Below are 144,179 nucleotides of genomic sequence, written 5' to 3'. Positions count from 1 at the left end.
CTATCATAATTTGTTCCATTAAACTTTAGACTATCTTTCCTAAACATGCTCGCCATGGATCTTTGAAAGTTGTTAAACTTTATCTTCAAGGACTTGATGGTCTGATACCAATTGTTAGAAATAATAGTCCACCAATATAACTGAGAGTGGGGGGGGGGGGTGAGAGGTGAATTTTTTACCCAAAAATTAAAACATTTATCTTCTTTAAACAAACTTAACCATTCAACCAAAGTAAACAACAACCATACTAAGATGCACATAGATAATTACACCAGATATGTTAACTAGGGAAAAATCAAGTGGGAATGATGCCCAAAAGATGATGTACTAATATAAATATTACTTATTAGAGGATGGACCCTATTAGGAGTCTATTACAAAATTTAGTACCTAGAGTCCCTGTTAAGAGACTTTGAATCCCTATTAGGATATTCCAACCCTATTAGGAGTTGTGCTAACTCTATTAGGAGTTGTAGTACAATGTATGCAAGAAGAGCCCACTGCCCAAACATGCAATTTCAACTATAAGAAGAGCTCACTGCTCAAACATGCAATTTATTGTTATGTTCCTCTTTCCTTTATTCTATCAACTAAACCAAAAATTGCCAGACCTTGTAGATTAGGTCATGAACCTCAGATCCAAGTATTGAACCTCAAATCACACAATAAAACCTTGGCAATGAAGTTTCCTTCACTTCTACTCTGTTCTGCTCAACTTCGCATTTTTCTCTCTCTACTACTTATAATCACTTCTTTATATCATCCATACATATATCATGATAAAGGAAAATTTTGTTCCTTTATACCAAGTCCATAAAACAATTCTCTTGGTCAGTTGTTAGACCTTCTCAATTAATCATTATAGGGCCACATTAAGAACACGTTACACTTAATGATAACATCAATCTTTTTCCTTAAAGCTTGGATAACATTCCATACACACAATATTATGATGAGTAAACTTAGCCACATCATTACCAACATGTATTCTTCATGTCCTCAACCTTGATTCTTAGAATAACAATTTTGATAAGAGATATAACAAGTTTACTAGAACATGCCTCTGTAAACTCTATCTCAGAACATACATCACCAAAACTAACATAACTTCTTCCAGACTTATTATTTATTCATCTAACACTAACTACATATGCTAGATACTCAAAATTATCTCTCATAACCTCAGATAGTGAGAATACTCAACTAGCTATCCGTACCAACTTGATCTTTTCGTTCTTTTGTTAGATACCATAGAAGACTGCTATGTTGACATCAATGAAAAACTCAGTCATGAAATGTCACATATCATCATATTAAGATATCTACAATACTCCCCCATAGGAATATCATCAACATTCATGCTTCCAATAGACATAACACAAAAAGTCAATGTATAATAGAGAGTTCACATGCACAAGAGGAGAAAGGAAGAGAGAAATAGACAATATTTTGTATTGTCTTAAAATGGAAGCACTCAACATTTAAGACCTTTTAGCTCCCACCCTTTAGTAACCTTATCGACCATGGATAGATTTGTGCAATCAACTTGTCTTACTATTCTATCTTTCTTCCTCCATTTTGATCTATGTAAGTCAACCTATTCCATGAGGGATTTAGTTCTGACAAATTTTTTAGTCTCAAGGTTGAAAATATGGAAATAAGGTGACCCAGTCAACTTGCTTTGTTATTATGCCCAAAAAATAGAAAAAAATAAAACCCAGGCACGACAATTTCATATCAATCATTCATTGTAATGATCAACATCTAGGCATCTCAATTCATTTACAATCACTCAAGAAAGCCAATTTTCATCAAGAATACAAGGCTTTCAATATTCAAGGATACTTTTTGAGCATTTCCTCTTGAAGATCTAGCATTTATTTCCCATCAAGAGGGGGAGATCTAGTTTTTTGAATTAACCATATTCTTCATTGATGCATATTGTCATTCATGGCTCTATGGTGTGGTTTTTGGAAGTCTACATTGGAAAAAAAGATACCAAGAGGGGGGGGGGGGGGGGGGTTGAACTAGGATCTATAACACTTTTAACCTTTTCACAATACTACAGTACATTCATCACGTTTACCATTTGATATCCAATTGCATGCATAAGTTATATAATCAAATTATAATGACATATAGATCTAATATATTAATCACATGAAATAAAGATTTGATTACCCAAAAATCATCCAAGATGAAGGTAAAATCAAGGTGGGGATGACACCCACAAATCTTCACTACTACATTAATAAAGTTAACCTATTAGGGTTACAATATTTGACCATATTCAATGATATATCCTATGAGGGGTCTTCTCTATTAAAATTTTTTGAGACTGTTAAATCTCAACCTATTAGAGGATTTTACACTTACAAAAAAGTAAGGAATCTGATAGGAGATTTACAAGGATCTGTTAAGACCACTCTGTTAAGAGATTTACCCTGACTCAATCTGTTAAAATTGATTTAGTACTTGATCCTTGGTATTCTCTAACAAGATGATGTTGGATCTCCTCTTTCTAAACTAATCTAATCTCTTATCCGATTTAGCTTTCTAATCCTTCATTGCTTTGACTAGGTTGTTTCTCTTTCTCCGACCTCTTCACCTCTTCTACAATGCTTTCACTAGCACACTTAATTTGCTATGTAATCATATGAATATCTTGTTTTCTCCTTCTCATCACCATACTCTTCAACTCTCCATATTGTACATATCAAACTAGGTTATGATCATCTCTATTTAAAGATTTCATAAAGAGTTTTCTAGATACTTCCTTGATTCATCTCTTCATCTAATTGGTTAATCATAGAATGAATATGTGATCCATGTCATAAAATGCGTAATTAAAATTGTAACAACCTCTACGACTATTGGATATCTTGTCCATGCCAGTCTGAAATGATTTACCTCAAACTTTGTATCATTCCTGACTTGATTAATAACTCTGCATTTCTCAACACTTACTATTCATGATACTCAAAACTCACTATATATGTTGCTGACACTCAGTTTCTACTATACTTGACACCTTCTATATAACTCATCTTCAATGTGCTCGAACTTCTCAGTAATCATTAGAATCAACTTACATTGAAAATACTCGTTGACCAAAGAATTGCTTACCTCCTATAGAGCTCAACATATACATGTTTTATACATAAGTCTTTACATGACTTATCCTATATAGAGTAGCTCGGTCACAGTTATGACCTACTAAATCTATGTAGTATATGACACTAATAGACAACACCTATTAGAGGTACAAATAATATCCCCCTTTGACATTAGTGGCAAAAAAACTTTTTCATGATTATATCATTACAAGGGATAGTATGAGTGCCCCCCTTAGCTTATGAATGAGTTCAAATAGAACTAAAAAAATTTGACTTATGTCAAATAAAAAATGAACAATAAACAATATATCAATACATATATGCACATGACTCTAAGTAGCTTGATTGTTTCAATGTCATACCCTATTTTCCTTTTGAACTCTGATCTTTGAGTGTTGATTCATTTAGACTTATCCAATCATGTAATCATCATTACATTCTACTTTCTTTACTTCTACAATTTCCTCCATTCATAATATGTAATCATCATTACATTTCCCCTTGGTTTTGTCACTTATGGCTTCTGCTAGGGTTTAATGGGTGGAATCAAACCATATTTTTCAATAAAAGGTTTGTGAACTTGGTTAATCATAGAAAGTGCATGATCCCAAGTGGTTCTTGTTGATTCAAAAATGTGATTTTGCAATTGTAACCTAGCTACAAAATGAATCAAAATTTCAACATTTGAAAGATTATGATCATCATTGATAAGATCTTGTGTTGATTTCATTTCTCTTTGTATAACCTCCAAATGAGGTATCAACATTGATTGGATAGAAATAAATTTTTACCTCATGCTATTGTCATCTGCCTAAAGCTCAACCAAATCTTCTTGAGAATTTAATAACTTATTGTAATGATGTAAGCTAGACTCAACTAACTATGAAATAATGCTTCTTGTTCTTTTTATTTTAGCTAAAGTCTATTGGACATGTGCCTGAATATCGCTAGTAAATCTTGTAACATCACAAAAAATATTATACAAATGTTGTACTCTCTATATAAGTTCCATTACATTGTGTACACACTCTTGCAATTGAAATTTATGCTTGACAATAGTTGTTTAAAATTTTTCCACAACCTTATTTTTAAATTTCTTAGTTGACCAATCCATTAGCCTCTCATTGGTTTCTATATCTCCAACATTTATTTGTTCAACAATTGTTACAAGTATAGAAATTATTGGGGCTTTCCCATCAAAATTTTGTATATTAAATGGATGTACAAAAATTTCTTTAACATCATGTAATACCTGCCTTTGTTGATGTTCTCTTCTCAGCTCCTCTTGTTTCTTCTTCTTCACCAAAATAACTTGCATTAAAATTATTTGTTCAAGAGTGAGATTTGCCAAATCGAATTGTGGACTCTCAGTAACTTCATTCAGAATAACTTGAATATCTAGTGAGCTTTCCCTTATTTCTTTCCTTTTTTTTAGGGATGAAGTGCTTCTTCTTGATATTGCTTTATGAGATGCTGAGGGGGTATTACCACTCGAGCTTTTTTGTACATCAGTGCTAGAAACAATATGTGAACTTGGCACTATTCAATTTTCCTCCTTATTTACCACAATGTGAGATTTTGACACATGTGGTCCTTCTTGACCTTTGGTAGAAATGTCTACACTAGTGTCTTTATTAGTTTCTTTTGCCTCTTGGTCCTCCTTATGTGCATATGAGGTCTTCTCTTACTCAAAAACTAGAGTGTCAGAGGTGTTAGCATGAACTAGTGACATGTTGCCTTGCTGACTCAATAAATATGAACTCATTTCATCACTCTCATCATCTTAAAAAATTATTGTCTCAATATCCTTTTCTTGTGTTACCTCTTTAGTTATAAGACCAAAAATACTTTTCCAAAGTAACTCATTTTGTTGAATTACAACTTCAGTCTTATTTTGAAATATTATAAAAATTATGAAGTTAGGAACAAATCCGTTCATATATTTCTCCAAAAATGTTTATGTTTTTTCTTGTGAAAAATTAGACATAACTTTGGCTAATGCACCACATCTAATATTTTTCTCTTCTTCAACTATTTGTTGTGACCTTTTGTAAAGTCTATTGTATAAATCTAGTGAAATTTTGTTCTCTAATTTAGAAGAAACCATTCTATGACTTGTCATCATGTCCACCATGACTTCTTCAATTTTTAATTTTTCCTCATCATTTAATGTATCATATTTTACATATCTAAAACCAGATAAACCAAAAAATCCTTGTACATCAATACATAGCTCATCAAAATTTTTTGTTCTTCTTTTGGTTGCTCCCTTAATCAATCTTCTTCTCTTTGGTTTTGATCCACTATGTAAGGAAACTTGGCAATAAATAATATAACCGTTTCCACATAACCCATAATAAATCTGAAATAAACATGAAATTAAAATCCACATGCAAGAGAATAGACAACATACCCACAAAATTGTGACACAAGATATACCTTGGGAAACCCTCATTGAGGGAAAAAACCCAGCCTCCAAAAGCATCCATCATCATGTATTATTCAACAAAAAATACCATTGCCATACAACCATGGAAGCCTTCATGGCCATAGCCACAACCGAGCAAACTATGTGAACAAGCATGAATCCACACATCCCATGCCATGCTTTCAACCTTCACAAATGCTCCCTTGGCTAACCTGTCAAGCCTTGTTCCGCTTGACTCTTGCCTTTTATCTTCTCCTTGTCACTCTTCTATCTACAACAACTACCCTTTTGGCTACTTATATAGTAGCAAGTCCCACAAAACCACCAAGTGGTATTACATAAACCATGTGCTACCTAACCCATTGACCCCACATTTAATATTGGGCATTTAATTATTTTTCCCAATATTAAATAATTACATGAAATATTTTCACAATGTTACAATACAACTCATCAAGAATATTCCATGGGAATCTTTACATGTTGCATGTCCATCTAGGTACAACATTACATAATAAAAATAAAATAATAAAAATATTATGCAATGTGTGCAACACCCATTATCTCAACAATCTCCCAGTTGTTGTATACATTGCATAGGGTCAATCTGTAGCCACATAAATGAACAAGGGAACAATCCCTCCCAGCACATCCACCATCATGGATCAAAAATAAACCAAGTGCTCCATCCTAGTACCCGTGACAAAATCAAAGTATCCAGCATCTCAAACATGAATGATCTCACCTCCTATTATGCCACTGCCACTGAACATACATAGAAGCCATCCAAAGAGAAAGCCACCCAACCTGTCACATTAGAAGATCATAAAATCCTGTACCAACTAAAATTCCAAGCACAAAAAACCTGATCCAAAGGTAATCACATGTATCCGTAGTTGTCAAAATATCCATAGCTGAAATAGCACCCACAACAAGTGCCAAACCCATCCAACTATCCATACCTCAAAGGTATAACAAGTGAATCTCATATCACTGACATATCCAATCTGCAACCTGCAATCACAAGCCTCAAGAGCAATACCTGCCACATATATACCAAGAAGCTCCCACTGCAAAAGATAATGTCAAATCTATAACCAATCCACTCACAACATCTCAAAGAAGTGAATCCATGTAGTATCAAGAACATCCACAATACATAAATTGATATCCTGCAAGAACAACTCTCATAACAAGTCTCCAATGGTCTCCCAAATTCACCACAACCAACAAAGGAAAGAGATAAAGGAATAACCATGTCATCTCTCACATGACATACATGAGCACAAACTAGTGATCACAATCTCTAACCAATCTCAAATCCAATGTAGGCAAAACTGAACACCCAAGAAGATATCCAAGACCAGAGAAACCATGCAAATCATAACCTGTATCATGTCCTTCTACACACACCTCTAGATGTAAATTGTGCAAGTATGATCTCCTCCATAAAACCCCAACAAGAAGCCTCAACAACACCCAAACCATACCATATAACTCATCATGGATGTAAGCCTCTCACAAGAAGATCAAACTCAATAAAACCATTCATAAACCAAGGAATAACCATTCCTAATCCAAGGAAAATGCCCAATATAAAACCATCTCCCAAAGTCAACCAGCATAACAACATATGCACATGGAGATAACCAATGCTAAAACCATCTCTCAAATGAACCTCTAGAACTAACTCATGTACCATAGCTCAAGTTCCATTTCCATGAAAGACAAGCATAAATATAATGCAACTGAGAGAAACAATGGGCTATACCTCTCAAGTAGCAAACCGCCGAGTAGACCAAGAGTGGGGAATGAGAATGCTCATCAAGATACCCAAGTCTCCAACCAAGACTCATCTAAGAACAATCTCCTCTCAAGTCCATATCAGGTGACTGCCCCTCGGACTTCCTATTGAAACCATCAATCGTCCCAACAAATACTTCTCTAATCAAAGAGAAATCAGCGTCACCACCGTCTCTAAGTATCCATGAGCACCTGTAACCAATCAATCCATGAAAACTCCAAATGTAACATAGCAATATCATGAAGTATCCAGCTTATGATTAGTGTACTCAATACCAAGAAACTAAACCAAGATCAATGTCAAAGTTCCAACCATGGCCTCAGGAACATAAACATGACAACATGATCTTACCATCTCAACTAAAGAGATAACATGCTCCACATGAACATACTATAACATGTCACAACTCTAAACATGTATCAAGAGTATACCATGACATAATAATGAAACCATCCTCATACCAAGGATAACATGCCAAATAAAAGCATAAACCACACCTTTGCCAAGAACCTTGTAAGTCCTCAAGATGCAACCATCTCCACACACCATGAAGAAAACCATCTCCACATACCAGGAAGAACCATCTCCACATACCATGAAGATAACCAAGAACTCCATGAGTTATCAAGATCTAACCATCTTCAAACACCATGAAGATAACAAGTGCACCATGCAAATGTCAAAGACGCTTCTGCAGCAACAGAATCTAAGACAAACCTCCAACATCTGCAAATGCTCAATAAATATATCAATGCCAACAACTCCCACTCAACTGTGGTACCAAGTCACCTATGGCATCATAAAATCCATCCTCTCCAAACCAAGAAGATATAAACCAAACCAGGAACTAATCCTACACTGTTACCCCATCACTGTCACAAGCTCCCACTAAACTATGTATCCAAGCTATCCATGACATAATGATGAAAAAATCCATCCTCTAACCATGATAATCAACCAAGGCATCAAACCATCAAAGAAATCAAAGTGCACATCATGAGCTCCTCAAAAGAAAACCAAATAACCATGATCCTCAACCAAGAAGATATACCACCATAACCAAATCAAAAAATTCAAGCTAATGAACATCAAGGATGTACCTGTATAACCAATCATGTCATGCCAAAATTCATGACACCATGATCACATCCATGAACCGAGCATCTGGCTCTCAAAGTGTCCAACCTATCAGCATAAAATAGTCAACCGCAATCCTCCACCACGACTGTACCTGGTAACAACATCTCATCCCTTCAACATGAAGATAAAATAGTAAATAATGAAAGATCAATGGGCAAACACAACCCATAACCAAGCTATAAATGCAACCTATAAGTATAGACCACTTACAACATTGTAGAACTTGTAGACCCAACAAGTCATCATGCATATCCAAACCAAACACTGATAACCATATCATCATGAGACTAATCTGAATAATGAACTGAGTATATAATGACATCAAAACTTAAATCTCCAATGCCATAAACTCACAATGTTACCATAGTCAAAATATATCTATAAACTATTCAGATAAATATATCACCAAATAGATTATGCCAAACTTGCACCAAATCTAAACCAATGTGTAGAGCTCTCCAAGAGCTTTTTGTTGACTACTCGAAGTCCAAAATCCGACTCCGTATGCCCAAGTTATGCCCTAATCCGTGCTCAAAATAAAGAACATCTAAATTTAGGGCTCTTAAAACCTGAAAAAATTTCAAAATCACAGAACCAAACCTACACCATGTTGTAGTGCTCTGAATTAGCTTTCGAACGCCTATAAGAACTCTGAAATTTGATAATCTGAGAGAAAGTTATGGCCGTTTTACTAAGACAGTCTTTTTACCATTTTCAGTACGATTTTTCATTTTTTATTTTTTTTCAGTGACGAAAATTTCGACGGGATTAAATTTGACGGCCATCATGGGCTGAAACCAAAAAACTCTTTCATTTCCTCTGAACATGGCCAAACTAGGGCATATTATATATCAAAATTTATGGAAATGTTGACCCAGATCCAATGGTGAGGTGTGTTTTTACCCAAGAGGTCATTTCTGCAAGCTACCCCCCAAAACCCTCATTTAAATGAAACATCCGAAAAAATATTTTTGTTCAACAATTTCACATGCCCAAATCTTTTAACATCCCATCATAACAGCAAACCCAAAACCCTCAGATCTGCAATAAATCATTCATATATCTTGCCCTTTCTTTTATCCTCTCATGCATTCCCATGGATTCAATCTAGGGTTATAATAATAAAACCATAGCTCTGATACCACTTGTAAGGAAACTTGGCAATAAAGAATATAACCATTTCCACATAACCCATAATAAATCTAAAATAAACACGGAATTAAAATCCACATGCAAGAGAATAGACAACATACCCACAAAATTGTGACACAAGATATATCCTGGGAAACCCTCATTGAGGGAAAAAACCCAGCCTCCAAAAGCATCCATCATCATGTATTATTCAACAAAAAATACCATTGCCATACAACCATGGAAGCCTTCATGGCCATAGCCACAACCAAGCAAACTATGTGAACAAGCATGAATCCACACATCCCATGCCATGCTTTCAACCTTCACAAATGCTCCTTTGGCTAACCTGTCAAGCCTTGTCCCGCTTGACTCTTTCCTTTTATCTTCTCCTTGTCACTCTTCTATCTACAACAACTACCCTTGTGGCTGCTTATACAGTAGCAAGTTCCACAAAACCACCAAGTGGTATTACATAAACCATGTGCTACCTAACCCACTGACCCCACATTTAATATTGGGCATTTAATTCTTTTTCCCAATATTAAATAATTACATGAAATATTTTCACAATGTTACAATACAACTCATCAAGAATATTCCATGGGAATCTTTACATGTTGCATGTCCATCTAGGTACAACATTACATAATAAAAATAAAATAATAAAAATATTATGCAATGTGTGCAACACCCATTATCTCAACACACTAGACTCAGTATTATCCACTAATATTTGCTTTATAGATTTCTTAGCACCAACTGATGCTCTAGTCCTTGGTTTCATAGGTGGTGGATGAGAGAGAGTGTCACCACTAGATTCTTTTCAGTTCCTTTAGCCTTCTTCCTAGGTGGTGTGACAACAACTAGGGCTTTACCCTTGACTTTTGATTCTTCTTCTAGCTCTTCCTCATCACCACTAACTTCATCTTCTCCAATACCTTGTGTAATTTGTAGAGGTTCCTTTCTCTTGCCTTGGGTACTTAGTTTTTCCTCTAGGTCTTCAATCATTTTCTTCCTTTTCTTTTCCTTAGAAGCTATCTTGATGTCTGTAGTGATTCTTTCCTTAGCTTCCTCAAATTTACTGAAAAGTTCAACCGTAGTCTCAATATCTTCTTTAATAATGAAACAATGTTTGCATTAATTGTATCACTATCAACTTCATAGTTAAATGTTGTTAATCGTGCCTTCCTTGAATTTACTACCTACAAAAATGTGTTATTTGTATCTACTAAGAAATATATGTCATTATAATGTTTCATTACCAATTCTTCTAGTATTCTTATCCTCATCTTCATTCTTTGCTTGAATTCTTCAAAATAGGTATACATGACATTCTCAAAATTCTCTCCTAATTGAGTAATGTATTCATTGATTTTACTTATCATTGGTTTTCCTTGTTCCCAAATGATATTTCCAATACTAGGAAAATACTTCTCAATATAAAATAAAATACACATAACAAGTGATCCAAACTTACACTTTGAGTTCTTTGCCTTCGTGATGAATGTCAAGTTTTATGCTAATTAAAGCTTTTGCAACTCGGCAAGATCATATTCATGATCTTTCATGATAATATTCCATGCCTAATCTATTTCCATACACAACATACTATTCAATCTGCTTGATTGATAAAATCTGTAAGCAATCACCCTCATTGTAAATTCAGTCAATGGGTTAGAGATATTTGTGATGAACAATCCTCATCCATTCCACTCAGGTCCTATATTGTCTTTGACTTCCTCATGACTTAGACATTTCATTGTCTTGTTCTTATCTAGTGTAGGATAACTAGTAGCCTTGTGAATAATCTTCTTGGTTATCACAATTGGTCCATTTTATAGCTAAAAATTCATGTCGTGGATCCTGCTTAGTACAACCTTGATCCATTCAATCTTAAAATTTCTTGGAAATTCTAGGGCATAAGTTAACGCTTTCCTTTCAATAATTCTAAATTTGTCCTTCAAAACTCCTTTATTATACAATTTCTCATATGCTTCTTGAATCTCATAATCACTTACTTCTCCAATATTGCATATGTAGCAACTTTGCACATTGTGTATCATGATTACCTTGGGTGGTATTGAGGATAACACACCCATTGAGTCACCTTTCATTGCAATTTTTGGAATAGCATAAAAATTAGGTGGAGGACACTCATCATTCTTCACCAATATAATATTACTAACCTCTACTCCTTGACTCTTTTCTATGGATGATGGAGCTGCCATATTTCTTTGATAGGGTTTGAAAAATTCATCTTTTTAGATAAATTGGCACCACTTAAATCTTCACTCGATCAATCTTCTACCTTAAATTTTCTCTTTAAATCACCTTAGGATCTCTTTTTCACTCAAATTTCTTCATGCTCTCAAATTATATATGTAAGGTATGAAATAATGTCTTCAAATCTTGATAAATACTTTCTTCTACTCAATTCAGGGTCTCCATTAATGCTATGTACTCAGGTAGATGGAAGCCAACTGTCTCAATTGATATTGTTCCTCTGAACTAGGTCTTCAATCTATAGTTTGGCCTCTTCCATATAACTTGACCTATGCACTAGTTTAGCTTTTTAAGTACTTGGTCCATATTGTGATGCTCATTCAATATAGATAAGTTTATTGATGTTCAAAACCATCTGTATAGATACTTTTTTTTTTGTACTAGACCTTTCATAGATATGTTCTTATACATCTTTACTTATGCAAATATTAACTTTACCACATTTTATGTTAGGAATGGATGTATGATATTTCATTTAAACATATAGTTCTTTACATACCTTTCTTTCATAGTTTGAGGTGATAAGATCACCTTCCCCATTGGATTCGGGGATCTCAACTTCATTTGTTCCACTATTTCCATTTTCTTCCATTTTCTTCCATGTTTGATTCATCTCCTTCCTTTCTTGATCAATGTCCACTTTGCCTTTACCCTAGGCATTTTTGTGATTTTATGTTGGTACTTGAGTCCTGCAGTTTTTTCTTGAATGTCCAAACTTGTGATATTTGGAAGATACATTATTAGGTGCATGGTTCTTCTTTTTGTTAGAACAATAGGGTTTTGTCTATGATCTGCATTCATATTCTTTATGTCAATAATTTTGATAGTTATCACAACAACCTTCAAATCTAGGTGTAGTAGATGCATTGTTTAGTCTTGATCTACATTCATGTATTTGACATCTTTGTTTCTTACAATAAAAACAATAACCAGTAAACTTAGGTTTAGGATTTCACATACCATTTTTTCTTCTGCAGATTGTTGGTATAATATTATTTTGAAGTGAAGAACTTGTAATGAAACAATCATTATTTTGTCAATGATGTCAAACTTACTACCTGCTAGTGAGACAATTGCTTTTTGGTCTAAAAGCTATCATTTAGTTGATTGATGGAGAGGATTTGTAAAGAGGAGATAACAATAACACCTAGAGAAAGGTTGAGTTATTTGGTATGTAAAAGAAGCACTAAGACCAAATAAGACATTGGTACTATAGTGTATTATTTTTCTACTTAAAGTTTGAAATGAAAGATTACTCTAGTTAAGATTGGAAGAAGATCAAGTAAGAAAGGTGTCTGCCAAGCCTTGCCGAGTAGTTAGTGCAAGTCGAGTAGAAATTAGTAGAAGCTGAGTGAAAAATAAGAGGTACCAAGCAAAGATGAAAAATAATGCAAGTTGAGTGATTTTAGTATATGCCAAGTAAAGTTTAGTTGGTGTCAGACATCATTAAACTTTAGTATTTTTTGAGTGAACTAGTGTTGGCTAAGTGATAGAACAATATAGATGCCGAGTGACAATAAACAATGTTAAATAAAGATTTAATGAATCTAAGATGACTATTTTGTTTTCTTGAATTATGTGAAGCGTGTGGAAGATAAACATGATGAGCTAGTGGCACAAAATTCAAGGTAAACCATTTTGTGGTGAATACAAGAAAGATTGTAGAGGAAGTTTCTAGAGAAACCAAATGGAAAAATTGGTAGATTCATTGAATCCTACCTAATCCTAAAATGGATGATTGTGGTTAAGTGGAAAAAGATCTAAATTTTCTATTTATAGAGATAGCTAGTCAAAAGAAAAGGTTGTCATGTTTGAGAATCTAAGGAAGAGGAGTCTAGGGTATTGCTTCATTTAGTGGCTGAGCAAAGGTGATTGTAGTTGACATGCAAACCAAGATAGCTTAAGAGTATGAATTCTTGAAGGGTGAACAAGCTACCAGAGATGAAGAGTATGAACACCAAGTAGAATGGAGGATTGAAACAAATATCCATAATTTGCAAGTGAGTTGTAATTTGTTATCAGATCAAGCCTTATTATTACTTTCTAATCATTATATTAGTCTAGTGTAAATCCTTTGGATTAAGGTTGACCTAATAGTCATTTATAAATCCTTTAACTGGGTGACATTCTAATGGAATGGTCTAAAGTAATCTAATAAGGCTCACTCCTAGTATTGTGATTGGAATCCTTTAATCAGGTTACATTTAATAGTGTGTATTGTGTTGAGATAATGGTTGTTGTACGCATTGCATAATATTGTTATATTGTATTATTTTATTTTATTATTTAATGTTCCATCTAGATGGAAGTGCAAGATGTAAAGATTCCCATGGGATATACTTGATGAGTTGTATTGTAACATTGTGATAATATTTCATGTAATTATTTAATATTGGAGAAAAGAATTAAATGCCCAATATTAAATGTGGGGTTAGTGGGTTAGGTAGCACATGGTTTATGTAATACCACTTGTTGGTTTTGTGGGACTTGCTACTACATAAGAAACCACAAGGGTAGTTGTTGAGTGACAAGGAGAAGAAAATGACAAAAGTCGAGTGGGACAAGGCTTGACAGGTTAGCCAAGGGAGCATTTGTGAAGGTTGGAAGCATGGCATGGGATGTGTGGGTTCATGCTTGTTCACATAGTTTTCTTAATGGTGGCTATGGCTTTGAAAGCTTCCATGGTTATATTACAATGGTATTTTTGTTGAATAATACATGGTGATGGATGTTTTTGGAGCTGGATTTTTCCCTCAATGAGGGTTTCCTAGGGTATATCTTGTGTCACAATTTTGTGGGTATGTTGTCTATTCTCTTGCATGTGGATTTTAATTCCGTATTTATTTCAGATCTATTATAGGTTATGTGGAAATGGTTATATTCTTTCTCAAGTTTCCTATTAAATAATTAAATGAAATATTGCCCATTTTGGAGGCCTTGTCATGCACGTGGAAGGGGGTCATGACTACTTGGTCAACGTTCCGACACCTTCCTTGAAATGCATTTGGTAGTTGGAGGAAGATATTTGGACGGTGGGGAAAGTTTGAAATTTAGGGGTTAGTTAGGATGTTAGATAGTTAGTGTTTTTTGATTTTAGTTATTTGATTTAGTCAAGTTTTATGTTTTAGTAATTTTATTTTATTTAAATATTAGTTAGTTAGTATTTAGTAATGTTAATAGTTTTTTTTTAAAAATGTATTAGTTAAAAGTTAATTAGTATAATTTAGTTTTAATTTAAGCATGTTTAAGTTAGTTTAAATTATAAGTATTGAATGTGTTTTGTTAGTTTAGTTTATTTTAAACATTTTAAATTAGTATAGTTGAAGTTTTAAATTTATTGTTAAAATTAGTGTAATTAGTTTATTAAATTATTTAAAAGCTTAAGTTAGTGTTAATATAGGTTAATTAATATTTTTTTGGTAGATTGTAATTTTATGGTTTTCTAGTAGGTTTAGTGATTTGATGTCTTATCGTTGGATTTTTGAAAGTAAATAAAAATAATATATAGTTCTAAATTAAATTCAATTTAAGTAAAATACGTATTATCATCTTGTAATACTTAATTAAGTATTGGTAATATTTAAGTTTAATCTTAGCAATATTAATTAATGAAATTTAAGTTTAACCTTAAAGGATGAGTGAGTTTGTTAATTAGTATACGATTCAATTTAAAGACATATTAATTTTTAGACCTTTAAATTAATTGCTTTTAAATTTAAATAATCGATTTGTTAATGAAAGTTTGATTTAACAATTTACTCCTGGATGATGATTATAAACCTAATTTGAATGTCAAGATATTGATAGAAGAACCTGTTATGTCTTACATTGTACCTATACTTTAACTTGTGAAAACAAACATATCAAACTTAGTCGATTTAAATTATTTAAAAAAAATAAATTTACGTGTGTTTTTGCCCTTGTATTTTGGGCATGACAATTGATTTTTTTTGACTTACTGACATATCTGATTTGGAAAATGATAAAAAACACATAACCAATGGCTCTTTAATGACCAGATTGATCTTTTGATCATCTACAACTACTATTTTGTGTTCCCCATGCCTAGTGAATGTATTTTCTATCTTATTACTACTTTGGGTTATCCATCTACCAATCTCTCCATTATGACCACCATTTTTGTCCCTTCCAAAGTTGAATATGCACATTGGGATAAGATTTTTGCATATGGGTGCACACATGATCAAATCCTTCCATGTCTACATTGATCTCTTTCTTACAACTTGGTGGTAGTGGTTGATTTTTCTTGGCTTCTAGTAGAAGTTTCTCAGTTATGCTTGAATTATAAAAGTAAGTTTTGTAACCCTTCTTAGGCTCAATCTTTCCTCCGATTGTATAGAATTGTATTCCATGCTCTACTACTATAATTTCTTTTGCCTCTAAGTTAATATATTTCTGTATTGTATCGCTTTCTTCCATTAAACATACTGTGTAATACCTTCTTGCCTTCTGTTAATGTATTGTCTTATTCTATAGCTGTATGATTGTATCTACTTGGCCTTTGAGTGATATAGAGTGAAGTCTCTTCCTTATAGCATTCATTTGGTTTCTGATATGCATATAGTTGTTGGGTTAAACAAGGATTGAATTTGTATACTTTGAGATTATATTGATGAACTATACATTCTTAGACATGGATAAGGTTGAACATACTATTTTGGTGTGTCAACCCCTTTAGATTAGATTAAGTAGTTTTCTTTCATGCATTCCATCTACCTTTTCCTGTCAAAGAGTAGTTAGGTGCACCTTGATAGTAAGGAAGCCGGGCTTCTTTGGAGACTCAATCTCATAGTTCAAGTCCCACAACTTGAAGATTGTTTCCATGTTTCACAAGGTTTCCTTGAGATAAAACTTTAGGTAAGTGTGAAAGCTTTTGTGATAATAGGTCCCTTGGCTTCTAGGTATTTGTAGCAACTATTCTCACTACTGGAAGAATAACTTTAGTGAAGAGTTGAGTTAAAGGAGTTGAAGGAGCATGTTTTGTTTTTGTGCAAACACCATAATCACAAGGCTAATTCCCTTGCAAAATCCTTTGCCACAATGAAGCCTTTTCCACAATGACATTACCTCTAAACTCTACAAAGGATGTTGAAGTGGTTCCAAACCTTGAAACACTCTTATAAACAATGATAAAGAAAATGTAGATGCAAGACATATATTACTATTATTTATGTATATGTATGTATGTATATGCATATGTATGTACGTATGTATATATATACATACACACATATGTATGTGCCTATGTATGTATGTATGTATGTATATATACAAAGATATCTTGGCACAATAGAAAAATTAATCTAGCTACATACATATTCCAGAATCCAAATAATAGAACAATAAAACTCACTCAACTTGTGCTAAGTGACTTGCCTAAAGATCTTGCACAAAAATAATGCAGACTAGAAAAAATGGGCAGAGTTCACAAGAAATTTTATAAAAACATATCATAGTAGATATTTTTAGAAAGAAACAAGCCATAACCTAGTTAAATTGGTCTAGTTGCTAATTAGTTGGGTTGATTACAAATTCCTATAGAACTGTCATCAGATTAGGTATAATAAAATGAATAATCAACTATTTCTAGCCAACAAGATCAAATACAATTTTCCAAGGTGATAAAATTGCATATGCAGATGTATGTATGTATGTATATATGTATGTGTATATGTATGTATATATGTATGTATGTATGTATATATATATGTATGTATATATATGTACGTGTATATGTATGTATGTATATGTATATATGTATATACATATACATACATATGCACACATATGTGTGTGTCTATGTATGTATGTATATAGATAGATCTTGTGGATTATTTAAAAAAATAAAAATGACATTAATCATTCCCCATATGTTTTGATCGATTGTAGAGAGCTGCATGTGAAAGAGGGTGGAGAGCTTTGAAAAAGGGTGGGGAGCTCTGAATGTTGGTGGATATCAGTGGAGATCTAGGATTTTGTTGTTGTGCCCTTGTGATCAGTACATTTCATTGTTGTGCCTTTGTGATCTTCAAATTTTTTTGTCATGCCCTTGTGGTCTTTGTATATGTATGTATGTATATATGTATATGTATATGTATATATATACATACATATGCACATATATGTGTGTGCTTGTGTACGTATGGATGTATATAAATAGAGAGATATCAACACAACAAAAAAATAACAAAACTCACTCAAAACATAACATGGCCATAGATGCGATGACAATGTCTATTAGTAAGTAGATTCCTCTATTTCTCTCTCATTTGTCATGTGTTTATTTCACTTGAAATATTATTTCTTAGGGGGGATTTTGTAATATTGGATTCATTTTATGTAGGAGACGACATTTTATGTAGGAGACGATGAGGACATTCTTGGATGTACTTGTGTTAGATGTACACAAACACTAAAGAATTGCAATGATTTTCTCATGAACAATGAACATGGACTTCCCCTAAGAGTAGCCCAACTCCTAGGTACTTTGAATATTGATCCTTACTTAAAGATTTTAGATGTTAATGGGGAATTTAGATTTTTTTTTTCTTTTGGGGGGGGGGGGGGGGGTTGGGGCTGAATGAGCTTCCACCTTCACATGGTTGGCCTTGATTAGTAGAGAATATTAAACTATTCTCTAAACCAAGTGAAGCTCAACATTAACCTATGATTGCATGATAACTAATAGTGTGAATCTCTTGATTTCAAGTAATGAAAAAGGAGGCCATAGTTCAATATGTAATCTCAATTCACATGCATACAACATTAAGTGGAGCTAAAAAATGCAACAGGTTTTCATCTTTGTTAGAGGTATTTAATTAGGTATTTTAAGTTATAGACTATCATGAGTATTGTAACTTTGACTCTTATAGGAAGGGGTAATGTCCTTAGCATGCAAGAAAATCAAGACTTTCTATGTGTTGGCTCATTGAGGACATTCTTTTAGCCATAGCAGCTAGAGTTCTAAAGTTCATGATGGTTTATAATTTTAAAAACTTAATAGACCTATTAAATAAATGTAATCAAGGTACATTTTTTCAGCTCCACCTATTGTCCATGCATATAGAACACAGTTGCACATGCATTATCAATTCAGAGTGATATAATCTTATTTTGGATGCAACATAAAAATGACATGCACCAGAAGATGGAAAAATGATGTCACTTTTACATGTTTGGAACCTTTTTTTGTTATATTTTGTCACACAAATCCACATGAATATGAATTCTTTGTCACACATATGATTTAAGAACATCATTTCCTTCATATTACAAGTTGAAATAGGTGATCATATCCTCAAGTCATATATCTTAAAATAGGTAAACATTGTTTTCTTTTTTTATTTTAATAATAATTAAATAATTTTAATCATTTGAGTAATGAAGATGGAATTCCCTTGAAAGTAGCCCAACTTCCAAGTACTTTAAAGATTGATCCTTTCTTAAAGATTTTAGATGTTGATAGGGAATTTAGATGTTGGGGGGGATGAGCTTCCACCTTCATGGTTGACCCTAATTAGTAGATAATATTAAACTATTATTGAAACCAAGTGAAGGTCAACATTAATTTATGATTGCATGACAACTAACTATGTGAATCTCTTGGTTTCAGGTAATGCAAAAGGAGGCCATAGTTCAATATGAAATCTCAATTCATATGCCACACTTTTTGTTCAATATGATATTTCTACAATTTTAAATACTGCAAACATAATAGTTAAGAATGAGCTTTGGACATTGAAAAGAACATTAATGTATGTCTTCTACACTTGATTCGGAGGATACGTCTATACCTAGGCAAAGTAGACTAAGTAACCTTTCAATAATTTCATCATCCCAAGATCACCAATTAGACTCCTATGTGAGTATATTTGTTTGTCTCTAAATATTTTACAGTGTTATGGGTTCCTATTTTGAAATGGATACATGTGATCAAGCATTGTTTTAACTCTTTGTTGGTTGATGTCACACTTGTAGCCGGACTTAACAGCTGGAGAGGAATTTGAAATAGAATATGAAGTAGATGGTTGATTCTATGTGAGTAAACGTATTTAATAATGGCTTTATGTAGATCCATTTTTTATTAATTCTTTTCTATTTTATCCTTAAGTTATCTATCTTCATGCTATTTTTGTGCTGGACTATAAGTATTAAGAGAGATGATTCTATTAGCCAAAATAATAAAATTGAATATTGTAATTGTTCCATTCTTCAAAAATTAAATTACAATATTCCCCTTCCTAATACATTATGGGATTTGTTTCATGATTGGCCAACCTCGATTAACCATTATTTTTACTCCTGTATCTAGATGTGTATCCCAACAATAGTTATTTGGGCTATTTGGTGGGAAAGGAAAAAAAAGATTTTTTGAAGTCAACCCTCCACATTTGAATCTTTGCTATCAACATTAGAAGTTGTAGTTGGGGAAGTTGTTCTAGCCTTTGTCAGAAGAACTTTTGAGCATCTTATTGTCACAAGGTGGGATATTTCTTTGGCTAATAGATGGGCTTCCTTACCCTCTCCATCTTATCAACTAATTACTTCAAGAGGTCCTTCTAAGAAGTTTAATAGAAAGATGGTTAAATGGATTCCCCCTGCTAGGGGAATTTGTAAGTTAAATTTTGATGGCTTTTCGTGAGGCAATCCTAGTGAATCAAAAGTTGGGATGTGTATAAGAGATCATAATGGACAAGTGTTGGGTATGCTAGCTCAAAAATTACTGATTGGTACAAATAATAAAGCTGAAGCCATGTCACTCTTACTTGGTTTAGAATTGGCATCTCGACTAAGCATACCTAATATTCACATTGAGGGGGATTCTTCAGTGGTTGATAATTCACATCTCAAGAAAGATTCAAAGACTTGGAAATTTAGTTATATTTTGGAAATTTTTTGGGAAATGATTGATAAGTTTGAAGTGGTGTCCTTCTCTCATACCCTAAGTGAGGGAAACTGAGTTGTAGATAATCTATCTAATATTGGCTATGACTTGAAGGATACAGAGGTAATTATAGATTTTATTCCTTCCAATTTCCCTTCTTTATTTACCTTAATCTAGCATGAGCAAAAGATCTCCATGTAGTGTTGTTAGAACATACCTTTCTGCATTCATGGAGCTTTATAAAGATTTGCAAAAACTAATGGCAACTGACTTATACAAGTTGAATACAATGTATGTGCTAAGCTAGATTTCTTTTAGGTACCGAGTGACTTCAGGTGCTAAGCATGTTACATGTGCCAAGTGATCTATATGTGCCAAGTCATAGTTAATGCCGAGCAAGCTAGTGACTTCATGTGCTAAGCGTGTTACATGTGTAGAGTGATCCATATGTGTCAAGTCATAGTTGATGCCAAGCAAGCTAGTGACTTCAAATGCTGAGCGTGTTACATGTGTCAAGTGATCTATATGTGTTAAGTTATAGTTGATGCCGAGCAAGCATAGTTGATGCCGAGAAAGCTAGTGACTTCAAGTGCCAAGCGTGTTACATGTGTCGAGTGATCTATATGTGCTGAGTCATAGTTGATGCTGAGCAAGCCAATATGCCATATGTGCCAAGTAAGCCAGAATGTTGTATGTGTTGAGCAAGTCAAAATGATACATGTGCTGAGCAAGCCAAACTACTACATGAGCATTATGTTCACCAAGCTAGTGTGGGTTTAGTTTTGATTGAGTTTCTTGAAGCTCATCGAGTTTCTCAATTAATGATTGCTGAGTTAAGAAGGAAGAGACTCATGCCGAGCTACTCAATCAAAATTATTAATGAGAACTCATAAGTATATTGACCAATTTTTTCAAGTGATTTCCAAGTTAAGAAGGAAGAGACTCATGTCGAGCTACTTGACCATAGTTATAACCGAGCACTCATGGGTATTCTAACATCACTCGATGGTCAATGAGCATTATCCAAATTGCGTATTGAACATTAATTGGTGCCTTTATTAATGAGGCTCCTATGTGTGAGATTATGGTAAAATCATGCTAAATCTTCTTCACTAAGAAGAATCTTGTTGGTTGACATCACTTGAATACAATCTTGCTTCTTTTTGGACACGTGGTACTTTGTACATGAAAAGATTAATTTTGATACATACAGAAATAGAACAATTTGCTCATTCATTAATTTTGGGAGCATCAATTTTGTACTTTTCCCTTCACAAATTGCAATTGGGCTCTGATTTAATGAATGGACCTCTTTTTAAGTCTTCATCTTCCCAGCTATTTGTGCTTGTCATCTAAATTGCCTCCAAAATGTCACTCTCACATGGATTGTAATGCCTCACCAAGGGATCCAAAGAATCTCACTAAGTTTACCAAACAATTTTTTTTTTAAAACATGAAAGTAAAACCATACACAACACTTGCGGAAGCAATAGTAACATCCAACTGAAAATAACATAACATAACAGATTACATCCTTTAAAGATCCCTTAACGTTGAATTACTTCTAATCATAACTTATTCATCTAACATTACATCCTTAACAATGAAATAACAAGGATACATCCAATGTACTTAAACAATATACAAGTGTCCTTTTAGTAATTACTTTAAATTGCTCAATCATCCACTATACATGTTACAAGGTATGAAAAACTTAAAAGAATAAACATCCATGTAAATAAAGTACATCATCATCCAATATTAATCTATGAGGCAATTAAAAGTAAATGAAACCACATATTATACATGATACATCATCACAAAAGATATAGACATCCATCATAAAAGATAACCATATATCACAAACATAAATAACTAAGTGCATAGTTCCTCCCAACCGTAAATAGCATCATTAGACCATCATGGATCCTAGCCATCCCTCCGTGCATAACATTCCAAAGCACTAAAGAGATCATCGGCTATAAACATAGTAGGAATGTCACTCCTAAAACATCCTACTAACATGCAAAGTAAAGCATCATCTAACATATGCAAATCATCAATGTAAGAAACATACCAGTAAATACATCCATCATAAGGTATATCATCTACCATAATGCTCCAAGAACATAATGAAGATAAATACCAACCAAGAATGCTCCAGCCACGGTGTCTCCGACGGATCTCAAATGATAAGAGTGGAAAAACACTACCACCCAACTGCGTGGAACCTAAGTGGTCCACTCCCACTGTGCTGAGGAGATAATCTCAAGTCCCAAATAGGCTATCAATCCACAAAGCATAAATCTCTATAAATCCAAGAATCCTAAAAGTATACTAACTCAAAGGTTCCAACACACACAAAAAAAACATCTAATTCCCAGAGGCACACAATGACATGTAGGAAACCTACTATGCAAGCGAGAAAGTGTCATCGCATTTATCTCGTACAAGTTACCCTGGCAGTTAGCTAAACTCCACGGGTCCATACAGATCTCATGCGGCCACTAGTATCCTCTCATACTGACAAGGCATACTATGGAATGCAAGGTCACAACCATGCGTCTCACTACTCCCATCCTAGCCTGTACAAGCGCTCAAGGCATGGGCGAGAACATCAAAACAATTATCTTTTTAGGTTCATTTAATCCCCATTTAGTGTGTAAATGTTATCACTTATTAACCAAACTTACAATGAGTTACCTTGGCAGCCACTTAGGGCCCCGACCCCCATTGCAAGCCACTTCCCGACACTACAAGTAGATAACCTACCCTAAGCTCATGGAATCATAAATCACCACAGTTCTGTACAAGCGACTGTAAAGAAAATCCAAAAGATAATCCATAAAAAGAATCATCAAATATCCACAATATAAGCATCAAATATCCATAATAAGAATCATCAAATCTCCAAAATAAGAATCATCAAAATCTCCATGAGCATCTGGAAAAGCATCCATAGAAAATCATGACCACAACAGTTCTCTATTGGCAACTGAAGGCATCACTGATAATCATAAGTATCCATTGGTTCTCAATAACCAAAATATATCATCACATCCATTGGTTCTCAACAAGCAACCAAGAATATCTCAAAATCATACTGATCGAAGACTCCAAAATGGTTGAGTCAAACATGTCACAACATGGCATCATCAAGAATAAATCCACATTTCAGTCCCATCATGGTGACTAGAAAATAAACCAAGGATAACTGATCGATGACTTAAAAATGATTAGCTCAAGTGTCTCATACACATACATCTCAGCTTCACACATGAAGACTGATGAACAAATACAAACATTTCATAGAGCATACGATCACATTACCATGGTTGGGCTTATAAAGATCAAGACCAAAAAAGATCAACATGCCATCACATCTCATAACCCCCGAGCCTCTGGTAACAACCTAGGACTGGTCAACACTAGTCAACCCAAAACCCAAAACAAGAAGCATATAGAATACACGATGCAAACACATGTTTTGGTTTACTAAATTCACATAGTTGAATAATGCGTAGGGGTTTCCAATTTTCCATTTGCAAGTATACCTCAAGTGTCTAAGTTTCATCATTTGGCCTACAAGTCAACCCATTTGATTCCACGATAACATTATCCTTCCATTATTAAGAATTACATTCTAAGAATAACTTAAGGATAAATATTCACTAAACTGATCATTATTGACCTTTAATTAAATTGTCCTTTATATTTAACCATGATCCATATTTTAATTAATTAACTCCTCTTTAATGTTACTTCAACTTTTAACATAAATCAAAGATCATTATTCATTTATAAAAGAACCAATTATCAATCTTCAATTAAGAAGATTATAACTTAATTAAAATGATCAATCTAATCCACTAATTAGCTTAGGTGCACAATTCCATGATCCATTAACATTTTAATGGTTAAAACTCAATTAAGTATCTCTAACACTTAAGCCTCTTAATTATAATCATTATTAAGTTGTCACTAATAATCGTTAAAATATCTAAGTCATTATTCAAGTTATTAGAATAAGACTTATCAACTTTGATATTAATATTTTTTTTTTACAATCTTGTTAAAAGAATTATATCAATTAAACCTCTATTACATAACTTAATTATTAATTAAATCCAATTAGCTCTAGTTAATTGATTTAATTAATAATTTCACAACCAAACCATCAATCCAATGAGCATTAGTTGACTAACAATAGTTTGTACGTCAAAGTCAACCTCAATCCAATACACAAATATTAATATTTTAATAATAATAACATTAACAAGTTATTTTAGAAATCTTATCCATAATTAACACAATCATCATACTAATATCTTCTTAACATTCTCGTATCAATGATAATCATCTATACTCTATATCGTTAACAATTGAGTTGATAATAATTTAATAGCTAATACCAATCTATGATGGTAGATTCTTCATTACTTTACTAACAACAATGTCACTAGTAGTCTTGAATATAACTTCCTTAAGATACAATCCCCATATACGAGTTATTAAGATAAATAAATAATCTATAATTTCTTTCATGCACCTCATAGGCAATTCATTTATCTAAAATAATCTTTAATAATTCTAAATATAATAATTGCCAACTTAATTTCATTCATGAATTCCTCTCCATTATATTTTCTTAGTAACCTTAATTAGAATAAATTCTAATTAAATATTTTGATTAATTTAAAACTATATTATTTATTTAAATCACATATTTAAAATTTCATTCACATTATATATATATATATATATATATATATATATATACATACACTAATAATTCATATACTACAATTATTAATATATATATATATATATATATGTATATATATACACGTATATATTAAACTATCATAAAAATTGAATTAAAATTTGATTTCAAATGTTGCAACCAATACATATATATTACAACATTTTTATAGACAAATTCATAACAATCGATTACCAAAGCAAAGTGATTTCACATTGCCGCTGTACCCCGCATATCATTTGATTGGCGCGGGTACCAAACTTTATTCTATCTGCGACTATTGTCGCTGCCACCTCACTTAAACCGTGCAAGGGCTTTTAAAGCCGCTACCCTAACAAAAAGGTCGTGCAGCAGTTAAGAGGTCTGTCGTAGGTACCTACAGGTACCCTGCGACTACGATACCGAGGACGTATGAAGACAGAGAGGGGGGTACGGGGGTTTAAATCGTGTTGACCCCACTCATTTCTAGCAATGGTCACAGGCGGGTACCCCGCGATGTGCAGGCACCTGCAGGTACCTTGCACTCTGATCCACGCGGCAGCGTCAAGTGCATTGCCATGGCAAATAAAGGAATGGGGTGCGGTGGGTATAAACATCCGCCCACCCTAAAAGTGTAATATATATATATATATTTTTCATTTTATAAAATGTTTATGCTCTAAGACATGCAATTCAGATTTAATAAATAAAGTTTCTCATTTTACTTACACAAATACATACATACATACATACATATATATATATATATATATATATATATATATATATATATATATATATATATATATATATATATATATATATATATATATATATATATATATAAAATTATTTATATACATATATATGCAGATTTATAAAGGAATATATACTCAAATTTAGAGGCTTTTCTAAACAAGAATTCTTCCCTTTTAAATAATTGTTTTCAAAACGTATCCATTAATTCATCCAATGGGTTTAACTGTAAATTTGAAATCACTTTTCTCAATTTAATTCTAATTCGAACCCAAACCCGTTTAGATCTAATGTCTCTTTAATTGGATCTAGGGTTTTCTAATGTTTTCTCTTCAAACAAATAAATACATATTTAGATTCCGATTCAAATTGCAATTTCATTCATGGTATATAATCAGACACATATAACAAACATGATGAAGACAGGAAGAGAAATGGTGCAAAGAGAATATGCGAATATCACGAGTGCACCTGGATATTGATGCTAATCTGCCATGCCTCAGAAGTCCATAGAAAATCCCTTCCTTCTCCATCATTCACAATTCCTCCAAGATCCAAGCCAATCGAATCCTCCAAGTGACTAGAAAAGCTAGAAGGAGCATAGAAGCATGTAGAAAATATATGAGCATATGAACTTCTCTAATGCATGTATGCTTTGAAGCTTCTATTTTAGCTTGTGGCTTGTAGCTTCCATAAGGCTTTCTTTTTTGCTTGTCCAAACACACTAGGGGAGCCTCTATTTAAAAGCCTCTAAGATGCATCTAGAGTGTCTCTAGAAACAACTAGAAGATAAGCATGAAAACCAAGCATGAGACTTCTCCAACCTTCTAGATAAGTCTTAAGGTTGTAGACACCATGTGCTCAAATAAAATGCTAACTCCTAAGTGTAGACAACTTGTGCATTCTTAGAGTGCAAACTCCAGTGTTGTCTACATGACAACTCCCGAGAATTTGCCAACTCCTATGTGAGCAAATATTAAAATAATGCACAATAATTAATTTAATATTTATTTTTACTCTTTCCAATTTAATTAATTTATTTATTAAATCTCATGCACTAACTTTAATAATTCCACTTTTCAATCTTAATATATTTATATTTTAGTCACATGAGATTTAGAATCTTTTATTAATTTAAAATATATTTTCCACTTTTAAATTTCACTTTCCAAAACTTAATTGCTAAAATATTTATTAGATTTAATAATAATATTATTTAGTCATTTATTAAAAATGAACTCCAAATATATTATTATTAAAATAAATATTGTCAAATTCCAAATTTAAACTTTTAACTTTTTATTTTCAAATTTAATTATTTTATTCAATTAATTTTCCAATTAATTAAATTTTAAAATATCATATTAATTTTCCATTAAATTAAACCATTAATTAAATTTTTTAATTAGGCTTAATTAATTGAAAATACTCCAAAGACTCACAAGGTAAAAATACGAAAATCCATCATAGCCAAAATACATACAAAATCAAACCAAGGGTTTAAATCACGAATAACATCATCCAACGTATTCAGAGGGTACTCAACTCAGATACTTGTCCTAATTTTCCAATTAGAACAAATGGCTTAAAGGGTTGGGATTTGGACTTGAGAATTTATCTCCCCTCTCTTATCATTGAGATAATGTGATAGGGTATGCTCATCCTGACAAATTCAGGGAAGTCGATATCCGGTACCTGCAACCTGCATAAAAAACCATGCATGTACAAGCACAATATATACTAAACTAAACAGGAAATGGCAGGAAGTGGTGCATTGTGTAGATCCCGACTAGCAGGTGACTACGACTCCCTTCCTTAACCACATCAGACATGCCATACAAAAGCAAACACGCAAAGCAAACACGCACACCATACACATGCAAGTATGGGGTAAGTATCCATAAGAAAACACATATGATAATAAATCATCTTACTAATCATCATTATTAACTGAAAGCAGTGTAATAATCATCATACATACATGAAATATAAAGTCTAAGTGATCTCATCACATAATAAACTGAATCCATAGCACAATATCTGATAATCCCAAAACAATGCTGCTAACCATCAACATAAAACTAGCCCTAAAAGAGTTCAGCAACGATAACAAAATGCGAACCAGGGGCAGGCACTATATGGATCATGTGTGAAATGTGATTCCTATCACCAACTTCATTGTAACATTCCCCCCAAAAACTTCATAATCAAGCTTCAACCAACATTGGATGAAGATGCACTTTCTCATCCTCTAGATGATGTAGTCTTGGACAATATGTTTGTTGTGCACTCCTACAACATTCACTGTGCAATTCAAACCATAATTGGGGAGGATCTCTTTTTTGTATCTATAAGAAATGTGTTGTTTCCTTCTACTTTGGTTTCCATATTCTTGTCTAATGCCATGGATCTCTTACAATCAACATCAAGATTGGAAATTATTGCTATCAAGGTGGTCCAACTGAAATGCTGGGTTGAAAACAAGTTGAAGTGGGTGATGCAGAACTGTGATTTGTGGTTTGGAAATGCCTTTGTAGGTGGAATATTTTCAAGAACCATACTCATGAAGAATCATGGGGCTATGATGACATTTGACGTGCTACACAAGTCCTTTGAAAAGCACAATCCTCAGTTCCTAACTAAGACCTTACAATTCACGACACAAGCTTTGGGTTATCAACTAATAGAGGAGGTGAAGAAAGTTAGATTTGCTTTGATTGATATTTTGGGTATTCTAATTTAGACACCTTTGGCCATCCCAACTTAGTTCATTAGTGAACCAGGTGTCTGGTTGATTCTGGCTTTCAATGCTCCTGGTTCTGTCCACTATGTCCCACAAGAAACTACTTGGCCCCCTCATTTGGATGTCACCAAAGAAAATGTTTGGGGTGCGCCATCTTCCACTGGCATTTCTACTGGCATTTCAGATGTTGCTACTGAGGGCTCTAGTTCGGGATGGGAGGTTGCTCCTTTAACATGTTTAAATTTTGGATGGGGCTTCTCTATAAATTCTAGTTTGGCATCCACTCCTGCTATGGGCACCTCAAGCAAGGATATGGAAGAAAGATAGCACAAAGGTTTCCTTTTACTTCTTTGGGTTATTTTTCCATACTTCAGGCATGTTATTTAAATTGTTGAAAATCTTGACTGAATTCAAGTCCTCCATGCCTTTTGTGTGATGAAAATATAAAATTTGACAAATTTTGAATTTTGATGGTACCAGTTTTGTTCATCAATATATTAAGATCGTAAATATCGATGTTAGTCACTTGTACATATTGCGACGATGCTGGGTTTTTTTTCTGGTTCTTTCCCAGTTAAGCTCTTGAACCAATTTTATTTATTATATATATATCTCATGGCTTGTCCACTTTTGCCAAATAAAATAAAATTACAATTGTTCCTGTATTAGATTGTACTAGAGATTTGATTTTCAACAATTTATTGAATAACAATGAAAGTGTCACTAATTTTTGTTTTTCCTTCCAATTTTATATTATATTATTTGATAATATAGAATCCTCCATTAAAAAGATTGAGATTTAACCATATGAAATAGGTATATCTTTATGTACTATTTTGGATGCTTCCACCTCATTTGCATGTACCTAGTAAATGATAATGGGGTACCAACTCCATGAGAGTCCTCTTCAACTTCTCCTTATATTGAAAGTAAGTTTTTGCTTCATTTACTCTTTATTTCTTTCTTTCTTTTTCCTTGTTGAGTAGCCAAATATGTTCTTCTAACATATAAATGTTTTACTATGTTATGAAAACATGGGATGAACTAAAATTTTCTAATATAATAAATATAGTTTTCATCTTGCAAGTAATTTTTTTTTTGGAAAAAATAGCGATCTACAAATAAAAAATTTAAAAAAATGATTCACTGCAATGGAATTATATTTCTTGATATGCTGATCCACCATATAGTTCTATTTGAACAAATAAAGCATGTGGATTGTTTCTTTATTTTTGATTTTTCTACTTGTTGTTCTTTGTTCACCTATTTTGCAAACAAATTGAATTGTAACAAAAGGAATTAAAATTGTTTCTATGTTTACCTATTTTCCAAGCAACACACTAAATAGTAACAAAAAATACGTTCTAAAATTCTATTCTACATCACCTATTTACCAAGCCATTGGCTGAATTGTTCAAAAAATATATTGCGTGTTAATCTATTTTCCAAATAAAATTCATTATATCAGATTCAATACATTTCATACAACTGTAATACCATTTGTCGAGATATATGATGAAAGAAATTCAAACTAAAGCTCTCCAAAAGTTTTAAGATTTCTACAATCTACTATAATGTCTTTTTTTTCTTTAGCTCTCTTGCATTCTAATGAAAAAATAGTCCTTTACACAATTATATTCTAAAACACTGTAACACATTTTCAAACCAATTGAAATAACAACAAATGTAGATGACCAAATAAAGGGGTTTAAAAAAAATCTAATAAAATGGGCATTGAAGCACCATAGAGAGGAAAAACTTGGGGTTAGAAAACCCTAATAACTTCATTTGGTAATTATGAGTTGTTCTTATAAATCTAGTAATCAAATTGAGGGGTATAACATGAATTTACTATGTTTTAAAATAATTCAGCTAGCCATCATCATTGTGATGACACGCTCTAACAACTACCCATCACTTACATGACATAACTGTCACAAAACCATTGCAATTATGATAGCTAGTTCTGACAGATCAACACTGTTTCCACAACATAATTGTTGCATGGATGTCGCAACTGTGATGGTGTCAATATGAATTCTTTCCCCTTCCTTCTTCCAAGTTGTGATAGTTTTATCCATCACAATTGTGATAGATGCCCTTGTCGTTACAATTTGCAACAACAAAAGTTTGATGTTTATATGACATGAGCCAATTTGTGGCTCTTTCACTTGGGCAATGGGTCAGGTCCAAGTATAGTATTTTGTTCAAAATTGATAGATTTTTGGGTTTTTGATTGCTCAAATGCCCTAATGAATTGAAAGACTTCTATTTTCATTTGATCCTTGTAGTTCATGTTATTATAGTGCATTTTTGTTTAGATTACAAGTTTTTAGGAGTTCATTTTCTTACATTTTAAAAATCACATGTAAATAGACAGTCTACTAGTCTTATTTTGGCATTTTTTGTGAAAATGGATCCCCCATGAATCCTCACCCTAGAATCATCATGACATTGAGGAATATGGAAGTGGATGTTTGTACAATGTAAATATAAAAGAAGGAGTATGTACAAAACAATTTTCTATTTTTCAAGCGATGCCTTACAAAAGCTTTCAATGCATGGCTAGGTGATCACAATGCTTGCAAGTAAGTTTTGATGGATTGAATGTGCTAGATAGTTCAATCTGAGAGCTACAGAAGGAGGAGGGATGTGTGAGGAAGCTATGAGTGGAAGGAGAACATCTCAAGATAAGTTTTGTTAGGGATTTCACCAAACCCTAGGAGATGACAATGCAAAATGCTAAAAACCCTTGCTTTTAGGCTTAAAAGTAGCAAAGTAGCATACAAATAGGATGAGGACCTATTACCAACAAAGTACTAAAGTAATTCCAAAAGGGTATCCATAATTGAGATTATATATACACTTTGTTAAGGAAAATTCAGATTTGTAGCCCAAAAACTAACTTTGGAGGCCTAATTCAACTAGGCCTAATTAGGACTATTTTGCCAAATTTGAAGGAATCGATAAGGAGATCTATGAATTTTGAAGCCATAAGTTTGGTAGAAGTCCAAAATCCCTCAAGTTGAATCCCTCACTCCTAGTTGAAGGTAGAATGACCATTCTTGGTAATGTTGTGAGTTTGGGGAACAAGTTAGAATGCCTCTATGATGGATACAAGTTGTAAAAAATTGTTGTAGCTAGATAAGGAAGATTGGAGGATAAAGATAGAAATCCTCTTGAGGTTAGGGTGACAAAAGGAAAACCCTAATTGACTAGAAGAGAAGCCTAGGTGAGCCTTTAGTGAAGAAAGGGATAGAAGCAATCTAGTTTACATCACTAACATGATTGATTACAAGGTCTTTTGAGGTATGACCAATATAAAGAAGAATACAAATCAATCCTCATATGCAAAGACCCACCTCATAGCTATCATCCCTCAAGATGCTTCTAGCTACTCCATGCCACACTAAATGATGACTCTAGATATAATAAGACCATCTACTTATACTAAACCAAGACATAGGTCAACCTAGCAAGTTACATTAAATAAACACTCAAGCCACAAGTTGGCTTGATAGATTAAATAACACTTAGGATAGGCCCCAAGTTTACAATGATAACTAACTCATAAGATAAAATAAACCTATGATATCTTAGACATAGGCTCACATTCTATCCAAAGATCCACATCTAAGACTGCACAAACCAAATTCCATTGATTAAATCTTGTGCAAATAATCTCCAAAGTCTACCCAAGAAATAAGGAATATGTTACCAACAACCAAAAAAGGCCTCTAATTCCAACACAATCACTCCAATAATTATGTGCACATATAAAAAAGACCCACCAATATGTCTCAAACATAACCCTAATAAATACAAAATATAGGGTCCACAAAATCTGAGCTTGATGCTCTTGTATCACCAACATAAAATATTTCCACTATCCCAGGATGCTCTTTCATTACCATAAAATTTCAAATACCCCTTATAAGAATCAACAAGATAATTGATTAGAATAGGTCTCATAGAACATAATTGATCCTCTAGTAAATTTACTATCTCCTTAGGTGTGTGAATCTCATGTCGAATGTATGTATTATAGGACACATGTGATGGAGCAACAACATGATTGATGTTAGATCATAATATAAATGCCTAATCTAATAGATGACAACTCATCAACCTAAGTCACACTGGAGACAATGCAAGATTACATATCAATATACCCCTCCTAAGACACAACCTCTCTAACTCTAGTATATGTCTCAAAACCTTTTGGAATAAAAAAAAGTGTTTGACCCATCATTGCCATCTTACTAGGGTGTGTGGTAGACTAGGGTTTCTAAATGTATATACTAACCTGCTCTTCCCATGACCAACATGAAATGGAAAGTCTTTATAATTATTTCATGTCCTAAATAAAATTTTCCAAATAATAATTTGGAGAAATATAATAGAACATCATCCTTCTACTGTTACCTATGATGGGCCGCTAATCATCTAGGATATATGAAAAGTTCCACAAGTTTATCTATACAGCTAGTAACTCTATATACTCTAACAACAACTGTGTGAAGGAAAAAAGGAAACATTCCATTTATATCATGTACTAAAAAATCACTATCAATTTTCCTCCAACTAATATTCTCTATGATTGTGCTAGATAAACACCCAAAAAATGTGTCGATAGACATTTCATCATATGAGTTTTATGATTCAACCTTTTGAATCATATCAATGAGCTCTATCCATATATATGATAGTTTTTAGGATTAGAGAGAAAACATTACATGAAAATATAAATGACATACACAAAGGAATAAAGCACACATAAGAGAATAGAAGACACAAAGATTTAATGTGGTTCACCTAATCCCTAGGCTATGTCCACCAAGCAACAAGTCCAATATTATTATCCATCAATTTTAGCCTTATTACAATCTATAATCCCCTTACAACTCAATAGTACTACAAGAAGCTACTAAATAATCATACATAATAAAGTTACAAACCCTAATCTATTTTATACAAGACTTGTGTCACTTAAAAAATTAGGGCTAGAATATGTCATTCAATAGAAAAAAGACTTCATAACACCTTTTACAATAGTAAATTTATTTTTGCCTTAGGGCATTAGCCCTTGACCTTACATTATATCATGACAAGGACCCTAATTGGGTTGTGACTTTAGGACCTTGCCTTGGGGGTTGTCCTTGGACCCAACAAGGGGAGCTACCCCTTGAACCCTATCATGGGAGCACTACCCCCAAACCCCAATAGAATAAATCTCCCACTTGGAGACTGATCATATAACTGATAAACCTATAGCTCCCACTGGAATGTAAAACCACCCTAGAATCTTCAATTTTATTTATTAATTTTAGTCTATAAGCCCAATGAAGTTGAAGAGGAGTTCAAATTCTCCCTTGGCACTAAATTTATAAATATGTCTTCTAGATTTTCATATTTATGTATCCAACTTTAACTGTCCATTATCCAAAATTGTTGGTATGCAATAGTACCACAACTATATATGATTTGTTTTGGAATGTAAAGAAAAATTCTTAGCAAGATGAATGACACTTTGACTATCTTTATATAGATTTTTTTAATTTTTGCATGTCCCAAATATTCCATAAAAATTTGAATCAATATCATCTTTGTGGTTTTCTCTATAGCGGCAACATGCTTTGCCTTTGTAGTGAATAAATAATTCACCTTCTGTAGCCAAGAAATCCAACTCACTACTTCCTAACCAATAGTGTGTGTGTGTGTGTGTGTGTGTATAATATATCCTATAGTACTCCACTTGGTATCTAGATCCACTACAAAATTTGAGTCAACATACCCTTGTAAATTAGTAATGGAGCCCTCTCAAGTATCTAAGAATACATTTGACTGAATTCCAATGCTCAACCCTAGGATGACTCGTATAAATGCTAATGAATCCTAAAAATTGTGTAATAAATTGTCTAATGTATACCATGATATACATAAAACTCCCTATAGTTGAAGCAAAAGGTACCCTGAATATTTTATCCTCCTCTTCTAATGTCTTTGGACATATCTCCTTTGTCAATTTCAAATAATTGGGCAAAGGTGTGCTGAAAAAATTGACATTCTCCATATGGAAATTTTACAATACCTTCTAAACATAATCATCTTGAGATAGTACCAATTTTTAAATTTTCCTATCTTTGTAAATAAACCAATTTTTAAATTTTCCTATCTTTGCAAATAATCATACCAATATATTTTTTACTGTCCCAAATCCTTCATAGAAAAAGAATGTGCTAACTATTATTTCAATCCCTTGATGTAATCCATGTTAGAACCATATAAAAGCATATCATTAACATATAAATATATTATAATTTATATGTCATTATCAAACCTCTTAAAATCAACACAATAGTTTGAGTGACACCAAGTGTATCCATTCTCACTCACAAAACTATCAAATTTAAGATACCATTCACTAGTAGAATTGGCCTCATTTTTTGATGAAAATTGGTCAAATTTTTGACTCATGTTGGTCAAATGATCTAAAAATTGTTTTATTACTATTTTCCTCACCAAAAATTTGACTTTCTTGTGAGTGTTAGAATTTTGATGCACAATTTGGTAAAAAATGGCCTCCCTTGTTTATGAGAACCAAACCTAGGATGCCAAACCCACAATGACATCTTGGTTGATGCATTGGTTGAAATTTTGACCAAGTTTGGTCAAAATTTTGACCAATGCTAATCCTCAATCAACTAGGATGCCAAACCCATGACAACATCCTAGTTGATGCATTGGTCAAAATTATACCAAACTTGGTGAAAAGTTCAACCAATGCTTACTAGCATTGGTTGAACTTTTGACCAACATGTTTTGTTTAAAAAAAAAACTACCCGAAGATAAATATCCAAAGTAATCATCGATAATAGCTTGGTTGGTGATTAGTTTTGATATTTATCTTTAGGTCTTTGGTGGGTTTACCACCACCTTGAGATGGGATTTCATAGACCTATATTGATGACACTTATAGAGAGATGAGATTCTAGTATGACCTCATTCCATCTCCTAATTGGGAGATGTTGGGAGTTGGACATTAAATTAGTAAACATCTATTAGATCCTATATATTCTCATATGTGGGGAACACGTTATGATAGATAAACCCTTGATAGCTGACATCTATGAGTCATGCATCTATAAGGTTATGGTAGGTTAGTGGATGATAGAGGACATCTCTACTTGTGGTTGCTTGAGTAAGGATGACACCATATTCTATTGATCTGGTAAATTTTGATGACCATAGTGGCACTACAAGTAGCTAACGATTGATAGGGTTCCCATCTATCAATGTGTCTCCTTCCCTACATCTAGACCATGGAGAGGGAGCAAATATATGTTGGGGTCATAGCAAGCTAGCCCACATATACCATGAGTAAGAATGTGAGTTAACCTTATCCTATTGATGCTTAGCTTCTTCATACCCACATATTTTCATAAAAATCAAGATAAAAGGAACAAGGAACTAGTTTTCCTTTAGGTCCTTGTTCTAGGAACTTGGTAGTTTGTGCCATGTGTATATTAGCATTTTACATCACCCTGTAACTCATCATCAAGAAGGTAACATAGTTTGAATTGAAACATTAATGCAAAAAAATATATACAATTTTATCTACACTTTCTATGAACCATTGATACATATTTAGAATTAAGATTTTACATTAAATGAGTAGAATATGTCAAAGGTAAACTAGAAAAAACATGATTGAATCCACACACAAAATAGAGGGTATCCACCACACTTGATATCATATTCATAAAATGATTGAAGCTCCTACGAAAAAAGGCCTCCATTGAATGATTAAAGCACCAAGATCAAGCTAGGCCAATGCATTTATATATCTACATATAGCTTCTAGGAAAAGTTATTTTAGTGTTAGAAAAAGTGCTCATTGATTCATTTTTTACATTGTATGTTTTAGACAATGAGTCACCATTTTGTTCTAGACAATTTTCCAATGAGCTCACACTGAATAAAACCCAATAAGGTTTTAATAGTGCAAAGATCGCAAATAGAATTTCATTAAAATCTATTCCTCACTACTCTAAGAAACTAACATGTTCGATGAAAAAAATGATTGAATCCACACACAAAATAGAGGGTACCCACCACACTTAATATCATATTCATAAAATGATCGAAGCTCCTAGCAACACAAGGCCTCCACTAAGTGATTAATGATTAGGGCATCAAGATTAAATTGGCCCATGCATTTGTGTAGTTATAGATGGCTATTGGAAATATAAGGTAGGCAAGGTTACTGAGAGAGGAGGGGTGAATTAGGAACCAATAAAACTTTATCTTACTTCACCAATTAATCCTTCATATAATATTTTGATCTAATTGCATGCATGAAAGAATGAAAGAAAATAAACATTCATAACACTTTGACACAAGAAATGGTGATCCAAAAGCCTTCCAATTAGAAAGAAAAATTGAGGTGGGGATGATACCCAAAAGCTTTAGTATTGTAGTATAAAGTTAACTTGTTAAGGCTTACAATTGACCACTTTTGGTGATCTACCCTATTAGGAGCAATACAGACTATGAGGTCCACTTGGTCAGAGGATTTACAAATATACAATTAAGTATACACTCAGTTTAGAGATTTGACAAAGACTGTTAAGTCTACCCTATTAAAGGATTTAACTGATGCACCTATTAGGATGATCCAATGGTTGATCTATGATCTACAACTCTAATTTGTTGGTTGAGATTCCTTGAATTACAATGATCACCTAACTATGATAAATAAATATTTGTTGTCCCTTATACTCCTTGTAGCCTTCTTCAATTCACACTTCTGCTCATCATACACTCTTCACTTATATATCTTAGATATGATATAATGCATTATGTATATACCAATCCAAATTACAACTTACTGGAGTTAGCTACAATACCAATTTCATCATAATTCAAAAAGTTAGTCCAACTATTGTAACTCAGGTTTTGAAGAAAAACTTGGTGGTGTTCTGATATATGACAAGCATTGTCAACACTCAAAAATCTTTGGCACTTAGTTGAGCTTGAAGCTTAGTCCATACTAATCACTTCCAAGTAGCTTGAAATCGATCAACACCGTGTGACTTGATGAACTTTGAGAAACTCAGTAGCAAATAGACCACTTAGTTGACACTACATGACTCGATCAACACTAGATCCACTTTATTAACCCTGTGAGCTCTGTAGACATTGTTGGACTTGGTTAACACTATAAAGCTCATTTAACACTATGATCTTCTTCACTTCAACTAACTAGCTTAGTAGCCTCTGCTATGCTCAGTTTGTACTAAACTTTGTCTCTCAAGCTCGATAAACACTATGTAGCTTAGAAAACACTACAAAATGACTCAGGTGCTCGGTAGATACTATATTCTGAATACTTAGCTTGAGAACAACCAAGTCACTTGGTTAACACTAAAAACTATATAATAAGCTTGGTAGCAACTATAGAGCTTGGTAGCAATGTAACCAATTGACTAAGTGTTGACTCATTGATAGAAAAATTGACCTTTATGTCAACAATGGCTTCCAAGAATTTTTTTTGAGTCTAGTATAATTGCTAATCTTTTCATTTTCAACATTATAAGTTTTAGATCATGCATCACCATTGTATTCTAGACAACTTACCACCAAGCTCACACTAAATAAAACCCAATATGGCTTTCATAGTACAAAGACCCCAAATAGAATTTCATTAAAAATATTCCTCACTACTATAATAATTCAATCTATTTTTTATGTTCACATGCAAACAAAATGCAATCCATAAGTTGAAAATCTGAAGTTAATGATTCTCCTAAGTTCACAATTTCAATTTTTTAGAAAAAAGTTCAGCGAAAATAATTTGAAATGTTCATAATTAGAAAAATTTAAACCAGTTTAGGAAGACAACATAGACACCACAAGTTAGACTTTGGACATCTACTATTAGATTCATACAAGCTATTGCACTTTTCTCAATCTCAAATATGGCATACTACAAATTTGGAATAATGAAGACACCAATATTGCCAAGACTACAAATTTCAAAAGCAACTACCCATTTTATCACCATTTTGAAAGGTGGCAATCAATTTGTTTACAGGAACATGAATTGGAGAAATAGGAAAATAAAAAAATTAAATACAAAACAAAGATGACATGGTACAAACTTTGATCCAATAATGAAGTTAAATGTGAAGAACATGTAAATATTGAAAAATCTTCAATATCTTAAATGTCCCAATAATATTTTAATTTGTAATGGCACCTACAAAAGTAGAGGAAGCATACCATACAAGAGTACATCCTACCTATGGACAAACTATATGATTCCTAAAGATATTGAAACATTTCAAGAATTTTAGTAGTCTTGTTGCATTGACATCAGCTTGGGTAATGTGCAAATTAGTCTAAATAAGCACCCAAGCCATTTCAACTACTTTCAACATCTAGAACCTTGTCAATGTTCTAAATTCCCTACAAATAGAAGCATAAATAGTCAATGTAATTGCTTCTCCATCTAATATCAATAGCTACTATAGTAGAACCATAACCACTAGTAGAATGTCTAGAACTTGGACCATATCCTCTAGTTTAGGCTAAGTGACCAACACTTGGACCATAACCTCTAGTTGGGCCAGAATGGGTAGCACTTGGACCATAACCTCTAGCAGTATTTGCTGTTGTACCATAATCTCAGGTGGAATGGCCACCATGCCTAGTATTTTTCCATGGGGAAGTGTACATAGATTATGTTTCAATGTCTACCATCTCATCATCAACATCTTCTGCCTCCTCCCCTGCATCATCATTCTCATGGTCCTACTAATACACAACTTAACTAAGAACATTTGAAACTTCATATCAAGTGCTACTATTATTGCAAGCTTACATGGAAAAAATAAAAATAAATCTTTACCTCATGTTGATGTCTAGAAAATAAGTAGGCATTCAGTATTTACTAGTTTATCTAAAACAAAACTTATAAAAGTTGAACTAGACTTACACTAAGTGGCACATCATTGTCAGACAAGTTCTTGACGTTAGCAATAAGAGTGTTCTACAAGAAAAACAATTTGAACTTAGATAACATTCTAGTGAATAGAATATAGTTTACATGAAAGCAAAAATAAAATACATAACAAGCCGTACACGGAGTAGTAACATAGTTCAGATATCTCATACCAAAATGTATTGTACCCTTCAATTGTAATAATCCATTGTATCTACCAAAATATCTCATCACAAAATGTATATCTTATCGAGTATTAAATGGATGCATTGAGGACCCAATCAACTGCCACTATAACCAAACAATCTTTGAATTTTGAATCCAACTCAACATACAACTTCAGATTCAATTTTTTTATATTGTTTCCTATAGAGTTCAACTAAAGTTTTATTAAATATGGATACAATTGATACCACTCCTTTATCAAATATGGTGATGCTAATAATGGATGAATTGAAGGAAATCACTAACATCAAGGTTTATTTCTCTATAGTGTGGTAAATAAGGTCCCTAACTCTTGGTTGTTTGTATTGTTTCAAATTTCTCATTCTCATTGTTATTGTGGTAACAAAAGCCTCTACCTCTCCTACAACCATATTGTCCTTTTGATGTTTTGTAATGGGTGAGGAGACCATATTGAATTATTGACTTAATATCCAATATTTTTGACAATGTTACACCAATACTTGTGACTTTAAAGTTTTTAGTACAATGATGATTACCCAAAATTGACATTTGATATGTTTCAACTTAATTTTTATTAAAAGAATATAAATATGCTAAATATGATGTATCCACACTATTTATCACCACTCTAACTCATAACCTTATCTTTCACATGAAATTAAGTCTATCTTTGATACCTTCCCTAATTTACATAGGAATACAAAAGTTCATTCCAAATATTAGCTACACCTAGGTTACACCAATGACTAAAATCTCTATTGCCACTACCGCCACCATATTTACACAGATGTGCATCCTTGCATAGCTAGGACATTCCTATTATATCTAACAAAATAAGAGGAAAACTTTTTCTATTCACAACTTATTTTAGTATTGACACCTGAAATGGTAATAGAGGATTTTATGAAAATGTGCTTTGCAAAGGCTATGTATCTTTCTCACACATGTATTAAAATGATGCCAATTATGTTAATTGGAGTTTAAATGGACATGTTCAAATTGGAATTAATTATGAAAAACATTTTAGGGCTTGATTGTGTGAATTATTGCTACCAACGCTATGAATAATACTTTATGATCTTCTCTTTGTCTAGTATTATAATTTATTTATTCTAATGATAGATCATGGTATATGATAGACAACACTCATGGGAATAAGTTTCATGCAATCAAATTATGATAGAAATTTTTTCATGAATAAACAATAACTCTAAATAATGCAGTGTGATTTACTGCAGTGCATGATAATGAAGATTTAAATCTTGTTGAGTAAAATTAGAAATAAATATCATATAAGATGACCAACCTTGAATGGCCATGTGCCATGGTGCTAAAAACTACCATTGATTTCTTGAAATCTACTTGTGAATTTGCCCAAATTTTCCAAGTATTTAGGGCTTTTCTGTAAGCAATCATTTGGTCTATACTTTTGTATGTTGTACTACCTTCCATGGTTATGTCCCATCTATTTATACACAATTAAACTTTATATCATATCTCTATTTGTCATGAAACATCCATTCAAACTTTTCCATATAGCTTGAAAAGATTTCTATTAGATTAATCATTTTCTTCTCTCTTTTGTTTATTTTGATGGTGGATTGTAGAATGCAAATATGAAAATATTGATAGAAAGATTCATATAATTTAATCATAGGTAAAAGTTCAAAGATATGTCACCTTTCAGGCTGACTGATCAAAATGACTAAATTTGAGTATTTCTATCTAAAAATCAATTTTGTTCAAACATATGATCTAGATAAATTCATTCCTTCTAAGTTATATATGGTCTCACACTTTTCCAATTGGAAATGTCTACTAAATCCATGTTTTATACTAGTTTGTATTCAGTTACTAAAGAATATAATTATTTTAGAAAATTGATGTTTGAATAACTCTTACTATTTTTTATGATATTTTTTTAAGAACTTATAAACACCATTTTATAGAGCTCAAAGTCAAGAATATTATCATACAGATTTTATAGTTCTTTAATAAGATATAGTATATTATAATTAAAAAAATCTACATGCACATTTTTAACACTCGAAAAGATATCAGTTTTGATAAAGAAAGTTCATTATTTTCAAAGATTCATTTGATCAAAAGTTCATTAAATTAGTTATCTATCTTAAATTACCTTGTCAATTTCATAAGGACAATGGATTCAATTACGTTAAATGGGTTCAATAGTCAGCACATTAGAAATAATAATCAAAGTGTCACTAAGTAATAGGAAACAAACAGGGATACGACAGAGTAGATTGTTGAAGAGGAGTTAAAAAAATCAGATCCTAGTCAGACAATTATTTATATAATAAATATATCTAGTAATATTCTCTATTGGTAGCACCAACAATTATTACTGAGTAGAAATCTATTCAATCTAGAATCTGACATAATGGGTATGATCTATTTCAAAGGGTACAAAAAGCCACACAATCTTTATATGTAATCACCATCCATTCTTTTGTAGAGAATTATTTCACAGTGGGAGAGGAGCATTTGACTCACAAGAAGACATACATAGAGACAACCATAATAGAGCTTCAATGAAAAGAATATATTCCTTTGAAATAACTTGCATCTATATGATAATACTTGAGAATATTAAGAGATAAAGGTATAGAAAAGAATATCAATTTGGAGAAGAGGAAACTAGTGAATAGGAGTATTAATTAGTATACACTTTATAAATAAAATCTAACTTGGCATTGAGCACAAACACATTGCATAGAAAGAGACATTGAATTTCATATCAAGGTCTCTACAATCTAAGAAGAGACTTTAGGACTCCCGCATGGCAAAGATCACATACATATAGTAGCAATCAACAACTAACTTCCAATCACCTACCAGGTATGTTATAGTCAACAAGTTACATTATCCAGTCAGGCTATATGCAATACAAGCATATTGGGAATAGATATTATAGTTAATATTCTATACATAGCCAACATTGAAATTAGAAAACATATAAAAAATAATGGACAAATTAGGCAGCATACTCGAATAGTATTTAGTAGCAAATATATGATATGTTAGCAAATTATGTCACGTGAGAATCATTATTTATGAATATTTTACTTATTTTTCATTGTTTATATATAGACAAAAGAAAAATTAGAAAGAATTCCTAGTTAGTAGAAATAAATTGACCATTTTCATAGATAGAAGTATCTTACATATGTTGAGATAATGGGTGTTGCACACATTGCATAATATTGTTATTTTATTATTTTATTTTATTATGTAATGTTGTGCCTAGATGTACGTGCAACATGTAAAGATTCCCATGGAATATTTTTTGATGAGTTGTATTGTAACATTGTGATAATATTTTATGTAATTATTTAATATTGGGGAAAAGAATTAAATGCCCAATATTAAATGTGGGGTCAGTGGGTTAGGTAGCACATGGTTTTAGCACATGGTTTTGTGGGACTTGCTACTATATAAGCAGCCACAAGGGTAGTTGTTGTAGTGAGAGAAAGAGTGTGACAAGGAGAAGAAAAAAGGCAAGAGTCGAGTGGGACAAGGCTTGACAGGTTAGCCAAAGGAGCATTTGTGAAGGTTGAAAGCATGGCATGGGATGTGTGGATTCATGCTTGTTCACATAGTTTGCTCGGTTATGGCTATGGCCATGAAGGCTTCCATGGTTGTATGGCAATGGTATTTTTTGCTGAATAATACATGATGATGGATGCTTTTGGAGGCTGGGTTTTTCCTTCAATGAGGGTTTCCTAGGGTATATCTTGTGTCACATTTTGTGGGTATGTTGTCTTTTCTCTTGCATGTGGATTTTAATTCCGTGTTTATTTCAGATCTATTATGGGTTATGTGGAAACAGTGGTTATATTCTTTCTTGCCAAGTTTCCTTACAATTGGTATCAGAGCTTGTTTTTGGCCTGGTCATGGGTTCAAATCTCCCTGGTGCCTTCCCGACCCGCGTAAGCACCTGGTATGTGCGTCGAGGGGGAGATTGTTGGGTGATGCGACGCGCTCCCCTGCCCATAGGTGGTTAATTATGTGGTGTTCCATGTTCACTAACAGTCATGGCTTTTGGTGCAACGAAAAATGGGCCCTACAACATATCACATAAGCATATCAACATATTATATATATAAATTGTCAAGTGGAATCAACTATATCTCTATATAAAAGTTGACAATAGATTCAAAGTTTCATTGATCAAAAGTTCATCTTTATGAAATCGGCCTAAACTATTGAAAATAAAATGAATTCATGAGAACTACATTCAAAATAGATATATAACAAGAAACTAAGAAGAAGTTACCCATCAAGAGGAGTCCAAATTGAAAAAAGAATACAAACCAATAATGCAAATTTTACCAAGGAATGACACAACCATTTGGCTACCATCTCCATTTCTCATAATCTGAATCTGGTCTTCCATTTAGTTTGCAATTTATTTGGGTACTAATGTATGGACAATATATAGCATTATAAAGCAGATATGAAGCATCATGAATCCACTTCCTTGAAAACAAATTGTATTTAGTTTATGTGAGACTTGTTACAATAAATTTTTTTCTGTAAATACCACCATTGTTCCCCTGATACAATTCAAAGTGTGCATCACTCCTTTATGTAGTAACATTGCCTTGAATTCTAGCATCTCTAGTTATGCAAAGAACTATTAAGATATATAACAATAACAAAAACATCCCCATTAAAATAAGAGATTTTCCTTTGAAACCCATCTACAAAGATTTGCAAGTTAAATAGGAGAATTCACCAAGCTGAAAGAACCACCACAAGCACTCATCAAATACTTGCATGGTCTTCTATCTATGCTCCATGAAATCTAAAGGATCAAGCTTTGGTTTGAGATTTCAAATGAATGTGACCTTCAATGAAAGGTTTTTGTACAATAACATCTAAAAGGTCAAAAGCAATATTAAAGTTTAGTTCATAAAATAGATTACATTAAATTTCTTTTGCATACAAAGGTTAATTAGAAAGAATATTTCGGGTAGATCCATAGTTTCTAATTGATGATGACTCCATATCCAACATTAGGAATTCCTGTTTGGCTTAAAGACTACCTTCTAAAGGAGTGATATATTGGAATAAGATATCTTTACATAAATTGAAGATCCGTTGGATGTTTCATGCTTTCTCTACTATCTACCTTGACCTAGAGTAGTGATACTTGAGTTAGATTGTCATTACATCAGTAGTCACACACTTCCCCAGTGAGAGCAAGGTTGCTAGTACGAACCCTACAGGGGCCCACTCATCCCTAGGTTGAGAGAAAATATAAGGAATATACAAAATAAATTATTGAGAAAATGAACAATGAAAATGTTAGGACAATATCACTTAAGCTACAAATACAATATTATACTAATGGTAACATAAACCAAACCGCCACCTTGGTGCTTCAAGTGGGTTTGACTCTAAGGTAACTTGTATCTTGCAAAGGTTTATGATAAATGGATATGATATTGCAAAGTTTTAACCTATAAAAGGTAAACATATACAAATATGAGACAAGAAGAATATTGTGCAAACCTTATGTTCCATAATTAAAGAGGCTACAAAATCTAGTAATGCAATACTTGAATGCAACTTCAATGCAAAGCTTGAGGAATTCAAATTAGCTTAGATGTTGGAGCACAATAAATTTTCTTAGATTAAAATTGTAGCTAGAACCCTCAGTTACCTAGCTTGTGATGATAGGAAGAATAAGCCCTAACTCAGATGTTTATAGTTTTTGGGTTGTGGCCTTAGAAATTCCTACAAGAAAGAGAGTAGTAGATGTGAGCTTATAAGAGCATCGTAAGAGGATTTTGGAGTGGGTATGGGATCTCTATGGCCAAGGAAAGTTTTGGATGCTACAGATATAAAGTTAAATGGGGAGTTTGAGAAGGTTGAAATGGAACAATTGGTATGAATACGGTTATGGTGCTCCCATCTAGATCCAACTACAAGACCCAAAATCAGGCAAGTGGTAAAGTTTTTGAAGCTAAAAGATCAAGTGCCTAATCTTCCTCTAGAGATTCATACCTATATCATAGAGTATCATCCCATCATTTTAGACCTACAATGAATGAAATTGATTAATAAATGAAGGTGTGTTAGTTTGAGCTTCACTTGGTTTTGAGAATACTTTAATATTCTCTACTTAACAAGGGCAACCACATGAAGGTGGAAGCTCATCTAGCATCACCCCCTTCCCCCTAACATCAATATAAATTCCCCATTAATATCTAATTACATACTTCAATCACTCATTCATCTATTTATGAACTATAACATTCAATCAATACAATCACATAACATTCATTAATATGTTATAAAATTCATTAATACGCAATAAAAATGAAGACTTCATTAACACATAATAATATTCATAAACATAACATAAAAATCAATATTAATACACAACATTCATAGATAATTACTTAAAACAATGTTCTTTCATTATCCAACAAAGTTCATCAAACAAACGCTTCTTAAAGAGCATTTTTTAAAAATCATTTTTTTCTTAGATTTCTTAAGGAAAAGGCTAATAGGAGCATCAATATATTCCTCATTCTACTCCTCTTGTGGCACATGCAATATCAAATTATGATGCCTCCTCCTATTTTGAGGAGCACGAGGCTGTTGCACTAAAGGGGGCTCTATTTCAATAACAAGTAAATGGGTTAAATTAGCATACTCTTTTTCTTTTTTTTAACTGTTACAAGTATTTCATTAACCAATAGAACATAACATGCATTCTTCTTATCTAAAAATGCCACATCATTTATAGTAACATCTTGATTCACTACCACCTCAACATTCTAAACATTCTGAACATGCTCCACTCATTCACTATGCTCTAAAATATTAAAAAAAGGTTACACATAATATTGTAATTGTAGATGTTAAATTTTGTTCATAATTGCATAATTAATTTCCAATAGAAAATTAATACCTCCACCACTATGATGCACATCATGACCTTCATCACATACAGGTTCTATGATAGGATTTGAAGGGTGCAGTGAAATGTTATGCACATTGTTATATTTTTTTGATATATAAAACATTAATAGTCAATTTATGTTGGAAACTAACACCAAAAATGAAATTTATCAACTTTTCAATTTGATTTACTTTTCATTTGACCAATTCACTTATGTCTCATTTGGTGCACCATATTCTTGGATTTGGCTTTCAAATTCTTGGCATAGGTGTGCAACCATGACTTTATAGCCTTCCTTCAAGGCAATTTTTTAATCTTCATCAGTGGGCTCTAAATTGAATTCCATGCCCTATATTTTTTTCTTAATATCATCAGTTTTTCATGTATGATTTGATTAAACAAAATTATTTGCAACATTGTATAAAAATAAATTATATGGAATTCCATTACTTCTACTTACAAGTTGAGAGTGAAGATTCATATAGCCACCAAAGCCAAGTTTGTGTTGGCCAACCTTTTGTAGTCTCACTTCTATAGCTTTTGATGTTTCTTGTAGTTTATGAAAAGTTTGAAACATGTTAGATTATATAAATAAAATGATCACTAATTAGTGCATGATTAAATTATACTTAATAGTATCACGATATACCTTCTTCTTTCGTCTACTAGTTGAATTCCTCTACCTTGTATCCTTTTTTCTTTTGTATCTTCCATTATTTCATTCCACTCCATCGATGTAATCATAAGAGGATGCTCATACTTTGGGTTAACCTTTAGAGCCCTTCTATATTGGTTCCTCATAGTCTTTATATGTTTGGATTATTGATCTCAGTTTAGTTTTGACAAGGGAGTGACAAAATACTTAGGTCATTTACTTAACAAAAAATTGTATGTACTGATTAAGTAGTTTATGTTGAGCAATATACATAGTCAGTGTCGAGCACCAGTATGTGCTAAGCAGATGGTATGTGCCAAGCCACTCAAGTGCCAAGAAAGACATATATGATGAGTAAAATATTGGATGTCGAGTCATTTAGGAGATGAGTTACAATATTGAAGATGTAATGGATGCTGTGTAGTAGAGATTTCAAGTGCCGAGTAAATAGTTTTGGACATAGTTGTTTGTAATGACACAAACTCCTATGTAAGCCATTTTTGGGCTGACTTAAGGATTATTTTATGATTCTAGAAGACATATACAAAGGTATATTGAGAATCCATATGCAGTAGAACCCTTCTATATTGGTCCCTTAAAATATTTATATGTTTGAATTGTTGATCTCATTTTGGTTTTGACAAAGGGAGTGAAAAAACACTTAGGTCATTTACTTAACAAAAATTTGTATGTACCGAGTAAGTAGTTTATGTCAAGAAATATACATAGTAAGTGCTGAGCACCAGTATGTGCTGAGTCATTCAAGTGCTAAGAAAGACATATATGATGAGTAAAATAGTGGATGCTGATTCATTTAGGAGATGAGTTACAACATTGAAGATGTAATGGATGATGAGCACTAGAGCTTTCAATTGCTGAGTAAATAGTTTTGGAAGTAGTTGTTTGTAATGGCACAAACTCCTATTAAGGCATTTTTGGGTTGACCTAAGGATTGTTTTACAATTCTAGAAGACATATATGAAGGTATATTGAGAATCCATATGCAGTATATGCAACCAATCAAATTAAGGGATGTTCTAAGTAAACAAATGAGTGAATCATAATCATTGATTCCTACTTAACCCTAGCTCACCTATGTCTTCTTAAGGTGGGAAAACACTAAAGAGTTTGTGTGTGTATAGATGAGAAGAGAAGGGTGAATGCTAAATGTAAAGAGAGCATTCATGGTGGCTATGGAGGTTATGGTCATGCTATAACTACAAAATTAGTTAGAGAGAACATAATAGGCTAAAGGAAAGAAGAGATACATTTAAGTAGGAGGATCAAGTACATATTAGGAAAGAGAAGATCTGATATCTAGCAGAGAGGTGCTAATCAAAGGATCAATGCTAAAACATTCTAACAGGCAAATCAGTTAAAATCTCTTAACAGAGTAGCCTTGACAGGTTTCAAGTCCTAATAGACTTTTGTGTAAATCTCTTAACCAAGTGCTTGTTTTATTGCAAGTATAAGTCCTCTAACAAGGCATACTTATAGTAGGGTGTTTTAAATCCTTTAATAGGGTTAGACCTAATAGTCTTTGTAAGCATTTAATAGGGTAGAACTTTTACATGGTAGATCATAGTTTATGGTCAACCTTTTTGTAACCTTCATTGGCTACACTTTACAGTTACAACAGTAAAGATTTGTGGGTGCCATCCCCACTCTAGGTTTACCTTCTCATTGGAGGGTTTATGGGTAACAAACTTATGGTGTCATGTGTTATTTATTCCATGCTATGGATGAACATGTGTAGCTAGCTATTTAAATTTACATGATAAATTGTGAGATGGATGTATGGTGAATGTTTTTATGGTTAAAGTTTTAAAGTGCTGATTTACCCCCCTCTTAGAGTTTAATTTCTCATTGTTAATTCCAATACTTGGTATCAAAGCATAGTTCTCTAGAAAGGAAAGCTTTGTAGCTATGAGGAAAGATCTTGAAGATGGAAGTCTACAAGCTAGGAAAGACTATTTGAGAAATAAAAGATTGAAATCCAGCTTTTCCTTCACCAACTTGATAAAGCAAGAGATGAGTTGAAGAACTCATTAAAGAGAAGGAAAAAGATAGTTATTGAGGAAAATTACACACATTACTAAGAGGAAGACAATATTGAATTGTTTGCAGATGAAAACTCAAGTGAGTTTGATGCAATAGTTGCAAATTTGATGGAAAAGAATGGTGCCCTAACTCAAGAGGTCAAAAATCTTAAGATAGAACAAGAAGTCCAATAAGTATTGCTATGTGAGGTGACCAAGTAGAAAATGAAAGTTGAGGAAGACAAAGTCATGACTAAAGATGACAAAATAACATTAACCAACAGATTAGAAGATAAGACATCAGAGGTACAAAGGATTTCTAACATGCAACTAGATATAATGAATCAACTAATGATTGTTAATAATGAATTGAATGGAAAGGACATTGCGATCACAACCCTAAAGTTATAGAATGAAAATACGAGGAATGAAATAAGAAAAGAAAAGGATTTTTTTGAAAGTTTCAACAAACCCAATGAAGCCATCAAATATTTTGAAAAAATTACAAGGTCTCCTAGATCTAACAAATATACTACTGGATTGGGCTACACCAATATTGAGGAAGGAGAATCATCTAACAATGGTGAACAAAGAAATAATAAAGGTAAGAACTAAAATCCTACTTGTCATAATTGTGGAAAGATAGGCCATACAACTAATGATTGCAGGAGTAACAATGCGAATCAAAACCCTGAGCAAAAATTCATGGGTTACTATCATAAGTGCAATAAGAAAGGACATCAAGCACATGAATGAAAGACCAAGACTTCAAGCACAAAAATATTTGAAGAATATTGCTACCATTGTTAGAATTATGGACACAAAGCATATGAATGAAAATCTAATGCCATGTGGACATCAAACAAGCAAACAAAGGGAAAACAAAATGGAAAATCCTACAACTGGGATTACAATATAAGGTATAGTTGTCACTATTGTCAAGAGTATGGATATATTCTTGAGAATTTCATTAGAACACATTTTGGAAGTGATTGCAGTAGATGATTGAGTCAAACTACATGCTTGAGCTATTTGAAGACTGGTCACATCAATAGAAACTATCCAACAAGTCAAAAGCACCAAGCAGTGAATTCAATAAAGGAAAAGAGAAGGTTGATGATGAGAAATTAAAAGTGAAGATGAAAAACACATGGAAGAAAAAGGAATATTGTAACACATCAAGTTTGTATGAGGTCACTTCATCTAATGGATCAGGTGATCACATCACCCCCAACTATTAGTTTGTAGTGATTGATCAGGAAATTACTGTACATACTTCAAAAATTCTTTGGGCCATGGCCGATGTTGTGGCCAACATATGACTAACATATGGTGGACATGTTGTAACCTTAAAGTGCCATAAAACTACTTGTATCAAAGGGCTTAGGGTTAGGTATTTTTTCATTAAGTTGTGATGTGAAATTGGTTCTTGCGGCGATATTGAGCTGTAAGGGATTATGAAATGTAATCAGGTTGTAATCACTGGATTGTAATAATATCAGACTTGCTGTGTGGTGGACGTAGCCCAGGGATTGGGTGAACCACGTTAAATCTTGGTGCCTTGTGTTCTTTTTTGTGTGATTTATTATTTTCTATTATTGGTTATATTTGCATGTAATTATTATTTTCTGTCCATGGTTTCATCCTAACACCAACTAGGTAATCTAAAGGTATGTGGGACTAATATCTCAATGATATATTTTACATCAGTTCCAAGAATCAAAGTACTCAAAATATTATATATGCACAAATCAAGATGTAATGGAATAGTTATAACCTAGAAAAAATCTTTAGTTTTGTTAGTTTTCATGTTGTTGTCGAGTATGAAAAGTTTTGTAGTTGATGCTGAGATATGAAGGTATGATAATATTGGTTGAGCTTACTGTGGTTTTTGAGCATAGTAGAAATTATGTGTAAGCCAAGTGAGTTGAAATTGCTATGATAACTAAGCTTATAGTTGTGTAAGCATTGAGCATTCATTGCCAAGTTTTAAGGGTTATATAGTCAAATTTCAACTCATTTTCATTCATTCAAGATCAAAGAGAGTACAAAGAGAATAAGGTGAATTGAGGAGAAAAATTCAAGCATTTGTGAACTAGATTTAGCTGCTACTCATCACCAATCATAATATCCATAAGGTATTTATTGTGTGCCAAGCAATGATGTCTGAATTATTGTAAACCCTAGTTATTTAAAAATGGCATCTAGCTCTTCTACTATTGTTAGTGAGGAATGAAAATAAGTTTTGAATGTTCAATTAACAAGTAATGAGATCAGACAAACACCCTTCCAAGCTATACCTACATACAAAGGAGACTTGTCTGATACACTATCCATGATACCATTGAAAGTCTTAATGATTTAGGATGTCATGTATTGCTACACATGCAAATTTGGAAGTATAGGTGACATGGAAATAAGAGAATTGTACAGTCAAATTTGTGATAATAGAGTTTTAAGGGAAGAGAATAAAATCATAGAAAGGAAAAGGTTGACCCGTGCCCTATATTTCCCTAATGTATTCAAGACTTAATTGATCAAGATAGTGCTCAGTAGAATACACCAAAACTTTTTTTAGCTAGAAGATGGACCCATTGTGATCACTAAAAGGATCGTTAGTCAATTGTTAGGGTATCCTACCCTAGACCAACCCAAGAGCATGTGAAGTGATTGAAAAGAGATGGTTGAGAAGTACATAGGTGCAGTCTGGAATAATAAGAGAATATCTATTTGTAGTATGGAATAACAAGAGAATATCTATTGATTATATCTCAAAACCCCCTAATTTATTTTTCTATGAGAGTGATAGCTCACAAGTTCTTTCAATCTAGCAGATTGAATAGTGTGTCCTGCATGATAGTATATTTGGTATATGAAATAGTAAAGAGAGACCACATCTATAACCTTGCCAAGTTGCAACTGTATGAAACTTGTATACCATAAGGAAAACCAAGAGTGCATCTTGCAAATTTGGCTCTTTGTTAGTTTTTATATTCTTTTATGTATAGAACACATTTTCTTCTTTTGGTAAAGTTGCTTGGAAGACCAATAGGACTATTGTAGTTCAAATTGGAGAATTCATAGAGAAACTTTGAGATAAATTTGAGTTAGTAATGAAATGTTATTTTTAAGACTTTAAGAATTCAATAAAGTAGAGATTGAGGATTCTAGTGTCTCTAGTGGAGAAACATTATGATGATGTTTGCTTTCTAGTTGATACTGATCATACATATGTGCATGCAGTCCTACCCAGGGTCAGATGGCTTAAGCCCTTGCCATATGAGACATCAACAACTATTACAACTCTATTGGTGGAGGAAATTGATAAAAGTTTCACCTCAGTTGGGAATTATGAGGAAGCTAGGTCCAAAATTACAATCGACTATAAGATAGCTTTTGTAGTGAGAAACAAGAATAAACTTGTGAAGAATCTAAAAGAGAGATTTGGTGAAGGGGGAGATGAAGAAGAGGAAGAAAAAGCCCAAGACCCTTTGAAAATTACTCAAGGAAAAGGAGAAGATGAGGGAGCTCATGAAGAAGGTGCTAAGGGAGATGAAGTTGAGGAAGCACCCAAGCCTATTGAAAAGAAAAGGGAGATTTGGTGAAGGGGGAGATGAAGAAGAGGAAGAAAAAGCCCAAGCCCCTTTGAAAATCACTCAAGGACAAGGAGAAGATGAGGGAGCTCATGAAGAAGGTGCTAAGGGAGATGAAGCTGAGGAAGCACCCAAGCCTATTGAAAATAAAAGAAAGGCTAAGAAGCCTATAGTGGAGAAACCAAAGAAGAAGATTGTGAAACTGAATCTAAAAGAGAGATTTGGTGAAGGGGGAGATGAAGAAGAGGAAGAAAAAGCCCAAGCCCCTTTGAAAATTACTCAAGGACAAGGAGAAGATGAGGGAGCTCATGAAGAAGGTGCTAAGGGAGATGAAGCTAAGGAAGCACCCAAGCCTATTGAAAAGAAAAGAAAGGCTAAGAAGCCTATAGTGGAGAAACCAAAGAAGAATATTGTGAAACTATCATAATAGAAGCCAAAAACTCCTATTACCAGGGCTAGTATAAGGGAAGCCACTAAGAAATTCAAGGTTGCTAAGAAACCTAAAGGAAAAAAGAACTATTGCTTCAACAAAATTGAGCCAACCAGTCAAAAAGACATATGAGAGGAGAAAATATGTAGCTCTAGTTGAGTCAAATGAGGAGAAGATAGATTCAGATGACATGAGTCAATTCAAGGTGGTAATCTATAGTCCCTCCTCTAATTCAGATAATTTGTGTTCCAATATTAAATCAAATGCAAATTTATCTAGTTTTGCAACATAGATTTTGATAAGATAGGAAAAGTTGAACAAAATGCTATAAAGGAAGCCATATATGTGATGATGGCTACATTCAAATCAACTCCTATAGATATTTCCAACTCATTATCTAAGATTCTTTATGACCAAGTTAAGAAAAAATAGCAATATAGTCTATAGAAAGAAAGAAAGATCAAGGAAACCACTTTAGCCCAAGTTATGCTTGAATTACCAAAGATAATGATAGATGCCGCTATGGAGTTGCAAAAAGGTAAATTTACTCCAAAATATAGAGCATTCAATATTTTGAAGAAGAATATATAGGATGTGGTAAATAAAAGTAAATAAATATGAAGATCTATTTACAAGTTACCCATTCCTACTATAACTAAGAAAGGTGAGAAAACATTGCAAGACCCTAAGCAAGGTGAGGAAGAGACAACTAAACAAGAAAAAGAGTCTACAAAAGATGAGTCAGTCAAGGATGGTCACATGGAAGGCACTAAGAAAATAGTAGGAGAAGAGGCCATATCTAAGGAGGAGAATCAAAATGATCAAAGTGTACCTGAGATACAAGTGCCGAGTGCCAGTCCTCCACATGTAGACCAAGTGAGTCAGTAGGACTCAATACAAATCAAGGATGTTCCTAACAATTATACTCAGAACATCAATCCTTTGAGTGAGGATGATTTAAAGGAGATATTGAAGAGTTCCACCATGGAAGATAATTTATGCAAAAATCTTGTATTGGTGAGAACTAATGAAATTGAAAAGGAAGATATGGCATTAGAAGGGGAGAAGAAAATTGACACATCTAGTATGCCCCTAGAGGTAAAAGTTACAGAAGAATAGAGTGCAAGAACTAAACAACAAGGTATTGTTACAACACTAGTTACATTACCTCTTGTGCCATTCATTTCTCACAAGCCAACCTTAATTATAGTTGAGGAAGATGGAACAAAAACTAGATTAGGTTAGGAAGCAAGTCTTTCATGTACACTACAAACACAAGGTGAACAACAGAAAGAGGATAGTTAGATTGATAAGCCTAAGGAATTGAGGGTGACTAATGCTACAAAGGAAAAAATTTCTATCCAAACTCTAGTTACCTTACCATTTTTTGTGACTCCTACTAGTAGTCAAGTTCTTCAGAGACTGAGAAATTAAGCTACACCATTGCAAATATCTAGGCCAAGTGCAGAGACATCTAACAAATCAAAAGACATATTTTATGGAGATGTGTGTCTTGATGAGGTGATTGAACTACCCAATTTTTATCTTAAAATAATTACTATTTAGAAGATGAGCATTTTTCAAGAAGCTCTACGTTGGAAGAAATACCAAGAGTTGATGAGAAGGAAGCATAAGTAGAAGCAAGTGCTTCATTACATCAAATATATATTTCTTGATGCCTTCAGTCTCCCAATGAAAAATAAAGACAAACTTATTCTTGAGCAATTGGTAAATATTGTTGACAAGATCAATGATGATGACCTAGACTTAAACTCCAAACTATTAGAGTGGTCAAAAATAAAGTATCAGACAAATGTACTTGAACAAAAATCTAGTGCCAATGTGCTAAGATAGGTTGAATTAGTAATCAAGATGGAAGATGTGAAAAAGGTGTTGGAGAATATATTTTCTCTATACAAAAAGTTTTTTTATGTGAATTTATTTACACAAGAAGCACAAAGGGCTATTGATCAAATGTAGGGAGATCTAAAGACTACATGTAATATCTTACAACTATCCCCAAGTTAAAGAAAAACTCATTTTCAAAGATTACTTTGTACTCAAAGTCAGCTAGTAGCACTACATGCACAAGATTCTAACATTCATGTTACCTTGATCAACATCCAATCCATGTTGACCCCACACATGGAAGTTTTACACAAGAAACTAGCCTTTGCTGACACATTGATGAAGAAAGATTCTTATCTTTCCACTCATGAAGGCCTAGTTAACCTTACTGCCAAGTTAGACATTCAGTATCAATCTCTAGAGGTAGCATGTAACAATTGGGATGCAACAATAAAGATCATCATGGAGGTCCACAATTTTTTTTGGACAAACACACTATTAGTGTACCACCCAAATGACATAAGTTTCAAAAAATGGGGAATGAGAAAGAAAAGGGGAGAATGAAGATGATAAGGGGAACATAGTTTTGAGATAGAAACATGTGACAAGAGAAGTAAAACATATTTACTCAAAAGGATTTATATAGGATTTAGATACAAAAATAAACACTCAACTCAGGGGGAGTTATAACTTTTTGAAGAGGTATGACAATTAAGTCATCAGTTGTGCAAAATTTTGAAATTTTGAAAATTTGAAATTTTGTATGAGGTACAAATTATCTGAGGGATGCAAATAAGTTAGTTATATGCATGAAAAAGTGTTTTTTCCACTCATGTAAAAGGGGGAGATTGTTGATCTCATTTTGGTTTTGACAAGGCAGTGACAAAATACTTAGGTCATTTACTTAACAAAAATCTATATGCACATAGTAAGTAGTTTATGCCAAGAAATATACATAGTAAGTGCCAAGCACCAGTATGTGCTAAGCAGATGGTATGTGTTGAGTCACTCAAGTGCTGAGAAAGACATATATGCCAAGTAAAATAGTGGATGCTGAGTCATTCAAGAGATGATATACAACATTGAAGATGTAATGGATGCCGAGCATCAGAGATTTCAAGTGTTGAGTAAATAATTTTGGACATAGTTATTTGTAATGGCACAAAATCCTCTATAAACCATTTTTGGGCTAACTTAAGGATTTTTTTCTGATTCTAGAAGATATATATGAAGGTATATTGAGAATATCTATGTAGTATATGCAACCAATTAGATGAAGGGATGTTATAAGTGGAAAAATGGGTGAATCATAATAATTGATTCTTACCTAACCCTAGCTCACCTAAGTCTTCTTAAGGAGAGAAAACCCTTAAGATCTTGTGTGTGTACAAACAAGAAGAGAAGGGTGAATGCTAAGTGCAAAGAGAGAATTCATGGTGGCTATGAAGGTTGTGATCATGCTATAATTGTAGAATCAGTTAGAGAGAATAGAACAGAGCAGTTAAAGGATATAAGATATACATCTAATTAGGAGGATAAAGTACACATCATGAAAGAGAAGATCTAATATATAGCAAAGAGGTGCTAACTAAAGGAACAATGCTGAAACATTCTAATAGGTGAGTCAGAGAAAATCTCTTAACATAGTAGCCTTGATAGGTTTTACATCCTAACAAACTTTTGTGTGAATCTCTTAACCAAGTGCTTGTTTTATTTTAAGTTTAAGTCCTAAAAAGGCACACTTATAGTAGGGCGTTTTAAATCCTTTAACATGGTGAGACCTAATAGACTTTGTAAGCCTTTAATAGAGAAAACCTTTCACAGGGTAGATCATAGTTTATGGTCAAAATTTTTGTAACCTTCATTGGCTACACTTTACAGTTGCAACAATAAAAATTTGTGGATGTCACCCCCACTCCATTTTTACCTTCTCATTGGAGGGTTTCTAGGTAAAAAACTTATTATGTCATGTGTTATTTATTTCATGCTATGGATGAACATGTGTAGCTAACTATTTCAATTTACATGATAAATTGTGAGATGGATGTGTGGTGAATGTTTTTATGGTTAAAGTTTTGAAGTGCTGATTCAACCCCCCCTCTGAGAGTTTACTTTCCCATTGTTAATTCCAACATGGATGCTCTTTTAAGAAGTAGGGCACTATCAAAACTATTTTTCCAAAGAGGTCCTCAAAAGATGTAATGAGATGATTTTTTAATTTAGGACCATGTTCATTCCACCTTTTTTGAAAAAAATAAATTATTAGATCAATAACTTTAATATAGTAAAATAAATGAAAGAAAAGAAAAATATTCTAGCAATGATACGAAACTATGTACCTTTTACATATGGTGGGTCCAAATAGATTCAATGTCATTTCAAAAAAAGCATCATAGAAAACATCATTTCTTACAAAAACATGATGGGATTATTGGTCCAAAATGAATTATGTATAAGTAAACTACAATTACACTATAAATAAAATTTTTTTTAGAGCACCTGGAAGATTTCGTAATTTTAACAAAAACATAGTTTTCTTGTTCAACAACAATGTCCCTAGAAATGAACCAGTACTAGTCACACGGGCTGCTCTAGGAAATGGTTGAGCTTCACTAGTAGTATTCTCTATTTTTATATCAATTGTATGCATATCTATTAGTGTACAAAATAGGTCAATGAGTATAAAATCCACCCAAAAAAAAAAAGCATGACTAACACATATAAAAATATAGCAAAACAAGGTTTTAGCAATTTTACTTAGTATAGTTGAAGATGTATGCAAGCTCCTTGTTGCCGACAATGTAGTCAGCAATATTGGAGTAGTGATTGAAGGAGGTATCTATACTTCATCATGAGCTAAAGAATACATTGTTAGCAAAGACATTTGTAATGGATATAGATCAAATAGGACACTAGTTAGATGCATCTAAAAGTTTAAATGAATAGTTAAAGGTTTAAGGATTATTTACATGAAGGTTGTGCATTACAACCCTCACTATAGTGACCATGCAGTCTCAAAGGTGTCACAAAATTCTATAAGAATAACACATAATATTTTAGATAATTATGCATAAGAAGGTGTGTAAGGGACATCCCTGCCTATGTGTTGTGGTGTATCCATGTTGCCTTGTGAAAAAGATTAGTATTATTTAGCAATCAACAATGAAATGAAAGTAATAGGCTTACCAAATTTTTTTTAATAAAACAATAGATTGTATATTGGATGCAATATTAATTGGAGGCAATTGGGTTAAATGTTATACTTACCATTCCCATGATAGGGATTTTTTTGTATCTACACGATTCAAATTGTAATCTATTAGAAGCTCTTACCCTGCCTGCACATATTGATTTTATCACACATACAAAAACATGATTTCTCTCGTGTGCCTCGAATATAAAATTCAACCACTTATTAGTTGACATAGGTTGAGAACTATTTATAAATCTTGCAATATTCCCTATTGCTTTTGGCCTTCAATTAATATACATAGCAAGCATTAATTTTATCATTTTATTTGCATTATATATAATTTGGTGACAATGCATACCTACACATACTTTTTTAATATTGAACAATCCACATCCAATTATTGTAATTGTAACAAGGTCCTACATACTCCATCAATTCAACAACTTTATTTTAACTGACCTTTATGCCATCCATGGAAAATAGCCCCAAACCATGCAATGAAGATGGAGCTATGCAATATATCTTTTTGTTAACAAAAAAATTAGTGTTAACTGGAGGTAGTTCCTTGGGTACCCATTCTTTTTGAAGATGTGTTTACCTTAAGGGAACCTTCCTATCACCTTCACTCTCATTATCATAAATATATGACCCCCCTCAGCAAGAAAAAATTGCATTCATTGATTGAATTTTCTTCTAATGTTTTGACCTCTAGTTGATCTCCCTATTTTAGAGCTACTAGATGTCTCACTTTTTTCTTCTATTTTTTCGTTTTCCTCAATCGAGGAAGATAGATCATACAAATATCTATTTGGCGATACCTATAATTCATAAAATGAGAGACGTACTAGGACTAAAGTTGATGTTGATGGTGAAGAGAAGATATGAAAATAAAAAAAATATCTACAAGGTCTATTGACTTATACCCGTCAATCCATGTCATTGTGCGTGATCCTTGTCAAAGCCATTAAATATCCTACATATGTAAATAATTTATCTTAAGTTAGCCAAAAATTACATGATATATATGCTAAAAATTATGTAGAAGACAAAAATTACATGATGCATTCATCAAAATTATTGTATATTTTTTAATTCCTTACCTCTACTTTATGTGTGGTAGTTATGCAATATCATTGTATATACTCAATGACAATAGAGTTCAACATGTAATTGTATTGCATAAAAATGTAACCAAGGAATAAAAGCTAAGCAATGAACATCTATTCCTACATGATTATGCAAACCTCAAAATATGCAAGGTAAACATGTAAAAAGCATAACATGAAATCAAAATAGCTGAAAACCCATTAATGGATTGATTGATGATGATTGATTAAGGATGGCAAGGTTAACGATAAGTGTAATGCACATCCAAGGATTGGGAAGGATTCATCCCATGATAATGATGTTTGAATATGGTTAATGGATTATCAGCTGACTGGGTCAAATTGATGAAGTGATTAATGATTGATGTACAAGATTACAAGATTAGATTGATTGGATTTGTATTGATTGCATAGTGATATTTATTTGATTTTTTGATTTTATGGTGGATAGAAGAAAGTGAAATGCAAGTAGGAGAATGAACATGGATGAGATTGGAAGAATGATGTTGATAAGATGAAAAATGATGAAAGTAGAATTGATTTGATGTGAAAGAATTAGAAGAAGGGAAAATTGATTGAATGAGAGGATGAATGAAGTTGATTGAAGTGAATTGGAAGAATTAGACTGAATGAATGTGGGAGAGAATGGATTGGAATCAATGACAAGGGAAAACCAAGGCATGGTAAATGGAGGGAAAGAAACATGAGTTGGTGGATGAAAGGAATGGTGAAAGGATATGAGTGGCCCAAATAATATGGTATCTAAAAAAAAATTGTGGAGCCAAGGATCATGTTTCGAAAAAGTCCAAATGCCCCATACCAAGGATATGAAAATGGAAGGAAAAATGGTGGGAAGGATGCATGAAAATGGAAAGGTGGTATGAAGGCTAGCATGTGGAGGACGGGAAGGCATGTGCTCTTCCAAAGCATGTATGAACATTGTGTTGTTGTGCCTCTAGTATGGATCATGAGCATGGGCATGAAAGTAGAATGAATAAGGGATATGGGAGGGAGGGTATGTAAAATGGATAATTATATGAAGGATATGCATGAAATGTGGGATATGAAGGGGATGGGATGGATGGGATAACCAAGATCAAAGACATATGAAAGAGGGAAGGAAGCATGTAGGAGTATGGATGGAAAATGGAGGAATATGACAAGGAATACTACATGCAAGAGATGGAGAACATGTCAAGATCAAATATATGAAAGTGGATGGAAAGATGTAGGATAATGGATGATGCGCAAGGGATATGGAAAATGCATATGAATGGATGAAAGGATAGTGAAAGTCAAGATCAAAGATGGAAAAGGATTATGAAAGGTAGATGGAAGTATGGAAGATATGTAAGGCAGTTTGGTATGGATGGAGCTTGCCCCTAGTGTAGAGTGCAAGTGGAAGAGGAAAAGTGAGTGGATGGATAAGTGGAATGGGAAGGTAATGGATAGAAAGGGAGGACTAAAGTATCTAGATACATGGATGGGATCCCTTGATATCTTTTCCTCTTTTTTTTTTCTTTTTTTTTTGGTCCTTCAAGGAATTTTGACTATTTTCTCATAGATGTTGATAGGGTAGTGAATGGCTTATGAAAAAGGTTAGATTAAGGGGGTGGAGTGGGGGGAGGAAGACATGGGTGATGGATGCTAGGTTGGAAGACTTGTGAATGGGTGGATGAAGGAAGCAGAAAGATCATCATTGGCACACACCTTGAAGGGTGATGGAAAGGAGGAAATTGTGGAGAATATGTAAGTGAAGGTTTGGATTTAAATTTTGGGATATAGGGACCCAAAATGGAGGAAGGAAATGATGGATTTGGGAAAGTGGATTTGGGTATATAAGGACCCAAAATGGATGTGGAAGCCTTTGGATTAGCAGAATTGGGTGCCATTTTGAATCTTTCTTTGAGATTCATTGCTACATTAAGTAGCTTTGGGATCCACAAAAGTTTTTCCTTTTTGATTTTCAGCCTTTGCAGCCTTTTGATTTTGTTTTAGATCAGATTTTTCTTTTCTTGGACATGTCGTTTAGAGGGGACATGTTGATCCTTGGGATTTTGTGGATGTTTGGCTTTATTCACTTTTTCTTTAGCATCCAATTTGCTTCCATTGGCTATGGTATGGGTGCATGAAGGTAAGTGGGATGGAGAGCGTATGGATGGTGAACATTGGAATGAATTCAAGGATGTGTGCCTTTGCTGATTTTTAGTAGGAACATGAGGGGATGAAGGGGAGAACATGGATATGGTGGATGGATGTACATAAGGACCCAAAATGGAAGGAAGGGATGAAGGATTTGACGGTGGAACATAAGGACCTAGAATGGACAAAAGTGAGGAAGGAATGGGAATATGGATATAAGGTCCCAAAATGGATTTGGAAGGTGAATGATGAGAAGATTTAGGTTTGGATGGAGGAATTGTGGCATTGGAAGAAGTGGAAGGGATACCAACATCTTTAGACATTATTTCTTCAATGGGATGCTTATCATTTTCAACACAAGATGTGAGTCCAGGTAGATGGGATTCATGAGTGGATTGGATAGCTGTGATAGGATCATGTGGAGGATTAGGATCACAAGGTGGATTATGAGGGATAAAAAGATCTTGTGATGGAGTGGGATCATGAAAGGAAAATGAAAGGGTGCTTTGATCTTGACTTAGAAGAGGATCATGGAGTGGAATGCATGGATCATGAGATGGAATAGGATCATTGAATGGAGTGGAGGGAATGGAGCCATGAGATAGGGTGATTTGATCTTGACATGGAGGAATGTTAGTGGATGGAGTGGAAGGAACTTTAGTATGAAGTGGAGGATCTATGGAGGCTAACTCTTGAGATGGAATGGAATTGGTGGTACATGGAATGCCTTGATCTTGGTTACGAAGGGGATCATGAGATGGACTAGGAGGGATAAATGGATCTTGAGGGAGAAGGCAATGAGGGGATGGAGAAATGCTCAGATCGAGAGGATAAGAGGCATCTATAATGTCATTCTTTGGAGGAAGGTCATGAGATGGAATTGGTTCTATGACTTTGGGTGATTGGCTCTCTTTATTTTGTATTTTACACTTAGCCAAGAATGATGAGAAATACCCCTTACGAGGTGGGGATGATGTTTTTGGAGGATTAGGATGAGGATTGTGAGAAGGTGTAACTATGGGTGGGGGATTTCATGGAGGGTTGGGGTTGTATGGGACATGCGGACTATGATCTTCGAAACATGGGGGAAGAGGACACATGGGATGGAAGGTGGCCTCTTACTGTTGGCTTGCTAAGAGATAATTCTTTAGTTGCTCTATTTCCTTGGCAAGGTCATTTGTGTTTGAGGAATAGTGTGGACTATGAATGGAATTGTATGGAATTGAAGGATAATGAGGTGGATTTCCCTTGTCAAAGGTAGAAGAATAATGGACATGAGATGGATTAGAGTTGGATATGAAGTGTTGAGGATGGATTTGATATGTTGGTTGAATGGGCAGTAGAACTCCATATTGTCTTTGAAGATTGTCAACCATTTGATTAATCACATTTAGATCCATAGATGTGAGATGAAGAATGATGAAAGATTTGATATGAACTTAGGACTAGGAGCCTTGGACTTTGACTTGATTCGAATTAGATTTGACTTGATATTGATTTGATTGAATTTGATGTGGATAAGGGTTTGATTTGATTTAATTAAAAACCCTAGCCAAGTGAATGTTAGATTTGAATGAAAGTCCAATGTTGATGAAAATTCTCCTATGTCCAAAGTAGAAGATTTGGTGAAAAGTTGAATTAGAAGAAGGCTTGAATGAATGAGATTAGAAAGATTGATTATAGATGAAGATGTAAATGGATTGAATTAAGAATTGATTTGAAAGGAATGAATTTGACAAGGGATTGGATTAGAAGGATGATGATGTGGAGGATTGAATTAAGAATGCATTATGAGATTGGTGGAGGAAATTGGATCTAGATGATGATGAATCATGACTAGGATGAAGACTAGGAATTAGATTGAATGACAAGGAAATGATGTGGACAAATGGAGATGATTAAGATGTGGAGGAATGGTTTGAATGATGAAGACAAGAGATGTATGATGGCGATGACTTTGATGAAAAGAAGAAGTGACATGGAATTGATGTGGACAACTTGACTAAGGGAACCTAAACCAAGACTTGTTTTTGTTGTTTTTGAAATTTTTTGATTTTTTTGGATTTTTGAACTTTTATGATGTTTTTAGATTTTTGTGTTTTATGATGTTTTTGGATTTTTCAAATTTGAGATGCAAAATATATACAATGAAATATATACAAGGTAGGTTTAGATGAAGTTTGTCCCCTTCAAATGGGGAGGTTTTTGAACACTCAAGCACGTCAAACACACCAACAATCCTATGAGGTTGCAACTAGGATGTACAAGGATCAACTAGAGGGCATCCTCGATATACACAAGGTACATGAGGCCCAAATCTGTAGATGAAAGAAAATACTGCCACATAGCCGGGGGGAGACAGTAACCCAAATCTCCTCTTTCACTTCCCAAAGGTATAAAGTTCTTTGGGGCTTATCCAAGAGTGACAATATTTTACTTCCAAGAGAGGTGTCTTTCGATTCACCTCCCAATTTTTATACTCTGCCAGAACACTGGAGTTGAGGTCGTCCCAAGGGGTGATGAAATCCCCAAGTAGGCCTCCTAAAATAAAATAAAAATAAGACTACTTATTTGTTGTGCACCCAAGATCACTTGAAGGTGCGAGGGGAGAGAATACATAAATGGCCTCAAGGTTTAAAAGACATGCGTTCTTTCCCGATGAAACTTTAGGTTTTCTAATGTACTTTGAAGACACACGTGATTATAACATACAATTTTCTTTCCAACTTGAAATCATTGTCAACATAAATGAAAAGCATGGATTCGTCAACAAGAAAGTAAATCGAGCATGTGCATAAGCAAAATTGCTGAAAATAAAATCAATTTCCCTTAAGGCATTCAAGATTGTGTGAGTTCATTTTAAGCACTAATTCCAAATGTTTGCTAGCCTAAGCATTCATGTCCATTTCCTTAAGACATTCAAGAGCGTATGAATTTGTTTTAAACACCAAGCCCAAATGTTTGCTACCCTAAACATGCATGTCAATTTCCTTAAGGTATTCAAGATTGAATTTGATTGTTTTAGCATTTAACCATGCATTCAAAGATGAGTGTTTAAGCATACAAGTTCATTCCAAAGACAAAATTAAGGCAAAAACCTGCAAGCAATATGATTAGTGATCAAAATATCCCTACAAAAAACACAAGTTAGGGCAGCAAAAATGTATGAAAAACATGAAAGAACCCTGGAATGAAAGTGTTAGCACAAAGTTTTGTCTTTGATAGGAAAAATAGAGATATAAACAACATCAAAATCTCATAAAACTAGAATCATGACGACGGGCTTGGAATCAACTTTCTGGCAATATTTTGTTTTGCAAAAATGGAGCTCGTATGCTCAAGTTATGAGCAAAAAAGGAAAGTTTACTCCTTATAGCTTAGAAGGGCATGGAATGCTGATGCAGTGCTGACATCAGTGACTTGTGAGCAAAAATTTGACTATTAGAGGTATGTCAAGCAAATTTTTTTTTGTTTTTTTTTTTTTTGATGTTTTTGAAAAATAAAATTAAAAAATGAAAGCCTAGATGGTTCATTAAAAGATAAATTTTATTTTTGAGAAATAAAATGGACAATGCAATGTTTTGTGTTGTTAAAATGAAAAAATAATATTAAAATATTAAAAAAAAAAAATGTGGGAAGGGAAGGGTTTTGAGTGGGTGGAGGGTGGGCAGAGGTTGAAGGGCAGTGGTTTGAGAGGGTTGGATGTAGGTGGTGGAGTGGGCGGCGGGGAAGGGTTTGAAGTGGCAGAGGTTGGTGGCAAGAGGAGGTGGAAAGGCGGTGGTGTTAGCTGCGTGGCTAGTGGGAAGCAGCGGCACGACTGTGGGAGGTGGACACTGGGCCGAGGCGGAGGTGGTGCACGGGTTACGAGCGGTTGTAGGAGGCAGAGCGAACAGGTGGTGGTGGTTTTGGCCACAGGTGACCGCAGCTGGCAGTAGGGGTTTTGGCCGTGGGTGACTGCGAGGGAAGCATGGTTGCAAAGCTGTGGAGTAGGGATTACAGGGAGCTGCAGAGGTCGGTGGCCATGGGGAGGGAGGGAGTTGCAGAGGTGGAGAGGTGAGCGGTGGCACCAAGCAGTGGAGCAGGGGTTGGGCTATGGAGCGATGGAGAGGTCGAAGGGGGTTAGAGCGGGGTTGTAGGGGTGGTGTTTGCGCAGGAGCTGGGGTGGCAGCAGAGGGCATGACAGAGAACTGACGGTAGTAGGGGAGTAGTTTCAATAGCAATAGCTAGGGTTGGAGCTACAGCGAGGTTTTTGTGGGCCAAGGGAGTAGCAGAAGTGAATGTGTTATGAGCGGCAGGTGCAGAGGAGGCAGGGTTGTGAGTGTAGGGAGGTCACCGAGGGAGTGTAGGGGTGGGGGATTGCAGCCGCAGGTTGTGCCGCTTGTGGGCGCCACCGCGGGTAGCGCCGCGACAGTGGCCTGCAGCCACAAACAAAAAATGGGGTTAAAATTTTATAATTTTTATAATTTTTAATTTTTAATTTTTAATTTTGATTTTTGATTTTTATTTAAACTAACCCCCCTTCTTTTTGTTTTTTTTTAACAATTCATAAGTAAAGCAATTTAAAAAAAAAAAACATAAATAGAATAACACAAAGATAAAGGAAACCCCACCTTTTTTTTTAAAACCTATTTATTTACCAACAAACAAGGAGTATTTTTTTTTCCTAATAACGAGGAGTATATTCAACGTGTATGTACCTCCACAACTTAAAAATAGAGAAATAAGTAAAATATATAGTGTTTTATGTCAAAAGACTTCCCTTATGTCCTTCAAATGTGATGATGGGCTTTATGGCTCGATTAGACGCTCCTCATGAAACTTGATATCCAAATGCAAGCCTTCAACCTTCAAGCTTGAAAACTCACAAAACACTCAAAAACACATTAGATGGTTAGTTTGAATCTGTGAAGTGGGTCCCACCAGGCGTGCCAAAATGTATTGCATAAAAATGTAACCATGAAAAAAAAGCTAAGCAACTAACATATATTCCTACATGATTATGCAAACCTCAAAATATGCAAGGTAAACATGTAAAAAGCATAACATGAAATCAAAATAACACTATGAAAACCTCACAAAATCATTAAGTGGTTGATGATTTCCTTGCTCATGGGATGTGGTTGCTCACAATTCCTACAACATAACAATGGGGTAGATAGTGCTTGTTGAAATGAGGAGAGGGCTCTCCTTTTATAGGAAAAAGGATGCAACAAACGGTTGAGATTGAATGCAAGATGAAGGGCTAGGATCTCTCACAATCAATGATGTGTCAATGAGGTGGAGGCCAAGTAAACTCCACATGGATTAGGGTTTTGACCATTCAAAGGGGGCAATATGCTCACACATATGTGAGCAACTTTTGATGGTGACATGATCAATGAGGTGTGAGAAGCATGGCTTCTCACACATGTGTGAGAAGCATGGCTTCTCACACATGTGTGAGACACCTTGACTCTCATGCAAGAGGACAAGTGTGCAAGAGGTGTGAGACACCTTGACTCTCAATCAAGAGGACAAGTGTGCAAGAGGTGTGGAAGACATGAAGAATATGGGAAGTGTGAACATCTCTCACACATGTGTGAGGATTCCTCACACATGTGTGAGCACACACTTAGGATTAAAAGGTAATTAGCTAAGTGATTAGGAAAAGAAAGCATGATTAAGGAAGTGTGTTGGTTTAGAAAGGTGGGTTAGGTAGGCTAGTGAGGTTAAGTGAGGGTTAAAGGTAGGAGCCATGTGCTCAAATAGGATTAAATGTAATATTTAATTCCAAGGGGGATTATGCAAGGAATTAATTAAGTAAATGAAGTACTTAATTAAAGTGAATGGGTTAGGATTTAAATAAACCTTAGTTTATTTAAATCAAGGAAAGGTGAACATAATTAAATAAATGTAAATTTATATAATTAATGAGTAAGGTAATTAAATAAATAATAAGTATTTATTTAATTGGTCACGAAATGGGTTTTGGACAATTTTAGGTGTCTACAGTAATAACTTAATTATAAAAACATACAAGTCAAAAAAATTTCTATAAATAAATCACCCCATCATACTTGACATTGATCATACATCAACATACATTTCATTGATCATCATCTTCATCCATGTCATCATTATCATTACCATCAGTGTACTAGTCACTTTGATCATTGTCGTCACTACTACCATCTTTATCACCATCATCATCATCTTCATCACCATTATCATGACCATCATCATCATGACCATCATTGCCTTGATCATCATCATCTTCATCACCATCATTTTCAACATCACTAGAATCATCATCTTCTTCTTATTCTTAATCATTGTGTAACTATCATTCATTATCATTATTTACTTTGTCTTCTAGTTCTTCAATATCTTCTTCCATCACATTATACTATACCAACATTCCTCCTGGATCATGTTTGACAAAAAATAGCCAACCCAATTTATGTGGAATACCAAAGTAAAACACTTTCTCACATTGGCTTGGAATAACATAGGGCTCATCTCCAACTGGCTCAAATGACCTTGCATTAATCATTGTAAATCCACTATCATGTTCAATAATAGTCCTATTAGTATCATTTCGATTCAACCATAGCTTGTACCATTTGGTGACAAATAGAACTAATTTGATTGAATTAAAGTTGCACTCAAGTATGTCATACAAAATATCATAGTGTCAATTTTTAGATTGTTGAGGATGTATGTCATTTCTGGATGAAATATTGGTGCACTCAAAGAGTGCACTTATCCCATAATCATAAGTTTTCTTTATTTTGTCCAACATTTTTTATGAAAAATTTATGGCTATGGTAGTACATATCTTTGTGGTGTTTGATCTACAATTATTCAAACATTTTAAGATTATTTGCATTTCTCTGTGAGTTGATATTAAACTTATGGGTCATGATTAGTAATCTTATATGTACCTTTCTATTTTTTAAGCCATATTCTAATTCAAGTACCATTGATATAACATTGGGATCTCCATTGTGATGAGCTTCCTTAATGAATGATGCAACACTATCCCATGTTAATGAGCGACCATTTTCTTGAGACTGTTGGATCCATAACATCATCCAATTACAATTGTTTACAATATACAAATGTATTACATCCCACTCATGATCAACTATAAAGAAAACAACTAGACTAGTTAGAAACAACTTATATTGATGATGGATAAGAATTAATTAACTACAATAACATCTTATAATTACCTCTCACTTTCCTTAATCTACCTTTCCTCATCAAGTACTCCCCTTCAAATCTATTAATGGAGTTGGGATCCCAAATGTGATCTACATGGATCTTTGATGAAAACTTGGGAAGATACTCAATAATGTACACCATGGTCTAGTATATCATATATCCTCTGTTGAGCTATCATTTTGAATGATGCTTAATGATAGGAATCCTTTCAAACTCTGTTAGTTTGTGGTGACTGGTCAGGGAAGTACTGTACATACTTCATAAATTCTTTGGGGCAGAAAATTTTTTTGGGCCCTATTTTATCGAGATTTTGGGCTGACATGTAATTGTTATTTCTATCTGTGGTTTAATCCTAACAAGTGGTATTAGAGTGAGATTTTTTTTTCAGTTATCCTTTGCAAGAAAGTCTCACAGTTGAGTGGAAGTGATGGTAGATGAGGGTAAGCTAAGGGTTGACAAGTTTAATGGAAAAAACTTTTAGTTATGTAAAATGCAAATGGAGGACTATCTTTATCAGAAGGATTTATGGAAGCCATTGGAAGGAAAAACCAAGAATCAGGGATCTATGTCAAATGACAAATGGGATCTTTTGGATAGAAAGGCACTTGAAAGCATTTGACTATGCCTAGCACCATCGGTGGTATTTAATATTATAAAAGAAAATAAAATAGAAGACATGGTGCAAACCCTAGCAAAATTGTATGAAAATCCCTCCACTTCAAACAAGGTATTTTTCATGAAGCATTTATTTAATATGAAAATGATAGAAGGTGGATCTATTGTAGATCATTTAAATGAGTTTAATACTGTTACTAGTTAGTTATCTTCTGTGGTAATTAATTTTGATGAAGAAATTAGGGCTCTCTTGATTTTGTGTTCTTTGCCTGAAAGCTAGAATAGCTTGGTAATGGCTATGAGTAATTTTGTTCCTAAATCTAGTACCCTAAAATATGATGATGTGATCGGTGTTATTTTGAGTGAGGAAAATCATAGGAAAACTTCAAGTGGATCTACATTAGGAGGTTATTTGAATGTAAAAAGCAGAGGCAGAACAACTGAGAGAGGAAGTAATTCTAAAAATCATCAAAAATCAAGAGGAAAGTCAAAGGGGAGAAGGTCTCAATCGAGAGGACCAAATGCTTGCTGGTACTATGGAAAACCAGGGCATAAAAAGAAATATTGTTGGACTCAAAAGATAAATAAAAGAGATAAACTAGATGGAGCAAGGAGGAAAATGTGGTAAGTAAAAAATTTGAAGAGGATGCTTTGCTTCTATCTTTAGAAAATGTTGATGATTCCTAGGTTTTAGATTCTGGTGCTTCATTTCATGCTACACCTCATAGAGGTTATTTCATTGCTTATGTCCAAGGGGATTTTGGACTTGTTTATTTGAGGAATAATGAACCCTATCAGATTTTTGGAAAGACAAAAGTTAAGATTAAGTTGTAGAATGAGAATCATTGGTTACTACATGAGGTAAGACATGTTGCAAGGTTGAGTAGAAATTTAATTTCAGCAGGGCAACTCGGTGATGAGGGTTGTGTAGTCACTTTTAATGATAAAAATTGGAAGGTTTTAAAAGGCTCCCTTATAGTAGAAAAGGGTGTGAAAGTAGGCACCTTATATCTTTGAACAGGTCATATTGTTTCTTCTACTTTAATTATTTCAGAGAAAAATGGATGTTCAAGAATAGTTGTTATAGTTGAGTAGGAAGAACAAAGAGCTGCTATAGATTCTAATGCAGTGCTGTGGCATAACAGACTTGGGCACATAAGTGAGAAAGGTATGAATGTACTTCATTCAAAGAAAGCTTTACTAGGTCTAAAATGTGTTTAAATGGATTTCTATGAAAGTTGTGTTTATGGAAAACAAAAGAGAGTTAGTTTTGTGAAGACTGGGAAGGAAAATAAAAGAGAGAAATTAGAGCTTGTGCATATCGATGTATGGGGATTAGCTCAGGTATCTTCCTTTGGTGGCTTTCATTATTATGTTACGTTTATTGATGATGCAACTTGAAAAGTATGGGTTTATTTCCTTAGACAAAAATTTGATGTATTCCAAATTTTTAAGAAATGGAAATGCTTGGTTGAAAATGAGACTAGTGAGAAATTAAAATGTCTCAGATCTGATAATGGTGGTGAGTATTGCAATCATGAATTTGAATATTATTGCTCCACTAATGGTATTCATAGATATAAAACTATTCCAAAGACTCCATAGGAAAATGGAGTGGCTGAATGCATAAACAAGTCTATAATGGAGTGTGTAAGGAGCGTGAGGTTACATGCTAGGTTACCCTTACACATGTGGGAAAAGGCTATCAATACTAAAATATATTTGATTAATATAGGCCCCTCTACTCCTTTGGGCTATGGTATTCTAGAGGAAGCATGGACTCGTAAGAAGGTGAGTTATTCTTTTCTTAGAACCTTTGATTGTGAAGCATTTTCTCATATAGATTCTGAAAATAGAGCCAAGCTAGAAGCTAAGCCAAAGAAATGTGTATTTATTGGATATGACAATAATGAATTTGGTTATAGGCTTTGGAATTTTGAAAATTGTAAAATTGTAAGAAGAAGGGATGTCATATTCAATGAGAAGCTATTGTACAAAGATCTGTTGCAGCAACATGAGAAGAAAGAAGATGATTATGTAGTGCTAGATGATACTCCAAAAGCCGATGTTCCAAAAATTCCTCATGATATGAAAAAACTACAACAACAAATACCACACACATCAATGAATGTTAGATGGTCGACAAGGATGAGTAGACCTCCAGAAAGATTTTCTCCCTCTTTGTATTCTATTTTAGTTATTGATGTTGGCGAACTTGAATGTTATGATGAAGCTATGTAGGCGGATACTAAGATTTAGTGGGAGTCTACAATGAAAGAAGAAATGGACTCTTTGCTGAAAAATAAGACATAGGATTTATACAAGTTGAATGCAGGTAAATGGGATTTATAAAATAAGTGGGTTTATAGGTTAAAAGAAGAGGAAGAAGGTCAGAAAATATTTAAAGCCAGGTTAGTTGTAAAAGGATTTGCACAGAAAAAAAGAATCAATTTTGATGAGATATTTTCTCCCGTTGTTAAAATGACTTCTATCTAATGTTTCAAGTATTGTAGCTACTAAAGATTTGCATTTGGAGTAGCTTGATGTTAAAATAACCTTCCTTCATGGTGATTTGGATGAAGAGATATATATGGCTCAGCCATTGGGATTTGAGGTCAAGGGTAAGGAGAACTTAGTGTGTAGGTTGAAGAAGAGTTTATATGGCTTGAAACAAGCACCTTGGTAATGGTATCTAATTGATAGGTTTATGCATGAGCATGGATACAATAGGTGTCATTCAGATCATTATGTTTACTTTAAGAGGTTGGATGATAATAGCTACATTATTTTATATTTATATGTTGATGATATTCTTGTAGGTGGGTCTAACATGGATCATATTAAAGGGCTAAAATGCCAATTATCACATGCATTTGCTATGAAGGATTTGGGGGTAGCAAAACAAATCTTTAGTATGAAGATTTTTTGAGATAGGTAGAACAAGACATTGACATGTTGCAAAGGTGTTACAACATTTCTCTATGGAGAATGCTTAAGTTGTCACCCCACCTTTACCTAGTCATTTGGAGTTGACTAAGGAGATGTGTCCCAAAACACAAGAACAAGTGAATAAGATGTCTAAGGTACCCTATGCTTTAGCTATAGGAAGCTTGATGTATGCTATGGTATATACTAGGATAGATATTGCACATGCAGTGGGAGTCGTTAGTAGGTATATGTGTCATCCTGGAATTGAGCATTGGAATGCAGTCAAATGGATTCTCAAATATTTGAGAGGAACATCCAATAAGTGTTTACACTACGGGGGCTCTACTTCTGATTTATAGGGCTATTTTGACTCAAATTTTGCTGGGGATATTGATACCAAGTGGAGTACTACAGGTTATGTGATTACTGTTGGTGGGGTAGCTATGAGCTAGGTTTCTAGGTTATAGAAGGTAAATGCTTTATCCACTACAAAGGCAGCCAATGAGATGATATGGCTTCAATCCTTCTTGGAAGAATTAGGGCACCCTCAGAGGGATAATTATTTGTTTACAGATAGTCAGAGTGCTATTCATCTTGCAAAGAATTCAACTCTACATTCAAAGACAAAACACATACAGTTGTGATACCATTTCATTGGATCTGTTTTGGATGATGGATAGTTAAAGCTAGACAAGATACATATAGATAAAAATCTAGTGGATATATTTACAAAGGTAGTAACAAGGGAGAAGCTAAACTCCTCTTTAGCTTTGGTTGGTCTTCTAGACTAAATAGCAATCAATGAATAGCACAGTCTAAGGTGGTTTGATCTAGTGGGAGCCCCAAGTGTTAGCAAAGAAAATAAAAAAGATAAGGTAACAAGAGATTAAAGAAAATAACTTGAAATGGAAATACTTAACAAACTTAAAGCATAGTAACAACATGTGTGCAAGTTAAATCATCAAAAAGATTGGGTAGGAAACCAATGAAAATAGGAGCAATGCTTCCTTAATTCCATTGATATAATCATTGATGGGAACTCAATAATAACCAAAAGATGTTTCACTTCTCATCAAATTGCAAGGCCACAAAAAGTGCACTCATGTGAGATAAGAAGCTATGGAGGAAAAATAGGTGATCTTTTCTCCAACTTGGTACATCAACATAATTCGTTAACATGAGGAAAATACCAGAACTAAAAGGTCGCACAATCATAACAACACAATAAAACCATTTTCTCCATTATTATTCATGAACACGCATTCACAAAAATAACACACTCTGACAAGAATAACTACACTTAGAATGAGAGCACCAATAACATACATTATTACATCAAAATAATGACCTAGAGTATATATTGCAACCATGTATTTATAAATAAATCATCTCCTCCCTTTGTGCTAGGAAAGAGAGAGTTCTTAAAATGCAACTCATGATAAAAGAATAATAAAACAAATCTAATTATATACAAATTTACACTCTAAATGGTGCTAAGTAAGTCTCCACCCTTGTTTATATTAATTAATGGGTGCATGAGCCTTTACGTAATTTAAAACAATGAAAGAAGAAGAAGATAAGAAGAAGGAAGTTGCAAGAGGATCTGAGAGTCACTGGGAGCTCTAAAAATGGAAGCTTGGCCTTCTCTAAATGTTTTTGGGAGTTGAACTATCATCAAAATGCATTTATAGTTCATAGAATGTTCCTAAAATAACAATTGATAGTGTTGGTGCACTATTTCTTCTTCAAAATTGTCGGTGGATCTATGCACTTTGATGACAAGTTCCAAAAATACACAATTTCCCCAAGTGTCAAAAATGAATTTCCAACATCTAGATTTTCTTCCTCTTTACACCATAATGATGTCTAGATGTTTCCCATTCAACTTCTTAATTATCTCTATTACTTGGGTAGCCTGTGGTAAATCTAAAGCTCCATATTTACTCTTAATAACTTTTTGATAATTACTAACCTCTATCCAAGTTTTTGCAAAATCCTCAACTTTGGTGTCAAGCTCCAACAATACCTCCTTAGACTTGAATGCTTGCCTAATATCTTCATCTAAAAAAACATCTTTGAAGGTTCTTTAGAATTGTTGGACCATTGATTACACTAAGTTGAGTTTGTTTTTTTGACTTATCTTCAAAAGTCGCAAGGCAAGTAGCGTTATAGTACCTTTTTGCTTCCAAAATTTTCTCTTGAGTTTGATCCCTTATTCTTTGAATATCTTCATGTAGTCCCTCCATGAATTTATTATTGGTGGATATTTTCTCTATCTAATCATCAAGCTTATCAATCTCCTCCACTATATAAACTTCCATGAGTGTACAATACCTTTGACCTTTTATTGATGTCAAATCCCATATGTCTTTTCCCTAGGTATTTACCTCATCCATCAACCCAAAATATTAGTTCACTATAGATACCAACTTATCTACACTCGGCTGAATATGGTGTAATAGGTTCAAATTTCCTTGTATTATTTGTACACCTTTCTCTTCAAAATAGTCACACCATTGCTAACATGTATCCAAAAAAAGGTCCAATTGTACATTGCCCTTCTATTTTCTCTCTAATGCTATAGCAATAGTGATCTCTAGATGATCTAGGTCTATTGGGCCCACAACTCCATGAAAATAGGATCTTAGAAGATCATTCTATTTCTTTAGCATAAACAACTTAGAATCATCTCGGTCCATGTGCCTAAACACTTCCTTTATGCTTGTAGTAATCATTACTTTTGCAGTATCTACTGTGGGCCTTCCTAACATGACCTCCTTGATTTGGTAATCTTTAATAGTCAATTCCTCTTTTCTAGCATATGGAGAAGGGATAGCTATGTGTGAAAGAAATTCCTAATCTTGATTCTTCATAATGAAGGCCAATGGTCATGCATCACCTGTAGGTGACTCAAGCTTCTTGATAGCTTTAATTATCTCTCTCATTCCCTCATTGATAGTTATATCCAATTGCTTCTTTCATAAAAAAAAAACCTCCCTCTTTAGCCATGCTGATGTAGTGCTTATTGAAGATATGTATTTGACTGAAGAGGTGGTTTCTACTGTAGGTCTGTTTTGTTACAAGCTAGAGTTGTTGTTGCACCAAAAGATTGACCTATTAATGCCTGATACAACCACTAGACTTATAAAACATAGGAGGTGGTTAAGCTATGTCATGAATCCCAAAGGGGAAGGCTGGCTATTAGTCCAACAATTCCCCCCTCAACATTACCAAATGAGATTCAAACAACCTATGACCAAGCTTTGATACCACTTTTTGGAAGCTAGAGTTGCTATTGCATCAAAAGATTGACTTGTTAGTACCTGATACAACCACTAGACTTATTAAACACAAGAGGTGGTTAAGCCATGTCATGAATACCAAAGGGGAAGGGTGGCAGTTAGTCCAACACCTTTCCCTTGTACTCCTCTTTGGAGTCTTCTTGCTTTGAGATAGATCAACAGTTGAAGTCTCAGTATCTTCTTGGGATAAGGTCTTGGCCTTTGTATGACAAGAAGTTTACTAAGGCTCTTCAAGTATTTTCCCCTCCTTTGATACTTCATCAGTTTGTAGTTGTTAGGGCTCTACTTCCTCCACTGCTTGTTCTTTTATTTCTATAGCAAGAGGAAGTGGTGTTGATGAACCTTTATCCAAGAAAGAAAATCTTGAGATGGTCATGGTGTTATTCCCAAAGGTCCTTGAGGTAGAGGCATAATTTGATTCCAATCCTCTCCTAGGGATTCATTCTTGGGAGTGTCTCTTATCTTCTCACCCACCATCTTAGTGCCTATTAGCATGAAGTCAAAAGTAAAGAAGTCAAAGACATCTATTTCTTGCCCCTCCATATTATCAATTCATTATTGTTGTTTATCCTCTAATGTAGACACTTGAATAGACTCTTTCAGAGAAGAAGGATGCATGATAGTTGAACTTTGTCCCTTCTCTTATTCTATGGCACTTGCAGCACGAGTCCTTTGACTTAAGGGTATATATTCAATCTCCTCCCCTTCTTCTTCTTCTACCTTAGCTTCAAGGATTTTCTCAGGCACTTGTGGGGGTGGAGTGTTTTTCTTCTTCAATCTTCTCCTTCATGTCCTCACCATAGTGGGCTCAATCCTATCCTTTTTAGGAATTGAGGTGGAGTCTCCTTCCTCTATACTTTCTAGTGGCACCCTCTGATCTTCTTCTACTCATTCTTCCTATAGGGGCACTTGTGGTTCTTGGTCAGTTTTCTATTTAGGCTCTTGAGCTTTAGGCTCAACTTTTTCTTTTGTAGACACCCTCTTCCTTTTATTCTTTCTCTTATTTTCCTTAAAGTAATCAATCTCCCTCTCATGTTGATGTACTATTTCTAACTTCATAGGGGACTGATTAGGGAAGGTTGGTACTCTAAATTTTGCACCTTTACCCTTTACTAGGCCTACTATGGCTTGGAGAGGAACAACCTGAGGAATAGATCAAGTTTGAAAGGTTTCTTGATCTAGTCCTTCATTAGTTTAATTATATGCTTGTCTATGTGATTAATGTCAATATTTTCATCTCTTCCTATCTCCACATTCATAATAGGCTTGTCATTAGTCTTGTCCCAATTGTATAGAGGATCCAAGATGTCTTTTGTGTCTTTCTTGATAGCCTTTAATGAGATCTTCATCTTGAGCACCTTTTTTTCCAATGTAGAGTCATCCTACAATGATCCCTTATGCAAATATCATAGTCATCTACCACATTCATCTAGTGGTCTTCCAATGTATCTTTATGTACAAACTACTTCGATGCTAGATGCTACACCATCCCTATGTTGTCAAAGTAGGGGCAAGGGGAGTTGTACTCTCCTAAGGGATAGTGATCCCATTCTAAATCAAGCATGGAAATATTGTGCTTTTGTTTGACTTCAAAATCACTGATGGTCATGGGCTATACCTAGGTCTCCTTATGTTGCATTCTCACTTTGTCATATATAGATGTGAGTTGCATAGAAATCTCCAACAAAAAGTGCCTATATGAAGGATACCTCAGGAGTTTCTTTAGGTTATCTAATGTACTAGCTACCCTTAGGTAGGTGAATGTTTTGAACTAGATGTAGTACATGCCAATCTATATGATGCTAGCAACTACTTCTACTAATATAATTTTGGCATAATCACCCTCTATGAATTAGATGATTACAAATATGAAACCGTTATTCACTACGCTATACTCTAAACTTTGTTATGAGAGTTTCTTCTTCACTAGTTGTGGATACACCACATAGGGCCAAGAATTAGCATCTTGCACGCTCCACTTTTTGCAAAGTCCTAGGTAGTATGTGGTCCTTGTTGCCAATAACTACACCATGTATGATTTCATATAAAATATTGGATCGAATTTCATGACTATGAGATGCTCATGTAGATTATAATAGAGGATACTAGCCTAGTCTATTGGCATTTTTCCATCCTGATCATATCAATAAAATGGACCATCCATGTGTGAAGATGTCTAGTTGCAGGGAGTCCAATTTCTTTTCTCAAATGTACAATTGTGTAGCCAATATTATCCTTCATGTACCCTCATGTCATATCCACTTTGTTGACTCTGCGGCCTACTGGTGTTATGTCTATTAGGAAGGATGATCGAATCATCTCTTTGGCTTCCTTTTCATTCTCTCGATACCATCTTTCTACCCAGTCATAGGTTATTTTCACATATTGATAAACTCTTGGGAGATGGAACACTTTCTCAATATTCCTAGGTCAGAGGTCCAGGACTATCTCCCCTATAACACTCTTGACAACCTTTTCTTCAAATACATAATATTCTACCAAGGTCATAATCAACTTTGATGATTGTACCAAAGTTAGATATGATGCTGCATTAACTAAGCTTGATTGTATAAGTGTTGACACCATTGCAAATTATTCTTTAGAATTGTTGCAGATAGTAAGAAATGCATTTTAGTCAATGGGGCCGAAATTGGTGTCTCTAATTTTGACATGTCCATCCTGAAAGCAGGATTTTCTTAGTACACCTTGGTATTTAAAAATTAATGGTTTAGGAGCTATCTTTTCTACCATTTAGGATGATGATAGTGACATTTCATCTACACATAAAAGTGGACATTATTCTAGAAAGTTAAAAGTCACACTCAAAAAAAACCCTAACCAACCCTAAACAAAAGAAAAAGGAACCTAAAATTGCCCAAAATAATCAGAAATAGTAAATTTCCTCCCACAAGCCTTGTTATGTAGATTAGTGCACCTAACACATCCTTATAGGTGCACTAGGTGGACTAAATGGTCCATATTAGGCCATTTATATGTAGTTGTTCACTTGTGCATGTGCACACCTAGGTGAGGTGTGCACATGCACATGTGCGCAACATGTGCAATGTCAAGTGTTCATAATGGAGGGACATAGTTTTTTTCTTTTTTTTGTGCACAAAGGGTGCACACATGTACACCTTGATGGGGTGTGCATGTGTGCACCCTATTGTGTTCTTACGTGTTAGAAAGTACAAAATTATGCACATGTGTGTACTTGCGAAGGTGCGCACATGTGCACCATTTTCCTTAGATTTCTTTGATAGTTTTATGTTAAAAGGTGTGCACATGCACATCTTGAAGAGATGAACATGTTTGCATGTTTTAATTACTTAGGAATTTTCTTTGTTTTAGGCTTAAGTTGATTAAAAGGTGAAAGAAGGTGGATGCATGCGTACCTTAAGGAGGTTTGCATGTGCCCACCTTCTAGTGTTTCCTAACCTTTGTGCTTTGTGTGATCTAGGATCAAAGTGAGCATAGTGGAAAGGGTGCAGAGGTGAAATTTAGCTGAGAGTGTAGAGGAAAAGTGAAATGTTGGAGAGGGGGCCCAAGTTTATATAAACTCGAGGTTGGGGTGTGTACCTCTATAGGTGCACACCCTTGTAGGTGTGCATCCTCCAAAGGTGCGCACATGCACAAATGTGCATGTGCACATCTCTAGAGGGAGATGAGTGTGCATTAGTGCACTAAGCATACGTAAAAACCTAAATAAGATGCACATTTGCACTAGTGTGCTAGTGCACACTTTTCCCATATACACTTTAAATCTTCAAATTTTCTCCAAATTCGACACCCCATACTTCCTTAGTTAAAAATTGAGGCTTGAACTAGACTCTTGGGGAGTCCAAAAATGACCCAAGCCCTAGACTAAGGGTCTAGGAGAAATTTTTATTATTATGGGGGTCCCCATTTCTAGGATAATAGGGCATGCATTGTGAGACCACAAAAAATATTCCCAACAAAAGGGAAGAAATGACGAAGGCATTTCTTCATCAGAAAGCATTCTTCTAACATGTGTCAAATTAAAAATGAATTTTGAACACCTTATATGGCTCTCAAGTTCCTTGATAGTCTAAAATTTGGAATCTCAAATCTTCTAGTTCAATGTGTGCATAGCGTATTCATTTTCATTGACATTTCAAAGTGTAGGCGATCATGAGCATCTAGCAACTTGGAGAGAATATTTCACTCCACACATTTTTTTATTAGGAATCCTCATAAAACCTATTATTATTCACTTTCTGACTAGATGAGAGAATCCATTTTGAGGTCTCTTAACTAGTTATCAATTCTACATTTCAAGTCCTTAGTAATCTCTTTTGATTCTGCTTGATAGAGCTCACATATCTTCATTTGATTCTTCCATGAAGTAATTTGTATAGATAGTGGATAACCATTTTGAGGTGCATATCCCTATTATTTGATAACCCTTTTAGACCTTTTGGAATCTTTCTTTCTTAACACAACCTTTTCTTTTTTTATTCTATTTCTAAACCCTAACCACACTTAGACTATGTGGCCAAGGAATTGGTGTCATTTCTCATATTATTTTCTTTAGTTATATAACCTCTACCTTTGGAAAATCTCATGACAAATAGTGATCTTAGTAGTTCTTTTGAAAAAAGGACCTTTTTTTTGAACTAGTAAGTTTGAACTATCCCTTCACTATTGCCAACCTTGACTTGAAAACACTAAGATAGTCAATCTTTAAATTTTTAAAATGTTGAGAACTATCGATTTGAAATTCTAATTTCAAGACTAAAAGTCCTTTATACCTATAAGTAACATCTATTTTCAGTTGGTACAAGAAACAAGATCATCTGAATGCTTTGACAAAGAAGTACCTCTTCCTAAAAGTCAAAACCACATGAAGTGATCTATGAAATGTGTTAAGAAAGAATCTTGATTGCACCTAACCCCTATACTGACAGGAAGGACATACATGACTTTGAAAGCAAACACACAAATGAAAGTAAATACACAACTGAAAGCAAACACGCTTGCAGAAAGGGAATTTAACTAAGTTTAATTTAATTATTATTAGTTTTTGAAATGTTTTCCGCTTTTAGGCCTTGAAGTAATGTTTTAGGAACTGTCCATTGACTAGCAACAGGACCAATTCCTCTTGTAAGGAACTTAGCCTTAAATTATTTTCTCCCAAAATCTCCACAATTTGATAAGGGCCAATCAACAATCATGTGTAACTACCCAACTTTTTTTTCACTTGTCCCATAGGAGAAAAAGGTCTTATATTCTAAAAGATTTGATTGTGGCCTACTTGTTGAACCACCATTTTATGATAGTGTGATGTTTCACCATATGCTCCAAAGTTGTTGTTCTTTTCTCATCTAATTCCAAAAGATTCATTAATCTAATCTGAACTCTACCTGTGTCCTCAACATATCCCTTCATAAATTTCATTAGTGGAATCCTAAGATTAAGTGGGAATAGTGGTTCTTGTCCATAGATGAGTAAATAGGGAGATGTCCCCAAAGCATTTTATATCTCAACTCTCTCTATCCATAATGCATATTTAAGATGAGTGTGCCAATCTTTTGGACTTTCCTATAGCAATTTTTTTATTACTGTAATCAAGTTCTTATTGGTGGACTTAGCCACACTAATCCCTTGGGGATAGTAATTAGAGGAGAACTTGATTATTACTTGATTTTCTAATGCCCATTGATCAAGAAATATTGACACAAAATATGACCAATTATCACAAATAAGAAATAAAGGCATATCAAACCTTATGACAATGAGTTATTCCAAGAAAATTGTAACCACCTTTTCTATGTAATTTTGAAAAGTTTCAACCTCTGTCCAACATGTACAATAGTCTATAGCCCTGAGGATGAACATATGTTCTGTAGATGATGTTGGTTTACTAGACCAATAAAGTCTAGCCCCCACTTAGCAAAAGGACATACTTCGAACACTAGTTGTAGTGGCATAGTTGGATGTCTGTCTATTGGCACTTGTTTGAAAAATGTGGCAAGAACATACATGTTCAAATGTATCCCTAAAGATGGTAGGCCAAAAGTAACCTGATCTCAAAATCATGTGAGCTGTAACTTTTGCTGATTCGTGTCCCATGCCATACCTATCATTAAACTAGTCCAAAACTTCTTTCACTTCTTCGTGTCCCAAGCATTTCAAATAAATTCCCTCATAGTTTCTTTTGTAAAGTTTTCTATCATGCAACATATAGGATTCACATTTCATTTTGAGTCCTCTATGCTGGGAATTATTCATCCAGTTGGGGTATTGATTCTGTAAGAGATAGTAAACAATATCTTGATACCAAAAATTAGTGATTATTCCTTGATCAATATCCACTTGAGAAACTATGATATTTTGTTAATTATCAGTGTTGATTTCATCATCAAATTTGATTTTGTTATCATTACTGATCTCATTATCAACTATCATCTTGGTTAATCTCTACCAACTTCATTTGCAATATAGCCATCCAATTCCCTCGTCTCTTGCCTAACTCATTCTGCATCAACAATGTTTTAACCCTAGGGTCAGGCACAATTGCATAGAACTTGCTCTAGAGTATGTAATGGTGAAATTTCTTAACTCCCCTTTATCAATGTGAAAGACTATTTATCAAGATTAGATTAGTTCAACTCAACATTCTTTAGTGGGAAACTCATGAACGAGATAACTCTCTCATTGTCTTTGTCTTTCTTTTGAGTAAGAATCTTGGCACATGAATGTTCTAAAGAAAATGAATATATTTTGAATGGTAAATCATAATCTAGACTTACAAGAATTGGGGCCATAGAGATTGCTATGTTCATGTCTTCAAACTATTTCTTTATTTTAGGAACCCATTTAGTCTTTGGTTCTTTCTTAAGTAGGTCATTTAAAGGATGTACTATCTTAGTAAATTCACTAATGAACTTATGTACAACATTGATTTTTCTAAATAAATATTTCAGCTCTTTACAACTATGAGGACGTAAAAGATTAAGAATGGCTTCTATCCTTTCAAGATCAATGGATATCCCAACTTCAGAAGAAGTTTTCCTTTTGTGATCCTGGATGAACACTTTTTGGGATTTAGTGATATGCCATACCTTTGACAATGGTTGAACACTTTTTTTAAGTATGCAATATGAGTACTCCTATCTTTAGAAAAGACAATGAGGTCATCTATGTAGATAACTATGCACTGGTTTATTAGCCCTTTAAATGCTTCATCTATCACTCTTTGGGATATGGATCCCACATTGATCAATCCAAAAGGCATCCTTTAGTATGCAAAGATTCCCCATTTTTTTGTAAATGTAGTCTTCAGCCTGTCTTCTTCATCTACCATCACTTGGTTGTATCTGGAATATTTGTCTAGAAAAGACAAAATTTTAGACCTATTCACAATTTGTAACACTTCATCAAGTGAGGGAAAAGGGTAATTAACCTTCTAGGAAGCCAAGTTCAAATATCAAAAATCTACACAAAGGTGAATTTCTCTAGTCTTTTCCTTAATAGGACCAAGTTAGCAACCCATGTAGAATGTTGGATTGGGAAGATAATTTTAGCATCAAGTAAATTTTGTACTTCTTTCATTATCAAAGGCTCAATTATGGGATTCATTGGTCTATCTTTGACAAAATGGTTTTGTTAGGATAAACCACAGACAAAAATAAAACTACATGCAAATATAACCAATAACAAAAAATAATAGAACACACAAAAATGAACACAAGGCACCAAGATTTAACGTGGTTCACCCAATCCCTGGGTTAGGTCCACCAAACAGCAAGTCCGATCTTATTACAATCCAGTGATTACAACCTGATTATAATCCGTAATCCCTTACAGCTCAATACTGCCGCAAGAACCAATTTCGTATCACCACACATAAAAAATACCCAACCCTAAGCCCTTTTTATACAAGTATTAAACCGCTTTAGGGTTATAACATGTCGGCCATATGTCGGCCATAATATGTCGGCTACTTCCCAAATTTTTTTTTTTTTCGGGGTGATGCCCCGAACCCCACTATTTATGAAGTATGTACAGTACTTTCCTGATCAGTCACCACAATCTAACAATCTCCCACTTGGGGACTGATCAGGCTCCACACTAAACAACAATCTCCCACTTGGAGACTGATCCTGTAGCAATACAACTACCGCATGGGGCTCCCACTGGATCAAACCACCCTGGACTCTGCTATTCTTTTATTCACATTTAGTCTAAAAGACCAACTGAAGCTGAAGAGGAGTTCAGCTTCTCCCTTGTTACAACCTTTGTCAACATATCTACTAGATTTTCATTGGTATGTATCTTCTCTAGCTTTAACTATCCATCCTCCAAAATTGACCGAATGAAATGGTACCGCAACTGTATGTGTTTAATCTTAGAATGCAGAGCTGAATTCTTAGCAAGATGAATGGCACTCTGACTATCTATGAACAAATAATTATCCTTCTGAGGATGTCCCAATTCTTCCAAGAAGAACTGAAGCCATATCATCTCTTTGGCTGCCTCTGTAGCAGCAACATACTCTGCCTCTGTAGTGGAGAGAGCATTAATCTTCTGTAGCCTAGAAACCCAGCTCACGGCTGCCCCACCAACAGTAAAGACATAACCTGTAGTACTCTGCCTGGTATCAATATCCCTAGCCAAATCTAAGTCAACATAGCCCTGCAAATCAGTAGTAGAGCCCCCAAAGTGTAAACACTTATTGGATGTTCCTCTCAAATATCTGAGAATCCACTTGACAGCATTCCAATGCTCAAATCCTGGATGACTCATATACCTGCTAACGACTCCCACTGCATGTGCAATATCTGGCCTAGTGCATACCATAGCATACATCAAACTTCCTACAGTTGAAGCATAGGGTACCTTGGACATCTTATCCTCCTCTTCCTGTCTCTTGGGACACATCTCCTTAGTCAATTTCAAATGACTAGGTAAAGGTGTGCTGATAGCTTTAGCATTCTCCATAGAGAAATGTTGCAACACCTTCTCAACATAATCAGCTTGAGATAGCGTCAATGTTTTGTTCTTCCTATCTCTACAAATCTTCATACCAAGGATTTGTTTTGCTGCCCCCAAATCCTTCATAGCAAATGCATGTGCTAATTGGCGTTTCAGCCCCTTAATATGATCCATGTTAGACCCAGCTATAAGCATATCATCAACATATAAACATAAAATAATGTAGCTATCATCATCCAATCTCTTAAAATAAACATAGTAATCTGAATGACACCTATTATATCCATGCTCATGCATAAAACTATCAAATTTTAGATACCATTGCCGAGGTGCTTGCTTCAAGCCATATAAACTTTTCGTCAATTTGCACACTAAGTTCTCCTTACCTTTGACCTCAAAACCCTGTCGCTGAGCCATATATATCTCTTCATCCAAATCACCATGAAGAAAGGCTGTTTTAACATCCATCTGCTCTAAATGCAAATCTTCAGTAGCCACAAGACTTAAAACAGTACGAATAGAAGTCATTTTAACAACAGGAGAAAATATCTCATCAAAATCAATTCCCTTTTTCTGTGCAAATCCTTTTACAACTAACTTGGCCTTAAATATTTTCTTACCTCCTTCCTCTTCTTTCAACCTGTAAACCCATTTATTCTGTAAAGCCTTTTTACCTGCAGGCAACTTGCACAAATCCCATGTCTTATTTTTCAGCAAAGAGTCCATTTCATCTTTCATTGCAGAATCCCAGTGAATCTTAGTATCCACCTGCACAGCTTCATCATAACTTTCAGGTTCACTAGCATTAGTAAGTAAAATAGAAAACAAAGAGGGAGAAAACCTTTGTGGAGGTCTAATTGGCCTTGTTGACCATCTAACATTCACTGGTGTGTGTGGTATTTGTTGTTGCAGTTGTTGCACATCATGAGGAATGGCTGGAACATCAGCTTTTGGAGTATCATCCAACACTACATAATCATCTTCTTTCTTCTCATGTTGCTGCAACAGATCTTTCTACAACACTTTTTCATTGAATATGACATCCCGACTTCTTATAATTTTATGATTTTCAAAATCCCAAAGCCTATAGCCAAATTCATTAATGCCATATCCAACAAAGACACATTTCTTTGATTTTGCTTCTAGCTTGGTTCTATTTTCAGAGTCTATATGAGCAAAAGCTTCACAACCGAAGGTCTTGAGAGAAGAATAACTCACCTTCTTACCAGTCCATGCTTCCTCTGGAATACCACAACCCAAAGGAGTAGAGGGACCTCTATTAATCAAATATACTACAGTATTGACAGCCTCCGCCCACATGTGTAAGGGCAACCCAGCATGCAACCTCATGATCCTTGCGCGCTCCATTATAGTCCTGTTCATGCGTTCAGCCACTCCATTTTCCTGTGGAGTCCTTGGAATAGTTTTTTGTCTACGAATACCATTAGTGGAGCAATAATCTTCAAATTCATGACTGCAATACTCACCACCATTATAAGATCTGAGACATTTTAATTTCTTACCAGTCTCATTTTCAACCAAGCATTTCCATTTCTTAAAAGTTTGAAATACATCAGATTTCTATCTAAGGAAATAAAGCCATACTTTTCTAGTTGCATCATCAATAAATGTAACATAATAATGAGAGCCACCAAGGGAAGATACCTGAGCTAGTCCCCATACATCTGTATGCACAAGCTCTAATTTCTCCTTTTTGTTTTCCTTCCCAGTCTTTACAAAACTCACTCTCTTTTGTTTTCCATACACACAACTTTCACAGAAATCCATATTCACACATTTTAGACCTGGTAAAACTTTCCTTGAATGAATTACTTTCATACCTTTCTCACTCATGTGCCCAAGTCTATTGTGCCACAGCGCTGTATCAGAATCTACAACAGCTATTTGTTCTCCCTGCTGAACTACAGTAATTGTTCCTGAATATTCATTTTTCTCTGAAACAATCAAAGTAGAAGGAACAATATGACCTGTACAAAGATATAAGGTGCCTACTTTCACACCTTTTTCTACTACAAGGGAACCTTTTGAAACCTTCCAATTTTTATCATTAAAAGTAACTACACAACCCTCATCACCGAGTTGCCCTGCTGAAATTAAATTCCTACTCAGCTTTGGAACATGTCCTACCTCATGTAGTAGCCAATGATTCCCATTCTGCAACTTAATCTTAATTTTTCCCTTTCCAACAATCTGACAGGGTTCATTATCCCCCAAATAAACAAGCCCTCAAAATTATTAACTTGTTGTGAAGCTGTCTTTTGGGGGATTGTGTTTGCATTAGGTGTTTCCTTTGCATGATCAAGAGTCCTCAACACTGCTTCTCTTTGAGACAATTTTGTAGCATATCAAACATAGAAATACTAGCCTTGGTTCTCTTTAAATTTTGTTTCCCAAAGTAGGGTGCTCTAGTAGGTACTAGATTGTTATTAGCTCTTGGATTAGGCAGTTTTGGATGCAAAGCTAAAGGATTCCCATCGATCATAGGTTCCCTTTAATTACATAAATTTTAAGTATTACAATCATCATTTTAAAAAGCTAAGATCTCTTCTGGTTGAGGATCTAATTCTTGACTTAATGGAAAACTAAATTCTTCACTAGCTGGTTGTTCCATTTTAGGATTTTGTGGAAAATCACAAGATTCTAACATCATAGTGTTGTACTACATTGAAGACTTGCCATTATTGCCTTATGAATTCTAGTTTATTTCTTGATCTCCATTGAAATATGAGGTGCCATTGTTAGCTACATTTTGATTATTGTCATACTGGTTGATGTCCATAAACCAAGCATTGTTGTTATTATTAGCAGGCATGTTTTTATTGTTTGGATGAGTATTCCATTGTCAATTCTACCTTTGGAAGCCATTATTGCAATATGGAGGATTTTAATTATTCCCTGCATTGTTATTTTCCTATAATTTTATGTCTATTGAAATCCTTGTTGTAATTCTAACTGTAGTTGTTGTAAGGGGTTGCATTCATTCTATGAAAGTTGTTGTTTTTCCCTTGTGACAACCTCAAATAGGTTAATTCATTGGTAATTTGTGACATAGTTTTCTTCATTTGACTAATTTCAAATGTGATGCTATTTTCTAATTTAGTGGAGGTTGTTGCCTTTTCCTCAAAGAAAGCAAGTTTTGGAGGTTCATATCCTAGGTAGGTTATGGTTAGAACCAGTACAACTGGTGCTTGTTACAACAAGATTGGACTCATTGGAATGAATTGACTTGCCATTAGTGTTGTTCCAATAGGATATATTGGTATCATTGTAGCACTTGAGTTGGAACCATTAATCCTCCATTAGGATTAGATTTCTTGGTAAAGGTAATTGCTTTGTTGAAGACCTTTTCTAATGTGTTGATGTTTACAATAGGTAGCCTTCATAGAAAAATAGCTGTGAGATGGTCCATGGCATTAAGATAAATATGGATTGTAGCTTCAAATGGTATAGTGTAGGGTGTTTCCAACTTGCAGAGAGCCATATGAAAGTGATGTTTGAAATGTGAAATGGTCTCCGCTAGATCCCTTTTAATTGATATAAACTGATGATGTATCACAGCGAAGTTGACAAATGTATTGAATTGTTCAAGAAATAAATTTTCAAAGATGACCACATTTTGGATATATCCTGGTGGAAAACTCACATACCAGTTAAAGGGAACTTCTCCCAATGAGTATGGGAATAAATGGAGGACCACATGTTGGAATATTCAAATATGGAAAGAGTACTTATGAGAGGGGGGGGGGGGGTGAATCAGAAGTACCAAACTTTAACCAATAAAACTTTTAACTAAAAGTAAATTGCATGCATGTAAATTCATTAAGTAAACATGAAACTAAACACATGCATCAATAACTCATAACATTGGAATTTGGTAACCCAGAAACCCTCCAGGAATAAGAAGGTAAAACTAGGGTGGGGATGATACCCACAAAAATTACTACAGCAATATTGTTCAACCACTTCTGATGGTCTGCCCTGTTAAAGGCCTGCCCTGTTAAAGGCTTTACACTATGTCAATAGTGACCTGGTTAGAGGATTTGCAAACACTTAACATGAAGTGTCACCCTGTTAAAGGATTTAGTCACCTATTTAAGGATTTATCAAAATAACTGTTAAGCTAACCTATCACCATAGGATTTTCCATTCTAATACAATTGCTAGAGAGTATTAGGTACAAAAACCTAACTGATTACAATCCTTGATTGCTGATTGCAGGTACTTTGTTCTGCTTACTCTGATCTGGATCCTTTTATGATCTGATAATCCTCACTTCTAAAAAATAGAATTCCTTTCGAACCCTTGTATGTATACTCATACCTCTCATCTCTCTTTTATAATGAAGTTTTTTTTTCCTTATAAAGACATTTGAAAATTTAGGGTTAGGTATGGATCTATGATCCACATTCAATCTTCATTTTTTGCTCAATACTTATCTTTTGCTGATTGGTTGCATGCCTTTAGTATTTTCTTATTGGCTGCATGCATATTACATAGGAAAAATAAAAGATTCAATCTCATCATTAAAACCTTCAAGATTTACCTTATGTTGGCTATAAAAACTGTTTGCATCATAGTTTGTGCAATTACAAACTCTTATGCTGATCTACTGTGTTACTCAGCTCCTGAAGTACTGTTGATGCTCGACACATGCTATTCCATAGATTACTCAGCACTTACACAAAACTGTGTCACTCAGCACTTTGTGCTACTCGACATCTGAACTTCACTCAGCATCTGAACTTCTTCCTGACTCAACTTACATGGTGAACTTGACTCCAATGTAGAATGTGATTAAGTGTGTTGGCACTCAATTGTCAAAAACCATTATGAGGGTAAAAATCTCCCCCTTTGACACGAGTGACAAAAACACTTAACCAACCTTATGAATGCATTAACTAATCTATTTGGTATATACAAAGTTTTAAGGAAAACTTGATCAAAATTTGTGCTTTACAATATATACATCAAAAATTTTGTAACTCCCCCTGAGTTGATTGTGCCTTATCTATATATCATCTCCTTTTCTTATCTTTTCTCCCCCATTCCATATCTATGTAACTCCCCCTGTTATTAAATTAACTCTTATCTCCCCCTTTTTGACACTTATGTCAAAGATTGATTAAGGGTTAAGACCATATTTAGCCAAAAATGTGCTATTTACCTCCATAATCATTCTTAGAGTTGCATCCCAATTGTTCAAAGCAATTTCCAGTGACTTATGCTGGATGAAAGTCTCAGCAGCAAGATGAATAAGTCCATCTATTGTAGAAAGATTTGGATCTTTCTTGAGAATAGTTTCAGCATATACTTGCTCTGTATGGAGTATCTCTAAATGTGGGGTAATGGAGGATTGGAGCTGTATTAATTTGGCCTTGATATTAGCCTCATCTACTGTTAGTACAGCTATTTCTTTGTGAATGTGAAGCGATTGAGCAAAATGCTTCTCACTCTGAGCTGGATCATCAGGTAGTTTCATGCTTGAGACGTTTAAATTTCTTTCCAAGCTCAGTATCTTTTGGCTTGTTTCTTGTGTGAAAAATGAGAAATCACATAACTTTTTGTACAATGAGAATATATTCTCAAGTACCTTTTTCACTTTGTCAATAAGCTTTGCCAATTCAACTTGTGAAAGTGCAATTTGACTTGATATTTTTTCATTCACTTTCCCTTGAAATTTCCTTTCTGACCATTCCATAAGTTTTGCATTTGTTTCTTGGTCTTCATTTGTCACTTGGTCAACAATATTTGTTAGTTGCTTTGTGATATGCTTTGACTCATTCGGTGATTGCAAACTGAAGGCATCCATAAAGATGTCCTTGATCTCATAAAGTGTTTGCTTATTTTTATACTCTTTCCTGAGTATTTCCTATCTTTTTCTTCTATTTAGTGCATCCTGTACCTTATTGATTTGATCAATGGTTATCGTCTTTGAGTCATAGCTCGGTATGACTATCTCGTCATCTAATTTAGGGTCTCCATAGTGAAGTACCCTTGCCACTCTGGTAGTGCTAGATGTTGGTATAGATATCTGCAATGGCTGTTGTGAAGGAGTTCCTAAGGTAGGCAAATTTATTAATGTTTGTACTGACTCCTGTTCTTTAGGGGTTTTCATTGTTTCCTCCTCCTGCTGACTACCATGATCAATTATTGTAATTTGTGGAGGTGCACCTTTTGTTTGTGCTGTAGGATTAGATGTAATAGTCTGTCCTATTTGTTCTGTTCCTTTTTCTATAGCTACACTTTTCTTTTTTCTTGCAACATCAATTATATTTGTTGGTATTTCAATTTGACTACTAGTAGTTGTGATAGAAGGTGGTTCTTGTGTGCAATTATTCAGAAGCCAAGTAAAGAGGAAATGTAGTGGACGCCGAGTTAGGTTAAAATTATTCAGAAGCCAAGTTGGCAGTTGAGCATTTAATGCAATGGAAATAGGGTATATTATCACAATTTCAATCAGTTTTACTCATCATGATCACAGTGCAAAGAAGAAGAAAGAGAGCTAAGCGACTTCATAGCAAGAACCTAGTATTTTCAGCAGATTGCAACCTCATTCAACACGTTTTTCATCGATCTAAAGGTATTTTTGTTTGTACCGAGCTACAAAGTTTCATATCCGTTTGGTGTATAAACCCTAGTTCACAAAAATGGCATCAAGTTCAAAGAAAGTCAAGGAAAAAGAGTCATTCGAAGTCCAATTAGTTTCAAATGAAGTCAAGCAACCCAATTTCCATCTTATTCCTGAAGTTGCTTACAAAAATGACCTAGCCGGAGCTCTCTCCCACATTCCCACAAAATTTGTAATGGTTCAAGATGTAAGGAAATGTTACAATTGCAAGATAGGAGCCCTAGGAGACATGGAAATTAGAAAAGCTTATGATAAACTATGTGTAGATGGAGTACTGAAAGAAGAATTTAAAATTGTTGAAAGAAAGGGTTTGACCCGAGTCTTAAGTTTTCCCACCGTATTCAAAACTGAATGGATTAGACTTGTACTGAGCAGAATCCATGGTGGAAAATTGTGGTTAAAAGATATTCCCATCAATCTGACAAAGGAAATTATACATAGAGTAACAGGGTACCCAACCCTAGATCGGTTCAAAACTCTAAGAAGTGAATCGAAGGAGGTCATTGAAAGGAATACTAGTGCACAATGGAACAAAAGAGGTATGACAATTCATACCATACAGGATCCACAAGTAGAATTTTTTGTTAGAGTCATTGCTCACAAATTCTATCAATCCAGCAGACTCAACAGTGTACAATGCATTGCAGTAGATGTAGGTTACAAATTGGTGAAAAAGGATCATACTTATGATCTTGCAGAACTGCAATTGCAACAAATCAATGAAAACCTAGCTACCATAAGAAGAACAAAGGGCACACAATGCAAATTTGGAGCAATCCTAGTTTGCATATTCTTTTATGTTCAGAATGAATTTCCTTCTTTTGGTAAAGTAGCATGGAGGAATGACAGAACCATCATTGCACAAATTAATGAATATATAGAGAAAATGGGAGAAAATAGAATTCAAATAGAATTCCTTGCGAACCCTTGTACGTATACTCATACCTCTCGTCTCTCTTTTATAATGAAGTTTTATTTTCCTTATAAAGATATTTGAAGATTTAGGGTTAGGTATGGATCTACAATCCACATTCAATCTTCATTTTCCGCTCAATACTTATCTTTTGCTGATTGTTTGCATGCCTTTAGTATTTTCTTATTGGCTACATGAAAATTACATAGGAAAAATAAAAGATTTGATCTCATCATTAAAACCTTCAAGATTTACCTTATGTTGGCTGTAAAAACTGTTTGCATCATAGTTTGTGCAATTACAAACTCTTATGCTGATCTACTGTGTTACTCGGCTCCTGAAGTACTGCTGATGCTTGGCATATGTTGTTTCCTGGATTACTCGACACTTACACAAAATTGTGTCACTCGACACTTTGTGCTACTCGGCATCTGAACTTCACTCGACATCTGAACTTCTTCCTAACTTGGCTTACATGGTGAACTTGACTCCAATGTAGAATGTGATTAAGTGTGTTGGCACTCAATTGTTGAAAACCATTATGAGGGTAACACCACATTCTCCTATTGAACTTTCTTTTGATTGCATATTTCTTAAAAGACTTTGATATCATCCTTACCTATTCATGTTTCTCCATAGATGAACCTTGGGCAAAATTTCTCAAGATTCTTGGGAAGGTCATTAAATTCACCTTTCAAGTTAATTGGTTAATCTACCACATTTCAAACAAAGGCCATTGGTGGAGGATTTGGTGGAGCAATGGGTGGAGGTTGGTTTGGAGGTGGAACTAGAGATGATGAAATTTGGAATGGAAGTGGTAGAATTTTTGGCAGTCCTTTGTCACTACAAGGCTTATGAAAATGACTTAGTTCTAAGAGTTTTGGCTCATTATCTAAAGATCTTAAAGCTTGCTAAAATGGAGATGGTGGATCAAGATCTTTTAGCTTGTGTCAATTTTAGAAAAAGCACACCTCTACAGAAGCACACTTTCTAAACATAGCACACTTGGGCACCTGTGCACCTTCTAACCGTTTCAAACAAATTTTTTTCCAAACTTTCAAAAACTATTGAATTTCAAAACAACAAATTATTTTTCTCTTCCAAATGGTTTGGCGCCCTCCTTCTAGCACCAATTTTTTTGACCTACTATTTTTCATGTTTCTTAACAACATGAATCCTTTCGAACTCCTCCCTTGAAAAGCTAATCTAGGATTAACTCCAAGGTTCTGGGTGATCTTGCAAGCTACTAGAATCTGCTTAATTGAAGGAAAATGTGTATGTTCATGAGGATGCCTTTGTTGGTTCGACCAATTTTGGATAAGATGTTTGATCTACTATTTGGAAAGTAACCACAAAAGAGATATATTTTTGGTATTTTCTATTTTTATGATGAATGTAATTTATCGATGCAACTATATGAATTCCTATTTTTAACCAAGTGTTAGCAAAGAAAATAATGAAGATAAGGTAATGAGATATTAAATAAAATAACTTGAAAGGGAAATTCCTAATAGACATAAACCACAGTAACACTACATCTACGAGTTAAATCATTGAAAAGATTGGGTACGAAGCCAATGAAAATAGGAGCAACACTTCCTTAATTCCATTGATGCAATCATTGATGGGAACTCAATAATAATCAAAAGATGTTTCACTTCTGATCAAATTGCAAGGCCACGGAAAGTACACTCATGTGAGACAAAAATTGATGTAGGAACAATAGGTGATCTTTTCTCCAACTTGGTATGTCAGTAGAATTCGTTAACATGAGGCAAACACCAGAACTAAAAGGTCACACAATCATAACAACATACTAAAACCATTGGCTCCATTATTATTCATGAACGTGCATTTAAAAAAAAACACAATTTGGCAAGAATAACTACACTTAGAATGAGATCATCAATAGCATATATTACTGCATCAAAATAATAGCCTAGAGTACATATTACATCCATGTATTCATAAGAAATCGTTTCCTCCTTTTATGGTAGGAGAGAGAGTTCTTAAAATGCAACTCATGCTGAAAAACTAATAAAAAAAATCTAATTATATACAAACTGACTCTCTAAATGGTGCTAAGTAGATCTCCACCCTTGTTTATATCATTTAATGGGTGCATGAGCCTTTACATGACTTAAAATAATGAAAGAAGAGGAAGATAAGAAGAAGGAAAATACAAGAGGATCTGAGAGTCACTAGAAGCTCTAAAAATGGAAGCTTGGCCTTCTCTGAATGTTTCTAGGAGTTGAACCACCATCAAAATGCATTTTGGGTGAATGAAATTCTCTTAAAATAGAAACTGGCAGTTAATTGTCGGTGCACCTGTGCACCTTGATGACAGGTTCCAAAAATGCAAAATTTTTCCAAGTGTCAAAAATAAATTTCCAGCATCTAGGTTTTCTTCCCCTTTACACAAAAATGGTGTTTGGATGTTTCCCCTTGAACTTCTCAATTATCTCCATTACTTGGGTAGCCTTTCACAAATCCAAAGCTCCATATTTATCCTTAACAACTTGCCAATAATTACTGACCTCTATCTAGGTTGCCGCAAAATCCTCAAGTTTGGTGTCCAACTCCAACAATACCTTCTCAGTCTTGAATGCTTGCCTAATATCTTCATCTAACAAAACATATTTGAAGGTTATTTGGAATTTTTGGACCATTGATTGTATAGAATTGAGTTTGGTTTTTGACTCATCTTCAAACATCTCAAGCCAAGTAGTGTTATAGTATCTTTGTGCTTCCATAATTTTCTCTTGAGTTTTATCACTTATTCTTTGAATATCTTCATGCAATCCCTTCATGAATTTATTACCGACATATATTTTCTCTATCCAATCATCAAGCTTATCAAGCTCCTCTACTATATAAATTTCCATGAGAATATGATAGCTTTTATGTTTTATTGATGTCAAAGCCTATAGGTCTTTTTCCCAGGTATGTACCTCATCCATCAACCCAATCCATCAACCCAAAATCCTAGTTCACTATAGATACTAGCTTATCTACACTTGAATGAATATGGTTTAATAGGTTCAAATTGACTTGTATTATCTATACACCTTTCTCCTCAAAATTGTCACACCATTGTTGACATGCATCCAAAAATGGGTCCAACTGTACATTTCCCTTCTCTTTTCTCTTTAGTGCTACAACAAGTGTGATCTCTAGATGATCCAGGTCTATTGGTTCCACAACTCCATGTAAATAGCGTCTTAGAATCTCATTATGTTTCCTAAGAATAAATAGATTAGAATCATCTCATTCCATGTGCCTAATCACCTCCTTTATGCTCGTAGTAATAATTACTCTTGAAGTATCTACTATGGGCCTTCCCAGCATGATCCCCTTGATTTGATAATATTTAGGATTTAGTTCCTTTAGGTCAATGTGTGGAGGAATGATAGCTATGTGTGCAAGCAAGTCTTGATCTTGATTCTTCATAATGAAGGCCAATGGTTGTACATCACCCATAGGTAGCTCAGGCTTCTTGATAGCTTTAATTATCTCACTCATTCCCTCATCGATAGTTAGAGTCAACTAATCCTTTTTCTAAAAAAACCTCCCTCTTTAGCCATGCCAGTGTGGTGCCCATTGGAGGCATGGATTTGAATAAAGAGGTGGTTCCTACTATACATGCCTTTCCCTTATTAGTCCTCTTTAGAGCCTTCTCCCTTTGAGATAGATCAACAGTTGGAGTCTTTATATCTTCTTGGGCTAAGATCCTAGGATCTTCATCATGAGGAGTTTGTTGAGGCTCTTCAAGTATTTACCCCTCCTTCGATACTTCATTAGCTTGCATTTGTTGGGGCTTTTCTTCCTCTACTTCTTGTTCTTGTATTTCTATAGTGAGAGGAAGTGGTGTTGTTGAGCCCTTATCCAAGAAAGACAAATCTTGAGATGGTGGTGGTGGTATTCCAAGAGGTCCTTGAGGTAGAGGCAAAATTTTATTTCAGTTCTCTCCTAGGGATTCATTCATGGGAGTGTCTCTTATCTTCTCACTCACAATCTCAATGCCTACCAGCATAAATTCAAAATTAGAGAGGTCAAAGACATCTATTTCTTTCCCCTCCATATCATCAATCTATTTCTTCTATTCATCGTCTGATGTAAACACTCGAATAGGCTCTTTTAGAGTAGAAGGAGGTGTGACAGTTGAACTTCTTCTCCTCTCTTCTTCTATGTCCCTAGAAGCATAAGTCCTTTGACTCAAGGGGACACATTTAATCTTGTCCCCTTCTTCTTCTTCCACCTCAGCTTTGGGGATTGTCGTAGGCATCTATGGGGATGGAGTTTTTTTCTTCTTCAATCTTCTCCTTCATGTCCTTGCCACAATGGGCTCAATCCTAGCCTTTTTAGGAACTAAGGGGGAGGTTTCTTCCTCTATACCTACTTGAGGTACCCTTTGACCTTCTTCTACCTATTCTTCTTGTGCCTATCCTTTCGGTGGGGGCACTTGTGGTTCTTGGTGTAGACACCTAAATCTTATTACATCACTTACGTAATCCTATTTAGTCATCTCCTAAGGCATCATTAATTAAGTATTTAATATTTAATTAATCTACTTTCATCCCCTAGTTAATTAGTTAATTTAATTAACTATAGTCCAATTGATAAAATCAAATGATCACCCAAAATCAATTTATCAATTAATTAATTAAGTATTTAATATTTAATTAATCTACTTTCATCCCCTAGTTAATTAGTTAATTTAATTAACTATAGTCCAATTGATAAAATCAAATGATCACCCAAAATCAATTTATCAATTAAATCCCTATTCCTCTATTAAATTGAATAAATCCTAAAATCAAATCAATTTAATTCCATACCCCCATTTTATTAAATAAATTATTTAATAAAATATCTAAAATCCTAAAAGCCTCCCTAAACCCTATCATAACCCCTAATCCAACCCATTCCAACATATTAACCTCACTTAGCCACTTAACTAACCCATCCCATCAAATCTAAGCCACTTGCCCCCTAATCTCCCTCTAATCCAAGCCTAATCCTCACTCTAACCATGTGCAGGACCTTAATCCTAGATCAAGAATTCCTAACCCAAGCCAAAGTCAAGACTTCCACCCACCTCCCATTTTAATATTCAAACAAAGACTTCATCCTCCATTTTAAAGTCAAAACTTCCACCCACTAACCATTTTAATATTCAAACAAAGACTTTATCCTCCATTTTAACATTCAAACAAAGACTTAATATCCTCTTTTAATATATTCAAATAAAGACTTAACCTACCTCATTAAATCCCAAACTAGTTGCCTCTTAATCTCATCCTAAGCTAAGCCTAATCCCTTCCTTAAGCACATGTACAATCCTTAAGCATGTGTACAACTTTAACCAAGGGTGTAGAAAGTCTTAAACCAAACCAAAGTCAAAGTTCCATCCTTAAAGTCTTGCATTCCTATCCAAGAGCCTTAAAGGCTCTTATATGACTTAAAGGCTCTTTAAAGACTTTTTACACCTATTTTCCACACTCATCCTCCCTTTTCTTCCCTCATAACTCCCTCTAACCACCTATCTTGACCATCTTCCTTATCCAATCCCTTTGTGACACTTGTCACAAGGCTAGAGCTTTGAAGAAGCACAATCCATGTGCTCTCTTCTCCTTGCATCCTAGCCCTCCTTAACCAATTCCCCTTCCTTGCATCCTCACCCTCCATCTCACTGCCCCTTGGCCTATAAATGAAACCCTCTCACTTCAAAAATATCATCCACTTCTATGCTAATGCTATGATGCTATTTTGAGAGCCTAAGGACTAACCAAATACCATCATAAAGGAAAAATCCATCCACAAATCCATTTTTAATCATATTGTCCATTGAAGATTGAGCAATGTCATTGAGCACACATCCCATCTTATGGACACATCTACGCATCAAAGGGAAGATTGCTTGGTTTAAGAGGTTTGCACATTCTTAGGATACTTTGGTACTTTAATTCTCTTTTGTCTAATCATATATGTAAGTTAAATCTATTGTTTTGAATATTTTGATTCTTCATTATATTCCTTTAAGCACTAGTTTTACAACTCTATACTTGGTTGGTCTCTTTTTAAGGATCTTGTGCTTGAGGCTCAAATTTTTCTTTAGTAGACACCCTCTTCCTTTTATTCTTTCCCTTATCCACTCTAAAGTACACAACCTTCCTCTCATGTTGATGTACTATTTTTGGCCTCACATGGGATTGTGTAGGGAAGGTTGGTACTATAAATTTTCCCTTCACCAGGTGTAATCTACCTTGAAGAAGAACAACCTGAGGAATTGGATCAAGTTTGAAAGGTTTCTTGATCTAGTCCTTCTTTAGTTGAATTATATTCTTGGCTATGTGGTTAATGTCCATATTTTCATCTCTTCCTATCTCCACATTCATAATGGTCTTGTCGTAAGTCTTGTCCCTATTGTATAGAAGATCCATGACATGTTTTGTATCTTTCTCAACAACCTTTAAAGTTATCTTTATCTTGAGTGCCTTTTCCACCAAATATAGAGTCATCCTACAATGATCCCTTATATGGATATCATAGTCATCTACTGCATTCATCCAATGGTGTTCCAATGCATCTTCACGTATGAACTACTTCCCTGCTAGATGTTGAACTATCCATATGTTGTCAAAGTATGGGAGAGGGGAGTTGTACTCTTCTAAGGGATATTGATCCCATTTTGAATCAAGCATAGCAATATATTTCTTTTTTTTTTACTTGAAAAGAACTGATGGTCATGGGCCATACCTAGGTTTTCTTATGCTTTTTTCTCACTTTTTCATATGTAGATGTGAGTTGCCTGGAAATCTCTAAAAAATGAACCTATCTAATGGATACCTCAGAAGTTTCTTTGGGTTTTCCAATGTAACACCTACCCTTAGGTAGGTGAATGTTTTGAACTAGATGTAGTACACACCAATCTCTATGATCTTGGATATTGCATCTACTAACATCCTTTCGACATAGTCACCCTCTATAAATTAGATGATTGCAAATATGAAACCATCATTGACCACCATGTGCTCTACACTCTGCTCTAAAAGTTTCTTCTTCACCAACTGTGGATAGTTAAGGGCCAACTATTAGCATCTTGCATGCTCCCTTTCTTGTAAAGTCCTAGGTAGTTTGTGGTCATTTTTGCCAGTAAGTACACCATGTATGATGCCATATAAAATCTTGGATTGAATTTCATAACTATAATATGCTCTTGCAAACTATTGCTAAAGATAGTGGCCAAATTTATTATATTTTTTTCCAGCCTAATGGTATTAATAAAATGGACCATCCATCTATGAAGATATCTATCCATAGGGAGTCCTATTTATCTACTCGAAAGCACAATTGTGTAGCTAATATCATCCTTCATGTACCCTTGTTTCATATCCACTTTGCGGACTCTATGGCTTACTATTGTTTTTTCTATTAGGAAAAATGATTGAATCATCTCTTTGGCTTCCTTTTCACTCTCCTGATAGAATCTCTTTGCTTGATCATAGGTTATCTTTACATATTGATCAACTCTTGGGAGATGGAACACTTTCTCAATATTCATAGGTTGGAAGTCTAGGACTATCTCGCCTATGACACTCTTGAAAACCTTTTCTTCAAATATATAATGTTCTAGCAAGGTCATAATTGGCTTTGATAATTGTATTAAATTCAGGTGTGATGCTATGATCATTCTTTTTGCTTATTATAGATAGTAAGAAATGCATTTCAGTCAGTGTGGCCCAACCCGGTGTCTCTGATTTCAACATGTCCATCATGAAAGTGGAATTTTCTTAGTGTACCTTGGTATTTGAAACCAAATGGTTAGGAGCTATCTTTTCTACCATTGAGGATGATAATGACACCATTTTATTTGCAAAATAAAGTGGACATTAGTATGGAAAGGTAAAAGTTAGACTTGAAACAAACCCTTACTAACCCTAAACTTAAGAAAAAGCACCCTAGAACCACACAAAACAATTAGAAATAGTGAATTTTACCCCACAAACCATGTTATATAGATTAGTGTACCTAGCACACCCTTACAGGTGTGCTAAATTGTCTATATTAGGCCATTTATGCAAAGTTGCGCACCTAGGTCGTATTCAATTTTATTAAAATAAATATACTCTCAAAATTCTCTCTTCAATTCAAAAATGGAAACTCTAGATGAATTGGAATTGGAAATGAAATTAACTTAGTTAACTCTTTCTCACACTCAAAATTGAATTAGTTTTAACTTCATTTGCACAAGGAAGTTTCCATTCTAACTGAATCTCATTTCCAATCTTGACCGTTCATCCAAATTGATCTTGACCATTGACCAGTTCTAGAATTCTATTTAAGAGACACTCAGTTCCTTATTTTAGAGGTTGCAAATGAATTGTATTGAACTTATACTGAATTAATTACTCACATATTTAAATTCATACCTTTCATTAATCTTGCATATTAATCTCATCTAGCTTAAATATGCACTCATTTAGATTAATTTTTTTTTCCTTTTCTTAGATTAAATTTGCACCTCATTTAGCTTAATCTTGCACATCATATAGCTTGCAAATCCTTCATTCTAGACGTCTAGTTGCTAGCTTCTCAATCTAAAAGCAATTAGCAAAATCATTCTAGTTAGGAGGCAATTGATTGACTTGTTGGTTATTTTAGATGAACAATCCCATGTTCATTCTAGGATGATTCTTTAGATAATGATCATGTTGAAGTGTGTGTGAATTATAAAGACCCACATTTCCCACTTACAATTCTAGTGCCCACCATGGGGTTGAGAAATCAAGTTTTTGGCCTCATTCGTTCTTTATTTTGTAATTTTGTAATGTTTTATCATTTCTGTCCATATGGTTTCTTGGTTTCTCACATGAAAAATCTCATTATTGTGCAAAGAAATTGAAATTTTGCTCCCTATTTTTCACTTGCTAGCACAAAAAGGTGTATAATTGCATGTTTTCACACACGGTACACACCATTTTCTCATGTGGCCCTTTGAAGAATCTCCCATGAAATTTGACATCAGTAAAGTTAAATGAAATTTCAAGATTCCTATTTTTATTGACATTTATTTCTAAAGCATTTTATTTTTGGTTTTTTAAATTTTCAACAACCTAACAATGGTGTGCAGATCCCTTGTTGAAGACACCTTATTACAAACTCACAAATAGTATGGATGGTTTGATTATAGGACTCTTAGTCGAATATACACATGTTAAAGAATGAATACAAACCTAGTAAAACTTTGTGTCTTTTATATTGCTTTCTCACATAGTTTAATAGGGATTTTGAAGTTCATAGGGCTCTAGTCAAAGGAATAAGGGAGTATGCTTTTTGCTACTTGGAATTGATGCCCAAGAGTAAATAAAAAACCTAGACATCTTTAGAAGATGGTACCCGAGGGAGGCAAGAAAGTTAGTGATTCTCCAATATGAGTCTTTTTTATGAAGAGATGATGATTTCATTTTAGGAAATCAAAGTCTTGAGAAAAAACAAGTTGAGATTGATAAGATAACTCAATGATGAACATGTTCTATGCATTTGGGTAAGGTGATTAGATAGAGGAGTATGCTCTTTCTCCTTGAGGGAAATAAAAAACCTGGACACTTGAATCCAAGCCACTAGTCCAAGTCAACCTTTAGAGGGCCTACTAAAGCAATCCAACCTCTGGGAATGACCCAAGTGAGCACACACCTTTCATCGGTGATTCCAACTCACTATACTAAAGAAGCTTTGTAGAGTGAAAGACTTCAAAGCCATGTTAATTTCTTCCTCTTGATTCCTAATATTGCATATCAAGAGGAGGCCCTGTCTATTGCATTGGCTGACATCACCCCTAGTTTTTCTTGTCAAGTGCGTGCACTTTCAGATGTTGGTGTAGGCTATTGGCCTCAACTTCATTCGTGAAGCCACTAGGGATTACTGTGAATAGAAGCCAAGTAAAAACTTTTAGATTTTTTCTACCTGGTTCACCTCCGAAAGAAGGCATAATCTTTGTGTAAGGAGGGGGGATAATCTCTCATGTAGATACTCACCATAGGCATGTGCTTAGATAATGGAAGGTGGTATACACACTTAACCCCTACCACAAGGGTGCTCATTCAACGTATATGTTATTGAGTCCTTGGAATACACCAAAAACATATTAATTATTCTAAGTTGTATTCTAGTTGACTTGACAATATGAAAGATATAAGCATAAGGTCAAGTTGAGGATTAGAAAGTGTGAAATGCATAAAAGAGAATTGAAGATTTCATGATGCTAAGAGGAAGTGAATCAAAAGGATGAGAAAAATATCCTTGTGGAGCTAAAAAGATGTATTCGATCAAGAAGGATCAAGTATAAGCCAAAATTGAGATCTGTAATGAGCAATTCAATTGCATCCAAATCAAGTCATTTCATTGTTTCTCTCTAACCATTGTAGCAGTGTTCTAAATCTCTTAATAGAGTTGGCTTAATAGATATTTGTAAATCCTCTAACAAGGTGGCATTTCTATTGAATTGTCCAAAGACCTCTAACAAGGCCACTCCTAATAGGGTGATTAAATCCTCTAATAGGGTCACACTTAACAGTGTGTTTTGTAACCTTTAACAGGGTTGGCTCCTAACAAGGCTCACTTTAGAAGAGTGAAAATCAGTAACTAGTTGCAATTGGTGGTTTTTCCCAAAATTGGTTTCCACGTTAAATCCTGATGTAAAATGTGTTCATACTATTTCTCTTATATGTTTGCAACTAAGTTAAAGTAATAAGTAATCATAGATAACATCTTAAGATTTTCATGTTAAGTATTTGCCAAGCATTTTTAGTGTTCACCTAGTTACAACATTTTTTTGTGTGTTTGTCGAGTATCAGCAAAGTTCAGTTTTCAAAGTTTATTTTATACTGACATCTAAGGGATCTAGAATTTATTTTGTTGTAACAAATTCACCCCTCCCTTCTTAGTTACTCCTCTTATATTTCCAGCAATTGGTATCAGAGAATTTGGTGCTTGTAGAGAAGGTTTCAAGGACTTAAGCTAAAGATTAGGATGTCTTACAAAAGAGAGATTCCCAGGTTGAATCAAGACAACTTTGCAGCATAATAAGGACTTATGAGGTTACACCTAGCAACTATAAATGATTCGGGTTGTAATTATCTTGATACTAAATACAAGACTCCTACTAGAACATTATTAGTTGAAGACATTTTTGAAAAGAAAAATTATAACATCACGATGATTGATATTGCATCTGCTCTTAATTATGCTGAATTTGATGAAGTAAAAGACTATACTATAGCTCATGAAATATAGATAAAACTAAAAGATATCTACGAAAAAGATGATAATGTAAGAAGAACTAAATTTGAAAGTCTTAGAGGTCAATTTGATCAGATGAAGATGAGAGAAGATGAAAATATTGCAAGATATGTTGAGAGAATCAAAGCAAGTGTGCGCGTAATCAAAGCATCTGGAAGAGACATTGATGACAAAATAGTTGTAAGAAAGGTACTCAAAACCATTCATCCTATCTATGCAATTAGAGTATTTCTATTCAAGAGATGAGATGTGATCCAAATAGAAATATAACTTTGGATGCTCTAGTTGTAAGATTAACAACTTTTGAGTTGGATAACTATGATAACTATGTTCCTAGTTCCAAAGGTATTGAGTCTGGATTTGAAGCCAAGCTTTCACTCAAGAAAAGAGTAAGAAAATAAAGGCCAATCAATTAGGAAGTGAAGGTGAAATAGAAGAAAGTTATTACAATGATCTTGAAGTTGTTGAAGTCGTACTTGCAAGAAAATACTCTGAAGGCAAAGGAAAGTACAAAGGTAAGATTCCTCTAATCTATTTGTCTTGTGAAGAAATTGGTCACATTTCTAATAGGTACCAAAAAAGAGAAAACAAGGATGAAAAGAAAAGAAAAAGTAAAAAGGCAAGAAGAAATTCAAGAATTGCAAGGAAAAAGGTAAGAAATCTTGTTTTCTGGCTAAAGATTTTGATAACAGTGAAGATGAAATGGTATGTATTGCTATAAAAGATGAATATGATGATGAAGGAGATAAGATGACACTTATCACTCATGTTAGGAAAAATGATACATGGATTATTGATAGTGGTTGCTCACATTACATTATTGGAGACAAAACAAAGTTTGAGCACATGGAATATTATGATGGTGGTAGTGTGAGATTTGGAAACAATGGACCTTGTTGCATAAAAGAAAAAGGATGTATCTCATTAATCAATGAACTTATATGTGATAATCCTTATTGGGTGGAAGGACTAAAGCATAATCTACTAAGTGTGGCACAGTTGAATAACATTGGATTCAAGGTGGAATTTATGAATGAGAAGGCCAAGTTATTGGATGAAAAAGGAAGTTTGGTTGGATTTGGAAAAGAAACAAAAGGTAATCTATTCTATCTAGATCTAAGTGAAAGTTCATGTTTTATTACTCAAGTAGAAGAAAGATGGTTATGGAACAAAATATTATGTCATGTAAACTTTGACAATCTAGTTAAGATAAGTAAACACGGAAGAGTAAGAGGTATTACTAGCTTGAGGAAACTTGATATGGGTCTATGCAAAAATTGTCAAATTGGTAAGATGGGAAAGACTAATTTCAAAAGCAAGAACTATCATTCTGAAGAAGTCTTAAAACTTGTGCATACAAACTTATGTTGACCTATTGAAATAGAGAGTTATAGTGGAGATAAGTTTTTCATTCTTTTTGTTGATGACTACTGTGGAATGATGATTGTAATGTATCTAACAAAAAATATGAAGCTTTTCAAAAATTCAAGTGGTATCTGGAAACAGTAGAAAAAGAAACTAGAAAGAATATGAAAATTTTAAGATCAAATAGAGGTGGTGAATTCATCTCCGATGAATTCAATGAATTCTACATTGAAAAAGGAATTAAAAGAAAAGTGTCAACCTCTGGTACACTTCAAAAAAATGGCATAACTGAAAGAAGGAACAGATCCATCATAGATTGTGCAAGAATAATAATGATAGAAAAGAATCTTGCAATCAAATACTAGAAGGAAGCAGTCATCACCATAGTTCATTCTTTGAAGAGAGTAAAACTGAAGAAAGACTCAAGTCAAACTCCTTATGAACTATGGTATCGCTACAAACCTAATGTAAGTTACTTGAAAGTATTTGGTAGTAAATGTTATATCTTGAAAGAATCTAGGAAAGGTAAATTCAATGTCAAATGTGATGAAGGCATATTCTTAGAATAATCCTGTGGAAGTAAAGAATACAAGTGTTTGAATTTTTCTACTCATAAAATCATAGAAAGTGCACATGTGAGAATTGATAAGTTTGCAGAAAAGAGTGAATAAGAAAGCAACAAAGAGCCTAAGGATTATAGAAGATTTTTTTACTTTAAACTTAATACCCTACTAAATCTATCAAGTAAATAGGAGGCTTTACCTTCTATGTCCCCAAAATCTCCAATAGCTACTGAGTTGTAGATAGTGCAACTTGAGTCATAGTCTGAAGGACCTGAGTCACAGTTAGAGGCTACCAAGCTAGAGAAAACTAAGTTTGATGGACCCAAGTCATAGACAGTGGGACCCAATCTTAATATTGAAGTTCATGATGAGATCAATAAAACACACTCCAAATCCAAAGAACCTATGTTAGCAAGATATGTTAGAAGGCATCATGCACCTGATTAGATCATTGGAGAAAAATCAAATGAAACAAGGACAAGAAACAAATTGAAAGGTACATGTTTACTTGCTAAATTTGAACCTAGAAATGTTAAAGATGCTTTGGATAATGAAAGTTGGATTGAAGAAATGAATGAAGAAATAGAACATATAGAAAATAACACAACTTGGAATCTTCTTCCTAGACCCAAGGATAAAAATATAATTGGCACAAAGTAGGTATTTAGAAATAAGCTGAATGAAGATGGAATAGTTCCTAGGAACAAAGCAAGATTGGTATGTAAAAGCTATTCTCAAGAAAAAGGTATTGATTATGGTGAAATTTTTTCTCCTATTGCAAGATTAGAAGGTGTTATAACTTTAATAGCACATGCAACTCACAAAGGATTTAAATTTTATCAAATGGATGTAAAATATGCATTCTTGAATGGAATTTTTGATGAGGAAGTCTACATTGAGCAACCTAAAGGTTTTGTAGATCCTAGGAAAAAGGACATAGTCTAAAAATTTCATAAGGCATTATATGGTCTAAAGCAAGCTCCCAAAGCTTGGTATGAAAGAATTCATAACTACTTGATATAGATTGGCTTTCAAAGAACAAATCATAATAGTAGTTTGTATATCAAAGGACTTGACAAGAAGATTGTGTTGGCAGAAATGTTTGTTGATATACTCTATTCACAGGAAATGATGACTTGTGCAAGGCATTTTTAGAAGAAATGAGTAAAAAATTTGAGATGTCTATGTTTGGTAAGATAAAATTCTTTGTTGGATTGCCGATTCAACAGAAGAAAGATGGTATCTACATTACTCAATCTAAATATATCAAGGAGATACTAAGGAGATTTGGAATGTTAGATTCAAGACTAGTTGAAACCCCTATGTCTATTAGACATAAGCTTTCCAAAAATGATGATTTCAAAGAGGTAGATAAGACCACATACATATCAATGATTGGAAAATTGTAGTATGCAGTGTACACAAGGCCTGATATTGCATTAGCAGTTGGTATGGTGGCAATTTTATCAACAAATCCCAAAGAAAATCACATGATGGCAATAAAAAGAATCATGGCATATCTGAAAGGTACTGAAGAATATGGTTTATGGTACAAAATAGGAGGCAATTTGGATTTAAAAGTATTCATAGATGCTGATTGGGTAGGAAGTATTGATGACAGAAAAAGCACTAGTGGTGGAGCATTCTTTCTTGGTAAAAGACTAGTTTCTTGGACAAGGAAGAAACATAATTGTATCTCTCAGTCCATAATAAAGGTAGAATATGTGGCAACAAAAGTCAATTGTTATAATATTTTTTGGTTCAAACAACTATTAGTAGGTATGAAGGTAGAGATCAAGGATCTAGTAGTCATATACTATGATAACACCAGTGCAATCAATATATCAAAGAATCCAGTGATGCATATCAAAACAAAACACATTTCTATAAAATATCATTTTTGAGAGAATTGGTTCAAGATAAAGAAGTTAGATTGGAATATGTAAATACAAAAGAACAAATTGCAGACATATTCACTAAGACATTACCCAAGGATGCATTTTTGTATCTAAGAGGTAAGCTAGGGCTCATTCCCCTATCTAAAGCTCACTAAATGAAGTTTAGTGATGCATCAACTAGATCATGATTAAGATCAATTAGTTGGTGCAATATTAACAAGGGAATATTTCAAATGAATTAATACTTGAGTTACATTCATATTCATTGAACATTTTCTTTGGCATGAGATGTCAAAGAGGGAGAAGTTTGCTATCATATCTCATATAAATTTTGTAAAATAGAAAGAGAAAGAGAAAGAGATGTCAAAGAGGGAGAATGAACTTTGTCTAATATCAAAGGTAGAGGTTTCTATTAGAAGTATTCTAATAGAGGGAGAAATTGAAGGTAGAAAGAATTCACACTAATAGAGGGAGTTCTCATGGATGAGAATCAAAATAAATCTAAGGATATGTTCTTTACTTTATTCTTGCTCTAAAAATTTCATTGTATTATGACATGTTGTGTTGCCATTAATGCCAAAGAGGGAGATTGTTGAATACAATTGATTAATTGTGTATTGTCTTTGATGTTACACAAAATTTCATATCATTTCTAGTTAGTGTATGCCAAGCTCACTCAGGCATTGTAGAGAGTTTTCTATGTCTACCAAGCATTTTAGAGTTTGCATAGTTTAGAAGGTAGTATCTACCAAGTTCACTTTGGTGCAGAGGGAAAGTTTGTGAAAGTTGAGTGTTAACTGAGCTCACTCAGTTTATGAAGGAAATGTTAGATGGAACCAGTGTTAACTGAGCTCACTTGGTTACCAATTGAACTTTGCAAATATGCAGTGTTGACTGAGTTCACTTGGTTAACACAGGAAAATTGTTTCTGAGTTAGTGTCTACTGATTAGGGTTAGCTAACAAAGGATTTTCATTTTTTGGCATATTAAGTTCAATTGAATTATTTGTTGGTTCTAGTTGATTGAGAAGATGAATATTAATTATTCTAAGTTGTATTCTCTATGACTTGGCAATATGAAAGATATAAGTATAAGGTCAAGTTGAGGATTAGAAAGTGTGAAATGTATAAAAGAGAATTGAAGATTTGATGATGGTAACAGGAAGCAAATCAAAAGGATAAGCAGAATATCCTTGTGGAGCTAAAAAGATGTTTTTGATCAAGAAGGATCAAGTATAAGCTAGAATCAAGATCTATAATTAGCAATTTAGTTGCATACAAATTAGGTCATGTCATTGTTACTCTCTAACAATTGTAGCGGTGATCTAAATCTCTAAACAGAGTTGACTTAACAACTATTTGTAAATTCTTTAACAAGATGGAATTTCTATTGAATTGTTTAAAGACCTCTAACAAGGCCGCTCCTAACAAGGTCACACCTAATAATGTGTTTTTTAACCTTTAACAGGGTTGGCTCCTAACAAGGCTCACTTCATAAGAGTGAAAATCAGTAACTAGTTGCAATTGGTGGTTTTTCCCGAATTGGGTCTCCACATTAAATCTAGATGTCAAATGTATTCATAATATTTCTCTTATATGTTTTCAACTAAGTTAAAGTAATAAGTAATCATAGATAACATCTCAAGATTTTCCTATTAAGTATTTGCCAAGCATTTTTAGTGTTTACTGAGTTATAGCATTTTTTTGTGTGTTTGTCGAGTATTAATAGAGTTTAGTTTTCATAGTTTATTTTGTACTGACATTTAAGGGATCTAGGATTTATTTTGTAGTAATTGATTCACCCCTCATCTCTTAGTTACTCCTCTTATATTTCCAACAGTTCTAGTGTGATCCCTGTTTAGACTTTTTTGTAAGTCATTGCTATGACTGTTGCCATGAGGAGTGGGAGCTTGTTTGCTCTCTATAGTGCATGACATGGTAGAGCTAGAGTTCACAATTATAGTAGAGATTGCTTTCCAGTTTATGCACAATTTGTATCTAGTGAAGAGTCATCATGATCTCTTTCATCTGTTAGTCTCCCTTGGATTCAAAGAATGTTTTCCATAAACTTATAGTAAACTAGGATTAATCCTTTGTATCAAGAGAATCTTGAAACTAGAAAAACACCTACATCTCCAAATGATACAACTGATTTTTCATTTAAAACATCTTTTCAACCAACATACACTAAAATCTACCACACTCCTAGAATGGTTGATCAAGACCAAGGAAATGAAGAACATAGTAGAGGACAAGATCACTAAAGAAATGAAAGACATAAAGAACCTTTTACTGATGAGAATGAGGAAGCTGAAGAAATACTTCCTAAATACATTGAAAAATGTCACAAGGATAAACACTTTCTGAAAGTAATGGAGATCTTTCTTAATGAAGAGAAAGAGAAATACTTTCTCAAGCTCACTCAAGAAGGAGCAAAACTACCTCACCACTTTAATGTTGAAACAATCATAACACATGAAGAAGACACTGAAAATCATGCAAGAATAGTTGGACCAAATGATGCATGATAAGGATAAACCAACAAAAACATACACCTTAGACACCCTTTGTCCATTTCCTTTTGACAAAAGTTTAGACATGCCTCCTTTATCAAGAGGAGTTGAGTTGCCTAAGTATGAAAAATACTTCGAAACTTCTGATCCCCAAGATCATTTGAGGGAATTTGGTGCTTTGATCATGGAATTTATACACAATCAAACATATCTCATGTGTTTATTTCCATGGAGTCTAGGTGGTCAAGCCATGGAATGGTATTCACAGTTGCCTACTGGTACCAAAATGTTTGATGAAATTTCTAAACTATTTGTTCAATAGTACTCACACAAAATACAACATCTAGTTAACATATGTGACTTGTGTAATCTCAAATAGAAAGTTGGGGAACCTTACTTTCCTTCAAAGGTGGTGACAATTATGTACCAAATAATAATGAAATATTCATGAAATGGAAAAACTTGACATCTTTACAAATAATATTTTACTTGACTTTGGGTATAAAGTTTAACTTCAAGGTCCACACACCTTTGAAGACATGGTCACACAAGCTATTCAAATAGAGGAATTCATGGTAAAAAAGGGTGAAATAACCCTTCAAAAGGAAACCAAACAAGGATTGACCTCTAGTAAGGATAAATCCAAGTATGTGAAAAAGAGTCAAGAGGTAGTACATGATGGAGTAGTTGTGACATTACTCTTAAACCTATCAAAACAACTTTTAATGCCACAAACAATCTCAAAGCATCTAAAAATGTTGACAAATATCCTCCTGACAACAAGACATTTGGAAACAAAATGAAGAACTCATCTTGGGTTATATGTCAAAAATGAGAATATACACCTCTTGGTGAACCTTTGGATGTGGTCTATAAGACCTTGTTGCAAAACAAGCTCAGCTCTCCATTGGGTAATTCTCATCCTTATGATCCACAATCACAACCTTCATGGTGGAATGGGATTGCATTTTGTGAATACCATAAAAGTAAAGGTCACAAAACTAGAAATTGCATCAACCTATGTCACAAAGTTCAAGACTTAATTGATGATGGTGAAATCATTGTGGATGGACACAAAAAGAATACGGATCACAAGGCTTTTAAAGAGCCATTCCCATACTATGAGAAAGGAGAAAAATCTAAATAGAAAGCTCATAACAAGGTCAACTATATGTACTCTAATGATGATGATGTGATCAACATGGTTGAACATGTGGATTTTGAATATTTTGATGTCATCATAATCAAGGGAAAACAAGACAACACAAAACCTAAGAAACCATTTGTCTTAAGGGGTACTACATCTACTACATCTAACAAAGAACCATGACAATCTTGTGCCAATGCTGTAGCATGTTCTCATGCCAAGATAATACTTCAAGGCTCTATTCCTTCTACTCATGAGTTATAACAACACAAAGACAAACCTCTTGTTGTTCCATCTGGCAAAGGCACAAAACTTGCAACATCTTCTATGGTCACAAAATATATTATCCTCGACCAATTGCAATGGACACGTGCTCAAATAAGGATCTTTGAATTTCTCAAAATATTGCTTGCTCATAGGAAAATTCTCGACAAAGCCTCCATTAAGGAAAATGTACCTCAAGATCTTGATCTTGATAGGTCCTAATCTATGGTAGTTTACCTGACCTCACCTCACTATCTACCCTTCTCTGAGGAGGATGATAATTCACTTAGTCATCTGCATAACTAACCATTGCACATTGAAGTCATGATACACTAGAAGTGTGTTCATTAAATTCTAATTGATAATGGATCTGGTTTAAACATCTGTTCTACTACCTTGCTCAGATAATTAGGCTATTCTAAAGAATCTATTGATCCTTGTCGTAGAATAACCATCAAGGCATATGGTGAAGTCAAGCATAAATCCCTAGGACTTGTTATGTTTCCTCTTTAAGTTGGTCCTATAGAAAGGAATGCCACTTGTCAAGTCCTTGACATTCTATTAGCATATAAAATCCTACTACAAAGATCATGGATACATGAAATGCAAGTTGTGCCTTCAACTTACCATCAATGTGTCAAGTTTCCATTTCACAGCTCTGAAGTCACCATACCTACCAATATTAGTTACACCTGTAACATGCTAAAATTTGCTAAAAGCTTTGTAGCTACTAATAGGGAATCTATAGATCATCATGATGATAAGTTGAAACAAATTGAGAAATTACTCAATTTGAAAGAAACTAGGATGGGTGAATATCACATAGAACTATTTCTATCTTTGACATCTCTTCCTAAGTCTCCCCATCATTATGAGAGACTATCTGAAGTGAAGAGACCTTTTGTGCTATCAACTCAAACTAAGTATTCCTTTGTTAAAGCTACTATACCTCTAGAAAAGGAATATGAAAATAGAGCCATTGCTACATAGATATATAGAGAGGAAACTCCAGTTGATCTTATAGAATAGTCTCATTAGATTACTCCTGAAAAGTATGGTCTAGGTCTCAAGATACATCAGGTCTAGGTTTCAAGAAGATTCCCTTCCATCTAGGGATTAAAAAATTTGTACCAAAATCTGAGAGTTCATCTAAACATGAGTCACAAGATGAGTTAGATGATCATGAGGACAATGCTAATTATGAGGATACCTATCTTTATCTAATTCATGTTGATCTTTCTAAATTATTCATAGAACCAGATAAATTTGTACTATGTGTTAGCATTGTGGATATTGATAGTGATTTTTTTGGCAACACTATTGAGGAAAAAGGAGAGTCAAGTCATACTATACTTATTGAGAAACTTTGTAAAAATGCAAATGATGAAGGAGAGTTTGCCCCTATTGCTATTGGGGAATTCCATAGTCTATCTCCATGTAGCACAAACTCTCTAGAGTATGAATTTGAATCTGTCTCAGAAGCAACTAAAGACAAAGATATAGATCAAGTTCATTTTTATGAGAATCAACTTGAAGTAGGTGAATCATCTAAGGTTAGATTAGATGAGTCTCATCCAACTAGTTTCATTGAGGCTTCAATTAATGTCATTAGAACTCAAAGGCATTCAAACACACACATGTGGACAAATTCACTATAGGACTTGACTTACTTGTCCTAGCATTTGATGACTACACTGTGAATGCCATTGAACCTGCCACATCTCTTTCACTTACCTATCCCAAGCTCATAGACTAGAATTCCAATGCATCTAGTTAAGTCCCTACATACTAGAATGATTATGATCTTGCCTGCTACTTAAACATTGTCAAACCTATTGTATATGCTACTTTAGTATGTTAGAAACACTAAATTAAAACAATAAAAAAAATTTTAATACTAATTTAACATAACTTCATGAGAGACAAAGTGAAGTCCTCAAATAAGAATATGAGGCATGGATAGGCTCTCTCAATGAGGATGATCACTTGATGTAGAGGTGTGTCTAATAGCTAAGATGGCTTAATTATGTATGTATTCTCAAATGCTCAAATGGGCTTCAATGGAGGAGTTTTGATAGATTTTGGTGAATGGATTTGATGTAAAAATGGCTTCTCAAAATGGCATTATGGATTTACTTTCTAGATTGTGTTAAAATGGCTTGGGAGAGGATTCCTTAAATAGGCAAAGGGCTTGAGGGATCAAGGGCTAGGACACAAGGATGGGAGAAAGCTTATGGAAGGTTTAGATTGAATGAGAGGAGAGCACATGGATTGTGCTTCCTTACAGCCAATCAGGGAGTGACACATGTCATAGGGTCATTGGTTAGAGCAAGAGGGGTTGAGGGGTCAAAAAAGGAGGCTCAAAGCTCATAAAGATCCTCATAATGTCTTGTAAGAGCAATGAATGGGCTTGTAAGAGTCATTTATGGCTTTGTGGGCTTCATAAAGTTTTATGGTTGCGATATTTGTGAGAGAGTTGAGATATTTTGACTTGGGTTGGATTAAGAAAGTCTTAAGCTTGACTTAGGAATGAGCAAATGATTAAGGCTTGGATTAGGCTTGGGTTAAGATTAGATTAGGCTTGTTAGAGATGGGCAAGTGGATGACATTTAATGAAGGTGGGTGAAGGAGGAGATATTTTTTGACTTTGGCTTGGGTTAGCAAGTCTTAACCCATATTTAGGGAATGTGACAAGGTTAGGAGGGGATTAGGATTAGGATTAAAGATAAGGATTGACATCTTCTAGAAGAGTCTAGGCTTTGGATGAGGATGAAGACTTTCTAGAAGAGTCTAGAACTTCCTAAGATGAGGATAAAAAAGGTTTTTAGGAAATAAATAAAGTTTTATTTATTTCAAGGGTTTGGATTGAGGAGATATTTATTAAAATATTTTTAATAAACATGAGGATTAATATTTAATCTTAATTAAATATTTTGAGTTGGAATTAGGGGTAGGAAATGATGGGATTAGCCTTTAATCAAAATTAAAGAAGGATTAGAAGATTTTGGAAGAGGTTAGTGGTCTTAAGAAAATTGGCCAAGTTTTGGGCAAAAAATAAATTATTTATTTATTTTGAAAATTTTGGTGAATTTATTAATTAAATAATTAATAAATAAGGAAATAATGTTTAAATAAGATTTAAACATTTTTGGGAGGGATTCCTTAATTAAATATTTTAAATTAAGATAAAGGGATTTAATGGCATAAAAGTAAATAAATAATTAATTAATAAATGATGATGTCATCAGGGAATTTTTCAAAAAATAAAAAATACTTTATTTTCTAAAAGATTTTTAGGTGTCTACATTTTGCCCCTCTTTGACATAGTGTTGAAACAACACTATTTCAAAGAAGTTAAGATATAAACGACATGGAGATGACTTTATGGAGAAACATAGTTGCCCCAGTCTCAGGTAGAAGAAAGAGAATGGACTCTGGGATGCCCCCTCAAGAAGGTGGTAGGGAGAGAAAATGAGGCTCAATGACTTCTTGAAAAATACAAGAATTCGGGATGAGCAAGGAGACTCAGATTGGCAAAGAGAAGGGGCTGAATTAGCTCAAACTCTCACTATGGGAGAATGATAAAGGAGAATCAGATGCACAAGAGGAAGCAAGCTTAAGACTTTAGGGAAGGTGGAGGATGAAGGAGTGGAGTGCTATAAAAAGAAATCTAGGATAGGTAGAAGGATGAGGGGATTATAAAGCTAATGCAACAGGATTTCAAAGAGTCAGATTGGTAGAAGATGGGTTTCAAAGATCCCTAGGACTAGGATTGTGGATCTCGAAAGATGAGGCTTGGTGGATTGATAGGATTGGTGGATCCTACGACTAGGATTGTGGATCCCTAAAGATGAGGCTTGGTGGATTGATAGGATTGGTGGATCCCTAAGACTAGGATTGTGGATCCCTAAGGCTAAAAGTGAATATTGATTCAAAGAGATACTGATGCATAAGGTGGGGTAGGAGAGACAGATGCTGGATATGGATGAGGGATAATGGAGATGAAGGGAAACCTTTGAAGCAACCCTTCGAGTTGAGTATATCTACGACAGGTTTCCAAAGTGTAGCTCTGCATCATAATGGAAGAAGAAGAAGTAAAAAGACAAAGCTATAGCCAAAGCCATTCTATATTCCGAACAAAGTGCAAGTGCAAGAATAGGTATGCAAAGTTATAGTTGACAGTGGTTCCTTTGAAAATATAATCTCAGTAGAAATGGTTGAGAAACTGAATCTTCCAAGAGTACCTCATGATTTACCTTACAAAGCTTATGGGTTAGGAGATGAACAATGGATTGATGTCTTCGAAAAGTCATATGTTTCTTTTAATATTGGACCATATTTTGATACCATTGAATGTGATATTATGCCTTTAAAAGATTGTCACTTGATTTTGGGAAGAGCATGGCAATATGACAGGTCAACCATATATGATTGTAGAGAAAACACATATATCGTCAACAAGAATGGGAAGAAGATGCTTTTATTTCCATTGAAGGATGATACAACATGGAAGGAATCAAGAAGTATAGGTCTTATTGATAGGATAGCATTTCCAATGCATGATGAAGTGAAAGAGGAAGTGAAAGAATTTTTGGTAGAGGCAAATGAAACTACAGAGAAGGCATCCATAAAGAGTGTAGATGTATGTGAAGTTGGTACACAAATCTCAACAATGATAGATGTAAGTTGTCCTTTGGAAGGGAAAGAACCTGAAGAGCAGAAAGAAGATAAATTGCAGCAAGTAAATGTTGATGAGAAGAATAAAGAGGAAAGTCCTATGGGATTTGAGTCTGATAAAGTTATGGTTGGAACAATAATGTGTCTTTTGAAAATAGAGATGAGTACAATGCTGAAAGGTACTCCTATGAAAGAGAGTTTGGAGTAAAATAATGAAGCCTTCAAAATGCATGATGTAGTGAAATGTCAAGAGCAATGGCATGAGGATGGAGATAAAGATTGTGTAGCAACAAGTTCTGAAGAAGAATTTGATTTATGGGAAGAGTTTACAGCCATCATGAGAGAATGGCAAAGCAATGGTGGTAGTATGGAGACTCAGCATGAAAAAGTTTCCAAAGAAGAGGTATCAGATGATGTTATGGACAAAGAAGATGAGGCTAGATATATTTATGACAGGGCAACAAATTATTTTTGGGACATAAATTTCAGAATAAAAAATGAAGTGTATGTAGCAATAATAAAAATTCAGAATGTGATGAAGTTACAAGTGTATGTAGCAGCCATAAAAATTCAGAATATGATGAAGTGGATGCATAGTGAGCAGCAAAATTTTTTTATCTTACCAATGGAAAACAAACCAAAGGTAAAGATGAAAGAGAAAGAGAAAATTCAAATGATACAAGTTCAAGAAAGGCCAAGTTTTTTAATGGAGGAAAAGTACAAACCAAAAGTCAAGATGAAGGGATACATATGTTTTTCTAATGCTTTGTTTTGTAGGTGTTTCCAAAAAACTTGGAAAATTTTGAAATTTGGGAGTATGGTGCAGGAGCACGTCTGCGATAGGAAGTTTGGTGGCGACAGGAAGACAACTTGCAATATGACTAAAATGCAGGGTACAAAGAAAATATCAGAAAGTTTTGATTTTAAAATCTAAATTTTGAAATGTTTGTGTGTGTGAGTTTAGAGTTTTATGTTTTAAAATAATGTCCTATGATGTGGTGGCATAAATGGAGGAGTGAAATGATAAACTCTCCAAAGATAGCCACTTAGGACCATGTGTGTTTGTTTTAGTGGAGTTAGTAGTGTGCAATGATTTAAGAATCTAATCATATCCTAAAAAAAGATAGATAGTTGGTAGCATGAATATTCATAATTTTTGAAACAGTCTCCTATTCTTGGATAGGGATGTTTCATATTCCTTATTTAGGGAGTCAGTTTTTAGAGACGAAGAGAGAGGAAGAAGACAAGTTTTTATTTTTGGGTTGAATTCGGTATGTTTGCAAAAATCAGTCTCAGTGCGTTTGTAATATCTCCCAAATGCACTGTTGGATTTTGATGAGCTTTGGATATGTTATTATAGGCCTAATTATGCCCATCTTCACTAGAGCGATCGAAGATTTTTGATCTGGTTCAAAAGTTATTCATGTCTGAGTGCAGGTCTATCTAGAGACAACAAGAAGCAATATTTTGCAAAAAAATGTACTCTGATGCGTGGTCAATATCTCAAGTTTGAACTGTTAGATTTATCTCAAAGTTTTATATGTTGTTTGAAACCTAGTTATGCCAAATATCAATGGTTGGATTGAGTAAATATTTTTTGGTTTGAAAGTTATTCATGTCTGAGTGCAAGTCTATCTAGAAGGCAACAAGAATGTATTTTCTGGGCAATTTGTTTTAAAACTTTTGTTTAATGGATTAAGTGGATGGAAAAGTATATAGAATGGATTTAGAGAGTATATGCATTTTTAATGTGTATGAAGAAACTCAATTAATACATTGTGATGTTGGATTTTAGTGTGTGATCCTGAAGGTTGTAGATGCCCCTTGATGCAACTCAGTTGAGTGTCTGATTCCTCCTGAGTTTTCCAAGGTGTGGCTCTACATCAGATAGTTGGATAATTTGAGGGTTTTGTGAAAAGCTTAAGTGAAGTAGAATTTGTGTGTACACGTAATAGGGTACAAACTAGGATACAAGATTATTTACAAGCTAGAATATGGTACAAGTTTTGGAAAAGATTTGGATATACAAGCTATGATACAAGATTTACAAGGCATGATACAAGCTTTGGTACAAGATTTACTAGTTGAGGTACAAGATTTACAAGCTGTACAAGAGGTATTTACAAGCTTCATTAGATGTTGGATATTTGGTTGGAACACCAAGGGAACAAGCAGGTGTTTTATTGGATTGTGAGTGGATGGATGAGAGATAGGGTAGTGATAGATAATGGATCGGTCCTAGTACACAAAGTTCCTGAATTACCAAGTTTTCACCAAGGTACCTATCCAAGGTGCTTGAATTGCCAAGTTTTCACCATTGAACGTTTATTTCTCTTTACTATTTTTTTTTTGTATTTTTCAAAACCTAGGTTTACCAAGGATCTTCAAGAATAGAACTTCTTGAGATGAATGATGTTAGTAGGATCATTCAAGAGTTCTCCTTCTGGTGTAGATAGCTGATAGGCTCCAAAGCCGAAAGAAGCAGTGACAACATAAGGGCCAAGCCATGTAGGTTCAAACTTACCTTTCTTTACTCAATCTGCTTGGACTTTCATGTTTTCTTTGAGGACCATGTCGCTCGACTAAAAGTGTCAGGGAAGCACCTTTTTATTGAAGTTCCTTTTGAGATGAGATTGATAGACTGTGAGGTGATCATAGGCATGTTGTTTTTTCTCGTCTAGGAGATCTAGCTGGGTGAGCCGAGCTACTCTATATTCTTCATCTAATATTTGCCCTTGCAAAGATATGCACAAGGAGGGAAGTTCAACCTCTATGGGTAGTATTGCTTTGGCACCATAGACTAGGGAGTATGGAGTTGTTCTTGTGGATGTATGGAAGGAGGTTCGATAGGCCCATAGGGCTGGATTTATTTATAGGTGCCAATCACGGTTGGAATCATTGACAACTTTCTTTAGGATTTTGAGGAGGTTTTTGTTAGTTGCCTCTGCCTAGCCATTACCTTGTGGGAAATATGGGCTAGAAAAGTGATGATGGATGTGGAGGGAAGTGCATATTTCTTCCATGTTGAGATTTTCAAAGTTACCTCCGTGGTTGGTGAAGACGGTGGATGGGATACCAAAGTGGCAAACAATGTGGTACAAGATGAACTTGGAGACCTGAACTCTTGTAACTGAGACTAGGGGGACTACTTCCACCCATTTAGTGAAATAGTCTATAGCTATTATTATCCATTTATGTCCATCAGATGAGAGAGGTGTGATAGTTCCAACTAGACCAGGGCCCCAACATGCAAAGGGTCAAGGTGGTGCAATAGGCTGTAGATCCTATGCTGGAGCGTGCACAAGGTTAGCATGCTGCTGACATGGGAGACATTTTCTGACAAAGTCACAAGAGTCTTCTTCAATGGTAGGCCAATGGTAGCCTACTCTAAGGATTTTTTGTGCTAAGACAATACCACTTGTGTGGGCATTGCAAAGTCCAGAGTGTGCTTCTTTTAACACCATCGTGGCCTCGTTTTGGTCTAAACACCTAGAGAGAGTATCGTGATAACCTCGACGATATAGGGTATTGGCTATGATGACATAGCGGGATGATTTTTGGATGAGGTTTTGGTGTTGGGTTCATGTGAGGTGAGGGGATATGATACCATCTTTAAGGTAAGCGTGGATTTCATGGTACCAAGGGGATTGGGGACCAACCAAGATGCAAACATGATTTGAATCCTCATTTGCATAGGTAGGTGTGAGGAGCTACTCGACTAAAAACTCATACTGTGTAGCCTCTTGGGGAATTTCCAAGAGCGAGCCGATAGTAGCCATAGCATCTATTGCCTTGTTCTGTATTCGAGGCACTTGTGTAAACTGAAGCTTTGTAAAATGTTGAGTTAGTTGATCAATAAGCTCTTTGTAGGGTAATAGCTTTTCATCTTTGGTTTGATATTCATTTAGGACTTTCTTGATGATGAGCTGAGAATCACCAAAGATTTGTAACTTGGTGATGTTCCATTCTATGACTATCTTTAATCCTACGGTGAGAGCCTCATATTTAGCTATATTGTTGGTGCTAGGGAATTTTAGCTTAAAAGCTTTTGGAATGAAATCTCCCTGAGGTGTGACCAACAATATTCCTACCCTTGACCCATGAGATGTGTATGAGCCATCAAAATAAAGTTTCCATGGGGGCTATTCTTCAATTAGATAGATATGCTCATCCAAAAATTTTGTGATCAAAGGATATGCATCTACTAGGGGTGCATCAGCTAGGTGTTCTGCTATAGCTTGTCCTTTGATTGCCTTTCTATCAACATACTGAATGTAAAACTCACTTAGTAGCATGACCCATTTTTCTAAGCAACTTGTGAGTGTTGTTCTTGAGAGCATATACTTGAGAGGGTCGATCTTGGAGACTAGTTGGATGGTATGACTCAACATGTAGTGGCGAAGCTTTTGGGTTGAGAAGACAACTACCAAACAAGCTTTTTCCATAGGAGTGTAATTGAGTTCATAACCAACTAGGGTTCTAATGATATAGTAGATGGCTCTTTCTCTGTTGTAGTCATCGTGCTATGCTAGAAGTGACCCTAGAGCAATAGGCATTGCTAATATGTACAAGATGAAGGGACAACTAGGAACTGGTGGAACAAAGAAAGGGGGATTGGTGAGATACTGCTTGAGCTGATCGAAGCTGTGTTGACATAAAGAATCCCACTTGAAGTTCTCATCTTTCTTTAGTAGATGTGCAAATGGCATACACTTATCTGCAAGCTGGGAGATGAAGCGTCAGACGGATTGAATCTTTCCCTGAAGAGTACAATGTTGTCACAGTGTCTGGGGAGGAGGCATGTCTAAGATAGCCTTGACCTTCTTGGGGTCGATCTCTATACCTCATTTAGAAACTATAAAGCCTAGAAGCTTGCCAGATGTGACCCCAAAGACACATTTCTTGGGATTCAGCATGAGATGATATTTGGCTAACCTATCAAAGACTTTCTCCAGGTCAGCAAGATGACCCATGAAGGTGTGAGATTTAACCAAGATATCATCCACATAATCCTCCAAAATTCTATGGATAAGATCATGGAAAATGGCTATCATAGCTCTTTGATAGATAGCCCCAGCATTCTTTAGGCCAAAAGGAATCATGTTGTAGAAAAAGGTTCCCCAAGGGGTAGTGAATGCTGTCTTATGCTGATCCTCTTCTATAATCTTGATTTGATTATACCCAAAAAGTCCATCCATGAGGAATAGAATTTCATGTCCAGCTATAAGGTCTATAATCATATCTATGTTGGGTAAGGGAAAATCATCTTTTGGACAAGCTTTGTTAAGATCTTTAAATCAGTACAGATTCTGATGTAACCAGAAGGCTTAGTGATAGGGACCATGTTGGAGATCCACTCTAAGTAGTTGATAGGTCAGATAACCTTAGCAACTAACATTCTTTCTAATTCAACTTTGACTAGTAATGCCACCTTGTGTTGCATTTTTCTAAGCTTTTGTCTGATAGGCCTGATCTTTGGATTGACTGCAAGATGGTGAACTACAAGCTTTGGATCAATTCCTGGCATGTCCTGATATGACCATGAAAATTGGCCAATGTTCTCTCTTAAGACCTCAAAGAGGAGGTCAGCTTGGTCTTGCGACAGGGATGCAACAATGTGAACAAGTTTGGGGATCTCTAAAGAACCGATGTTGACTTCTCTAGTATCCTCAATTAGAATAGAAGACACCTCTAGTTGATTATCTTGAGGAGGTAATGCTAAATCCTCATGTTCTACTTGTGAGTCTAGATTTTCTTGCTGAGGGGCTCTCTTTGCTGCCTTAGCTAGTCTTAGATTCACCCTAGTTCTAGTTTTGGGTGTGTCAGAACAAGGTTGGGGATTTTCTCCAAAATACCCCTTGGGATCTAGCTTATAGATATAGGTAGAATCTAGCTTTGTTTACTTGTGAGGAGTTTCAGCTCCCATGAATCTTAGAAGTGCTTCCTCTGATGTGAACTCATCAATGTGTATGACACTTGGTTGGTCCCAATCTATGAGTTGTGGATGGATGAGTGGTAGGTCAATGAAATGGATGGATAGTTCTTGGAGAACAGAGTCTCTGAGGTAGATTTGGTCTAGGATATCATTGTAGGCTCTCTTTTCAACTTCCTTCAGAATGTCTTTGATTTCTACAAGGTCACGGTGGATGTTCAAAAAAGCATGACCATCCATATTGGTGCCCCTAGTTGTGGGTATGCCAAAGCCTAGACCTAAATTCTTTTCCTATTTGTGTGCTTCGATGGGACACTGCATGCCTCTTTCCTCTATTCCTAGACCACCACCTTGATAGTTCCATTTTTTAGTGATGAGCTTATGTGCTTGGGGATACTTCTAGCTGAAGTGATCAAGGCGTGCTTGATTTCTTGGGGGTGCATCCTTATGTAACCAACTGTTGATATCCGGAGTGAGCTCCTCATGAAGAGGGATTCTTGGGGATACAAAGGTTGTTGGGGCAAGCTGTGTGTATCAAGGAGGTGGAGTCTCCTTGGCTCTATGATATGTGGGCCATCCATGGGTCTGTGGATCAAGTGGCAATGTGCCAACTTCAAATGCATCAAACAGGCTATACTCTCCACAACCTTTGTTGTTGATCTTTAGGGTAGATAGGGTGGACGCGAGGATGGTTTGTGGGTCATTACAGGTGTAGGATGAACTAGCGATGGATTAGCTGATTTTGATGCCAGGGCAATGGTTTGTATATGAGACTTCAACTGCATTGTAATAAGCAAAGGGTTATGGATCGGCATGGATGGTCACTTCAGTGCCCTGATGCAGAAATTTAAGGCATTGATGATATGTGGATGGAACGGCCTTCATGGCATGGATCCATGGGCATCCAAGGAGGATGTTAAATGGTAGGTTTAGATCAACAACATGGAAAATTATTTCCCAGATGACCGGCCCAACCTTGATGGGTAGAAAAACTATTCCCTCTGTGGTTCTCTCTAGATTATCAAAAGCTTTAATGGTGATAACCTCATTGATGATATCTACCTTAGTATACCCAACTTGTTTTATGAATTTTAGGGTGCAAATATTCAAGGTTGATCCATTATCTATCATTACTCTTTTTACAGTGAAATTGGATACCATAATGGCTATGCGAAGTGGAAGGATGTGATCTGGCTCGACCACGGGTATGTCAATGGGCTTGAATGATAAGGCACATGAGGATGAAAGGTGTCCAACAAGATTACAAAAATTAGTCGCATTGATATCCGAAGGGACACGAGATTCTATGAGAGCACTATCAAGGATGTCTTTGTACACAGGACTAGTGCGGATAAGGTCTAAAATGGAGATTTGGGCTGGCATGTTTCCAAGGTGTTCCAAGATATTGTATTTTCTTTTTGATGGAGTTGATGATGTTGCTAGAGTTGATAGTGTTGATGGGACTGATGGGGCTACGATGTTTAATCGTGCTCTTTGAGTGGTGACTGCACACTCATTTTTTGGGCTTTGGATATTGATAACGTTGACAAAAGGCTCTTTCTCAAATATACAACCTATGAGGCTACCATAGTCTATGTAGGATGAAGTGTTGTCATTTTTCTTCCCATGCTATTGGTTTGGCTGGTGGTTTTTGGTGTTGTTTTTGTTGGTTTGGATGGGTGCTTTTCCAAAATTTTGGTTGTTGTGAGGAGGAAAAGCATTTTGATAGATCTGCAAGCCTGCATTGGGAGAGGTTTGTGCTCCAATTGTGATTTCTTTCTGATCAATGAGGTCCAGCACATAATCTTTTAGCTTCATGCATCTGAGGGTGGTGTGCCCTTTCATCCTATGAAACTTGCAATACTCATTGTCTCTATACCATGCAGCTTTGGATTGGCCTGGGTTGATTTCCTGGGTAGGAGGAAATTTGATGGGGTTTTCCTTGACTAATTTCTCAAAAATGACATCCAATGGCTCACCAAGGGGTGTATAGTTTTGAGGTGTAGGTTGGAACTTGGGCTTTGGTCTTGTAGCTACATTGATGGCATTAGCTTGATTGTCAGACCCTTGAAAGTTGGGCTTTGGATTGTGGCTTTGAAAGCTTTTCTGATTCTACTATTGGTTTTTGATAGCTTGTTGATTGTTTTGATAAGGTGGGTTAGACTAATTTTGGGAAGGACCAACAATATTCACATGTCTGGTGTCAGTGACCCCATCTTTTGCAATGTGCTTTTTTTTTTCCAATACCCAGACTTGTCATTTGAATTTGTTTGATTTTGGTTGGCTTCCTTGTAAATCTTGACCACACCATCTTTAATGAGTCCTTGCTCAAGGATCATTCCTTTTTCTTTGATATCTTTGTAGGTCTGCAAATAGTTCATGGTCATGTGGTGAGCTAAGCTGGGATGGGCATTATCAATAAACATTTTCACCAAATGGCGCTTTGGCAGGGTGCAAGATATGCGGGTGGTAAGGGTTTTCCATCTTTATAGATATACACCAAGACTTTCTCCTCCTTTTTGCTTGGTGTGGACAAGATCAACCACTGATAATTCTGTCTCAACAAGATGGGCATATTGGACTACAAATGCCTTAGACAATTCAATAAAGTTTTTGATTGTGCCATATGGGATTCTATAAAATCATTCAAGAGCTAGTCTAGCCAAACTTTTGGGGAAGAGTTGCAAAAGTAAGACGTCACTATATGCCACTTCTTGGAAGTGCATGTAAAATTCTTTGATATGTGTGACAGGGTCTCCTTTTCCTCTAAATTTGTCAAACTTGGGTATCTCAAAGTGTTTGGGAAATGATGTCACGGTAATGGCTCTGTCCAATGGGTAAGGACACACATTCTCAAACTTGAAGGTTTTTGGGTCATTTCCCTCCTGGATGTTCTTCAAAGCTACCTTTATGGCTTCTCATTCTGAATTAATGGGTGATGGCTGTGGTGCTTCCACTGTAGGAGCACTCTAAGAGAGATATGCACTGAATGGTGCAATTGAATATGGATGGCTTTGAGGTATGTACTGGTAGGGATTATACATGGCTTGGGAAACTGAATGGTGGATGATGGGTTGCTTAGGTGGAGGTGGCACATATTGCTGCATGTGTTGTGAGGCTTGTTGTTGATATTGGATTTGAGGTTGAGATTGAGGAACATAAGCTAGCTATGGGATAAATGGATTGTTTTGTGGAGGTAAGGTATAAGATGGTTGTGAAGCTTGGGGAAAGGATTGAGGAGCTTATGGAACTTGACTTTGGATTTGAGGAGTTTGACCAATATATGTGGGTTGTGCCCCCATTTGGGAAGGTATCTTAAAGAGGCCAAGTAATTGGTGGTTGGTGGTGGTGGATTTCCTCCTAGAAGTGGCATAGAAAAATAGTTAGTAATAGGAGGTAATGGATTAGTTGGTGGTGGAGGTGGTGGGAATTGAAAGCTTGGAAATGGAACTGATGGGGTTTGATAGCTTGATGGCTGGATTTGAAAGCTTGGTAGAGTGGTGGCAGGAGCTTGGGTCACTTGAGAGCTTGGTAGAACATTGGTAGTGGCTTGTGGGGTTTGATAGCTTTGTGGAGTGAGGGCAGTAGCTTGTGGATTTGTGGCTGATGGCATTGAGCTCCAAGGATCTAGTGGAAATGATGGAATTGTGCTCTGAGCTGAGGTAAACAAGCTGGGGGTGATGAAAGGTTGATTACTTGGCCCCATGGGTGGCATCTCGGTTGTATATTGCTAAGGTTGGCCAAAGATGCTAGCACTGATTTGGGAGATGGGTGGATTTGGAAGGCTGGGTTGGAGAGCAGCAGCAACAATAGTGAAGGGAGTGAATGATGAGGTATTTTGGGTGAAGGGGGTTTGGGATGGAGTGGTATGGACCAATGGTGGAGTGGTGGTAGCTTGATTGGCTTGCGGAATGGAGATTTCAACTTGAGGGGAGGCTGGTATGTTTGGGTCTGTTGGATCATATGAGGTGGGTTGAGGCTCTTCTTTTGGTATATACAAAGGATGATTTGGATCATAAAAGTCTATGGGTGGTGGTAGCTGCCCAAATAGAGGCTGAGAAGGATCTAATAAGAGAGGATGTCTTCCAAAATCGAAGGCTCCTACGTTGTCCCTTTGAAAGTTTGCCATGATTGTTTCTTTGTTCTTGTCTATAATTTTGTTCACCAATATTGCATTTCCTGGTTGGTTCATGAAAGCTTCAATGTTAATAGGTGATGGTATAGCATTCTCTGGGCTGAAGGATGGTTGAGTGTTCAAGGGGAGCGATGCTGTCTGATCCAAATGATAGGGCTCCATTGTTTCCTTCTTCTTCTTGGCTAAGTGAGTGACGGTTGGCATGAAAATGTTCCTAGGGATGAGGTGCAACAATGTTGATGGATGCAAAGGGGGGAGGCTTTTCTATGCAAATGATTTCCTAGGCTGAGGTAAAGCTATATGAAAAACCTAAGGAAGACTGGGTTGGGGATTCTGACTTCAAAGTTATGTTGCCAAAGCATGAAAGGTCTACTTTCCTATGTGCAAGCTTGGTGGTGGTTGTGTCAACTTAAGGATAGACTGATGATCCCTTAGGAAAAACACAAGATTGACCACTTGTGGATCCCAACCTTTAGCTCAAGGTGATGAGGGATGACAAGTGACAAGGCTAGATTACCCTAGACAAATATCTGTTAGAGGGATAACCTTGGTGAGACTAGTGGATTTGCAAGATCATAGGAAAAACAAGTTCTGGCAATGTGACAACAATTTTGAAGGCTTGGATGTGAACTTTTTGATTGCTGGCTAGATGGTTTGGTTTTAAGGCAAGGAACTAGATGAGATGGATGAGTTTAAATGCTTAAAGGGATAACCTAGAATGGTTGGCTTTCCTACAAAGATGACTCTAATGTGAAGTTTATGCAAGAAGATGTGGAGAAACAAGGGGGTCTAATCATAAAAATCATGCCTAGTTGGTAAGGCATAAACAGGGCTAACTCCTGGATGTTTGCTAAATCTGATAGTGCAATCTAACTAGGCATCTTGAAGGGCTTCGTTGGCAGCTTTGTCTTCTACTTTGTGGAGTTTGGTAATTTGAGGGCTTGGTGTTACTTCCTTTCTCTTGGGTAAAATTTCTTGGTATACCTGAGATGGCTTGAGTTTGGCTTTGTGAAACTTCATTTTGGGTTTGGGTTGTTCTGACATAAATTCTTGAATCTATTTGGCTTTGAGAGATCGTGGTTGTTTTTCTTCAACTTTGTTCAACTTTTGAAACAGGTAGTGACTACGCTAAGTGTGCCCTAAGCTAGGATTGACCAAGTTTGGCAAACATTCATTCAACAAGTAAAAGATCAAGCAATAGATAGGAATAACTAGATAGAAGTTTTGATTCTCAGAAGATAGTAACTGCGCCGTGGAGTGTGTATGTTCTACAAATGTTTCGATCAGTCACCTCAAACACATTAACATCCTAGATATTTGTCTACAAGGTTGATAGTTGGTTTAGCTAGGGAGTCCTCGATATAACCAAGGTACGTGAGGCTCAAATCCATAGATGAAACTAAAATAATGTCACACAACCAAGAGGAGCGGTAACCCACTTCTCCTCTTTCACTTCTCAAGGGTATAAAGTTCCTTGAGGCTTAGCCCGAGTGACAAAATTTTGATCCCAAGAGAGATGTCTTTGGATTCACCTCCCGATCTTTATACTCTACCAGAATGCTGGAGTTGAGGTCATCCCAAGGGGTGATGAAATCCCCAAGCAGGCCTCCTAAAAGCTAAGATAAGATTTTGGATCCTGATCTTATGCACCCAAGATGGCCTCGAAAGACAACAAGGGGAAAGAATATTTGGATGATCTTGGGCTAAAAGACAGATTTCTTTTCCAATTGACGCTTTAAGTTTTTTCTCTAGACCTTTTGAAAACACATGTGATTTAAGATGCAAAGGTTCAATTCCAATTTGAAATGTGCCAAAAAAAGAGAAGTGACCAAAGAATGAATACACCAAGAAGATTTAGGGTCAACAAAAAGTAAACTCGAGCACCTAGAGGCCCTCCACGTCAAGTATTGATTGATTTTCTTTAAGGAATTCTAGATTGAGTGTGAGTTTGTTTTAAGTCCAAAACAAAGATGTGTGTAAAGGTTGATTTCAAGCGTGCGCCTGGAGACCCTCCACGTCAAGATTTGTTCAATTTTTATGCCCAAATGAAGTGTTAGCGAGACTAATGTGCATTCAAGAAATTTTCTATCTTAGGAAAACCAATAAAAACTCAAGTGAGTGGAATTTGATTTTTGTGGAGCACTTAACACCTTCTTAGGTAGATCCATCCTCATATATGGCACTGATATTGCAACCAATGGTTAGAATGATGGGTGATTAAAGAGGGTGAGTCCAACAACAAATTTACTCAAAGTGTCTTTATTTGTTTTTATAACTTAGAAAGTTTCTAAAATGTGGATTCTTTTTATGCCCCAAAAGATGATTATTTGACCTATGACATTCAAGATTGGATTTGTTGTTTTAATCATGCATTCATAAAAAAAAAAACTTGATTTTAATCCATGGCACTCAAGAGTGATTTTAGCAACATGCATTCAAAGATAAGTGATTAAACATTCAAGTTTTTTCCTTTGAGCATTCAAGATTGAGATTTTGCGTGTTGTTTTAAGAACTTTGAAGTGCTTTGTTTTAACCTTAGATCATTCAAGATTGTTTTGGACTCAAAAGTGAAAATGACTCTTTGGACTTTGATTTTCATTCAAGATTTTGTGTTCTAGTTTGAATGTTTTAAGGATTAAAAAAAATGATATTCCTAGATTGTTTTAATGCATGAAAAATCTAGGAAACATTCAAGATTTTGCAACAAGACATTTGTTTGGAACAAATAACAAAGCTTTTAGGACAATTTTGGCAACCATTTAGGACTCTTAGTTTTCATGAGATTTTTTAAAGAACTTTAAAATATTTGCAAATGAGGTACATTTTATCCTTGATTGATGTTTTGAGTTTGATTTAGATTTTAGTGTGCACTTAGTGTTGATTTTGAACCTTTTGAAACAAAAACTTGAAGTTCTTTTTAAATTTCCAAAAATGAAGTGTTCCTAACTTTGCATGAATGCATCTAAAACCTTGATTTTGCAAGGATGCAAATGATTGGATTGGTTTAGTTTCACTTGTTAAGAGATTTTTTTTTTTTGCAAATTTTTAATTTTTAATGGATTTAAGTATGATTTGGGGGTTCATTTTAAGCACTTAAAAAAAGTGTGTATGATTTTGCTTCCTTAAAAAAAAGGCCAAGATCCCTCAAGAAGAAGAAGAAGAAGTAGATAGAATAGAAGAAGAATATAGACAAGAAGAGGAAGAAGAATTCCAAGTGCTCCGTCCACCTATAAGCTTGAAAAATTTGCAAACACTATGAGATAGACTATGAGTTCCTTTGTCTTCTTCATGCTCATGTGGACCTGCAAAACAAATTTATACAATCTTACCAATCACAAAAATAAGCAAAATTAGCCAAAATTAGCAAATGACATACAAAACTTGACTAAAAAAGCTAATGAAGATGACCCATGCATGGTCCCACCAAGCGTGCCAAAATATATATGCTACTTTAGTATGTTAGAAACACTAAATTAAAATAATCAAAAGCATTTGCATAATAATTTAACATAACTTCATGAGAGACAAAGTGAAGTCCTCAAATGAGAATATGAGCCATGGATAGGAGGATGATCACTTGATGTAGAGGTGTGTCTAATAGGTAAGATGGCTTGATTATGTATGTATGCTCAAATGCTCAAATGGGCTTCAATGGAGGATTTTTGATAGATTTTGGTGAATGGATTTGATGTAAAAATGGCTTCTCAAAATGTCATTATGGCTTTACTTTCTAGATTGTGTTAAAATGGCTTGGGAGAGGATTTCTTAAATAGGCAAAGGGCTTGAGGGATCAAGGGCTAGGATGCAAGGATGGGAGAAAGCTTATGGAAGGTTTAGATTGAATGAGAGGAGAGCACATGGATTGTGCTTCCTTACAGCCAATCAGAGAGTGATACATGTCACAAGGTCATTGGTTAGAGCAAGAGGGGTTGAGGGGTCAACAAAGGAGGCTCAAAGCTCATAAAGACCCCCATAATGGCTTGTAAGAGCAATGAATGGGCTTGTAAGAGTCATTTATGACTTTGTGGGCTTCATAAAGTTTTATGGTTGGGATATTTATGAGAGAGTTGAGATATTTTGACTTGGGTTGGATTAAGAAAGTCTTAAGCTTGACTTAGGAATGTGCAAATGATTAAGGCTTGGATTAGGCTTGGGTTAAGAATAGATTAGGCTTGTTAGAGATGGGCAAGTGGATGACATTTAATGAAGGTGGGTGAAGGAGGAGATGTTTGTTGGCTTTGGCTTGGGTTAGCAAATCTTAACCCATGTTTAGGGAATGTGACAAGGCTAGGAGGGGATTATGATTAGGATTAAAGATAAGGATTGACATCTTCTAGAAGAGTCTAGGCTTTGGATGAGGATGGAGACTTTCTAGAAGAGTCTAGAACTTCCTAAGATGAGGATAAAAAAGGTTTTTAAGAAATAAATAAAGTTTTATTTATTTCAAGGGTTTGGGTTGAGGAGATATTTATTAAAATATTTTTAATAAACATGAGGATTAATATTTAATCTTAATTAAATATTTTGAGTTGGGATTAGGGGTAGGAAATGATGGGATTAGCCTTTAATCAAAATTAAAAAAGGATTATAAGATTTTGGAAGAGTTTAGTGGTCTTAAGGAAATTGGCCAAGTTTTGGGCAAAAAATAAATTATTTATTTATTTTGGGATTTTTGGTGAATTTATTAATTAAATAATTAATAAATAAGGAAATAATGTTTAAATAAGATTTAAACATTTTTGGGAGGGATTCCTTAATTAAATATTTTTAATTAAGATAAAGGGATTTAATAGCATAAAAATAAATAAATAAATTAAATAAATAATTAATTAATAAATGATGATGTCATCAAGGACTTTTTCAGAAAATAAAAATACTTTATTCTCTAAAGGATTTTTAGGTGTCTACACCTATAACACCTTCCAATAGTGAACATAACATCAACATGATTGAAGTTGACATCAAATATCTTAGTCACACAATAAAAAAAGAAAAGAAATATAAGGTCTGATGGTGAAAATCACATTGTGGCAGTAATGGAACCTAAAATAGTAAAAATAAAAGAAGTATCCAAAGGTGAAAATCTCTCTAAGGTGCCTAAGGATGGGATATTTGATGCACTTCCTAGTCATTTTCAAGAAAGATCATCAGTGTTGATAGAGTCAACAAAATCAATCAACTTGGGAACAGAGGAAGCACCTCATATGATACATCTTGTACAATCTTTATCTGTAGAAGAGAGAGAGGAATTTGTTACCTTCTTCTAAGAGAAAAAAGATTAATTTTTCATGGACCTACTTGGATATGCCATGTTTTGATCTTGATCTCATAATGCATCATTTATCTATTGCACCAAAAGTTAAACCAATAAAAAAAAACTCAAGAAAATGCATCGTCATGTTGCATTACTTGTCAAAGTTGAACCGGAAAAACTTTTGAAAGCTGGTTTCATCCATGCTATTAACTATACTGAATGGATTTCAAACATTATTCTAGTCTCCAAGCATGAAAAATCTATCAGAGTTTGTAAAGATTTCTGAGATCTGATGATGTAGGAGCATCCTATGTGCAAGGGCAATCTTGCATCACCCAATAAGGACTAGTAGATAGGGTGGTTACTATTTATGGGAACTTACTATTTTTAGCAAGTTTTTTATACGAGCTTGGAATGTTCTCATTTTCTACACGAAGGTTCATTTTAGAGTTGTAAGCCTACCATAAAAATCTCATTGCTCAAGCATTAGTATTAGAGAAGTTATTGCAGATTTTTGGTGGAAAAATTTGTAGAAAAATATTCAAGCTTACCATTGGAGGCCTTAGAGTGCTTGGATGAGGTCCAAAAACTTGACAGAAGGTTGCTAGCGCTATTCCATGCTTGTAGATTAGGAGCTGGTGTTTCTAAAAAGTGGTTATAATAGCCAATTTGAGAAACGGTTCATGGGTTATGGCCTTCAAAAGTTGGGCTACCAAAATTTCTAAAATAATTTTTCAATGATGCATTTGGCTAACTCTATGTGTATTGTTAAGGTCTGTCGGCCCTAGGTATTAAGTTTGAGCATCTAGAACCTTCCTGGGTGGAATAAAATTGCCTATTTAAGAAAGGCCCAGACATTGTCTAGGATAGCTTTGGGTGATAGATCGCAGCTTGTCTTGCAAATTATTGTACTGAAGGTGTGACAATTCTATAATTGCACATTTATAGTGCAAATAAAAAGTCCATATTTTGTTCTCACATTTTTTGTTGTTTCTATGTTTTTGTTAAGAGTTTATGGTATTAAGGGGAGCACCCTGCATCAAGTCAAAGCCTAATTCTTGAGTGTGTGGGTAGATCGCTGATTATGAAGCAGTTCACACCAGGACCATGGTTTGGGCTAAGCATGTAGACAAATTGCCAATTGTGAGGTAGTTTACACTGGGGTTTCAGCGGAACCACAAAAATGCCTCCACGAAGAGAACATGGTACAAGAGTTGTAGGTGTTACACCTAAGGGTTTTTGAGCCCTCCAAAGACAAATGAAAGTATTAGAAGAACAAATGCATAGAGGAATGAATCTTCCCATAAGAGATGAAAGCAAGGATGAGGATGAAGTAGAATAAAATGCCAAAGCAGAGGCACTTCTAAATCTAGAGGAAGAGACGCTTTTTAGGGCCATCTCCAAGATTGGAAAAAGACCTAAGTTTGAGGTTCTCACATTTTGGGGAAATCTTAACCTAGAGGAGCTAATCGATTGGATCAATGAACTGAACGAGTACTTTGAGTATGAAGATATTGATAATCCTGATAGGGTCAAGTTGTGAAGGCAAAACTAAAGGGACATGTGAAGATTTGGTGGTAGGAGGTTCAGTTGGAGCAAAATAGAAAGGGAAAGGACAAAATCACCAGATGGGATGGGATGAAAGTCAAATTGAAGTGACAATTCATTCCTGTGGTTTATGAGCTTGATTTTTTGAATAAGATGCAAGTGTTGAAGCAAGCAAGAAAATCTATTCAAGAGTATACCAAAGATTTCTACCGAGTTCTCATTAGAATTGGCCATGCAGAAGCTGATAAGGAGAAATTGACCTATTATCTTAATGGGTTAAGGCCTAGCATTCAGGATGAGCTAAGTTTGGTTCAAATGAGCAATTTTGAGAAGGCATACCAATTTTCCCTAAGAGTTGAGGAGAAACTGAGCAAAAAGTTTGACAATAAGAACAGTGGAAAAGGTCACGGTGGAAGATCTCATGGATGATCTTATGGTAGTTGTAATGATGATCAAAAGAACAATGATGAGGCTGGAAGTAATAGTTAGTACTAGAGGGGAAAAAATTTCAATCATTTTCATGATCAAAACAATAGAGATTAGAGAGGAAGAGGTAGAGGACAAGGATCTGGAAGAGGAGGCTTTCATGGAAAATGTTTTCACTATGGAGAAGAAGGGCATAAAGCATTTGAATGTACCCAGTGCCAAGGAAATGTAGATCAAAGAATAGAAGGAAATGCAAGAGTTGCACATGTTGATAAAGATGCTAGATCCTCACATTCCAAGGATGTTGAAAGAGAAGAATTCCTAGTTAACTGAAGAGTCCGACTGAGTGGTGAGAATGAACTTGAGCAAAGGAGAAGCTTGTTTTGCACAAAGTGTAGATATAAAGATAAGTGTTGTGATGTGATAATTAATGGTGGAAGAACTAACAATCTGGTGTCAGAAATGATGGTCACCAAGTTGAAGCTGAAGAGGCAAAAAAAACCTGCATCCATACTATATATCTTAGGTGCAAGATGACCACAAGGTCATGGTCAATGACCAATTATCAGTAAAGTTCAGGATTGGAAGCTACCAGGATGAGGTACTATGTGATATCATCCCTATGGACATATGCCATATGTTTTTGGGTAGGCCATGGTAGTTTGATAGGCATGCTGTACATGATGGGTGAGAAAATACCTACACTCTAACTAAGGATGGAGTGAAACATAAGTTGAAGCCATTGAATGATAAAGAAGAAAAGGTATGTAGTGCTACTAGAATACGTCTTGTTGATGGAAAAGAGTTTCTTAAAGATATGAAACATGGGCATATGTGTTTTTCTATAATTCCTAAAGATAGTAAAGAAGAAGTAAAGGAGGTACTTGCAAAAGTTGCAGATATATTGGAAGAGTTTTTTGATATTGTATCAGATAATGTACTTGATGGATTTCCCCCAATGAGGAAGATCAGTCACCAAATGGATTTGGTTCCAGGAGCTAGTTTGTAAAACAAGGTAGTGCATATAATGACACTAGAAAAAAGTGAAGAGTTGAATAGACAATTCATGAGTTGTTGCAGAAGGGGTTGATTCGAGAGAGTATGAGTCCATGTGTTGTACTAGTAGTATTAGCACCAAAGAAGAATGGAGAATGGAGGATGTGCACAGATTCTCATGCTATCAGCAAGATCATAATAAAGTATAGATTTCCATTGCCAAGGATGGATGATATTATGGACTATTTGAGTGGAGCTAAGTATTTCACAAAGATAGATTTGAAGAGTGGGTGTCATCATATTCATATTAGAGAAGGTGATGAGTGGAAGACTGCTTTCAAGACAAGGGAAGGACTATATGAGTGGTTAGTCATCCCTTTTGAGCTAACCAATACACCAAGCATTTTCATGAGGCTCATGAATGAGGTACTAAAGGAGTTTTTAGGTAAGTTTTTCATTATTTACTTAGATGATATATTGATCTTTACTAAGACATTGGAGGATTATTTGATTCATATTCAAAAGGTGTTTGATAAGTTGAGAGAAGAAAAGTTTCTTATAAACCTAAAGAAGTGCAATTTTGTAAAGAAAGAGTTGGTGTACCTAGGATTTTTAGTCTCAAGAGAAGGTCTAAAAATGGACCCAAAGAAAGTGAAGGCTATCCTTGAATGGCCTACTCCAAGGAGTGTGACAAAGGTAATATCTTTTCATGGATTGGCTAAATTTTATAGAAAGTTCATAAGAAGTTTTAGTAGTATTTTTGGACCCTTGATTGAAACAATGAGAGGGGATAGGGAAGAGTTTAAGTGGATTGTAGGAGTAGATAAGAGTTTTAATCTATTGAAATAGAAAGTTACTAAGGAATCTATTTTAGAACTTCCTAATTTTAACAAGGTGTTTAAAGTAGACTATGATGCTAGTGGTAGTGCAATAGGAGCTATTTTGAGCTAGGAAGGTAAACCTGTTGCTGATTTTAGTGAGAAGTTGAATGATGCAAAAAGAAAATATTCTATTTATGATTAGGAATTTTATGCTATAGTTCAAGCATTGAAGAAGTGGAGACACTATCTTCTTCCTAAGGAGTTTGTTTTGTATACTAATTGTCAAGCTCTGCAACATTTGAACAGTCAAGGAAAGTTGAAGTAAAGACATTTAAAGTGGGTTGAGTTTTTGTAGAGTTATAATTTTTTTTTGAAACATAGGAGTGGGAAGTCTAAAAAAGTTGCAGATGCTCTTAGACGAAGACAACTTTTGCTAACAAAAATGTAGATAGAAGTGGTTGGGTTCAAGGCACTTAGTACATTATATCCAGATGATCTTGATTTTGGTGAATCATGGAAGACTTGTATAGAACCTATTACACTTGATAGGACAAAGTGGTTGGATTTCATGATCTAGGATAATATGTTGTTCAAAGGAAGCTAGTTGTGCATTCACAGAAGTTGAATGAGAGAGAATTTCATCAAGGAGAAGCATAGTGGAGGATTGGTTGGACATTTTGGTAGAGATAAAACCATAGCTTTGGTTGCTGAAAATTACTATTGGTCATAGTTGTAGCAAGATGTGATGAAGTTTGTACAAAGTTGCAGAGTATGTTAGATGGAAAAAGGAGTGAAGCAGAATACAAGGTTGTATCAATCATTACCTATATAAGAGAAGCTTGGGAGGATATCAACATGGATTTTGTTCTTGGAGTACTAAGAACATAGCATGTACATGATTCTATTTTTGTGATGGTTGATAGGTTTCAAAGATGACACATTTTATTCCTTGCAAAAAGACTAATGATGTTGTTCATGTAGAAGAGTTATTTTTTAGAAAAGTGGTGAGATTACATGGTTTGCCAAAGAGTATATTTTTAGATTGAGATAAAAAATTTGTTGGGTATTTTTGGCATACATTATGGAAGGAGTTAAAGATAGATTTAAAGTTCAACTCATCAGATCATCCACAGACTGGTGGATAGACAGAAGCTGTGAATCACTATTTGGGAAATTTGTTGAGATGCTTGGTTGGAGATAAACCAAAAGGATGGGATATGATTTTACCATAGGTAGAATTTTCATATAATAATTTTGCCAATAGAATTACTCGTAAATCACCATTCCAAATTGTATATGGGAGTAGTCCCAGAAATGCTTTTGAACTAAGGTAATTGGACAAAGGAGAGATAAGTAGTGTTGAAGTAGAAAATTTTGCTAAACATTTGAAGAACATCCATGAGGAGGTGAGGAAGCACATCATAAAGATGAATACATAGTATAAGGCTAAGGTAGATGTGAAAAGGAGATATAAGAAATTTTAGATTGGAGATGAAGTCATGGTTCATTTGAGAAAGGAGTATTTTTCAGTGGGTACATATAATAAGTTGAAGATGAAGTCTGGACCGTGCAAGATAGTGAAGAGGCATGATTCTGGCAATGCATATGAAGTGGAGTTGCTTGCTAAATTGAATATTTCAAAATTATTTAATATTTTAGATTTGATAGAGTATTATGAAGGAGGTCATGGAGACAAAGTTGCAAAAGTGCAGTGGAGCATTCCAGCAGCTAGTTCGGCTACAAAAGAGATTGAGGGGATACTAGATAGTCATGTTGGAAAAAGTACAAAAAATAGAACTTAGGAGGAATATCTGGTCAAATGGAAAAGGAGACTAGCTAAGGATTCATCATGGCTAGCAAAGGAGGAGGTTAACTATCTTGGTTTTCCTCTGAACACTTGAGACATGACGACGTCACTTCTCAAATTACCCTAGGTTTCTGATGTAGGAGTATCTTGGGTGCAAGGGCAATCTTGCATCACCCAAAAATATTTTATTTTTAGTCTTTTCTATTTTAATAAAGACTAGTAGACAAGGTGGTTACTATTTATGGGAAATAACTATTTTTAGTAAGTTTTTCATACAAGCTCAGAATGTTCTCATTTTCTATAGGAAGGTTCATTTTAGAGTTGTGAGCCTACCATAAAAATCTCATTGCTCAAGCATTAGTATCAAATAAGTTATTGCAGATTTTTGGTGGAAAAATTTGCAGAAAAATCTTCAAGCTCATCATTGGAGGCCTTATAGTGCCTAGATGAGGTCTGAAAACTTGATGAAAGGTCGCTAGTGACATTTCAAGCCTATAGATCACGAGCTGGCATTTTTGAAAAGTGCTTATAATAGCCAATCAGAGCAATGATTCATGAGTTATGGCCTTCAAAAGTTGGACTACTGAAATTTCTAAAATAATTTGTCAAAGATGTATCTGGCCAACTCTATGTGTATTGTTAAGGTATGTCGGCCCTAGGTATTATGTTTGAGCATCTAGAACCTTTCTAGGTGGCATAAAACTACCTATTTAAGAAAGGCCCAAATATTGTCTAGGACAGTTCTGGGTGATAGTTCACAACTTGTCTTGAAAATTATTGTACTGAAGGCACCTGAATTCTATAATTCCACATTTGTGGTGAAAATAAGAAGTCCATATTTTGTTCTCACATTTTCTATTGTTTCAATATTTTTGTTATGAGTTTATTGTATTAAGGTGAGCACCCTGCATCATCTAAACTTAGCATGTCCAAAGGATGACTTTCCACTTCCCAACATCGATATGATAGTGGATATGACAATAAGATATGAAATGCACTCACTCATGGATGGTTTTTTTTGGTTATATTCAAATTAAAATTGCACTAGAAGATTAGGGAAAGACTACTTTCACACTTACATGGGGAACCTTCTATTAGAATGTGATGCCATTCGGTCTGAAAAATCTTGGTGCCACGAATCAAAGGGTAGTTACTAAAATCTTCCATGACATGATGCATAAGATGATGGAGGACTATGTTGATGAAACTTTGGTTAAGAGTACTTGATGCAACACTCATCTTCAAGATTTGGGACCCATCCTAGACTATATGGAAAAGTTCAGTCTTAGACTCAACCCCAAGAAATGTGCATTTTGGTGTAACTTCTGTTAAACTACTTGGTTACATTGTCTTTGCAAAAGGAATTAAGGTAGATCCAAAGAAAGTTGAAGTAATCATGCACATTGCTCCACCTTGTAATATTAGTCAGATGAGGGGCTTGCAAGGAATACTTCAATCCATTCATAGATTCATCTCACAATTGATAGATAGATCATAGCCTTTTACAAAGACTTTGCATAAAGGCGTAAAATATGATTGGAATATAGATTGTGATCAGAGTTTAACATAGATAAAGTAATACCTTGTCAATCCACTGATCGTAATGCCTCCTATCTATGGGAAGCCTCTCATTTTGTACATCTCATCAATAGAGTCATCTCATGGTATCTTGCTAGCTCAAGAAGACAATGATAACAAGGAATGAGATATCTACTATCTCATTCACACCCTAATTTCCTATGAAATGAATTATAGCATCATTGAGAAAGCTTTCTTGGCAGTCATCTTTTCTTCCAAAAAGTTGAGACACTACATGCTTTCTCATACTAAATGACTGGTTGCTAAAATTGATCCAATAAAATATTTACTCAACAAGTAGCTCTAATAGGAAGATTAGCCAAGTGGGTAATGATACTAAGACAATTTTATATTTAGTATGTTGAGAGAAAGGCTATCAAAGGATAGGCAATTGCAGATCAATTAGTAGAAGCACCAATGCAAAGTCTTCTTCCACTGAACATTGAATTTCTTGATGAATCGATTATAATGCTAACACACCAAACTTGGGTGATGTTCTTTGATGACTCCTTCACACAATAGGGATTTGGTGCTGGGATCTTATTCATAACACCATAGAAGTATTCATTGCCTAAGGTGTACAAGATTCTATTTCCTTATAGTAACAATATTGCATAATACGAAGCCCTAATAAATGACATAAAGATCACAATTGAATGGAGAGTAGATGAATTGAATATCTTTGATGATTCACAACTCATAATCAACTAGGTCAATGATGTGTATTAGAAAAAGGATGAGAAGTTGATACCCTATAAGTGAATGGTGGATGATCTAAAGAAATACTTTTCTTATGTCACTTTTCAACAAATTCCTCAGGCGGACAACAAAGTGATTGATGCAATGGCTACTCTTGCTTCCATGTTACAGATGCCAGAGAATGATCTTCAACATGAGTTCTTGGTGGAGACATTACTCTACCTTGCCTATACTTCCCCTAAATCTTGGATGATCTATTATATTATAGGACATAATTCATTTTGCTACCATCATATATACTTTTACCTACATGACCAAACAATTCCAAACAATCTAATCAAGAATGAAAAATGTCACCTTATCTGCAGTGCTTCATGGTATGTTATTATTATTGATGATTTGTTTAGGAGATGTCATGATGGAAAACTCCTTAGGTGTCTAGAACCCGATGAGTCCAAATATTAATTGATGTACATAAGGGTATTTTTGGATCTCACTATAACGACTTGACACTAGCTCATAAACTTATTAGAGCTGGTTACTATTGGCCAAATATGGAGCAAGAGGCAATCAAATATGCCAAGTCCTATGAACAATGCCAACCCCATGAAAATATGATTCATGATCTAGCTAGGGAGCTAATACCATCTATCACACTATGGCCATTCCAACAATGGGCCTTTGATTTAGTGGATCAGATTCATTTGTCTTCTTCAAATGTACACAAGTTCATCATTACAACTATGGACTACTTCACTAATGGGTAGAGGTAGTCCCTCTCTTTGTAGAAAATGGAAAAATTGTAGCTCTATTCATTATGAATTACATGATATGTAGGTATGGTGTACCATCCTCCATCATTACTGACAATGGAGGATAGTTTAAAAATAATGATCTTAAAGAGTTGTGCAAAAAGTTCAGAATTAGGCAACATTGGTCTTCTATTTATTACTCATAGGGTAATGGCCAAGAGGAAGCATCCAACAAGGCTATCCTTAATATCTTACATCAAATAGTCAACAAATCTATAAGGGACTAGTACCTTTAGATTAATCCAAGTTTATGGGCTTATAAAACAAGTATCAAAACTCCAACGGGTACAACATCCTTTCCTTTGGTATATGGAGTGGATGTTGTGCTTCCAATTGAGGTTGAGATTCCTACTTTGAGAATCTCCATGAAAGGCCTCATTACTAATGATGACTATAGAATATCTTGGCTTCAAGAGCTAGAATTGTTAGATGAACATTGACAGGTGGCATATGATCATCTTCGAGCTTATCAACAACATATGTCTAGAAGCTACAACAAGAAAGTTAAGCCATGTGACTTCCAACTAGGTGATCTCATTTTGAGAGAAAACCTTAAGAATTAGAAACAATGAGTATAGAAAGGGAAATTCAAACCCAACTAGCTTGGTTGATACATAGTTGTTTTAGTATTTGGATCTAGTGCTTACCAACTTTCAACAACTAAGGGAGAATCGCTCAAGGAGCCAATCAACACTCTTCATTTGAACAGGTTCTACAACTGACATGCTTTCAAAATCTCTTTGTACATACTTAAAAGTCCTGGAAAAAATCATCATCTTGGTGAAAACCTAGCATTAGGCACCTTGATAATACCAAAAAAAGTGAAAAATACAAAAAATACAAAAAAATCAAAAAGAAAGAAAAAGAACAAAAAAATTGAAAAACCAAAAAAATGCCATTGATGAAAACCTAACAAACAGGTATCATGGTAGCAAAAAATGAATCTCTGCCAAGAAAGTGAAAACTTGGTTAATAGGTGCCTCTTTTATTAAATGTTATATCTTGTAGTGCATCTTCTATCTCTTGTATAGTTGCTTTCCTTCATTAGTTTGCTTCTTTCGCTCATGCATCCATGGATTGAATCTTGTCATAGACTCGGAGGCAATGCCCTGTAGTGTCATAGAGAATCTCTTTCATGTCAGTCACTAGTTGTTCTAACTATGTCTACCTACTATTGCTTGTGTCATTATTAAAATTCTTCTCACAAAAAATCTCTTTTGCATTAGTCACCAACTATTCTAACTGTGTTTGCCTACTATTGCCCATGTCACTATTGAGATTCCTCTCATGGAAAATATCTTTTATGTTAGTCACTAGTTGTTCTAACTACATCTACCTACTATTGCTCATACCACTAATGAGATTCCTCTCATGAAAAATCTCTTTCATGTTAGGCACCAGTTTTCCTAACTGCATCTATCTACTATCACTCAGTTTCCTACTAAGGTTATGCTTACTAAAGATTTCTCTTTGACTTTAGTCACTAGTTATTCTAACTCTATCTACCTATTGTAATCATCCTACTAAAGAGATTTCCTTTACATATGTTCTGAACATCAACACTTGACATCAATCCTATGACATAAAAAAACTAAACTCAAAACATAAAATTTGACTAAGATATCCTGAGCTTTTCTTTGTTTGTTTTGTTTTTTTTCTTAATCATGTCTCTTTAAGAAAATCGAGGATGTCTCTTTTGAGTAGAGAAGAGAGGACTGGGGGTAGGATCTTTTCTTTGCTTTTTGTTTTTTGTTTAGTTCTAATGATCTAAAGAATTCATATAAAAGGGGTGTCCACTATAAGAGCCTTTATCTCATGTTGGATGACCATGTGTACCTTGACTCATTTTATATGGACTCTTTACTGAGGTTGGTTCTTTTCCTTGCTTGTTTGAGTAAATTCTCTATGCTATAGTAAATATTGATACTCATCCTACTAAGTGAACATATGGGTCACTGTGAGTATTCTTAGCACACTTCTGTCTCAAGTTATGAATGCAAGGGTCATTGCAGATAGAATTTTTACTGATTACTTAGCACGAGAAGGATCTCTTATGTGTTTGGTGTGTTTACATATAAGAAACATTATGGTCATCCTATAATTTATTCTTTGATGCTTATGTTCACTTGCTATATCAAAAGGAACAAATTTTCTAGTCATTCTGGCTTCTTGTACCTCAAATGCTTACATTTAATCCCAACAAAACTAGAACATATTCATATTTCCATTATTGCAATGTTAGTTGGAATTGTATGACATTTGTGGATTTAGATAATGATAATCTTTGAGGGTTTCATCTAGTGTAGGGTTGCATTGCATAAGCACATGGTTCAATCATTTCTTTTCTTGTATCCTTTGACATGGGGTGTTGTTGGTTTCTTCAAAGTATCACGTTTCTTCACAATTGCACAAGTGTTAGATTCTTTGGTTCATCCTCTTGATCTTCACTAGATACCTATCACTATCAACAAAGCTTGAAACTTGTATGAGATGTCATTTCATTCACATTTTTCATTTCATACACATACTTTCATATTCATCTCACCTAAACTACATTCATACATTTCATCAATTTGTATTCAATTAATCATAGTAATAACATCTTATGTACAACAAACTATAAAGAGATAAAGTAACACATGCAAAGATAATTGAATAAAAAATCTCATATATATATGGAGTCAAGTGTACATCGATACAAAATTGAATGCTACTCAAGCACTATCAATCTAAATATGATACAAAATGGTGCTAGCACACCAATCGATACATAGCAAGAATCAAAATTAGAAGAAAGCATATCTAATTATTCCCTTCTCCCTTATCCCTAGGTGGAGGAGGATGAGGGGCATCTAGTCTTGTTGGCCACTATATGCCATCTGATGCCCTCATATGCTCCAAAAATTAGAGCATCTTCTTTGACACCTTAGGCACTACTACAATGTATCTTGCATAATAGTACACTACTTTGGCACTCTACAGTCAAGTCTCCTCAAACTATTGCTCTAGCTCTACATAGAGATCCTGGATCTCCCACTCTTGATCTCCTAGGTGCATATCTTGCACCATTAGCTATATCTTTATCTCACTTAGCTGTCACCGAGCCACTCTTAGTCACTGTCGGGTCCTCTTGAGGGCATCCTTCTATGGATCTAGTGTAGGCTGATCCTGTATCTCCTCATAACCAATTATGGCTTTGAGCTACTTAGTTTGATGCTCCTATTTGACTCGTTGCCTCTATAAATATCCTCTGATGGCACCCAATGTGCCCATCTCACCTTGCAGATGTCTCTATTTGGACCCACTACCACCTACACCTACATCATCTCCCATCTTTCAGGGAGGAATCTATACCTGTGAGGTACACTATCTAGGTCTCTGTTGCTGCTATGGTGGCTTCTATACTAGCTATCTTGGCACCACCATCCCAACTAGGTCTATGAGATGTGGGAAGGGATGACTCACAAAATGTGCTTGGTATGTTGGAGTCATCCCCCCATCTGCTGCTACTACCAAATAATCCCACTATGTCATAGCAATAGATCATGCATCAATCATCGATCTACCCTTGTCTAGTTTAATTGACCATCTTTTCTCTACATTTGAGGAAAACTTGGTGTATGTGTAGTACTCCTATGAAATATCCTATGGTCAACCACACTTTCACCACATGTGAGTCAAGGGAAATC

Source organism: Cupressus sempervirens, chromosome 5 (assembly GCF_028749045.1).
Source record: "Cupressus sempervirens isolate cs-2001-9-10 chromosome 5, ASM2874904v1, whole genome shotgun sequence".
Classification (NCBI taxonomy): Eukaryota; Viridiplantae; Streptophyta; class Pinopsida; order Cupressales; family Cupressaceae; genus Cupressus; species Cupressus sempervirens.
Note: the sequence above shows the minus strand (reverse complement) of the source record.